At 40.4% G+C, this 144,179-nt stretch overlaps 1 protein-coding gene across 1 annotated transcript; it reads right to left on the bottom strand.

Moving 5' to 3' along the window:
• Nucleotides 1–74,189: 74,189 nt before the first annotated feature.
• On the bottom strand, nt 74,190–143,138 carry LOC124615813 (aspartate aminotransferase, mitochondrial). The gene is made up of 10 exons (XM_047143954.1): nt 142,964–143,138; nt 107,207–107,363; nt 106,916–107,044; nt 102,364–102,585; nt 101,995–102,151; nt 92,952–93,050; nt 92,102–92,267; nt 87,154–87,304; nt 74,933–75,088; nt 74,190–74,818 (listed from the first exon to the last, which is right to left on the bottom strand). The coding sequence occupies exons 1-9, from the start codon at nt 143,050–143,052 to the stop codon at nt 74,966–74,968; spliced, it is 1,293 nt and encodes a 430-aa protein (XP_046999910.1). The 5' UTR covers nt 143,053–143,138; the 3' UTR covers nt 74,190–74,818; nt 74,933–74,965.
• Between the last annotated feature and the right edge of the window lie 1,041 nt (nt 143,139–144,179).

The following is a 144,179-nucleotide window of genomic DNA, read 5'->3' as shown; positions in this document are numbered from 1 at the left end:
ATATCTTCAAAATTGGTCTCAGAGATGCAGCAATAGCTTTATTGCTTGAGTATATGAGAGTAAATCGTAATATCATTTAATTCCAAGATCAGTGGTTACCTTAAGGATACCATCACTTTTAAATATAGATGTATAGTCCTTGGAACTGATTCGAAATGAGAAGAACATAAGAAATTTGTAGTAGGGAAGGCAAATTGAAGGACTGTTGGGAGTTCTGGAAAACAGCTGTGCACCTGCAAAGAAAACTGCATACAAAACAATTGTGTGACTAGTCAGGCGAAGAGCTCAATAGCTAACAGTATAGCCTAGTAGTGTACCTGTGCCAAGTCAAGGACGAAAGGTATCTTCACCTAGTTTCCCCTCCTCTATGATGTCATTAATTACGTCATCCAATGTTGGCAGATTTTCCCCATCCCTCTGATATAGGTCTGCCGGAAGTTCAAAAAATAGTGGGAAAAACAAAAATTGGTGAAAAATTCAAAAGATCTCAACTGTGCTACAGGTTTTCCCCCATTCCTGTGATGTCATGTTTCAAGCAGGGCTGCTGTCCTAAGGGTAAACCGGCAGGAAATCCAAGAAGGTTCATTGCACTGTTGATGTGAAATTCAAGGACTGTCTGTATGACGTCATAATCCACTCTGGCGATCCACGATGGCTGATTTGGGAATTAGAGGACAGTCTATGACGTCAGAATCCAAGATGGCGACCTGGAGATGTGAGGACAGTCTGTGTGGTTTCCAGGTACTTTATATCGAAGACCTAGGGGAACGAGGACAGACTGTATGTTTCTCAAATCTCTTACCCTACATTTAAAATGACGAGAAATTCATCAATCATTGGTGTACCCACTCCTATGATGTTATAGTTCAGAATGGTTCAAATGGCTCTGAGCACTATGGGACTTAACTTCTGAGGTCATCAGTCCACTAGAACTTAGAACTACTTAAACATAACTAACCTAAGGACATCACACACATCCATGCCCGAGGCAGGATTCGAACCTGCGACCGTAGCAATCGAGCGGTTCCGGGCTGAAGAGCCTAGAACTGCAATCACCATTTCTATAAACAATAAAGGAATCTAACATAGTATTTTAAGTGATATTCAAACGATTCCTCACAAAAATTGAAACTTTTTTACCCTGTTCATAGGACATCAGGCATTTCCAGCGGTTTTCTAACGGTATACTGTCTTCTGAGATTGAATATCAGATGGACCTGTGAATCATGGAGCTTAATTCATCGTAAAGAAGATGAACATGGGTACTTCATCGACAGATCTGTAGTATTCTCTTGAGTAGAACAGGGGAATCATTTAGCTGGAAATATGCTGTTCGTGATTTCAGTCACTCGATATTTCTAACATTAGAGTTAAAGACTTGACAGAAGTAGCATAAAAGTCTTGTACCCACAAGCTGTGAAAATAGTTTTAGGTTCGCTCGTGATGTATCGTTCAGATCTCTATTATGCCTCGAGTATTGTACTTTATCTCAACTACAGAGGTTTTGGTTTTGGTTTTTGTGGTGTACTAAGATACCACACAAGAAGAACTTGCGACAGTTGGACCAGAAGTACCATGAACGTCAGTCGGCGGCAGGAACACCGCTGCACGCAAACCAATCACTCTTCCAGCGAAATCACGCGCCCTGGAGCGGCAGCGCCACTAGAAACGGTGACGTGCGCTAAGTAACCATGCACGAACTGAACTGATAGTTGCAAATTGTAAGTCAGTCCAAGTGCTGCTAGGGAGTTCCTGCGGAACATTCATGGCGTCTCCAAGTCATCGAGTGAGAGAGAAATAGTAGCCGATAGTTAGACAGTGGTTAGTCTTCAGTAGAAACAGAACAGCGAATAGAATTATCGTGCCTGGACAAGCACCGCCTGCCTAGAGATTTAAACTGAGTGCTGTTGATTTAGAACTATTCTTCGAATAATACATGAAGGCAGAAGATTAGTTTTCTTCCGATTTCAGTTCAGAAAACATTATTTGTTTAGTGTTTATGAACTGTAGTCAAAGCAGGACACATAGGCTAAACCTGCACTCCCTTCTGCATTCAACAATTGCTGTAACCAGCGCTATGGAAGATGAGTAATATATTTTACTGTTCACTATTCCGTGTTACCTTCATTGTGTGTGTGCTCCCCTAGAACCCGCGCAACACCTTTATTGGTCGTTTTCAACGAGATTTTCAACAAAGTGCACGCTCCCGGCCAATGCCTACAGTTCGTTGTCAGTTATACTTACGAAAGACCGACTATTATCAATGCACGTCTCACTAGCCAACGCAGTGAAAGTCTGATCCATGGTGGAAATAGACAAGTGCAGGGCATCAACATTTGAGGTCTAAACTTAGCAGTATTCTGCTGATACAGTACTAACCTCGCGAACAGAACACTAGATCACCTACTCTCACAACAACAGTCAAGTAAATAGCCAGAGAAACGTGAGCACAACGTCAGCAGAATTGCACCAATCCCTGTCACCAACTGAACATTGTTACAGTTATGAGACTGAGCGATTCGATTCTTATCCAAGATGCTTTCAAATGTGCCACATACGACAGAGAAATGGTATACTTCACATTTGCTACATGCACCTTCATTTCTTCGACTCTAATGTAAAGAGAGAATGGAACTTTATTTTTTCCAGTTTTATGTCGAAATTCAAGACTTTCACATTGAGATACGTTTTCCAGCTGTTTGCGCCTAACCTAAGGCAATGGTTGTCTACAAACTCACTTTTCTAAGGCTACAGTACGTAGCTTAGCAGAAGCAGCGTGAAATCTTTATGTTTACAAAGAAGGAGGAGGAGGAGGAGGATTAGTGTTTGACGTCCCATCGACAACGAGGACATTAGAGGCGGATCACAAGCTCGGATTAGGGAAGGATCGAGAAGGAAAGCAAACGTGACCTTTTTCGTACTTACAAGTATCGAAAAAATCGCCATGTGTCACAGGTTTCCGACCGAAGGAGATGAAAGGTAGGTATCCAAAACGGCAGAATAGGAAACAGACATAGACATTTTAGAGCATACATACAACAAATCAGTCAATTTTACGATGACAACAGCGAATTTCATGTCAATATATATAAAAGATTCCAAGAGAGAAATACTGGAATTGAATGGGATAGTCGCGTTGGTCTAGAGGTCAAGCTGCTATAATCGCAGTATGAACGTTCCATGTGTCTACAAGATTTCTAAATCATTTCTGATGGCTGCAGGTATGCTTCTTTCTGTAAGGCATTTTTCGGGATAGTGTTCACTGGCTCTCTATATAGAGAGGTCCGCTGTTACGAAAAGCGCTACACTCTACATGCAGGCTTGCAGATCGAGCAGCCAGACGAATCTTCTCTGTAGCACTTAGTTCCAGGTGTATCTGGCATCGCATGTTTACATACAACTCACATAAATTGCGAGTGTAGAGGTGGCATCCAATAAGATTCTGGATGAGTACAGAATTTTTTGACTAAGAGACCAATCTGAGTGCTCCTCAGACAACTGTAGTAACATTTGAGCCTCATACAACAGTCAATTATAAGGATGCTTGTACAGGACAATGAACTACAATAGTTCTTAAAGATGCATGGTCAATGAGGTGAAGTTGGTATAGTATTAGTGATTGTTTTAGTAGTACATTCGTTTCGTAATTCAAACAGTGTGTTTGTTAGTGTACCCAGTAAAGTAGTAGCAGATTCTTATACACATACAGATAAGCTCCCAACTGGCTGTAGTACTAATGATACTAATGAGTCATAAAACTTGAATCAACTATGGGACACATTTACACATTTGCAAATTTGGGGGACTTTGTTGTTGTGGTCGTCAGTCCTGAGACTGGTTTGATGCAGCTCTCCATGCTACTCTACCCTGTTCAAGCCTTTTCATCTCCCAGTACCTACTGCAGCCTACATCCTTCTGAATCTGCTTAGTGTATTCATTTTTTTGTCTCCCTCTACGATTTCTACCCTCCATGCTGCCCTCCAGTACTAAATTGGTGATCCCTTGATGCCTCACAACATGTCCTACCAACCGATTCCTTCTTCTCGTCAAGTTGTGCCACAAACTCCTCTTCTCTCCAATTCTATTCAATACCTCCTCATTAGTTATGTGATCTACCCATCTAATCTTCAGCATTCTTCTGTAGCACCACATTTCGAAAGCTTCTATTCTCTTCTTGTCTAAACTATTTATCGTCCATGTTTCACTTCCATACATGGCTACACTCCATACAAATACCTTCAGAAACCACTTCCTGACACTTAAATCAATACTCCATGTTAACAAATTTCTCTTCTTCAGAAACGCTTTCCTTGCCAATGCCAGTCTACATTTTATATCCTCTCTACTTCGACCATCATCAGTTGTTTTGCTCCCCAAATAGCAAAACTCCTTTACTACTTTAAGTGTCTCATTTCCTAATCTAATTCCCGCAGCATCACCCGAATTAATTCGACTACATTCTATTATCCTCGTTTTGCTTTTGTTGATGTTCATCTTATACCCTCCTTTCAAGACACTGTCCATTCCGTTCAACTGCTCTTCCAGACTACACAATTAAGAGATTACATACATACCAACTTGGAAGTGCCCTCCACTAACATCGTTGCACAACTATACTCGTTTCACCATATTTCGCGAGTTCTATGAAATAAAGATCGCTCACTGCATTCAGCATTCTCATCCATAGCAACAATAACTTCTTGAACAATTAGTGGCGCAATTAGCCGTTAGCCTCTTCTAGAACAATTCCCAAACTGCCAGTTAATTCGAGCTTCTGAGCCAAGTTCATCAAAACGGGTGCAGAAAGAGGAACTCTCTGTATTACTTTAATGCGTCGATACTCACGAAGAGTGCCATTGTTTTTCTAAAACAGCTTTACACGTTGAGCCCCGCTCACGTTGTTCAGACCCATGTTGACTGTCTGCGACTGTAATGCATTCTGATGCTTGTTTCAAACCTGCGTCGCCATACCAGTATCAGCACCTAACAGCATGTCATGACAGTAACACTACTAGTAATGCAAATCCCGCTGCGCACAATCTGAACGCTATTCCTATAAAGTTGGGTATTCATGTGGTAAATAATTTTCAGTGTACACTGGGGCAAGTAGCGAAAGTTTAATTATAACCACCCTGTAGATGAAAATTTAAACTCCGCTCATCCAGCCTATAAATATACAGCAATCTAATGTCCAGTTTAACATTGCATTTTTCAATGTCTTTAGGTGATTCCTCACCTATTATTGTGTTTTTCATCATACATAAGACTTCTAACATTTCCAGCGGATTCCTAAATGGTGACAATTGAGGAATTTGAAGGTGTGAGCAATATATTAAAGTTTCTCATGTTAGTAATCGATTATCGGGATAGTGAAACTTCTATCTGCGAGCTTGCATGTTTCCACAGGATTTCGAAATCATTTTCTCTGACAAATGCCAGTAAGATTCCTTCAACAAGGACATTCACTAGTGCGGGAAGTCTTTTGCAGGTCATGATAGCGAGTGTCAGGAGATGTAATGTGAAACAACCATGTGTACAGACTTGGAGAAATTCAACAAGCTTGCTAGGTTGTAGAAACACTAAGGTATGTTCGACTGCAGTGAAATACACTACTGGCCATTAAAATCGCTACACCACGAAGATGACGTGCTACAGACGCGAAATTTAACCGACAGGAAGAAGATGCAGTGATATGCAAATGATTAGCTTTTCAGAGCATTCACGCAAGGTTGGCGCCGGTGGCGACACCTACAACGTGCTGACATGAGGAAAGTTTCCAACCGATTTCTCGTACACAAACAGCAGTTGACCGGCGTTGCCTGGTGAAACGTTCTTGTGATGCCTCGTGTAAGGAGGAGAAATGCGTACCATCACGTTTCCGACTCTGATAAAGGTCGGATTGTAGCCCGATTGCGGTTTATCGTATCGCTCGCTCGCGTTGGACGAGATCCAATGACTGTTAGCAGAATATGGAATCGGTGGGTTCAGGAGGGTAATACTGAACGCCTTGCTGGATCCCAATGGCTTTGTATCACTAGCAGTCGAGATGACAGGCATCTTATCCACATGGCTGTAATGAATCGTACAGCCACGTCTCGATCCCTGAGTCAAGAGATGGGAACTTTTGCAAGACAACCACCATCTGCACGAACAGTTCGACAACGTTTGCAGCAGCCTGGACTATCAGCTCGGAGACCGTGGCTGCGGTTACCCTTGATGCTGCATCACAGACAGGAGCGCTTGCGATGGTGTACTCAACGACGAACCTGGGTGCACGAATGGCAAAACGTGATTTTTTCCGATGAATCCAGGTTCTGTTTACAGCATCATGATGGTCACATCCGTGTTTGGCGACATCGCAGTGAACGCACATTGGACACATGTATTCGTCATCACTATACTGGCATGTCACCCGTCGTGATGGTATGGGGTGCCATTGGTTACACGTCTCGGTCACCTCTTGTTCACATTGACGGCACTTTGAACAGTGGACGTTATATTTCAGATGTGCTATGCCCCGTGGCTCTACCCTTCATTCGATCCCAGCGAAACCCTACATTTCAGCAGGATAATGCACGACTGCATGTTGCAGGTCCTGTACGGGCCTTTCTGGATACAGAAAATGTTCCACTGCTGCCATGCACCCAAGTTGCATGAAAATGTAATCACATATCAGTTCTAGTATAATATATTTGTCCAATGAATACCCGTTTATCATCTGCATTTCTTCTTGGTGTAACAATTTTAATGGCAAGTAGTGTACTTCTGACAGTCATCGAACTTAAAGTTATTCAAGTTTGTGAGAAGTCTGATTTTATGAAGACCATTGAGAAATATTTTGAATGAAGTTCAGACATAGAATATTTTATATGAAGTGGCAATACAGAGGGAAAATTGAACAATTTATGTGCAGCGCAGTGGAGACCACATAGCGCCTCATACCACACATCTTAATTTTTCATCGAAAATTGTAACAAAACACTCCCAGAACTGGAATAAATCGCCGCAAAACTGTAACAACCTGCCCCAAAACTGTAATAAATTATCCCATCTTGCGTGAACAATTGTAACAAATTATCCCTTGTTACAGCAAAAACTGTAAAAAAATACCCATGTTGCGGATTTGTAACGAATTACCTATTGTATACATAAATGTTGTATAGTTTTAAGCAGAGAATTCTCAAAACTGTTATCAATATATATAACTGCAACTCTCAAATGCTGAAGTGTTATTGGATTGCCATATAATGTGCATGCAGGGCTGCCCTGGAACAGCAGAAATACACAATAAGAAACCTAATGTGTCCACAGTGCAGATTAGCATGGGCATAGTCCATATCAGTTCAGGCAGGCTAGGAAAAAATCTTACCTTTATAGTTTTGGATGTTATTGAATTTAGCTATGTTAAAATGAAGGACTAAGTAAGGAACAAGTATTTTTTTTTCTATTAAAAACTTCCTGCTCCAAGATACAGCCCTCCAAAGATGACACTCCACATACCATTTTGAAGATGCGAATTTTGGAAAAAAATTTAAAATGCTGTGCCTCTTGAACAGTTCTAGATATTTTGTTGGTTTTTTTTTTTATTTGAAAGATAATTGCTTTATGATAACAAACAAATCCTCAATTTGGACTTCTCTGTCAAAGTTCTTTTACTACAGTGTCCTAAACTTTTCTTACAATTTATGGAAAAATACTTCTTTTTTCAAAAATGCCAATCCATAATTTTTTATTTTTTTCTGTTGATTAATACCATATAAGTCTACAGTCCCTGAAATGGAGAGCTTCCACTTTTAGGTTGAACAGCTTTTATAAACAATTGAATTTTTTTCCATACATATAATCTGATTTATTGCCACATTATCGCATAACAGACTCATAAAAATCAAAATCTAGACTTATTTAACGTAGATTTAGTTTTGAAAGGTGAGTAAGAGATTCATTCTTCAAGCATTTTAAATGGTTCCAAAATGCATGTGAAAGGTCCAAATACTTAAATGTTTCAGTTTATATAACTTCTGTGCACTCTGTTTCGTACTGACTTAGCGAGTCAATCGCCGGCCGGAGTGGCCGTGCGGTTCTAGGGGCTACATCCTGGAGCCGAGCGACCGCTACTGTCGCAGGTTCGAATCCTGCCTTGGACATGGATGTGTGTGATGTCCTTAGGTTAGTTAGGTATAATTAGTTCTAAGTTCTAGGCGACTGATGACCTCTGAAGTTAAGTCGCATAGTGCTCAGAGCCATTTAGGCAGTCAATCAACTAAAAATGTGCTTCACTGCTTCAGTACCTCCCTTTAATATAGAGTGATGCCCCCCTGTGGAACCAGTAGGAACTGGAGCACTTACAGTCTTCAATATGTTGTGAACAGGAAGTGAGCACTGATGGCATTGTTGCTGTCCTTCAGCTGGAAACCGATATCCAGCAGCTGGTCCATGTGGTAGCATAAAGTTCACTATAATTTTGTTTAAATCATAACTGGTGTCTATAATCTCAGCAATCCACCAGTCACAGTGATACACACACACCACAAACATCCCCCTTCTCAGGTTGTGAATTTGAATATTATCCTGCTGTTTCTGACGTGCCATCTGAATTCCTTACATAGGAGTAGTTTGTTTGGACCATCCTTCTTTTTTCTGTTCATAGAATTCTTTGATTTCGTCTTTGGACAAAAGAATAAGGGCTGTGGATGTGTAAGATTTCACTACTCTCATAAAACCCTCAGCATTCTGAATCGCAGCTGTATTTGGTCTGGAAAGATTATGTTTTGTAGTATGGTGCTTCAGCAGGCCGCCTCCACCATCATGAGGCCCCTTCCCATGACCAGTAGCACTGTATACCCAGTGAGTTGGCACAAGCAACTTACTCAATTCAAACAGCTGATAACAGTTTTTAAAATGACTAGGAGCACCATCATAAATAATGATAATCTTCTCTCTCCCTGTTTGCAGTTGAAGAATTTTGCACATTGCTAGCAAAACATGTGCTGAGTCATGACCTGTGTCATCACTTATATTTGCAACACTTGTGGTCTTGTTTTGTAAAAGTCACTCCTGTAAAAACTGAAACCTGGTCATTACTCCAATGGTACCCTTGTACTTCATGTGGGAGAATAAACGACCAGTTCTCAGCAAAATCACAGTGAAGCACTAAACATAGTTCTTCAGCCTATACACACCCTTTCACTTCTGCAATGTGTTGTTGCAATTTCTTCAGATACTGGTGTGTTACCACTTTCACTCACCATTTACCAAGTTCATTAATGAAACTGTCAAAGGCAACAGTTTTCTTAATTAGTTTATTTTCCACCCATGTTGCATATATAATTTCTGCAGATTTATCTGCTGTGTCTTCCAGGGCAAGTGTCTGTAAAGACGGTCCTCCCTTTCCAGGGCAATCACCACATTTTTGAAACAGACAAGTCTCTCACTTTATGTCACAGACTACTAATGACTTCACGTGCCCAACCAAGGTGTCATATGTCACATGCTCCAGTAAGTTCTTCAAAGCTACCACACACAGTTCAAAATTCGTACAGTTCACACATAAGCAGACATCTCTAGGTGGGTGTGGAAATACCCACTTAGGTAAGAATGCATAAAATTTTGATCTTTCAATATGTGAAGTTGTATAGTTGCTCTTATAAAGTGCAAAAGTTTTTTTTTAATATTGCGAGTCAGGTACCTCTTCACTTTCACAACTTCTTGACCTTCAGCTGTTACAGTTTAGTATCTTTTTTGTTGGCACTCAGGTGAGAACAGTCCCATATATCTTTCAGATAAAATGACTGCACTATTTGAACTTGAGCTGCTTCTACAGGACGACCATAATAGGGATCTGGTCTTCCAAAGACTCCTTTTACAGACCTCACATTTATTAATTTGTGTACTATGTACTTTGATACTGATGGAACTTGGTTCAAAATTGTTTTCTTTGAAAATGTCTCTGGAATAATAGTTAAAACTTGCACTTTTTCACTGTAGGATGCACAATATTCAACAGCTGAATTGATATTTGCGAAAAATTCCTGGCAAGAGGTGCAAGAGTGCTTTGATTCATTTTCTTCTGAAGATGGAATTTCTACATTGAAGAGTGTGGTCAGTTTTGCTGTAGTGCGTTCATCCATAGCTTTAGTCATTTCTCTGTGCTTTCTTGATGCATAGAGCTCATGACTCGACTTTACTGACCATGGTTTCTTAACAGGACTGACACCTACCTCTGTAGTTCACTAATTCAGGGTGTTTAATTCTTTCTCTATCAATCCAAAATCTGCATCATCTGCACCATGGGAGGCTTCACCTTGTTCAGCTACTATCATTGTAACACAGTCTTCAATTGAGAACATTCTAAATAATCCTTATCACAAAACACACTGCAACTGTGTCAACTGGCAAATTCCTCACGAAAACACAGAACTCACTGGATGGTCTCAGATTTCTTAGAAGCCTCTTCAGTAAACAAATTAGCACTGAACAACTACAATACAGAAACCTACAACAAACAACCACAACAAAGAAACTAACAAGAAACTACAACAAAGTGTAAGAAATATCTGCAACAATGAAAGGGAAAATAAATAACTGCAACAATGAAAGTGAAAATAAATAACTGCAACAAAGAAAGTGATAAGAAATAATTGCAACAAGGACAATAGAAATAAACATTGTAACAAAGAATTTAGTAAGAAACAACTTCAGCGAAGACATACATTACCCCTGAAAGTTAAAAGAAAAAGACCTTTTTAAAATAAAACCTATCCAACTTAAAAGTGGAAGCTCTCCATCACAGAGAATATAGTGTACTACATGGTACTAATCAACAGAAAAAAAAATCTAACTTTTCTGGATTGGCATTTTTGAAAAAAAAAAAAAATTCTGTAAATTATAAAAAAAATTCAAAAGGCAACAGTAAAGGAACTTTGACAGACATGTCCAAATGGAGGATATCGTTGTAATCATAAAACAGTTATCTTTCAAATAAAAAAAACTCTAACAAAATATCTAGAACTGTTACAGAGAAACAGCATTTTAAAATTTTTTCAAAAATTCACATCTTCAAAACAACATTCAGAGTCTCATCTTTGGAGGCCTGTATCTCAGGGCAGGAATAGGTTTTGGAGAAAACAATAAAATTCATGTTTCTTACTTACTCCTGAATTTTAACATATGCTAAATTAAATAACATCCGAGACAATGAAGGTAACCCCCCTGCCTAAAGTAATATGTATTATGCCCATGGCACTTGAGAACCTTACTGGAAGCAATATGTATGGATAAGTCAGTTGCACTTGGCATGATGCTGAGCCCCTATTGTGTCCCCAGTGTGGGGAAGGCTCTCCTTGTTGTAGTGTAATTGTTCCCGTCTGATCCCAGGATTGGTGGCCACTGTTCCAGCATGGCAAAAGTGGACTTAAGCTTAGGGCAACTAAAATTTAACATCATAGGAGAGGGACACCAATGATTTTTTTTTAATTTCACATCATTTTAAACTTAAGGTAAGTGGTCTGACAACCATGTGGGCTGTCCTCGTTTCCTTTGGTCCAGCATCTTGGATACAAGTAACCTGATAACCATGTAGACTTTCCTCATATCTCCAGGTTGCTATCTTGGATTCTGAAATCATAAAGACTGTCATATAATTTCCAGACCAGCCATCATGCATCATGACATCATACAGACTATTCTTGAATTTTACATCAACATAACAATGCATCATCTTGTATTTCTCACCTGTCTGCATTTAGGACAAGTGTACCTCACAAGCTAAGTGGGGGTAAAAACCTGAGCCATTTTGAATTTTCCACCATTTTTTAAATTTCCTGCAATTTTGTACTTCGGGCAGCTGGCCTATGTCAGAAGAGTGGACTTACTTAGCAAAATTCCATGACATCATCCACGAAGTCAAGGGGGGAGGGAGGGGAGAAGGGTGGTGGCTCCTTTGTCATTGATCCAGCAAAGCTATACTACTTCAGCTGTTCAAAAATGAAACTGCTATACTCAGGGAACTCAAAATTGAGTCTTCGGAACAAAGTTGTTGTTCCCATGTAACTCCGTTAATTTTGATAATCAGTAACTGAAAGACATAATGCTATTATTCCACTGCCTCTATTGTATACCCTGCATGGAGTTTTCAAGAATAAGAGAGATTAGGACATGTACCAAGGCATATAGAGTCACTTTTCCCTCTCTTGATATGTGGTGAAGGATAGCACACAGTCACTACGTTGATATGTAGCACTTTCTCCCAGGCACTGTTCAGTGGCTCTTGGAGTAGGGCTACACAAGCAGACATGAACTGTAGCCTTGTGTAACGAATGTTAACACATGCCAGACATAGTAAAATGACAAGTACTACATATCACGGGTTCCCAGGTAGATGCCATGTTTCTTGACTTCTGCAAGACGTTTGATACAGTTCCCCACAGTCGTTTAATGAACAAAGTAAGAGCATATGGACTATCAGACCAATTGTGTGATTGGATTGAAGAGTTCTTAGATAACAGAATGCAGCATGTCATTCTCAATGGAGAGAAGTCATCCGAAGTAAGAGTGATTTCAGGTGTGCCGCAGGGGAGTGTCGTAGGACCGTTGCTATTCACAAAATACATAAATGACGTTGTGGATGACATCGGAAGTTCACTGAGGCTTTTTGCGGATGATACTGTGGTATATCGAGAGGTTGTAACAATGGAAAATTGTACTGAAATGCAGGAGGATCTGCAGTGAATTGACACGTGGTGCAGGGAATGGCAATTGAATCTCAATGTAGACAAGTGTAATGCGCTGCGAATACATAGAAAGAAAGATCCCTTATCATTTAGCTACAATATAGCAGGTCAGCAACTGGAAGCAGTTAATGCCATAAATTATCTGGGAGTACGCATCAGGAGTGATTTAAAATGGAATGATCATATAAAGTTGATCGTCGGTAAAGCAGATGCCAGACTGAGATTCATTGGAAGAATCCTAAGGAAATGCAGTCTGAAAACAAAGGAAGTAGGTTACGGTACGCTTGTACGCCCACTGCTTGAATACTGCTCAGCAGTGTGGGATCCGTACCAGATAGGGTTGATAGAAGAAATAGAGAAGATCCAACGGAGAGCAGCGCACTTCGTTACAGGATCATTTAGTAATGTTACGGAGTGTTACAGAGATGATAGATAAACTCCAGTGGAAGACTCTGCAGGAGAGATGCTCAGTAGCTCAGTACGGGCTTTTGTTGAAGTTTCGAGAACATACCTTCACTGAAGAGTCAAGCAATATATTGCTCCCTCCTACGTATATCTCGTGAAGAGACCATGAGGATAAAATCAGAGAGATTAGAGTCCACACAGAGGCATACCGACAATCCTTCTTTCCACGAACAATATGAGACTGGAATAGAAGGGAGCCTCCGTCACACACCGTCAGGTGGCTTGCGGAGTATGGATGTAGATGTAGGTCACTGTATGTAAAGATCTCTTATTCTGCAATTATGGAGGTAACATTTGCAACAGAAGATGCTCATGATTATAAATGAAAAACAACGATGCAGTGACATAAGTTAAAATAATTAGAGAATTATTTGGAATAAGAGGTTCACTGTTAGTATGCAGCTCCAGCTTATCTATGGTTGTCATGTCTGTGTGACAATAACAATCCAACTGCATTCACAGGGAAGATAGACTGTGCGAGTTATTGGTTTCTTCAGACACATTATGACCACAGCTCACAGTGATGCTGAATGCCTACAGGAGGCATTACAGGCACATGATGTGGTATGAAAAGTACTGGGTGGTTATAATAAAACTTTGCTATTTAACACATTATAACATGAAAACTAATTATCATAAGAGGACCAAATTTGGTTGCATTAATGTCAAGAACATGGGAAAGAGAAATAATGCACAATCAATTCAATTGAAACACTTTTAATGTGCTGCTACGGCACATCATACTGTCACATTCTAGTACCAATGCTGCTACAAAAGGGGCTCCATATGGCGCCCATCAGTGTCCAGACAAGTCTGAAAGCAAATGATTTCATTCTGCACAGCAGAACAAAGATGTCCATAGGTATGCTGGTTACTTCTCTTCATTTGCTGCACTTCAGATCAGCACATGTGTGAATGTCACCCTTGTAAACACTGTCCTTCAGGTACCCCAAAGGCCAGAAATCACAGGGAGTGAGATCAGGTGATCATGCTGGCCAAGCATTTGGAAACAATCAGCTGATAATTTGATCATTTCCAAATGTGTTTTGGAGAAGCAGGTGAATTTCATGAGTGATGTGCACTGGGCTCCTGTCTTCCATGAAAACTGTTGAGTTCAATTCACCTCTCTCCTGTAGGGAAGGTATGAAATGCTGGCAAAGCATATTGCAGTACTGCTGGCCAGTCAACTGCATGTCTTTGGTCCTTGAGCACCAGCCTGTTGAAAAAAAGGATGGGCCAATGATGAACGTAGCTGTGAAGTCACACCATACCATGACATGTTCAGCATATAGAGGAAATTCATGCACAGTGACTGGTGGTGAAGATCCCCACACTCGGTAGTTCTGTGTGTTCACCTCACCTGTCAGAGAAAAATCAGCTTTGCCTGTCCATAGGATTGTCCAGGGCCAGCCCTCACCAACTTCAATCCTTGCAAGAAAGTGGAGAGCGAAATCAACATGTTGTTGTGCATCCTGTGGGGGATGCTGCTGTACAATATAGCTCTTGTACTGATACAATTTGAAAATGATTCGAAGCACCTACCGTACAGTGGCCCACAGGACGTTCAATTGTCATGACACAGCGCGCGCACTGCCCGATGATTGGGAATTGCACGCAGTGTTTCCTGCCACAGTAACAGCAATTTCATCAACCCCCTGTGGTGCAGCCGGTCATCGGGCTCTTCCCTGAATGATGCCCTGTTCTCCACTTGATTCAATCTTCTTCACCATGCTCTGCAAAGCAGGTGGAAAAAGAGGACCCTTCCATTATCCTTTCAGCTGGTGATATTCTCAAAATGCCGCTGCAGCATTACTGTTGTTTTGGTAATAGAGCTTCATCAATAATTCCCTGCCCCTTTTGCCCAAACTCATGTTGACACACCAAAAAGTGCACTGCAACTGGTCAGGTGTATGAGAATATGAATCGCGATGACTGATCAAGGCACCTGGTGGCCATACTTGGAACTGGACAGTGGTGCTGTGACACAAGGACCCCATACTCTGGATATTAATGGTACCACGTTTGGTACTCATACAGTAATTTGTTTCTGTGTCATAACATGTTAAATAGGGAAAGTTTAATTATAACCACCTGGTATATAAGTTCAACAGAGATGATGACACAGGCCACAAATGGAGAAATCCACTGACATGAGCAATTTTGATACGGACTGGTGCCTGGCAATGAGCATCTGAGAAACATCAAAACTTGTGGGCTGTTCACATGCTATGGTGGTGAACTAGTTTATGACTGACTTAAGGAGGACGCAACTACAAGTAGGTAACATGGTGTCAGACATCCACAGCCCATCACAGAATATGGAGGTCAGCAGTGTACCCCTTCTGTAAAGTAGGGCAGGTGGCAGTCAGTGGCACATATGATGATAGAGTACAATTCTGTTGCAGGCCCAAGCATTTCACAGCGCACTGTTCAGCACACATTGTTAGCATGGGGCTCCACATAATCGACCACTAATGTTCCCCTTGTTGACCCAACAATAGTGTCAGCCATGACTTTATTAGGCATGACATCATGATGTGATTGTGAATCAATGGGAACATGTCACCTGGTCAGATGAATCACGTTTCTTGATACACTAGGCCAATGGAAGTGTCTAGATATGCTATCATCCAGAAAAACGGAATCTCAAAAAGTGCAACCCATCACAAACACAGGCCAGTGGGTTCACAACTATTCTATGGGGGCCAATTAGCTGGGTTTTCATAGGACCTGTAGTATTAATCGTAGACAGCTGTAGGCTACATTACCACTACTGCAGACCACTCACATCCCTTCATACTTGATGTCTTCCCTGATAGTGATGGCATCTTCCAGCAGGTTAACTGCCTGTGTCACAAGCCAGGACTGTGCTACAGTAGTTTGAGGAGCATGATAGTGCACTCATGTCGATGCCTTGGCCAACAAATTCGTTTGTTCTGATCCCCATGGAACACATCTGGGATGCCATCAGGTGCCAGCTCCATGCCCACAAATGACCGGTTCATAATTTACGCATATGGCCTGATTTGAGTATAGATCACTGATGCCACATACCTGTTGAAATCTACCAAGGACTTGTCGAATCCATGCCATGTAGAATCGCTGTTGTATGCATTTGAAATGTAGACCAACAGCTCGTTAATACCTCAACTGCCACAGGAATACTGATGGCTGATGAGTAAACAGTGTGAGGCATGAAATGTCAGGTGCAAGTGAGTCTCTGCTGTGGCTGCCGACAGCCTCATGGCAGTTAATGTGTTAAGCAGTTAACTATAATGTTTTTGCTCATCAATTTATGTCTAACAAATGGCCTAGGAGGAATATGTAAGTTACAAATGAAGCCGTAGACAGGCAAGTGTTGTGCCAACATGGGATACAGAAATGTCCTATTCAGTGCTGAGCATCAGAGCTTCTTTTTTTTGAGTGTTGTGTTATGTTGGTGCATTGGTAGTTGTGCTGGTCATTATCGACATTTTGATGAAGAATAATTTCTTCAGCCGTACCAAACTGCTCTGTATGACCCCATCTTGTTTAATTTTCTTACCTTCACAGCAAACATTATGTACAGTTTGACATCTTACTCTTTCTTAATTGTTTCATTTTCTGTCAAGTCATATTTGGTGCTGTTTGATCTGACAGTCTTTATCAATAATTTTGTAGTAATGTCATCAAATGAGTTATACCCATATATCAGACACTCATATGTTTCTAAGTTTGATGTCTAGTTCCCAGATTATTGTTGAACAATGATACAGCCTTGATCAATACATTTCCGCTTCTTCTGAATGGTTTCAATTTTAGTCATTCTCTAATCTGACTGTAAAGTGTGCATTTTCTATAACTGGTTAAAAAGTACCGCAGAAACCAGGAGCTGTTATCAAATCCCATCTCTTGCATTTAACCTTCCCCATATCCTAGTCTAGTCTCACGTTCTCAGGCTGAAAATATCACTAAGACTTCGAAGCATCACTAAATTTTTATGTTTCAGTAATTAACAAGCTGTTATATGAATAATATCTGATTAGAATTTTTGTTTTACTATATCCACAGCTGTAGAAGTGATATCATACACATGTTTACACTATGTATCAGTGATTAGAGTTCTTACAGGGACAACAAAGCTAATAACTGAATTAAACAGCAAGCAGTACTTTTCAAAGAGCAATTATGAACATTACATCAATTTAAGGATAAAAATAACTCACTGCATTATAACATTTTACAAAAATTTTTGTTCACTTAATACTTGCACAGCAAATGTAACGTAACATAATGTCAGTCTCTGCTGCTACACCACATACAGGAAATGATCTTTAGTTGAATAATATTTATTAAGATAACATTTAGCTGACCAGTAATATTTGCTTATCACATGTACATGTTTCTTCTGTAAAATAAGTATCATAATTATGCCCATCTCAATACATAAACATCAAAAAACCACTTATCTGCAGTTTCTTATTGAACAACTGTCACTAAATAATCTGTCCAGACTGAAAAATAATATCACCACAGTGGGCAAATGTGAAAACTGCCACAGGGTAGTGAGAAATGGTTACCAGTGTGAATAATGACTACAGTTCTGTCATGTTTGAATGGAAATCTGGATAGCCCTTGGCAATGTAGTAGCTGTGCATATGTCTCAGTGATAATGGAGAAAGTGTAGTTGATCTTAAAACTCAAAGATGAACTGGCAGTAACACAGGCAGAATGACGGAGTTGAAAGTTCCAGTAGGGAGTAGCAAGTTAAGAATGGGCTAAAGGGCTGGATTCTACATCTGCACCTACATCTACATCAATACTCCACACCAGATGGTGTGTGATGGAATGTACTTCTGGTGCCACTAACTGATCCACCCATTCCCTGTTCCATTTGTGAATGATGCATGGAAAAAGTGATTTTTGGTAAACCTCTGTAAATAGCTCAAGTTCCTCAAGTTTTCCCATCCTGATCTTTTCATAAGATGTATGTGGAAGGAAGTAATATGTTACCCAACTCTTCCCGGAAAGTACTCTCTCAAAATTTGAATAGTAAAACTCTCTGTGATGCACAACGCCTCTCTTGTAGCATCTGCCAGTGGAGTTTGTTGAGCATCTCTGTAATGCTCTCACATCAACAAAACACATCACTCTTTGTTGGATCTGCTCTCTCTCTCTCTCTCTCTCTCTCTCTCTCTCTCTCTCTCTCTCTTTCTCTTCTGTTGGTTTTACCTGGTAAGAGTCTGGCCAGACTGATGAACAATACTCAAGAAATCACTGAAAAAGTGCCTTGCAAGCCACTTTGTTCGTGGATGAGTTACATTTACTTGACACGTTGGAGTGTCACACGCATAGTGATGGATGTTTCACCACCAGGCCAGGCACAAGGCATTAGGCATTTGGCATTAGGCTCTGTTGTGGCTGCCAGGGGCAACACAGGAGTTAGTGTATAAAGATTCTTCTGGCATCTGATGGCATCTGAGATGTATTCGATCTGCTGCCGATCAGGTGTATTTGGTGGCTAAGACATCAATGTGAATTCCCTGTCATCATCCTCAAACCACTTTATCACAATTCTGGTCTTTTGAAATGGACTGCTTTCTTGATGGAAGATGCCATTGCCGTCAGGGATGAAATCAAGTATGAAGAGATGCAGGCGACCTAAAATCATGTTCACATACTTCTAGGCCACAGCTGTCATGGTGTCTTTGATTATTACCATAGTTCCCACAAAAGCCCAGTTGAAAGTCCTCCATCATATAACACAGTCCCCACTGTCATTTGTCCATGGAGTGGTGCATGTTTCAAGCAGTCATTCACCTGCATGAGGGCATATCTGGACACCATCATCAACCTAGTGTAATAAGAAGTGTGATTCATCCAACCAAGTGACCCATTTCCACTGCTGAGTCTTGATGATCCCGTTCCCACTGCAGTTGTATAAGGGACAGTCAAATAAAAACAGGGCACATGGAAAAAAGTAAGCAAACCAATTATTATTTCAAAATTAATTGCTGTAACTGTTCATACATATATCCCACTGTGAGACAAGATGGCAATGTCTTAATGGAAAAATGTTTGCAGTTGCCTATGGAACCATGATTGTACTGAGCCCTGCAACAATTCATCCAAGGCAAACTGATGGCCGCATTTATCAGAAAAGTGATAATTATTACTCAGTAAGTGAGATGGTACACAGAATCCATATACATATACCTCCTATTATCATATCACAGTTGACAACTGAAGTGAAGTCCAAGAAGAAAAAGTCCTCGCTTCCCAACCTGTTGTTTTAAGAAAAAGTTGAAAGAGAGCTAGAGATTATCTTTAATTATTCTTATATACACTGCCTGTGAGCTACAATCAGTGATATCTACACTACGTGGATGTTGAACTATAGCTGTCTGATTGCGCCAACCATAGATGTTAATTTTTGTTTCTTGCCAAACTGTAACTTGGCTGCTAGGAAATAATATGAAAAGAAAATACTTTTCAATTCTGCTCCCCCATCAACCTTTTACATTACATGTTGAGATAAGGTTCAAAACAAGAAATCAGTCTGCAATTCTTTGTCATGTACAGACCGATGGAAATTTGTTTGCCAAACTACAATGTGGTGAACGATGCACAGCACATGAATCTGCAGACACACTGCAATTCTGTGCCAGAAACCAGACTTCTACATCCAAGTTGTATAGAGATCACTGGTTACAACCAATTTTAACTCTCTTTCTTTGGCCTTATTCATTTTCTATGACATGGGCCTCACACAGAATAAATAGTTCATCACAAGAGTTTTAAAAATAAATGAAAAATAATAAATCTTTTGCAAGAAAAATAATATCTCTTTTACAAGATATGTCTCAGAGTACTTCAGCTGAAACCGCTAAAATCAAATAAACATGATTTCAAATTACAAAGATATGTCTGTTCTACCAACAAACAAGATCATTTACCAATAAGACTCTACATTTGTGTAGGTTTGATGTTTGAAGGAGACAAATATTAACACTACATACAGAAGCTCAAGTCACTGAAGAAATAATATTGTGTAACTGACTATTATGAACAGCAGATTTGCAAGAGTCACAGATGAGATGCTATCAAAAAATTCTAAACATTTGTTTGAAACAAAATATCTTAACAAATGCAACACTTACAAGTTACATTTCCCTGAATAGAAGTAGTACACATATGGAATTTTAATGATGTAATTAAAAAACCAATGGTGTGGAAGAGTACTTGACAATGGCTACCTCTATTATGTGTAATTTTAATCTGTACATTTATCTCTTCATAGTTTCAACCCCAGTATTGAAATTGCCATAATACTCACATTGTCATATCTCTGTACAAATCATGTTTATGGGGAGTGCTTAATGGTTCTCGATTATTTTTAATCCACTTCACAATACACAAAAGTAGAAAAATTATTACCTATGCATTTATACTCATGTTATAGTTCAGTGGTAAAATTTCACTGTTTATGTCAGCAACAAGAAAACTACCGTATTTCCTCCAGTTTAGGCATCTGATTTTTGTTTTTATTTTTCTGGAACAGACTTCAACCTTATTGTTGGCTTTTTCATTGCTAAACTACAAACTGATAACTCACGGAAGGGACTGACATTTGTCAAAATGTACAGAAGTATTCTTTTTTAAAGTATACTGATGTAAACAATCCCAACACCAAGTTGATACATAAGTTGGTAGATATATTTCTACACCTGAAAAATGATGTCTATTCAGATTTCGGGTCAACTGCATATAAGTGGCACTAGTAGTGCCTCTATGAGCATGCAAATCAGATTTGCTTTAAATACACACTGTAACAGTCATCAGCTTTGAGACTGGACGTGGTGAGTTGATATTAGCCAAGAATGCCTTTAAGACAACCAAGATGAAATTATCAACACCTCATTGAGTTTGAACGAGGTCGTGTAACAGGCCTGTGAGAATTTGGATGTTCCATCTGTGATACTGCACAAAAATTTGGCAGGAATGTAGTCACTGTACATGACTGTTGGCAGCAGTATCAATGGTCACAAGACAGCAGTGTGGCACTACTGAGAAGGAAGACCATTAGTGTTCAGCATTATGGGACTGGCACATCATACTACATCTGCAGCAGCAATCAACAAATTGTTACAAATCTGTTACTTCAGTGACAGAACTGAGCCAACTGCCCTGTAGCGAGCATTCCACTAACCCCAAACCATTGACATTTCTGACATCGGTGATACCAAGCAAGAGCTCACTGGAGGGCAAGCTGGAGATCTGTTGTGTTTCCTGACGAAAGCTGGTTCCACTTCAGTTTCAGTGATGTCTGTGTACTGGTTAGAGTGAGGTCATTGAGGATCCACAGCCAACGTGTGTGGGTGGTAGGCTCAGGACCTACACCTAGAGCTATACTCTGAGGTTCATTTTTGTATGACAGCAGGAGCACTCTCCTGATTACCCCACACGTCCTGATTGAAAATTTGTGCATCAATCTGTTGACTCGACCTATTGTGCTCTCATTCACGAATGGTCTTTCCAGGTGTGTTTTCCAACAGGACAACACTTGCCCACATGCCACTGTTGTAACCCAACATGTTCTATAGTGCCGACATGTTGCCTTGTTTGGCTCAATAACCAGATCTATTGCCAATCGTGCACATATGGGCCATCATCGGATGGCAACTCTAGTATCATCCACAACCAGCATTAAACATCCCTGTATCAACTGACTAAGTGCAATAGGCATGAGACTCCATCCCACAAACTGACATCTGGCACCTGTACAACACAATGCATTCATGTGTTCAACATTCTGGTGGCTACACTGGTTATTAATGCACCAGCATTTCACATTTGCATTGGCTTATCTTGCTCTTACATTAACATGTGTTCTTGCAAATGTTAATCACTTAAATATGTTACGTAGACAAATGCATTCCTGAAATTTCATTATTCTAATTACTTTTTGGTGTTGTGATTTTTTCCCCTTCAGTGTGTACTAGCATCTGATTTTGAAATGTTTAATTTTATTTCATATATAACTAAACACATTGCAGCTATCACACACTACAATTCCTTTTCTTCATTAAGCAGTGTTACATTCCAGCTAGTAATAAGTGGAGCAGAGAGCCCAAATAAATGCTCCTATTACATGAGAGGGAACATTAAAATGATAATGATCAATATCAGAAGCATTTTCGATATAAGGAAGAGATTGTATTGCGAAGTCCTGTCAACAATGAGGTCACTACAGATGGAGCCAGATGCTCAGATTAGGGGAAGAAAGTGACCATGTTTTTTTTCATATTTGCAATAAAGTGCTCAAGTTTGGTCACTATCTTTGGATCAAAATAATGAAGTGACTGATAGCTAGTTGTTTATAGGACAGCTACCTTGGCAGCAATCAATCAGAGCATTAGTTTGGTCATACTTTCTGCCATGTGCACAGTTATATTGCTCTGCTAGCTCAGCTGCTGGTTACCAGTCAGCTGCTGACAACAATTGCTGACTTCAACATGACTGTCATCATTTATTCTAATATGCTTCATTTGTCTATGTTATGTGTTTCTTTTTTGGAATGTATGAAGATAGCTGTGAAAGTGCATAGAAAAGTGATAATATTACTATCCTGCAAAGCAAACTCAGTACTGCATTTTAATGGGGAAGTTACAAACATACTCAGTGCAGACTCTCACAGATAACACACGAAATGTGTTCACAGTTGTGAATATGGACAACCTCCAGCTGTATAACAGAATTAGAACAATGAAAATTTATGCGAGACCGGGACTTTATGCCAGATACTGTACTTGAAAGTCACTCGCCCGGTGTTGGCGGATAAATACGATATTGCAGTGCCTGTGTTATATCCTTTCTCACAGCTAATGTTACTAGAACCATATTGCCTTTGCTCAAAATGGAAAATGGACAACATTTTCCCTGCTTAACTATTGCTCACTTTGTTATTGTGAATGTGAGATATAGTAGAAAGGCGAGAGGTTCATGCAATACTTGGTGCCAAGAGCCGTGTCAAGTTACTAATGTATAGTAATGACATCTTTATGAGCAACTTAACTCTTCACAGAATAACAGGTTTATTTGAATCAGAAATGTTGCAATAACAACAATGGACAAGGATCATAAAGTACATAAAGTATCTGATTTAAAAGTTGAGTTTCCCTGCAAAATGATTTGGGCAATTACAATAATTAAGGTCTGTATAAATATTGTAAATTGATTGTGGTTTGTTTCAGCTCTCCTGCAGAAGCAGCTGCCATCTTCATAGAAAATATGAATTTACTAGTATGGATGCACCTCATAAAAAAAAAGTTATGTCCGTATCTCCCTCTAACCTTTGGTGTTACATGGGCAGCAGTCCCTTCCTCTGAGTCAAACGTCAAAAGTCACAACTAATTTCCTCAGGCCTGCACTCTGGTCTCTGCAGCATCAGTGGACACAGCATTTCAGTAGCCAATCACATCGACATTATCAGTTGCACTGAGAACTTGTTGTTGATGGGCAAGCAAAGGGGTTAGCATCTCCTGCTCTTCCTGTTGACAAACGATGGTCTGGGGTAGGTGCATGCAGTATGCAGCCAGCCAGTTATAGGGTGGACCTACGGTTTAACATAGACCGAATCATGATGTATCTCTGCATTTTACTCATTAACATACATTGATAAGAAGTGAAGGAAGTGATAAGTGACAGATATAAATAAAATGAAAATATCATACAGGATTATTGGCCTCATGACCTCATCAGGGGTGCAAGTCCTTTTATTTTATGTTACTTTGGCAACTTGTGCATCAATGATGATGACAACACAACATCCAGTACCCAAGTGGATAAAATCCAACCCAGCCAGGAATTGAACCCAGGCTCCCGTTATGTTGAGACAGCAACACTAACCACTCCACCATGAGATGAGGGTGATAGTTGAAAACCCTATCACCAGCTGGACATTTTGAATCATAGCCTAGTACTTACCCTCTTTATTATTTCTTAAACTAATCTTAAAACATGTAAAATTTGGACATGAAATACTACAAACATCATTTTCCTTCTTGTTTACATTACACACATTTTTACACAAAGTACAAGCCTATGACCACTAGAAGGAGAGCCACAGTTCATCAGAGACTTATTACACAATACATTCATGTCTTATTAATACACATAAAACCACCTAATGATGGTGGTTTAAACCTCTGAAAACTTAGTCGAAACAGAATTGTGACTGGGAACAGTAAACTTTTAGTTTCAATTGATATTTGGAAGACTATTTAGCAATCTTCAACATGCTGGAAATATTACAGTTTCACAAATGGTAAATTAGAGAAAACTTCTGGTGAATCTATTATAAATGTGTTCTGCAAAAAATTTGTAGAATGAACAGTGAAAAAGTTCATCTATGTTCGAAATGCATAACAGCTGTCGTCGACAAAGGGACCTAATGTTTCACAGAGAGACTGGGGCCAGTAACCATAACGAATGCGTTGTGACATTTCTTACCAAAACACAAGGCACTAAGAAAATAAATAGAAAAGTGAACCCATTCAGTGAAACAGTATTTCTCAAATAAGAGTGAAACTACAATGAAATGATACCCCTAGCTGCATACAGGCGTTGATATAAGTCAACGGGGACAGTTGAAAATGTGTGCCCGGACCGGGACTCGAACCCAAGATCCCCTGCTTACATGGCAGATGCTCTATCCATCTGAGACACCGAGGACACAGAGGATAGTGCAACTGCAGGGACTTATCTCTGGCATGCCTCCCATGAGACCCACATTCCCAACTTATTGTCCCACACTACATTCATAGTGACCCTGCCCATAATACTCATTACTAGTGGCTTTTTGCCGATTCAATAGGCTATCTGGCACTTGACCATCTTGTATGGGATTAATGCACTATTGCTTGCCACAGTTGGAGATGCTCAGATTGTGGACTACCAAGTGTGCCATACAGTGTACTATTAGAACACTTCAAGTGAACTCACACTTTGTTGAGATACATTGACAATCGCAGCCTGTTCAACATACAGATGTGCATAAACACAACAAAACCTTAAGTAAGTAATTGCAGCTGATCACAATATGAAGTGACAGACTCACTCATGTCATGCAAATGCTATAGAGAAATGATAGCAGAGGTTTGAAATAGAATTGTCACATAAAATACTAGAAGATAGATCATATGTCAGGCTTAGGATGCCAAGAAACTTCTCCTTCTTTATAAAAGTGTTTACCAGGCAGTTTTATATCTGATTTTATTACAATACTGCTCAATCCACACCAGGTTCAAACAACATTAAACTGCAAGCATATGTAGGGGATGATATAGATGATAATAGCCTCATCTGATTGGTGAGAAAGTTTAAGAGAAATGTTGCATAAAAATACACTTTGATTTAGCTGTATCATCCAAAAATTGTGTTGATCAACAAAAATATCCCCTAACTGGTGATGGCTGCATATCTTTAAAAATTTTGTTCAAATTCTATTATTAGAGGCCAAGCAGCAAAATGTCAGCCAGTCTGGTCATTCATGCAGTGCTCAGTTATGAAAACCAAGTCCAGTATAAAACAATGGAGAGGAATTTGTGGACAATGGAAGACATACATGATGACAGCAAGCTCTGCAATTGGCACACTTCTAAATAATAATAATAATTATTATTATTATTTTATATTATATTTTTTATTATTATTATATATATATATATATATATATATATATATATATATATATATATATATATATATATATATATATATATATATATCGGGAGTGGAAAGACTTACCTTAGGGGGAAAAAGGACAGGTATACACTCGCACACACACCCATATCCAACCGCACATACACAGACACAAGCAGACATTTGTAAAGGCAAAGAGTTTCAGCAGAGATGTCAGTTGAGGCAGAAGTACAGAGGCAAAGATGTTGTTGAAAGACAGGTGAGGTATGAGCAGCAGAAACTTAAAATTAGCGGAGGTTGAGGCCTGGCGGATAACGAGAAGAGAGGATATACTGAAGTGCAAGTTCCCATCTCCGGAGTTCTGACAGGTTGGTGTTAGTGGGAAGTATCCAGATAACCCGGATGGTGTAACACTGTGCCAAGATGTGTTGGCACTCCTAATGATCCAAATCCCCAAGACACTATCCAAATTGAACCCTGCCTGGAACAGTTCCGTCCTTCGTCACAGCGGGACCCACCTCCTCTTCCTCAAAATCACCCTCTCCAAACCTTCCAGGAATTTCTGACTTCCAGCCTTGCCTCTCAATCCTTCTTAAAAAACCTTAATCCTACTCCCAACATCACCACTGCTGAAGCCCAGGCTATCCGTGATCTGAAGGCTGACCGATCCATCGTCATTCTTCCGGCGGACAAGGGTTCCACAACCGTGGTACTTGATCGTCGGGAGTATGTGGCTGAGGGACTGCGTCAGCTTTCAGACAACACCACATACAAAGTTTGCCAAGGTAATCCCATTCCTGATGTCCAGGCGGAGCTTCAAGGAATCCTCAGAACCTTAGGCCCCCTACAAAACCTTTCACCTGACTCCATCAACCTCCTGACCCCACCGACACCCCGCACCCATACCTTCTACCTTCTTCCTAAAATTCACAAACCCAATCATCCCGGCTGCCCCATTGTAGCTGGTTACCAAGCCCCCACAGAACGTATCTCTGCCTACATAGATCAACACCTTCAACCCATTACATGCAGTCTCCCATCCTTCATCAAAGACACCAACCACTTTCTCGAACGCCTGTAATCCTTACCCAATCTGTTACCCCCGGAAACCATCCTTGTAACCATTGATGCCACTTCCTTATACACAAATATTCCGCACGTCCAGGGCCTCGCTACGATGGAGCACTTCCTTTCACACCAATCACCTGCCACCCTACCTAAAACCTCTTTCCTCATTACCTTAGCCAGCTTCATCCTGACCCACAACTTCTTCACTTTTGAAGGCCAGACATACCAACAATTAAAGGGAACAGCCATGGGTACCAGGATGGCCCCCTCGTACGCCAACCTATTCATGGGTCACTTAGAGGAAGTCTTCTTGGTTGCCCAGGCCTGCCAACCCAAAGTTTGGTACAGATTCATTGATGACATCTTTATGATCTGGACTAACAGTGAAGAACAACTCCAGAATTTCCTCTCCAACCTCAACTCCTTTGGTTCCATCAGATTCACCTGGTCCTACTCAAAATCCCATGCCACTTTCCTTGACGTTGACCTCCATCTGTCCAATGGCCAGCTTCACACGTCCGTCCACATCAAACCCACAACAAGCAACAGTACCTCCATTATGACAGCTGCCACCCATTCCACATCAAACGGTCCCTTCCCTACAGCCTAGGTCTTTGTGGCAAACGAATCTGCTCCAGTCCAGAATCCCTGAACCATTACACCAACAATCTGAAAACAGCTTTTGCATCCCGCAACTACCCTCCCGACCTGGTACAGAAGCAAATAACCAGAGCCACTTCCTCACCCCCTCAAGCCCAGAACCTCCCACAGAAGAACCACAAAAGTGCCCCACTTGTGATAGGGTACTTTCCGGGACTGGATCAGACTCTGAATGTGGCTCTCCAGCAGGGATACGACTTCCTCAAATCCTGCCCTGAAATGAGATCCATCCTTCATGAAATCCTCCCCACTCCACCAAGAGTGTCTTTCCGCCGTCCACCTAACCTTCATAACCTCTTAGTTCATCCCTATGTAATCCCCAAAGCACCTTCCCTACCATCTGGCTCCTACCCTTGTAACCGCCCCCGGTGTAAAACCTGTCCCATGCACCCTCCCACCACCACCTACTCCAGTCCTGTAACCCAGAGGTGTACACGATCAAAGGCAGAGCCACGTGTGAAAGCACCCACATGATTTACCAACTGACCTGCCTACACTGTGAAGCTTTCTATGTGGGAATGACCAGCAACAAACTGTCCATTCGCATGAATGGACACAGGCAGACAGTGTTTGTTGGTAATGAGGATCACCCTGTGGCTAAACACGCCTTGGTGCACGGCCAGCTCATCTTGGCACAGTGTTCCACTGTCCGGGTTATCTGGATACTTCCCACTAACACCAACCTGTCAGAACTCCGGAGATGGGAACTTGCCCTTCAGTATATCCTCTCTTCTCGTTATCCGCCAGGCCTCAACCTCCGCTAATTTCAAGTTGCCGCCACTCATACCTCACCTGTCTTTCAACAACATCTTTTTCTCTGTACTTCTGCCTCAACTGACATCTCTGCTGAAACTCTTTGCCTTTACAAATGTCCGCTTGTGTCTGTGTATGTGCGGTTGGATATGGGTGTGTGTGCGAGTGTATACCTGTCCTTTTTTCCCCCTAAGGTAAGTCTTTCCGCTCCCGGGATTGGAATGACTCCTTACCCTCTCCCTTAAAACCCACATCCTTTTGTCTTTCCCTCTCCTTCCCTCTTTCCTGATGAAGCAACCGTTGGTTGTGAAAGCTGGAATTTTGTGTGTATGTTTGTGTTTGTTTGTGTGTCTATCGACCTGCCAGCGCTTTCGTTTGGTAAGTCACATCATCTTTGTTTTTAGATATGATGAGACTTACCAAACAAAATCGCTGGCAGGTTGATAGATACACAAACAAACACAAACATACACACAAAATTCAAGCTTTCGCAACAAACGGTTGCTTCATCAGGAAAGAGGGAAGGAGAGGGAAAGACAAAAGGATGTGGGTTTTAGGGGAGAGGGTAAGGAGTCATTCCAATCCTGGGAGCGGAAAGACTTACCTTAGGGGGAAAAAAGGACAGGTATACACTCGCACACACACACACATATCCATCCGCACATACACAGACACAAGCAGATTGCTCTTGTTATACTACAACATCTGAAGCCGTAAATTCCACGCACAATTAATTCTTAATATATGCATGCATTCATGCATAATCCCATAAATAAGCAAAATTAAAGGTAAATCATGCAATATCAAAATTCCATCTTTTTTGTGATGCATTTTATTGTCTGCTTGTGTCTGTGTATGTGCGGATGGATATGTGTGTGTGTGCGCGAGTGTATACCTGTCCTTTTTTCCCCCTAAGGTAAGTCTTTCCGCTCCCGGGGTTGGAATGACTCCTTACCCTCTTCCTTAAAACCCACATCCTTTCATCTTTCCCTCTCCTTCCCTCCTTCCCTCTTTCCTGACGAAGCAGCCGTTGGTTGCGAAAGCTAGAATTTTGTGTGTATGTTTGTGTTTATTTGTGTGTCTCTCGACCTGCCAGTGCTTTCTTTTGGTAAGTCACATCACCTTTGTTTTTAGATATATATATATTATTATAATATGTTATTATTTTTTTTTCTCCCCCAGCTGGCTGCTTCAATTCGTCTGAGCTGATTGCACCCTGCATTCCCACTCCCTCCCCCCTTTTCATCCAAAATTTGTTTATTGCTCTTGTTATACTATAACATCTGAAGCCGTAAGTTCCACGCACAATTAATTCTTAATATATGCATGCATTCACGCATAATCCCATAAATAAGCAAAGTTAAAGGAAAATCATGCAATATCAAAATTCCATCTTTTTTGTGATGCATTTTATTTTATTTTAAAACAAATTACAACAACAAGTTTTCCCAAATTCACCACAGACTGTGGTAGCACTGCTCACTGAGGCATTGAGCTAGCAGACCCTGGATTTTGGAGGCGATGTTGTTCAGCAGTCTTGAAAATGGTTCTGTATGATTTCTCACTTTCAGTTTATACAAATGCTGGTATTGATCCCTCAGAATAGGCCACCACCAGGTCACTGCAAAATCCCTTCTTTCCTGGTAGATTTCAATTCCCTTAAAGATGTAGCCTCTGCTGAAATGAAAAGAGCTGTATTGTAGACAAGCCAAATACGTCTTTGGAGAATCCTGGCACTAAAAGAGAATTGGTAAATAAGTTGTAATCAAAATTCTCCTCATTTAGGCTGATGTGTGTAATAGTAGGACATTCTTAACTGCAGGTTCTTTTCTCTTTTTTCTTTTTTTTTACATAAGTTCATAGCATTTTTCCATAAGTTTAAGAAACACAACAGGGCACCTAACAGAGACATGAATCGTTAATAATGTATTCTCCCTCAGTATTTACAACAGTCTACTAAAGCTGGGGTAAATTTTTGATTCTGCGACTGTAGAAATCATGTGGTTTTGAGGTGAAGAACTCATCAAGCCATGTTCAGAACACATTTTGATCTGGAAAGGAAGTTCATTGAAGGCTGTTCAATAGACAGCAGAAAAGGTAAAAATATGAGGGTGCAAGATCAGGTGAATAAGATGGGTACAGAGTGACTCCCAATTCAACTCCTGTATAGTGTTCCTTGTTAGTCTAGCCGAAAGCAGATGGAAATTATCATTGAGGAGCATCACTTCATGCCACCTACCTGGTCATTGTTCTTGGATTATGTCTGTAAGAAGTCTCAGTTGTTGACAATAAATGTCAGTAGTGATGATACCTTGGGGAAGCAATTTGTAGTACCCATGTCATCGCTGTTCCACCAGACACATAACATTATCTTTTATGGATGCATGCAGGTCTCTGTATGTGGAATTACTGCTTTGATGTCAACCATTCCTTCCTTTTCCTTAAGTTAGCATAAAGATGCTACTTCTCATTACCAGTAATGGATACAGGATATAAACAATTGATGTTGTTCACAAACCAATTGATGATGAGCAAACGGAGATGCGCGAACGGCCACCCACTGATTTTTGTAACTTTGGCTTAGAGCATGTGGTACCCATAACCTGATTTTTGAACCTTCCTCATTGCATGCAAATGTCACATGATGGTGGAATGATCACATTTCACCACATTTGCAAGTTCTTGGGTGCACTGGTGTGGATGATTGTGGATTATGCATTTGAAGAATCTTCAGCAAACCCTGAAGGTTTTCTTGAATGTGAAGAGCCGCTAATGCCAAAGCAATCTTCTTCAAAATGATAAAACCATTTTCTTTCCATACTCTGACAATGGCATTATTCCCATACAAGGTGCAAATGCTTCTGGCTGCCTCTGGTGTTGTCAAATACTATGGAAATATTCAGATTTCTCCACTTGGCAATCCATTTTATAGCATCCACAGCTCTACCCAATATCTCTAAATGGCAATATGTAAACTCAAATAGCAATAGTGAGTTTTAAAATAAGAACAACAAGAAGAAACAATCAATAAAGAAACTCATAGTTGGCATTCTGGCCTGAGATGCTGGAGATGGCGGTCATGTGCACGTGAGACGTGCTTGCTTGTGTGTAGGAATGGTGTATGTTTCTCTTGTGCTCATAAGGCTTTAGGTGAGTGCCTTTTAGTTGTGTCTGTCTGCAACTTAACATGTCTTCTTTATGGTAGGTAGCAATTTGTCTTTTCCTGCATCATTAACTGATGTATAAGACATTCTTTTAATGATTCGTCCAACTGAATTTTGGATTAATTATTGCTTTAACCTATTTGAAATTATTCAGATTAATCCTTTTAGTCATATGCTTCTGATTAGCAGTTCTTATTCTTTTTAAGATGTTTTATTGTCATCTACAAACTGCAAGGTTTTTAAAATGTAGAAAATAATATAAAAAATATTTTTTGTTATTATTTCAACAGTATTTATCTTGATTTGGATGTAAGTTATTTATTTCTCAGGAAGACATTATTTAATTTTATTGTTGCTTTGAGTAAGATTTTGATAATTTGCATAGTTCCACAATATTTGCAGTAGAAGATAGCTAGTGATAGTCATTTTGTACTGTGTATATTTGCGTAAAGATGGCTCATTTGGAACAGTGGTATATCCTGTCTTCAAGTTTTACTACGAGAATAATTTCCTATTGTGTAATGTCTCATTCATAATATTCTTGGAACAGTGAGTCCAAACTGTCACAGCTCTAATATATTTGTAAATAAATGTCATATAAACAATAACATATGTTGCACATTGTAGAGGAGTTTATTAGCATCAAAGACTGTATAACCATATTCTCATGAACAAATTCAAACTGATTTACAAGGTTGCGTATATGAGAATTCTAATTAAAACCAATGTGTGTATCAATGTTAGAATCCCAAAACTGTAGCTCACCCTATTTTTGTGATCTGTTTTGTTTCATAAATAAATTGGTTGCTAAAGTTTCAAGTTGACTGTTGAAATAATACTTTTAAAAAAGTTCAGTTAAGAAATTAAATTTTAATGAAATGAAAGATACTTTGATAAAATTTGAGACTGAATTGAGAAACTTGAGATGCTTCGATGAGGAAATTCTGACTTGGTTTCAGATAAGCCATATTGTTGAGAATATGTTATACTGTTTTGAAAAAAGCTTTTCTTGCTAATTGTATGAGAGCCTCCACAAAACAAATTGTGTACATAAAATAAAATAAGAAAGAAAGAAAGAAAGAAAACAAATGAATGTTTTATAGAATTTATGAAAAACATGAGCCATTGTAAGGCCATCTTCAATGAATTAGACCCCACCCCCTCCCCATTTTGACAAAATCCTGGCAACGTCCTTGATGTGGGAGCACCCATTTTAATCAGAGAAGGGAAAGATTAGAATTGGGTAGAGCAATCAGCATATATTTTCAGATGTCACCCTCATTAACCTGTACACTTCTTCGAGAACCTCCAATAAAATGGACAGGTAAAGGCTTTTTAAAGAAGGAATTATTTATTATGAACAATTTCACAACACCATTTAACTGGGGATGATTTTAGCTGTGCTTCAAACAAGAAAGATCAGAGTCCCAATTTAAATGTCTCTAAGGAATTAAAAACACGTAGTTAACAATTTAAAACTTAAAGACAAATTAAATGTCCTACATTTGTTCATTTCACATCTGTCACTCCACAGTCATGTAGCAGAGCCAACAGGATCTGCATCTGAGGCAAATCTTTGATCAAAGTTGAAACAGTGCCCACATATTTCACTGACCACTGCAGCATGTTGGCTTACATCAATCTCACGCTACACCCAACTAACAGTTCAAAAACCAGTTGAACTTAAACATATCCTTATTACAAGAATATGACTTAGAAGACAGACTGAAATAAGTGTGGGCAATGTGTCTTTGCCTACCTGATAGGCAAACAACAGTGATAGACCAAAATTGAGTAAAGTTGTTATTTAGTAGTCAACAATGATCTAGAGACGTGAAAAACAACAGAGAATTTTATTACACAATGTTGAGGAATTTATATGATCAGGCAGACATGTCCAACATTCACTGGGAAGATATTAAGAAATCAAAACCAAATTACTAAGCACGAAGAGAAAGCAGTTGCATCAGGACACATTCAAGGAGTCTTAAGACAATATCTAAAACTTGATATAAACTATGTTCAGAGAATAAAATTAATTACAATATCACTCTCTCAGAAGTTGAGTAAATAATGGTGCAACTGTTTTCACTACCAAAAATGATAGCCAGGAAGATTATGTCAACAACTGTCACCAACTACCTGTAGGAAGGAGAAGTATTCAGAGTAGACAAGAACAGTCACTCTAGACTTCCCCCACACGGCTTCTCCATTTTTTAAAATAAAGATCCGCTGCTATTCTAGAAGGAAGTGCAGGCTGCTTTACTTATATTTTGAAATTCTTAGACAGAAAGTCTCCAAGCAATGGTAGATGTACAGAAAATGAATTGCCGGCTATAGAATGTATGGACATTTTCTTGGAGATAAGTTACCTCATTAATGAGACCACTGCTTCATAACAGATAATGGCCAGAGACAATATACTTCCCAGAAAGAAACATGAAGAGAGAAATGAAATAGATAGGAAATACCCAAATATCCAGTGTGATGCTGTAAGGAATAATATCAACATGGGCAAACGTCCATCTGAAATAGTAACAATATGGTATAAAACTGAATAACAAAGTTGGCACAAATGAATGGCTTAACACACATTGCTCTCAGTCCAATGAACCTTTGCCTCAGATGTAATTTCACTGGTACAGTACTGTGGAATCAATACAGAGTGTTACAAAAAGGTATGGCCAAACTTTCAGGAAACATTCATCACACGCAAAGAAAGAAAATATGTTATGTTGACATGTGTCTGGAAATGCTTACTTTCCATGTTAAAGCTCATTTTATTAATTCTCTTCAAATCACATTAATCATGGAATTGAAACACACAGCAACAGAATGTACCAGCGTGACTTCAAACACTTTGATACAGGAAATGTTCAAAACGTCCTCCATTAGTGAGGATACATGCATCCACCCTCTGTCGCATGGAATCCCTGATGCGCTGATGCAGCCCGGGAGATTGGCGTATTGTATCACAGCCATCCACAATACAAGCACAAAGAGTCTCTACATTTGGTACCAGGGTTGTGTAGACAAGAGCTTTCAAATGCCCCCATAAATGAAAGTCAAGAGGGTTGTGGTCAGGAGAGCATGGAGGCCATGAAATTGGTCCGCCTCTACCGCTCCATTGGTCACCAAATCTGTTGTTGAGAGCATATGAACACTTCAACTGAAATGTGCAGTAGCTCCATCATGCATGAACCACATGTTGTGTCGTACTTGTAAAGGCACATGTTCTAGCAGCACAGGTAGAGTATCCTGTATGAAATCATGATAAAATCATGATAACGTGCTCCATTGAGTGTAGGTGGAAGAACATGGGGCCCAATCAAGACATCATCAACACTGCCTGCCCAAACGTTCACAGAAAATCTGTGTTGATGATGTGATTGCACAATTGCATGCAAATTCTCGTCAGCCCACACATGTTGATTGTGAAAATTTACAATTTGATCACATTGGAATGAAGCCTCATCCGTAAAGAGAACATTTGCACTGAAATGAGGACTGACATATTGTTGGATGAACCATTCACAGAAGTGTACCCGTGGAGGCCAATCAGCTGCTGATAGTGCCTGCACACACTGTACATGGTACGGAAACAACTGGTTCTCCCATAGCACTCTCCATACAGTGATGTGGTCAACCTTAACTTGTACAGCAGCAACTTCTCTGACGCTGACATTAGGGTTATCGTCAACTGCACGAAGAATTGCCTCATCCATTGCAGGTGTCCTCGTCATTCTAGGTCTTCCCCAGTCGCGAGTCATAGGCTGGAATGTTCCGTGCTCCCTAAGACGCCGATCAATTGCTTCGAACGTCTTCCTGTCAGGGCATCTTTGTTCTGGAAATCTGTCTCGATACAAATGTACCGCATCACAGCTATTGCCCTGTGCTAATCCATACATCAAATGGGCATCTGCCAACTCCGCTTTTGAGAACATTGCACTGACTGAAAAACCACGTTCGCAATGAACACTATCCTGTTGATGCTACGTACTAATGTGCTTGATGCTAGTACTGTAGAGCAATGAGTCGCATGTCAACATAAGCACCGAAGACAACATTACCTTCCTTCAATTGGGCCAACTGGTGGCAAATCAAGGAGGTACAGTACATACTGATGAAACTAAAATGAGCTCTAACATGGAAATTAAGTGTTTCCGGACACATGTCCACATAACATCTTTTCTTTATTTGTGTGTGAGGAATGTTTCCTGAAAGTTTGGCCGTACCTTTTTGTAACACCCTGTATATTAAACTGAAAGTGGCCCAGAGATCAATTAGCTATTGTTAGAAGCTCTTCAACAGACAATCCTGTGCCAGTAATATTCTGTAAGCCACAGGCTCAATACTTTCCTGTATTAAAAAAGCAATGCCAATCTTCTGTTACTGGAAAAGTACTCGATTTACATAACTTTAATGAACTGGAAGCTCACAACACAACTGAATTCTACATGTATATAAAGTGCAAATTACATAAAATTATCATGTACTCAGACCACAAAAGGAAGTACCATAACATAACAACAATAGGGTGAAAAAAATTATGTAACAAATTTCTGTGGCCATTGTTAAATTTCTGTTCTTGAATTTATATTTAAACATAGCTTGAGCAACACATCAGCACAGCACAGGAGAAATGTTTTGCAAGAATTTACAATCAGTTCGTACTGTGGATATGAATATTGACTGATATTGCCTCCTTTCTTATCCTTCATTCATTTTTTTTACATTAATTTCTCAAATTAAAGTACTAATTTGATGAATGGTTTGGCATCAGCCAAGTTTGTATCGAATTTTGTGTAACATCATAATTCATTGAATTACAGTACAACAAGAGATTAAGGGAAAAAAAGAAAAGAAAAAAAATTATGGATAGATATGGCAAACTTGCAATGTCCTATTGGAAGTCAAGTCTTCCTTTCTCAAAATATTTTTTACTAATCTCCTCATTTTATAAAAGATTCAAGGACTTTCTTATTAATTTAACAGAAATATGTGCTATAATACTAGATGTTATGTACATCAGAGTTCATTCTCCCTCAGAAGTGAGTTTGTTCCATTGTGTAAACATGACAGCGAATATGGACCAACAAATTGCAAGGTTACTTTCTACATCACTGCCTGACTCTATCACAGTTCAATATTTACTTATTTATTCAGCCAAAAATCATTATAACAGCATAAGACCCATGACATCACAGAAACATCACTGTTTTGTCACACAAATTCACAAATAGCACAGATTGAACACACACAAAACATTAAACTTCTCAAGTTTAGAACTGAAAACCTGGAAACCAAAAAGCATGGAGGGAAGCTAAAATACACAAGATCGCTCCAAAACATGTCTTTTAGAATGGCCTCTTGTGATGAAGTGTCAGAAATATGATGTTGGTGGATAAATATGCTACCTTTAGATCTTTTCTCGGAGTTAGCTTTTGGGGATGTTCAGTTGTTGATTATGAAACAGAAAGAAGATACAGCACATAAACTCTTCATTAGAATGTGATATACATGGCAGTGTCACTCACCACTGTGTTGCCCTGAGCTGCTCAATTAAATCAGCCACTACATTAAATACATTTCTCTCTTCTTGTAAGCTTTAAGAGCAGCTTTCCACACAAACAACTGCCCATTGTCAGAATCCTTATTTGTTGACACATAGGAGACATTATCTCAAGATTTACTCAAAATTTGATCTCTTAGTTCTTTTTCTGTAAAGAACTGGCTTATGGGATTTCCCAGAGTGTGAGGTTTTTGGCTGAGGAACGCATTTCTTTATTGCTGCCTTTTTCACCAGAACCCTGCTTTCTGTTCCATGCTTCACCATCTCAGCCTTACAATTTATAGGCATGAATGAGAATACTATATTTCTTCTACTTCTCATACCTTACTCTTACATGCCAAGCCAGTAACTAGACATATTTAGCCACATTTGGGCAGGCTATTGAGGCAGTGATGCCTTTTAATTTTTCTGATTTCTTCCAGGCTAACAACAGATGATTTGAAGTAGTAACTGAGATGAGCTTTCTTGTTGAGAATTGTCCAGTAAAACTGGGTCAGGAACTTCTTTCTTTCGTGATGGTTGTTTCTCTCTTGTTTGTTGTAGATTTCTTGTTGCAAACTAATTATTGTTAAAGATTTTATTAAGAAATGTTACAGTAACTAAGGTATCATCATTTGCATGGTAAGATAGTGACAGTGTTCTTTCTTGACACTTGATGTAATACATTTTGAAATGTCCTCTGCATACAGTGCACTGACAACCGTTGATGTGGTTGTGGTATTGCTTGGTTGAGCATATTCTGTGGTATAGTCCCAGGGCTGCCACTCTTGTGTACTGGTGACTGTGTACTTTGCTTCCTTCCATTTGTAATTTGTCATGATAGGGGTGCTGAGGAATAAATTATCTATGCCTCTTGCTTATTGTCACCTGACTTTCAAGAGTCTTGTGGTTTTTGGGGTTGACATGAGGTTATGAGCTTCCATCAGGTCTTCTACGACAAAGGTTGTCTCTGTCAAGATGTACGTTATTCTATTTTGAGTGTATTTTGATGTGCATAGAATTCTTTTCAGGTAGGCTGACTTGGCTCCCTCTCATCATTTGAGTACATGAGGTGTCTAAATGTAAATCATATGCTGTACTGGGCATGACCTTTATGATGAACAGTGTCAGGGCTGTTTTTATAGATAGTATATACAGTTTCTTTATATCAAAAGTTGCCTTCTATTATTAATCTGTCTTTAATGCACTTCCTACCCCCATGAACCATGGACCTTGCCGTTGGTGGGGAGGCTTGCGTGCCTCAGTGATACAGATGGCCGTACCGTAGGTGCAACCACAATGGAGGGGTATCTCTTGAGAGGCCAGACAAACGTGTGGTTCCTGAAGAGCCTTTTCGGTAGTTGCAGGGGCAACAGTCTGGATGATTGACTGATCTGGCTTTGTAACACTAACCAAAACGGCCTTGCTGTGCTGGTGCTGTGAACGGCTCAAAGCAAGGGGAAACTACAGCTGTAATTTTTACTGTCGCCATGCAGCTTTACTGTATAGTTAAATGATGATGGCGTCCTCTTCGGTAAAATATTCCGGAGGTAAAATAGTCCCCCATTCGGATCTCCGGGCGGGGACTACTCAAGAGGACGTCGTTATCAGGAGAAAGAAAACTGGCATTCTACGGATCGGAGCGTGGAATGTCAGATCCCTTAATCGGGCTTGTAGGTTAGGAAATTTAATAAGGGAAATGGATAGGTTAAAGTTAGATATAGTGGGAATTAGTGAAGTTCGGAGGCAGGAGGAACAAGACTTTTGGTCAGGTGAATACAGGGTTATAATACAAAATCAAATAGGCATAATGCAGGAGTAGGTTTAATAATGAATAATAAAATAGGAGTGTGGGTAAGCTACTCCAACAGCATAGTGAATACATTATTGTGGCCAAGATAGACACGAAGCCGATGCCTACTACAGTAGTACAAGTAATGTATGATGAGATAAAAGAAATTATTCAGGTAGTGAAGGGAGATGAAAATTTAATAGTCATGGGTGACTGGAATTCGAGAGTAGGAAAAGGAGAAAAGGAAACATAGTGGGTGAATATGGATTGGGGGTGAGAATTGAAAGAGGAAGCTGTCTGCTAGAATTTTGCACAGAGCATAACTTAATCATAGCTAACGCTTGGTTCAAGAATCATAAAAGAAGGTTGTGTACATGGAAAAATCTTGGAGGTACTAGAAGGTATCAGATAGATTATATAATGGTAAGACAGAGATTTAGGAACCAGGTTTTAAATTGTAAGACATTTCCAGGGGCAGATGTGGACTCTGACCACAATCTATTGGTTATTAACTGTAGATTAAAACTGAAGAAACTGCAAAAAGGTGGGAATTTAAGGAGATGGAACCTGGATAAACTGAAAGAACCAGACGTTATACAGAGTTTCAGGGAGAGCATAAGGGAACAATTGACAGAAATGAGGGAAAGAAATACAGTAGAAGAGGAATGGGTAGCTCTGAGGGATGAAGTATAAAAGCAGCAGAGGATCAAGTAGCTAAAAAGATGAGGGCTAGTAGAAAACCTTGGGTAACAGAATAATTATTGAATTTAATTGATGAAAGGAGAAAATGTAGAAATGCAGTAAATGAAGCAGGCAAAAAGGAATACAAATGTCTCAAAAATGAGATCAACAGGAAGTGCAAAATGGCTAAGCAGGGATGGCTAGAGGACAAATGTGAGGATGTAGATGCTTATCTCACTAGGGGTAAGATTGATACTGCCTACAGGAAAATTAGAGAGACCACTGGAGAAAAGAGAGTCACTTGTATGAATATCAAGAGCTCAGATGGAAACCCAGTTCTAAGCAAAGAAGGGAAAGCAGGAAGGTGGAAGGAGTATATAGAGGGTCTATACAAGGGTGATGTACTTGAGGACAATATTACGGAAATGGAAGAGGATGTAGATGAAGATGAAATGGGAGATATGATACTGTGTGAAGAGTTTAAATGATTAATGGAAAATCTCATATAAAGATGTGAAACAAATACTAACAAAGAGATAGAGGGGCTGGCCAGTACTTACCTCAGCTCAGTACAGCCGATAGATACACATAAAACAGAACCGAAAATTTACGTTCCTACCTTTTGGAACAAATGTTCCTTCATCGGGGAGGAGAGAGGGGAAAGAAAGGGAAGAAGGGAAAGGAGATTCAGTTACTCACAACCCAGGTTATGAAGCAACAGGGAAAGGAAAATAGGGAGGGTAGCAAGGATGGAAGCATGGTTGTCAGAGGGAAGGTTGGTTGGTTGGTTGTTTGGGGAAGGAGACCAGACAGTGTGGTCATCGGTCTCACCGGATTAGGGAAGGATGGGGAAGGACTTCGGCCGTGCCCTTTCAGAGGAACCATCCCGGCATTTGCCTGGAGTGATTTAGGGAAATCGCGGAAAACCCAAATCAGGATGGCCGGACGCGGGATTGAACCGTCGTCCTCCCGAATGCGAGTCCAGGGTCAGAGGGAAGCCAAAGATATTCTACTGTAAGTACTGTGCCAGCTTCAAACCAAAGAGGATGCATACAGAAGTAAAGAGGTATATAGTATAAAGATAAACACAACTATGTAGGATGAAAAGATGCGTGAATGGCTAAAGAGGAAAGGGAAAGAGGATAAGTCCAAAGAGTAAATGGGAGTGAGGTTGTTTAATGTAGGTTCAGTCCAGGGGGATGGCGGGGTGAAAGGATGTGTTGGAGTGCAAGTTCCCATCTTCGTAGTTCAGAGGGACTGGTGTTGGGTGGGAGAAGCCAAATGGCACATACGGTGTAGCAGGTTCCTAGGTCCCTAGAATTATGCCAGAGGGCATGCTCCACTACTGGGTATTGGGCATCTCCTAGGCGGACAGTTCGTCTGTGTCCGTTCATGCGCTCAGCCAGTTTAGTTGTTGTCATGCCGGTGTAAAAGGCTGTGCAGTGCAGGCATGTCAGATGATAAATGACCGATTGGTAGGACATGTTCTGAGGCATCAAGAATCACGAATTTAGTATTGGAGGGCAGTGTGGAGGGTAAAAATCATAGAGGGAGGCCAAGAGATGAATACACTAAGCAGATTCAGAAGGATGTAGGTTGCAGTAAGAACTGGGAGATGAAGAAGCTTGCCCAGGATAGAGTAGCATGGAGAGCTGCATCAAACCAGTCTCAGGACTGAAGACCACAACAACAACATTAATGCACTTGGAAAAGGTATGGCCTGTAACCTGCAGTGTCATTCCTAGGTATTTGTAGCTTCTGACCATTTCCAGTTCTTGTTGCCCATAGGTGAATTTGTCATAGTTTGCCAGAGTTCCTACATTCCTGAATTTCATTGCTTTTGTCTTATCCCTATTTATGACAACATCACTTTCCTGGGACTTCTTGTAGAGGCTCTGTTCTTTCTGACAATATGATCATGTCATTGGCATACATTCATATTTTCATTTCTTCTTATATCCTTTGCATCACATCGGTGGTAAGTACACCAGATATAGAGGGACTTGGGTCTTCCTGCAGTACTCCATTTGTTTGCTGGAAACCCTGGGACTGTGTTAATACATTGCATATTCTGGTTGATTTTTCTCAGAGGATGCTTGCTACAAATTTTATGATCCCAATTCCTGCATCTAGTATTGGATGTAGTTTTTACCAATACTGTACTCCTGTTTACCCCATTGAAAACTTGTTTGTAGTCAATAAAGATTGCATATGCATGGTCTTTTGTCTAAGACAGTGTTTCACTTATGGATCATAGAATATGTCCCACTGCTTGGATGGCTGACCTTCCAGGACTGAAGACATGCTGTTTCCACAGTATCACAATCATTATGCTGTCACGGATCTTTAAATATGATGATGATGAACATTATCTTGAGCAGTGCACATTCCAAGACAATCCCCCTATAGGAATCCGGTGCATTCTATAATCCTTTATGTTTGTACATCACTAATTGTCAGTTCTCACCATAATTTCAGGGCGTCCACAATTTCTAAGCACTTTTTGAATAGGGCTGTCCAGAGTTTCACAGTATGCAGCATTGCTCCTTTCATTAGTTTCTACAATATATGTCTGGGCTGGCTGCCTTACTGGGTTTGCTTTTTTCAGTTGCTTACCATAACTCTATTATTCTTCTGTTTTCAGTTAAGGGGGTGCTGGCCTCAGTGCGTTAATGTGAGCTCTCTTCCTGGAGTGGGTTTATGAAATGGTTTTCACATACTGATGTGGAGAGGGAGGGTTTAGTCTTTGTTGTTCATGGTTCCATTCTGCTTCCTGAAGTAATTCTTTTTCTTTGATCTGGGTGTATTGTTTGTTTTCTTTTAGAGGTGAGTTATATTTTGTCTTTGTATGCATATATCCGTGTCTCAGATTTTCATAGCTGCATTTGTATTTTTCAGTGCCTTTAGTTTTTCCATGACCATATATCTTCTTATAAAGAATTCACTCTCAGACCATGGTTTCCTTTTCCTCTTTGTTGGTTGAGGAGACACTGGCTGAATCAGGGATTCAGTTAAGTTCCACAGTGTCATCAATGTTGCCTCTTTCTATTCTGTTTAGTATTTCTTCAGCACTTAACGTTATGCACTAGTAGGTAGGACTGGCTTTAGAATGTGTGACAATTGTTAAATTTTGGAGTTTCATTTCATTTCTGTGGTAAAATATAATGTGTTTGGCACTAGAGCTGTTGTGTGAGATATAGATTTTATTTTGAGCTTCATTTATGAGGGTAAAGTCTTCCTCTTCCATGAACTCCACAAGAGACTGTTTTACTGTTTGGCTTATCTGTTCAGCACTTAATATCTTTAGATGAAGGCTTCTACCACTTCAGCTGCTGAGCATTGAAGTCTTGTATAGGTACCAATAATTTACAGTTTTTTTAAACTGTACTATCATAGCATTCTCTCTCGTCTGTGGTTTGTTTGCTCGAGAGCTGACTTGTTGTAACATGTCACCACTCCTGATGATCTTGCTTCTGTCACAAATTCAACCAGTGTGAGTCTTGTACAGAAATAATTTGTATATCAGCATTCTTGGGGAAAGATTTCGCAGGAGACAAGAGTGTCACTATTGTGCACTCTTTCATGTGGTAAAATATTGAGTAAGGATTTTAATCCTTGTACATCCCATAGTGAAATTTGAACATTACTCTTTTTTTTATGGCAGTCAACTACAAAAAAAGAAAGTGATGGAAGACTACTCTCTGTGGCCATAATTCCTCTCTTTCTTTACATTTTTGATGTCTTTGCTGACTACCAGTTTGAAGCATTTGTTTCACCCCCTAGTGCCTAACTGAGTGAATTTCTTTACATCCACAATACTTTCCTCATTTAGGTGCCCCATGATGTCTTCAGGTGTTGTCTTTCCACCCAGGTGGCCCAAAAATAGCCATTACAGTTCTGTTGCTGAATTTAACTTGCTAGTCTTTCCTCCTTTTCCTACTTTCAAGATTGGACAGTGCATTGTGCTGGTGGCTTGTAGGTTTCTGGGATGTGGTTTGTCTGGTTTGGTTGGATTTGTTGGTAATCTGTTCCCTTGTGCTCCCATCCCTCTGCCTTCATGCAGTTTTCATCTGTGAAGCTTATCTTAATATTTTGTATCTTTGGCTCTCTGTGTTATTCCCTTCCAGTTGCATGTGGTCTTCAAGCTATATTCTCGTGATTCAGTGGTTTAATTCTAGGCACAAGTGCATTGCATTGTTTAACTTTTCCTTCCTGTCTTTCATTGAATTCAATACCTTTTCCATAATATTTTGCATCTGGATACTTACTTTCTCTGTAATCTGTTCATCAACTTCTGTGCTTGGATATATCTTCTATGTTCGGCCAGCAGGTATAACTAGGCTCAGGCTGCTTTCTCTTCTCTGTTGCATTTCTACTGGTTGGCCAGCAGGTGTTGTGTCTGTCTGCAACTTTCTGTACTGTGTCAACAGACAGTGCCATCTATTCAATGGGACTGCTGAGTCCTTTCTTACCCAGGAGTTCTATTCTGCCCTTCCTAGCCTTGATCTGAATTTTGTCTTTCTTTGTTTTAATGCCTAATGTGAGCTTTTTTAGTTCTGTAAAGCAGATTCTGATGTCACTCTCCACTTTCTCCATATCTTCTTTCATTTAGCCACCTGTGCCTACAATGATTGTCAGTGCTTTGAGGGCATTCTCTAACCAGTTTTCTATTGTGTCCACCATATCAACTCAGGTCACACTTTAGAAACATTAATTACTCTCACTGCCTTATATACACTTATGAAGCTGATACAGCGCAACCAAGCCAGCAGCCATTTTCGATTAGGATCAACTCAGAAATTTAGTTTGTGAGTTGTGCTGATTGCATGCTTACCTTAGATGGATGGATGGATAGATAGATTTATCAATTAATGGGTGGATGGATGAAGATGATGAGTGATTTTCTATTCATCTACATCCACATCATACTCCACAAGACACCTAATGGTGTGTGGCAGAGGTTACTTTCAGTACCACTAACTGATCCCCGCCTCCCCTGTTACACTCACAAATGTCCCATGGGAAATGACTGTCAGTAAGGTTCTGTATTAGCTTTCAATTTCTTGAATTCTCTTGTTGTGGTCATTATGCGGGATGTATGTGAGAGGCAGTAACACGTCCTACTCTTGTCGTCAAGTTCTCTCAAAATTTCAATAGCAAACCTCTCCATGATGCAGAATATCTGCTTTCTATTTCAGACACACAACACATTTTCAGTAGGAATAAAGGAAATACCAGACAGTTATAATTTATTTATGGAATACAGTGGACACCAAACTATTGCAACACCTGTTTCATGAGTTCTATCAATTGTATATATTTTCTGGGTGGGCACTAGTCACATATGCATAAGTAACACAGCTGGATTATCTTAGAAGCTGCTACAATTTCAATGAGGTGCTCAAACTATCTGCCAAAACAAATAACACTGATCGAGATATATTTAGACAGTGTAGCATCAACCAGAACTTGTCACTGTCTTTATGTTTCTGGTGTTACTTTTATTTCATTTGTTTGGATTTTACTAGAAATGCTTCACAATTCCACAGTTTTCACTTACTAGTCTCAAATATGAATAAAGCAACTAATAACTTTTGGTCTGAAAAGGTATGTATTAGGTGGGTGTGTAAGTTCATAGCATTTTTCCATTAGTTTAATAAACACAACAGGAACACATAACAGGGACAGGGGATTGGTTGGTAGATGGTTGATGTGGAGGGAGTGGGGGGGGGGGGGGGGGGGGGACAGTGAGGTCATTTGTTCTATGACCTAAGATAGAAATATATGGTGGAACAACACAAGCAGCACAGTCCATTCAAGTGGAAGGGGTAACAGACAAATAAAGAGGGAAAAGGGATGTCAGGGCAGCAGAAAGAGGAAAGAACTAGAGGGGTCTGGGTGGAAGCAGGGAAAACCAGGTTGCCCCAGAAACGATACATACGGTGGGCCACCAGCACCATCGCCAACACCCAAACCAGAGCATTATCATGACACAACAGGGATAACACCAGGGGAAGGAGACACAAGAAAAGGGAAAACTAAACTGCACAACAGACCATATGAAATGAAGGGAAAAGGGGGGAGAACCTGTTGGGTTATGGTCCCCGTAAGCAATGCCTTTGCTAACTGAGGGACTCCAATTCCAAAGGAAAGTTCAAAGACTTAAACCTGAGAGGATTAACCACTTTTGCGAAGAAAACCGAGGACAGATGCAACCATCTGAGGGTCGTCCACTAACATCCAAGACAAGGAAAGTGCAAGGGCATATTTAGTGCTAACGACCATTAGGTAGGGGAAGTCCATTGAAATATGGATCACCGTGAGGGTAGTCCCACAACAGCAAAAAAGGGGCTGCTCATTTCAGAGTAAAAAACCATGGATCAGCTTAGTATGGCCAATTCAAAGATGGAAGAGGATGGTAGATTCCTCTCAGGAGAGGCAGAAGGAATAATACCACATGCTGGAAGTCTCTTAGATAGCACAAAGTTTATGAAACATGGGGGTAGCCTCCCAAGAGTTGGCACATAATTGAGCAAAAAGGGATATGATGTAAAGCCACAAATCCATCCCAGAAGGGACACAAGGAATTGGGGGTAGGGGGGGGGGGGGGGTAGGATGTTGCCCTACCCCCATCCTTCCCCCCGCCCCCAGCCAGATGATCGTTAAGATCATTTCCTAGAATACCTGCATGGCCAGGAACCCAAAGGAAATTAACTGAACAACCAGCGTCACCAAGATCAGTGAGAAGGTTGTGGATGGCAGGGACCATAGGGTGGCAGGGAAAACTTTGAGCAATAGCGTGAAGGCCACTCATTGAGTCTGTACATAACAAAACTTAGGTGAGTGAGGACCATTTAAAAAAGCAGAGGGCCCAGCAGATGGCCATCAGTTCTGCAGTAAACTCTCCACATGTGGCTGGCAAAAGATGGTGTTCCATGCCAACAGAAGATGTGAAGGTACATCCCCCATGATCAGCAGATTTAGAGCCACTGGTGTAAAAATCCTGAAACTCCCATAAGAGTGTTCGGGACAAACAATGGATCACCATTGGAGCAATGGAACCTTTTGGAGCCCACAAGAGACCCATCAGAATCTGGGGCTGAGGAGCTAACCAAAGAGAGAGTGGTTGGGAGAGAACATGGGGAAGAGGATAATGGGGGGATATGGAAGTCACAGTGGAGAGAAGTCACAGTGGAGAGAAGTAGGGTGGAGTCCAACCAGAAAGTCACCCAAGGGTGTGCAGCAGGCAGGCAATGGATCCAAACTGCAAAAAAATACAACATGAGGGGTGAGCAGGGGAAGAGTGGATACTGATGACATAGGAAACCAGGAACCAAATTGAAAGGGGAGGGATCCCACATCAATGAGAAGACTACCAACATGGCTAGCGGATAACACAATGGTGAACCGGGTCCAAAAGGAGCAGTGTGAAAGGGGTAACTGATCCATAAACTTGACAACCATGGTCTAGATGAGACGTAACTAATGCCCTAAAAAGGTGGAAAAGGGTTGAACAATCTGCACCGCAAGATGTGTGGGCAAGGAAGCGAGTGACATTGAATTTACAAAAACAGCCAACCTTCAGATGACAGATAGGGATCAACCAAGTAAGCTGGTCAAAAAGAAGACCCAAGAAATTGAACTGGGGAGACCACAGTCAAGGTAGAGCTCCAGCTCAGGATGGACTGTAGTACAGTTACAAAAATGCAACACCCTCAACTTAAGGGGGAAGAACTGAAAACCATGCAAGAGTATCCACTTGGAAGGATGGAGTCATTGTTCCACAGAGGCCACCCAAGCCTACATACAGAAATCATCCACAGTCCAGTACAAGTCGCAAGTGATGAGAGAAAGAAGGACACTTGATAACGAACCCTGTGGAATGCCATTCTCCTGGGCCCATGGAGAGCTCTGAAGAGTGCCAACCCAGACTCTGAATGACATGTAGACCAGGGACTGTTGTTATTGTAGTTGTGGTCTTCACTCCAGAGACTGGTTTGATGCAGCTCTCCATGCTACTCTATCTACTCTATCCTGTGCAAGCTTCATCATTTCCATGTAACCACTGCAACCTACATCCTTCTGAATCTGTTTGGTGTATTCATCTCTTGGTCTCACTCTACGATTTCTACCCTCTATGCTGCCCTCCAATACTAATTGGCGATCCCTTGATGCCTCAGAACATGTCCTACCAACTGATACCTTCTTCTAGTCAAGTTGTGTCATAAATTCCTCTTCTTCCCAATTCTGTTCAGTAACTCCTCATTAGTTACATGATCTACCCATCTAATCTTCAACATTCCTCTGTAGCACCACATTCCAAAAGCTATTCTCTTCTGGTCTAAACTGTTTATTGTCCATGTTTCACTTCCATACACAGCTACACTCCATACAAATACTTTCAGAGAAAACTGCTTGACACTTAAACTATAATCGATGTTAACAAATTTATCTTCTTCAGAAACACTTTCCTTGCCATTGCCAGTCTACATTTTATATCCTCTCTACTTTGACCATCATCAGTTGTTTTGCTTCCCAAATAGCAGAAGTCATTTACTACTTTAAGTGTCTGATTTCCTAATCTAATTCTCTCAGCATCACCTGATTTAATTAGACTACATTGCATTATCTTCATTTTACTTTTGTTGATGTTCATCTTATATCCTCTTTTCAAGACACTGTCCATTCCGTTCAACTGCTCTTCCAGGTCCTTTGCTGTCGCCGACAGAATTACAGTGTCATAGGCAAACCTCAAAGTTTTTATTTCTTCTCCATGGATTTTAATTCCTACTCCAAATTTTTCTTTGTTTCCTTTACTGCTTGCTCAATATATAGATTGAATAACATTGGGGATAGGCTACAACCCTGTCTCACTCCCTTCCCAACCACTGCTTCCCTTTCATGCCACTTGACTCTTATAACTGCCATCTTGTTTCTGTACAAATTGCAAACAGCCTTTTGCTCCCTGTATTTTACTCTGCCCCCTTTAGAATTTGAAAGAGAGTACTCCAGTCAACATTATCAAAAGCTTTCTCTAAGTCTACAAATGCTAGAAATGTAGGTTTGCCTTTCCTTAATCTATCTTCTAAGATAATATGTAGGGTCACTATTGCCTCAGGTGTTCCAACATTTCTAGGAAATCCAAACTGATCTTCCCTGAGGTCAGCTTCTACCAGTTTTTCCATTCATCTGTATAGAATTCATGTCAGTATTTTGCAGCCATGACTTATTAAACTGATAGTTCAGTAATGTTTACACCTGCTTTCTTTGGGACTGGAATTATTATATTTTTCTTGAAGTCTGAACGTATTTCACCAGTTGCATACATCTTGCTCACCAGATGGTAGAGTTTTGTCAGGACTGGCTCTCCCAAGGCTATCAGTAGTTCTAATGGAATGTTGTCTACTCCCGGAGCCTTGTTTTGACTTAGGTCTTTCAGTGCTCTGTCAAATTGTTCACACAGTATCATATCTCCCATTTCATCTTCATCTACTTCCTCATCCATTTCCATAATATTGCACTCAAGTACATTGCCCTTGTACAGACCCTCTCTCCTTCTGCCTTTCTGTTTTCCCTTCTTTGCTTAGAACTGGGTTTCCATCTGAGCTCTTGATATTCATACAAGTGGTTCTCTTTTCTCCAAAGGTCTCTTTAATTTTCCCATAGACAGTATCTATCTTACCCCTAATGATATATGCCTCTACATCCTTACATTTGTCCTCTAGCCAGCCCTGCTTAGCCATTTTGCACTTCTTGTTGATCTCATTTTTGACATGTTTGTATTCTCTTTTGCCTGCTTCATTTACTGCATTTTTATATTTCTTCCTTTCATCGTTTAAATTCAATATCTCTTCTGTTACCCAAGGATTTCTACTAGCCCTCATCTTTTTACCTACTTGATCCTCTGCTGCCTTCACTATTTCATCTCTCAAAGCTACGCATTCATCTTCTATTGTATTTCTTTCCCCTGTCCTTGTCAATTGTTTCCTAATGCTCTCTGTGAAACTCTCTACAACCTCTGCTTAGTCAGTTTATCCAGGTCCCATCTCCTTAAATTCCCACCTTTTTGCAGTTTCTTCAGTTTTAATCTACAGTTCATAACCAATAGATTGTGGTTAGAGTCCACATCTGCCCCTGGAAATTTAAAACCTGGTTCCTAAATCCCTGTCTTACTATTACATAATCTATCTGAAACCGTCCAGTGTCTCCAGGCCTCTTCCAAGTATATAACCTTCTTTCAAGAAGGAAGACTAGACATCAGGGACTGATGAATAAAAATTGGGAGGAGGTCCCAAAGACCCCACTTATGGAGTGGAACGAGGAAGTGATGGTGCCCAGCTGTGTCACAGGCCTTATGAAAATCAAAGAAAACTGTGATAAGATGGAGGCACTGAGAGAAGGCTTGCTAAAGTGTGGTTTCCGATTGAAGCAGATAATCGATCAGAGACTGTAGAGACCGTCCCCCCAAAGTTGCACTGGTAAGGAGATGAAAGGTCCTGATATTCCAGGATCCAATTGAGCTTACGTGCCACCATCCATTCTAGTAAGAAGGTATGACAGATCCTTACCAGACTTATGGACAAGAAGCACATTACTGTCCCTCCATTGAGAGGGGAAAATGCCTTGGAGCCAAATACAGTTGAACACCTGGAGGAGATACCACCATCTTGGAGGACTGAGGTCTTGAAGCAATTCGTTATGGATGGAATCAGGACCAGGAGCTGAACTGTGGGAAGAAGAGAGGACAAGAAGTAGCTCCCATTCAGTGAAAGATTCATTGTAGGATTCCGCCTGACAAGCAGTAAAACCTGGGTTCATACTGAATTTAAAAATAAAAATTAAGGACTTTTAAGCACCTTTTCTTAACTGGCAGTAGTTTCATGCAATGCTGTAATGAGGCAAAGAATAAAAGAAACATGCACAAACAGATAACTTCAGTATAGTGTCACTATAATAAAATTCAACAATATCATCTTAATGGAAATAAGGCGCATTCTTTTAAAGCTTACCAACAATATCCTTCATTGCATGTCTGCGTGATATTCAATAAATGTTTTTCTTATAAATGCAGTTAAACTGAGCATGTCACATTCTCTAGTACTCTCTGCAATTTCCATCATACAATAACACATACAAGTAATTCCAAATGTCTGAATTTTAATTAAATTGGGAATGAATTGTCAAAAAAATTATAAGCACTAAAAAAATAAATTAATTTAAAAAGCCACAGTACAGATAAAAAACAGTAAATCATAATATGTTTTTAAGTCTGCCAGTTTTTTCATTGATCTCGCTGTCTAATGCTTGAACCTTTTCTTTCTTTTCATGAACCTTTTTTCTTAGTGCATTAGTTTGTGAGCAGAAAGAAATGATCCTTGTCTTTTTCACAATCTCTGGAAGTTCATCAGCTGATTTGTGCAATGAAGAAATGTCAAAATCAAGGTGCATTATATTCTGCTTTAAACCTTCCAATTCCTGTTGCAATTTGTGCTTCCTTTCTGATAGTGTCTTGTCTTCAGCACCTGTTTTTGTTCCTCAAGGTAAGCCACACATTTTTTTTCTTGCAGAAGATGCAAATGCCAACAAAGCCTTAGTAATTTGTACATTTTGCTCTCCCACACAAAATTTAAGGTGGTCATCAACTTGCCACATAGCAGCAGAGGATCTTTCTTTCAAATTCTCTATTTCTTGAGCCTTGTTGATTGAGAATGCACTCTGTGTTGTGTCTTTACAAGGCAGCCTAGACACAATGAGAGGAAGCCGAAAGGCACGCGCTTAAACTCACACAGGCTGGCGTGAGGTCTGAAACAGGATACGTAATGAATGCTATAAAGAAAAGTACGTAGCTTCTGGAATACTTAACTTTAATCCATAATTGTAGAACATCGCTCTTGATGATACATGCTTCATAATATTAATTAGCAATTGAATACGGCGCCTTGCTAGGTCGTAGCAATTGACTTAGCTGTAGGCTATGCTAACTATCTTCTCGGCAAATGAGAGAGTCTTCGTCAGTGAACCTTTCCTTGCAAAGTCGGCTGTACAACTGGGGCAAGTGCTAGTACGTCTCTCTAGACCTGCCGTGTGGTGGCGCTCGGTCTGCTATCACTGACAGTGGCGACAAGCGGGTCCGGCGTATACTAATGGACCGCAGCCGATTTAAAGGCTACCACCTAGCAAGTGTGGTGTCTGGCGGTGACACCACACTCTGTACTGTTGCCTGACCATGTGAACAAATTAAAATCTTCTTGCAAATGTTCCAGAATTCTTTGTAACCTCTTGAATATTTATTCTTGAACAGGAAGTCATCTAATCTTGAAATTCTAACATCAAAATCTCTACATTCTTGATATGGAATGTACTGTACAAAATGTCCAAACTTCAATAGGAGGGAATCAGAATTTTCTGCCAAAACATGGCCACTTTCAACCATACTACAAGGGTTATTTTTTAAGTATGGGCCGTTCGCGCGTATAGTCCCGTAGTTCACGTGGGCGCCGCAACAAGCCACCTCGCCACTTGCTGGCATGCTTCCCGTTCACACTGATGCAAGTTGCAGCTCTGTAGCTGACGTGTACGCATCGCTGTGCTACTTTATAATGTTTACAATTATTGAATCACCTGCCGCGTGTGAGATACGGTCAGTGATACGTTTTTTGACCACGAGAAGCCTATCAGCTGCAGAAATTCATCATCAGCTAACAGAAGTTTATGGCTTGAATGCAATGAGTGAAGGTAAAGTGCATCAATGGGTTAGAGAGTTTAAAAATGGCCATCAAAACGTCCGTGGTGAAGAACGCTCAGGCCGGCCCTCTGTGATCACTGATGATTTGGTGGCTGCAGTCGAAACAAAGATTCGTGAGGACAGAAGATTCACAATTTCCACTCTTTCTTTGGAATTTCCACGTGTTTCAAGATTGGTTTTGTACAAAATTGTGTCTGAAAACCTAAACTTTAAGAAACTGTGTTCTCGGTGGTTACCCAGACTCCTCACAGAGGACCACAAAGGGAAGAGGAGATTTGCCACTTCATTGGACTTTTTGATTCGTTACGAGGAAGAAGGGGATGACATGTTGAGTCAAATTGTCACTGGAGATGAAACATGGGTATCCCATATCACTCCCGAAAACAAGCGACAATCGATGGAATGGTGACACACAACCTCACCCGTCAAGGTCAGAGCCAAACAGGCGCTGTCAAAGCGCAAGATTATGGCAACTGTGTTCTGGGACCAGCGCGGTGTTTTGCTAGTGGACTTTATGCCACGAGGAATGACAATCAACTCAGATGCCTACTGTGCAACTCTAAAGAAGCTCCGCAGAGCAATTCAAAACAAAAGGCGCGGCATGCTGACAAAAGGAGTTTTGCTCCTGCACGATAACGCTAGGCCTCACACCTCTCAAAAGACTCAGGATTTGATTGATTCTTTTGGCTGGGAAGTTTTGGACCATGCACCATACAGCCCCGACCTTGCTCCTAGCGATTTTCACCTTTTCTGGTACCTGAAACACCATCTTGGCGGGCAGCGCTTCAATGACGACGATGAAGTGAAAGTGGCCATGAACTCTTGGCTGTCGGAGCAGGCGGCCGAATTCTTTGAAGAGGGAATTAAAAACTTAGTTGTACGGTATGACAAGTGCTTAAATAGATAAGGCAACTATGTAGAAAAATAGGTAAAAGTGTGTAGAATCAGAAAATAAAAGTTTTTTTACAAAAGTATTTGTATCTTTTTTTTTTTTAAATAAAAACGGTTCTTACTTAAAAAACAACCCTCGTATTGAGTATTAATTTCATCTTTTTCTTGCAACCACCTTCATTTTCGAATATAACTTTTGGATCAAGACAGGCTGAATTACGTACAAAGGAATATTGTAATGAAGGTTTTTCAAGAATACTTTTAACCATTTTCATGATAAATGACTTACCTTTGTGTTTTAAGGTTAGAACATCTTTCCTGGTAGCCTTTTCCTCCTTAATCATGCTATACAAAATTTTGTCTCCAATAAAGCTTACTTTACTTAATTCATTGAGTGAAGATTGTTCCACTTCACAAGTAACAAGCTTATATGAGGAATCAATTTTCTTGTATGTTTGTATCCTGTAGCATTCCAATTTCAGGTTTGATCTGCTGTTCTCTAGTGACGTGACCCAGCTCCATCCCTATTGGGTCTTGACAGTTGCCAAGAAACAATCCAACATATGCCACACTGAATTTGAATTATTTGGCCTGTAATTTACACTTTTAAGTCAAAATCATCCTGCTATGAGAATTCTACAAAGTCAAAATCATCCTGCTATGAGAATTCTACAGCTTTTTGCCTCCTATATAAGGAAAGTGCTTGCAAAATTAAAAGTTTTGCAATATAATTTGTGGGCGTGGCAACCCGTTCACAGCAACCAAGTAATTTAGCTTTACCTCTGTTACTTTTACTGTTATTCTTTTGATTGCAAAGTACCTCATCTTTCATAATTTCAAAAAAATCATGACTGCACACTAACCATTTACTGTTTGGTTTATTGTTAATCATTTGTTTCATTTATGTGTCACCCTTCTGATAAATTTTATCTCTCTCTTCCTCAAATACTTAACAATAATTATTTACCAAGTCGGTACAGATGAAGTGTATTAATTACTCATTCACAATTTAATACGTAACACACGTAATTTAAGCACATCAAGTCAATTCATTCTAATGCAGTTACACACAACACGAAATAACACTTACCTTCCATATGAGCTTTCAATGCCACTTCTCCCATCATGACTACATCAATGTCTCTTCGCAAATCTTACACTTTTCTTCATGAATGTCTTTCAGTGGCACTAGCCATTGTTTATATTTATATTGTCACACACACTGTTGGCTAAATGCACACTTTCTGACATTTTAATCACAATTTTAATTATACACCTGTTCTGTAGTGTTTCCATCAAACATGTGTTACAGGTAGGGATGGCCAGTAAATTGCAGGTTGCTACTTTGACACATCTCTGTACACCTTACCATTTCTGCCAACTACCACTGCCGGAACTGCAGTAACGAGATTACACACAGCAAACAGTGTCAGTTACCAACACTACATGTAACCGTACCTCCACTATATTCTACGAGGGTTGGAACTTAAATAGTGGCAACTATTTATTCACAACCGATACAAAGGAGTTACATGTCTGCACCTGTTATTGTCCTTCGAAGTAGTCACCGGCGTTGTGTAGAAACCGTTGCCAGTAATGTGGAAGCCATAGTATACCATTAGCAGAACCTGTTCTGTTGATGGTGTGAATGGAATGGTCTACAGTTATGGTGATTCTTGTGTAAGACTGTGGTGGTGTTATCCTAATGCATTACATTCTTCCATGGCAGACCATCAATGCACAGCATTACTGTTCATTTTCGGAACATCACCAGCAATCAGCTTTGCGAAAGAAGCAGCGACACTTTCTGCGCAACCCATCCATCATTTTGCATGACAATGTGTGGGCATTGACCTGGGAAACATGACGTGGGAGGTATACAGAGGCTAATATCATGATGGAAAGCCCAGGATAGTAGCCTGGTCATTGGGAGATAAGCTGTGACTGCTCTGTTTGGTCGATGGGACTGGCAAGTACTGTACCATGCACCACACTCCCCAGACGTAAGTCCTTGTGACTTTGATTTGATTCCGAAGATGAAGGAATCACTTCATGGCATTCACTTCAGAACTGTTTCAGGGATTCGACAGGCAGTAGATTGCTCCATTGGCACCATCAGCAGAATAGGCTCTGCTAACGGTATACTACACCTTCCACATCGCTGGCAACAGGTTCTACACAACACTGGTAACTACTTTGAAGGACGGTAACAGGTGCAAATATGTAACTCTTTTGTACCGGTTGTGAATAAATAGTTCCACCCCTCGTACATGCCTGAGACAGAGATAGCTTACCCCTCTCACCCGGCACGTCATGCAGCCGAGTGACCCTCATAACTGCTTTGGCCTTTGACCTACACATTCAGTCTTTTTCCCCCAACTTTTTAACTTCAGCAAGATAATTGATTTTTAAATTTGAAAACAACTGCCAAGACAACAATAAGAACTTATAAGGGCCATAATTTTAAAAGGACCAAATAAGCACTTATAAGGTCTTTTATCGCACAGTATAAAAATTAAATACTTTTAAGAAATGTATGAACCCTGTAAAACATATGTGGGAAGCTTCAGCCCTCTGTTTCTGGAGGAGAAAGGTGGCTGGATAGCAGGCTGACACCAATGCCATCACAAAATGGGTCACAAAGTGTTCCAAGAGAATTGATGGATTTATACAAAAGTCACCTTGAAGGACAAGGCCCAAAATGAAGACTGCCGATGACAACCTTGGAGGGTGTGGAGTGTAGCCCACACCCATGACGAGGGAAAAAACCCTAGAAAGAAGATAAAGCATTCTCAACACACCCACTTGCTCCGTTTCATTAAATAACGGCCTTTGGCATAAAGACATTTAAAGGCAATAGAATGGTGGAGGACAGGTTCCACTTACCATGTTGCAAGGCATGGCGAGGATCATGGATAGTGGTGGCAATGGCCATGCTATCCCACAGAACTGGCCGATGGAGAACGGGGCATGTCAAGTGAGGAATGGCAATGCCGGCAGTGCTGATTATCTTATCGGACAGATAACAGATGACTTCATCAATACAACCTGACAATGGAGGTGGAAACAGGACCTGTGAGGAAATACAGAGGCTAATGTCATGATGATGGAAAGCCCAGTATAGTAGCCTAGTCATTGGAAGGTAAGAAGGGAATGAGAGAATCAACGGGAAATGGTCACTACCACAGAGGCCATCATTTGGTGACCAGCATAAGGAAGGAAGAAGGGGAGGGGAAGTGAGTGAAACATCAATGGCAGAGAAAGTGCCATATGCACCATTAAAATGATCCCCCTGCTCATTGTGAAAAAGGAACAGGTCTTGGTCTGCAAGAAATTGGTCAATGAAGAGCCCGACTAGACAAAAAGGTACTGCCCCACAAAAGGCCCTGGGCATTAAAATCCCCAAGGAGAAGGAAGGGAGGGGGGAATTGCTGAAGGAGGGCAGTAATTGTGGCAGATGTAGATGGCCTGTCAGGAAGAAGATAGAGATTGCAAACTGTGATAGCAGATTTCAAGTGGACCCAGATGGCAACTCCTTCCAGTGTGGTAGGAAGCGGGATCCTCTTATTAAAGATATATGTACAGGCCAATATGCAAATGTCACTAGATGCCCTCAAAGGGTTGACCCAGTTCTGACAGAAAGCATAGAACCCACAAAGGGTCAGGGAGTGAGCAACAGTACAATGTGCATTCAAGTTCTAAGGCCTCCGATTTTTTTTTCTAATTAACTACTCACCCGAAATCGATGAAACTGGCATTACTTCTCGACGTAATCGCCCTGCAGACGTACACATTTTTCACAATGCTGACGCCATGATTCCATGGCAGCGGCGAAGGCTTCTTTAGGAGTCTGTTTTGACCACTGGAAAATCGCTGAGGCATTAGCAGCATGGCTGGTGAATGTGCGGCCACGGAGTGTGTCTTTCATTGTTGGAAAAAGCCAAAAGTCACTAGGAGCCAGGTCAGGTGAGTAGGGAGCATGAGGAATCACTTCAAAGTTGTTATCACGAAGAAACTGTTGTGTAATGTTAGCTCGATGTGCGGGTGCATTGTCTTCGTGAAACAGCACAAGCGCAGCCCTACCCGGACGTTTTTGTTGCAGTGCAGAAAGGAATTTGTTCTTCAAAACATTTTCGTAGGATGCACCTGTTACCGTAGTGCCCTTTGGAACGCAATGGGTAAGGATTACGCCCTCTCTGTCCCAGACCATGGATACCATCATTTTTTCAGCACTGGCGGTTACCCGAAAGTTTTTTGGTGGCGGTGAATCTGTGTGCTTCAATTGAGCTGACTGGCGCTTTGTTTCTGGATTGAAAAATGGCATCCACGTCTCATCCATTGTCACAACCGACGAAAAGAAAGTGCTTCATGCTGTCATTGCGCGTCAACATTTCTTGGCAACATGCCACACGGGCAGCCATGTGGTCGTTCATCAGCATTCGTGGCACCCACCTGGGTGACACTTTTCGCATTTTCAGGTCATCATGCAGGATTGTGTGCACAGAACCCACAGAAATGCCAACTCTGGAGGCGTTCTGTTCAACAGTCATTTGGCGATCCCCCAAAACAATTCTCTCCATTTTCTCGATCATGTCGTCAGACCGGCTTGTGCGAGCCTGAGGTTGTTTCGGTTTGTTGTCATATGATGTTCTGCCTTCATTAAACTGTTGCACCCACGAACGCACTTTCGACACATCCATAACTCCATCACCACATGTCTCCTTCAACTGTCGATGAATTTCAATTGGTTTCACACCACGCAAATTCAGAAAACAGATGATTGCACGCTGTTCAAGTTAGGAAAACGTCGCCATTTTAAGTATTTAAAACAGTTCTCATTCTCGCCACTGGCGGTAAAATTCCATCTTCCATACGGTGCTGCCATCTCTGGGACGTATTGACAATGAACGCGGCCTCATTTTAAAACAATGCGCATGTTTCTATCTCTTTCCAGTCCGGAGAAAAAAAATCGGAGGCCTTACAACTTGAATGCACCTCATAAAATGAGCTTCCTGGAGAACGACACAAGCTGCCGAGTAAAAGACAATAAGGAATTGCAACTCCAAGAAATGACAATAGTATCTATTACAGTTGTATTTAATAGGCACAGAGCAAGTATCCAAACAGGAGGTGAATGGGTTGGAGCCAATCATGCTGCCGGGTCACCATTCATCACCAATGAGGACCAGGTGACATCCATAAATAAGAGGTAAAATTCAGGTTACAATAGGGGAGATGACACCTGAAGGAGGCACTGGGAATGGAGGTGATCTTGTCCTGGGACTTAAGTTTCTTCTTGTTCTCTTTCACAGGATGAGAAGAGCAGAGTATGGAGACACAACAGGCTGCTCCAAGATCTGGGACTGAAACAGAGTGGGCAACCTTGGGGTGCACAAATGTGTGTCCTGTGGCCGAGTTTTGGTAGTAGGCCTCCAGCCCGATAGATTCATGGTGGAGGTGTCCCAGGAAGGAGCCCCAAAACCAGTGGGCACCAAAGCAGAAGTACACGTCTTTGGCCAGGGAGGAAGAGTGGCACCAGAAGGGGAGGGCATGGGGAACTGCAGGGGAAGGGGAGAGGAGAGAAGGATGGGACTGGGGTATACAAGAGGAAGGAATGAGAAAGAACCTGAAGCAGAAGTACACTAATCAGCCAGAACATTATGACCACTGACCTACTATCAATATAAAACTTGTGCAGCCGACATCATCATCACCTGGCGAGGAATGACAGTCAGACACATGCACAGTGAAATTAGTATCAGTGAGCATGCTCTCTGCGTGTAGAATGGGGAAGGTGCGCAACCTGTCTGAGTTTGACTGAGTACAGATTGTGATGGTCTGTGATGGCCTCGGCACAAGCACTTTGGAAAATACGCAATGCATTGGGTGATCAAGGAGTCCTGTGGTGCATGTCTTCAACATGTGGTGAAACCATGTCTAGATGTCATGGGTTGGGCACCCACCCTTCATTACAGATGTCCAATGTCGTAGGCTCAACAGACTGGTAAAACAGGGCAGAGCTAACATCAGACTTTAATGCTGAACAGAGTACAAAAATGTGTGAACACACAGTGCACCAGACACTCCTAGCAATGGGCCTCCGCAGCAGATGACCCAGGCACATGCCAATGTTAACATCAAGACTTTGGCAACTACAGCTGAAATGGGCCTGTGACTATCAGCACTGGTTACTGGTGCAGTAGCAGAGCATTGCATCACCTGGTGAATCCCAATACCTTCTTCTTCATGCCATTAGGAGGGTGCAAATCCATCGTCATCCAGGGGAGCAGCTCCTTGACAGCTATACTGCGGGATGGAGACAAACTCTGGGGAATATTCACATGTGCATCCACGCATCCATGCATCCAGCGGAGCTTGTGCAAGGCACCATGATGGCCAAGGACAACAATGGTTACAGATCACATACACCCTTTCATGAGAATCATGTTTCCCAATGCTACGGCAATTTTCAAGAAAAGTGAGGTGGAGTGGTTCAAGGAACACAGTGGTGAGTTCCAATTGAAGAGCTGGCCCCCAAACTCACCAGATCTGAAACCAAATGAACATATCTAGGATGTGACAGTATGTGGCATCAGACATTGACCCCCCCTCCCCTCCTCTGTGTGTGTGGGGGGGGGGGGGGGGGAGGGGGGGGGGTGATGGCTCACATGCTGATGTGGTGAAAACTACCTCCAGTGACCTACCAAGGCTTCACTGCTTCCATGCCATGACACGTCACTGCTGTTACCTGTGCCAAAGGTGGACAAACCAGCTATCAGGTAGGTGGTGGTCATGTTCTAGCTGATCAGTGTAGAAGTCATGATGGCCACAGGATGAAGTCAGTAATAGTTTTGATGAGCCTCAGTGCAAGGATAAATCATCAAGGGCCTTATACTCGTTGATCTCCTTTTCTTTCATATAAGCTGGACAGTCTTGGGAGTGTGGAGCGCAGTTGTCGTGACAACTAACCCACTTGGGTGATGGAACACAGGGGCTCCCCTCATGGAGTGAGTGTCCACATTCAACACATAGTGTCTCCTCCATACATCAGGAAGGTGTGCCCAAATGCAAACACTGAAAGCACTTCATGGGTAGCAGGACATATGGCTTCATGTCATACATCTCCCTTAACAGCCAAATAAAGGAGTCAGTATCATTGCAATTGTCCTTATGACCTGTCTGCACACACTAAAGAAAATGAATGTCTCATCATTCCAGGTTGGCTGGGAGTTTCTTGTAAGTTTGAAGGATGAGGTCCCTAAGGAAAATGACTCACTGAACTATATTCAAAGGCTGGTGAAGTGTAACGGACACTGTGACATGACCAAGATGAGCACAAGTCTGAAGGGCTGCAGACTGGATGGTAGAAGTAGTTTTGATCAACAAGGAACCCAACCGCACCTTACTGAGAGATGTCACTTTGCCAAATTTGTCTTTGATATGTCCACAAAAAAATAACAGCTTTGTGGCAAGGAATGTGTCCCCACCTGTCCTGTAGATCAGGTATTGGGGAAAGTGTTTCAGCACAAGCCAGCAAACCTGGCCTTCCTCCCACAGTGTAGCCAGGGAAGGAAAGGCCATGTGGTCATAAGAAGCAGCATTCAATTGTCCATTACCGACCAAAGAGAAGGCCGTAGAAGAACAGCCAGATTTTTGCAGCTTGATACATTTCATACACAAAGCATCTGCCCTCATACCACCCACTCTGATCAAGGGTTCTCCCCATGGGCACCATTCGTCCATAGCTAGGGCTGTCTGGCACGGTCACCTTTCCTGGAAGGACAAGCAACCACTCCTAGGCACACATGGGGACGCAACAGCTCAGTTATTGGAAGAGTGATCCCTGTGTCGTCAGGGGGCTCAGCTAGATGGGTACACGACAGCCCCACCACATTGACTGGCTACACATGCTCGTGACCTAGTGGAGTGGAGGAGGGCTAAGGTGGGGAAGTAAAAGGGGAGGAAGGGGGGAGGGGAATCCATGCCATAGATGCTAGGGTGGGAATTCTTTCACAAATGGCACACACTAGAGAGAGAAGGTTTAGATGTGGAGGTCAAATCCCTAAGGGGAACCAAAAATACCAAAAAGTAGGATGGAAAAGGCAAGGCAAGGCGAACAAAACTGCAAGGAATACAAGAAAACATGTGGATAGCAAGGTCGGCTCAAGTAAGAACAATTAGACAGGGGAAAGAGATGACAGTGAGGAAGGAACAAGGACAGGGATATAATCTACACCAGTTGAAAATGTTAAAATTTTTACATGCATTACTTCAAGATCTAACAAAATTGGTAATTTTTTTATACACAAGGCTGTGGAATGCTGTGTTATAAAGGTCAAGTCCAGAAGAGTGTGGGCACCAGGTTGAGAAAGTTGAAACAAAGTTTGAGAGACAAGAAACTTTCTGATGGTAAAACCATAAGGGGCAGGCTGACAGACAAAATGATTGATGACCTACAGCAGTATTATGGGAAGGCCATTAGAAATAATACTGAGGATTTGTTGTAACTGAAGCAGGCAGTATGGGCTACCTTCTTCCACAGACAAAACCAGTACACCACCTTTGTCCTCCTGGACCTGATTCACGCTGCAATTACTGCAAAGCTGAGTACTCAAACAGTTCATATAGACATAAACATTCCATCCCAGCAGCAGTCATGGATATCAGAAAACTTATTTACAGAGACCTGGCAAATCGTGAATTACTGAAGAAGTGTCTGCATGGTCAGGCTCATAATCCCAGTGAGTCATTCAATAATCATATATGGACTCGCTTACCAAAATATGGGGTTTTGTTGGAATGAGGACACTAAAGTGGGGGTCAGTGCGCTGTTATTGCTTTTGAATGATGGCAATATTGGTAGGGTGAAAGTGCTACAGCATATGGGAATTAATCCTGGAGCAAACTGCATCAGAGAACTTGAACAGATGGACAAGGTTCGCATTGATAAATCAGAATATGCAGCACAGTTGGCCACTAAGAAATCCAGAAAGAAGAAAATAAGAAAAAACTTGGAAAAAGATCAAGAGGATGACATACAATATGGTGCAGAGTGCTTCTGAGTGACTAAGAATAAAAAATTAAGCATATATTAAGTGAGTTAGAGCCTTTTTGAAACTTTAGAAGCCATTCCTGAAAATTTTCATTTTCTGTTGCATTTTTCCCTAAATCTCAGAAACACTTCGAGTAGAGTATTCAGATTTTCAGGGAGTAATATCAGACGTAACCTAAGTCTACTGAACTAAAAGAACAACATAATGTTATGTATAATTAAAAAATTGTATTTCCACAAGCAGTGGCTGAAATGCAATTATCGTAGTTCAGTAGACTCAGAACATACATTTTAATGTCATGTAAAAGTTTCATGTCAATGCCTGCAGTGGTTCCTGAAATACAGGGAAGCCAAATACCTAAATTTAACAGTCAGGATAGGGCATTCCAAATCCCCTTAAGGACACCATTATGTGGCATGTCATATGAAATCACAGCTGTCATGGCTACCGGTTCCATATACCCTAAGTCTTCATATTCCCACATAAATTCTGTGTAGCTTTCCTTAAGAGTCCTTTGTCTCGCTTGTTTCTGTTCTGAAAGAAGCATTTTGCTGCAGTGCAGTTAGAACTGCCTACTGACTCAGCTCTTTGCGAAATGGAAGACAGACAACAAATCTGCCTGTGGAATCTTTAGTCTTGTGTTCCACAGTGTACTTTTCATTTTTCATTGCTTATCTTCTTTCGTCATTACAGCATGGTTTCATTTTTCTGTATCCCAGAATTTCTTCAAGAATGTTTGAACATCAGTGTCAATTTTTATAAAGCATGAAACAATCAGCTGCCTTGCCGACATGTTCTGCTCTACCGTTTGATACTGCCTTGACATGACCCAACCTAGTAATGCACAGGGTGGTCAGTTCCTATAGAGATGGTCCTTGTTTTCTGAATGTATGGAAAAACTTCTACTCCCAGCATCATGTCGACCTTACCCGGTAACCAAAATTCTGAATCAGTGAGTTGTACACTCAGCAAGTCCCACACACTGGAATCAATTGTTTGTTTCTGCAAGATGTCAGTTATCTTTGGCAAAGCTAAACATTCAGCAGATAACATGAAGTTGTTTGTATTGGAGCTGACTCAAACAGAGACACTGTGTTCAATTTCTCTGAGAGGGTTATGAGTATTCTTGGAATCGGCACTCTGCTGTGCCATAGTTGAAGTCTGAGGCATTGAGTGCATGCTTCCAATATAAAGCGAGACTGTGACCCGGACTCTAAGACAGCACAACAAGTCTGCGATTTGCCACTGCTATCTTGCAGTCTTATTCTCACTGTTGCAAGCAGCACTCACTTGCCAGGGCTGACTTTCAATGCACAATAACTACGTGTACGTGATAGGTGTATTTCATTGTTCTTGTTTTGCTTGTCACTTGGACAATCCTTCCTTTCTCCATCTTGTGTGTGGTGTATTTCTGCACGTAGCAACAGATTTGCAATTAGAAGGCCTATGACCACCCTTCAGACAACTGTAACACAAACTGTTGAGCATCACAATAGCTTTGTATTTGCTACATGTGGCACGACTGAATTTGCTGCACTTGTGTAATATGTGAGGCAGGTTGCACATTACAAAGCAGCACTAGTGGCAATGTAGATTTGCCTTGAATGGCCATACTGCTTGGCATTGGAGTCATTCTGCTGCTTGTTCCCAAATGTGCTGTGCCAGGGTGGTACTGTTGCCTTGAGGATTTCCAACGATTTGTATTCACTTTTGAGAAAAGCACACGTCTCTTTGAATGTCAGAAAGCTATTGCACTCAGATTGACTTCAAATTCTGTTCTTGTAGACTGGTCAATCTTTTCTGTAAGGAGCTGTGACTTTATGTCTTGCAGGGATATATCTAGTTGTAATGCCGTATGTGCATGCACTTTACTTGCACCCTTGTTAAGTAGTGTACAAAGTTCGTTTGCACATGTCCTTGTCATTGATGCAGCATTAAGATTTTTTGCAGGTGCGCTGACGCAGTCAAGGGTTATTGTATATGATGCAAACCATATCAAAAGCTACCTTAAAATTATTGATAGTTACCGGACGATGATCAATTATATTTTGAGCTTCACCTGTTAATGAACTAAGCAAATGGTGATAATTAGTAATGTCCTCTAGTTCCTCATTATGTACTATGAGAAACTCAAATGTGTCACAAGAATGCTTGAATTGTGTTACATCACCGGTGGGCAACTTGATGCTACGTTTTGATGCACTCGAGGCAGGCCCACATCTGAATACACCTTGTCAGCTGTGTTGGCATGATTTACACGCACTGCTCTCAGTTTTCTCAAAATCTCAAACACCACATTTTTAAAGGTTTCCCTGTCATCAGCATGTATGTCTATATCTTCAAACAATCCAAGCTGTAACTGTGCCTCTGCATACTTCTCCAAGATCTTTGGTGACTGTTCTAGCCTGACAGCAATATCGACAGTGTCCGATTTCCCTGTTATGTCAAATTTGTTTGCAAACTTTAACAGCCATGTGAGGCATGCTTTCAGCACTGAGCATGTGGTAACATATTTCTTTCTTAACACTTCATCCATCATGAAAGATGAAAGATTAGCACTAGCATGCAAGTGCAGAAGCGGCAGTTCGGATGAGTGGGTATTTACAGGAAGCAGGATAACCAGACCAAACTAACAGACGTGCTGTGTTGATAACACTGGTTGCATCCCCCTGCTTCTCAATTGAAGCTTGCTGCTGGTGCTGCTGCTGCACACTACCTCATCGAATCCATCACATTCCAGCCCAGAGGACCAAAATGTGAACGTTCACAGATGGGAATTTGAATTGACAATTTATTGGAGGACCAGGAATTCAAATGACTGTAGAATAGTTCGGATACATTCGGATTGCGAAGAATGACAACATATGTAGAGAAGCACTTATTATTGAAAACAACCACATACAAAAAACATACATATTCGTCCCTTAGCATACGAGGTGTGCCACCTGACCGTGTGTCCATTTACAATTGCTCTCCCTTTCATCGTGGCATGCTCCGTTGGCCACCCTTGGAGGGATTGCGTCCTGGACATTGCTCCTCAGGTACAAATAACTCGAGAGAGGGCAGCACTCTCCAGTGACTCATGCAAGTGTAGTGAACGAACACTGGCTCTACTCTGCCTCCACTGCTGTCACTGCTCTATTGAGTTCAAACCCAGGAATATGTTGGAAATGTTCCAATTTCTCCACCTGTAACTGCATTTTCTAGTGTCCACAGCTTCACTCACTATCCCCAAAAGACAAAATGATAATATGTAAACTCAAATAGCAACAGTGAACTACAAATAAAACATGACCATCAATTAACAAACCCATAGCAACCAGAATATAAACATTCAAAACAATAATACCCATTCCATTTCTTTAGAAAATTAGACTTCATAGAGGAGACAAACTTACGGACAAATCAGCTTTCAAATGTGGCTGCTGTTTCTTACAAGCACAAAAAGAAGACAGCACTGTCTCTTAAAACATAAATCATACAGAACACTTACATGAAACTGAGGGATAAAGGCAAGTAGAATTTCAAACACAGGTATTTGTCGTAATGCACTGTTGAGCAAGGAAACTGAATTGCCTGTTTCATACAGTATTCACAGCATTGTAACACAACTGTCAGGTCAACAATGTTGTCTGTACTATTTCCACCAGCAAGTTGCACTACTTCAAGGGTGGGGAGGAAAAAAAAAAGTAGACTAAGCATGGACACCTTACAGTATAATCATCTGCCAATCCCCCTCACCCACTTAGTTCTGCTTTTATTGCACAACTGATGATTTTGAATATCATAGCTGATTTCTCACAAACCTTTCCCATCTACTTGTTAGGATTGCAAATATTTCCTTGTACACAGTCACTTGCAGGTTTTTCATTTTGTCTTTATCTGTCCATTTGTGTTTCTTCTTCAATCCTAATCACCACTTTTCAAGTTCTACAGTTTCCTCCGCTTTAAATTTTTGAAGTTCACACTCCACTGTTACACAAAACTATACATTAGACCACGCAAGGGCTACCTTTGGTGACCTGCAGGCCTGATTCACAGATTAAGCTTGCAGGCTATCTTGTCATGTGATGTGACATGACAGCAGCATTCATAGCACATCAACTCAAAACTATAGCATCCATGACAAATGTTTTTGTGGTGACAACAATTTGAATGGCTCTTCTTTCCCAACACAGCACACCACCAAATTATGCCTCAAAACGCAAATTTTTGATACTACATTCATTTGATGTTCCTCTGATCTTCAGATGTTTACATTTATTGATTTATCATGAACACTGTTTCTATACTTACCTACAATTGTTTCCAGCAGCTCTCTTAGAAACTTCCTTTGCAAACTTCTGCAATGTCTTAAATGAAGAAACAATTTTTCATGAGACAAACAAATGTAAATAGCTGAGGACGGGATGCTAGGCATCGTGAAATGTCTTCACGGAAAAATAAAAACCTATAAAAGCAATTGATTGCAGCAAATTCATTATAAATTACCTGCAATTTCATCTATTGCAGTGTTCTAATGTGTGCATTAGACAGTCCCACAAACTACTTCTCCAGTCTACAGCCAGAACCTCTCTTACTGATGAAAGATTTGTTCATGTGCAGTTTATTTCTGAAGTTCTCCTCACATTAAATACCTTATGTGATCTTGCTCAATTTTTTCTCCTGTTATCTTCTGCATATTTTTTGTATTGGGTATGGATATTTCGATTAGTTGTGTTAATTTCTTCTTTTTATTGGTGAGTGTGATGTCAGGTTTGTTATGTGGTGGTGTTTTATCTGTTATAATGGTTCTGTTCCAGTATAATTTGTATTCATCATTCTCCAGTACATTTTGTGGTGCATACTTGTATGTGGGAACATATTGTTTTATTAGTTTATGTTGTATGGCAAGTTGTCAATGTATTATTTTTGCTACATTGTCATGTCTTCTGGTGTATTCTGTATTTGCTAGTATTGTACATCCACTTGTGATGTGATCTACTGTTTCTATTTGTTGTTTGCACAAAGTCTGCATTTATCTGTTGTGGTATTGGGATCTTCAATAATATGCTTGCTGTGATATCTGGTGTTTATTGTTTGATCCTGTATTGCAATCATGAATCCTTCCGTCTCACTGTATATATTGTCTTTTCTTAACCATGTGTTGGATGCGTCTTGATCAATATGTGGCTGTGTTAGATGATACAGTTGCTTGCCATGTAGTGTTTTCTTTTTCCAATTTACTTTCTTCGTATCTGTTGATGTTATGTGATCTAAAGGGTTGTAGAAGTGGTTATGAAATTGCAGTGGTGTAGCCAATGAATTTATATGAGTGATTGCTTTGTGTATTTTGCTAGTTTCTGCTCGTTCTAGAAAGAATTTTCTTAAATTGTCTACCTGTCCATAATGTAGGTTTTTTATGTCGATAAATCCCCTCCCTCCTTCCTTTCTGCTTAATGTGAATCTTTCTGTTGCTGAATGTGTGTGATGTATTCTATATTCGTGGCATTGTGGTCGTGTAAAGTGTATTGAGTGCTTCTAGGTCTGTGTTACTCCATTTCACTACTCCAAATGAATAGGTCAATATTGGTATAGCGTAAGTATTTATAGCTTTTGTGTTGTTTCTTGCTGTCAATTCTGTTTTCAGTATTTTTGCTAGTCTTTGTCTATTTTTTTTTAGTTCTTTAATATTTTTATTATCTAATCCTATTTTTTGTCTGTATCCTAGATATTTATAGGCATCTGTTTTTCCATCACTTCTATGCAGTCGCTGTGGTTATCCAATATGTAATAATCTTGTTTAGTGTGTTTTCCCTTGACTATGCTATTTTTCTTACATTTGTCTGTTCCAAAAGCCATATTTATATCATTGCTGAATACTTCTGTTATCTTTAGTAATTGGTTGAGTTGTTCATTTGTTGCTGCCAGTAGTTTTTGACCATCCATGTGTAGCAAATGTGTTATTTTGTGTTGGTATGTTCCAGTAATATTGTATCCATAATTTGTATTATGTAACATGTTGGATAGTGGGTTCAGAGCAAGACAGAACCAGAAAGGACTTAATGAGTCTCCTTGGTATATTCCACGCTTAATCTGTATTGGCTGTGATGTGATATTATCTGAATTTGTTTGGATATTAAGTGTGGTTTTCCAGTTTTTCATTACTATGTTTAGGAACTGTATCAATTTAGGATCTACTTTGTATATTTCCAATATCTGTAGTAACCATGAGTGGGGTACACTATCAAAAGCTTTTTGGTAATCAATGTATGCGTAGTGTAGCGACCTTTGTTTAGTTTTAGCTTGATATGTCACCTCTGCATCTATTATCAGTTGCTCTTTACATCCTCATGCTTCTTTGTAACAGCCCTTTTGTTCTGTGTTGTATGTGTCATTAATTTCTGTGTAATGACTGAAGTTAACATTTTGTATATTGTTGGTAGGCATGTTATGGGGCGATATTTAACTGGGTTTGCTGTGTCTGATTGATCTTTAGGTTTCAGATAAGTTATTCCATGTGTAAGTGTATCAGGGAATGTGTATGGGTCTGCAATGTAACTGTTAAATAATTTAGTTAGATGTGAATGTGTTGAGGTGAACAACTTTAGCCAGAAATTTGCTATTTTATCTTTTCCAGGGGCTTTCCAATTGTGAGCAGAATTAATTGCTCGGGTGACTTCATGTTGCAAAATTATCACTTCACGCATTTGTGGTATCATCTTGTATGAGTCTGTTTCTGCTTGTATCCACCGTACATGCCTGTTATGTTGTACCGGGTTTGACCATATGTTGCTTCAGAAGTGTTCCATGTCTTATGTTTGGTGGATTGTCTATTTTAATGTGTGTGTTATCTATTGTTTGGTAAAATCTCTTTTGGTTTGTGTTGAATGTTTGGTTTTGTTTTCTTCTATTTTCACTTTTTTTGTACCTTCTAAGTCGTTTGGCCAATGCTTGTAATTTATGCTTCTTTTCATCTAATTGCTCTATTGCTTCTTGTTGTGAGATTTTACCTAACCTTTTTCGTTTTTTGTCTGACATTTCATTTCTTATAAATTGTGTTAGCTGCCCGATGTCTTTTCTCAGTTTTTCAATTCTGATCTGTAGCCTGTGTTGCCATGCTGGTTTTGTGGGTTTCTTCTGTGTGTTGGTTGGTTCTGATCTCTGCCTAGTGTGTATATTTAATGTAGTGAGTGCTCCTATATAAACCAGTAGTTGTAACTCTTCCAAAGTTGTGTTTTCATTTATTTTGTTGGGTATGATTGTGTTGATAGTTTTTGTTGTTGTTTCGACTTGTGGGTTATTTGCCGGTCTATGCAAGAATAGTCTAATGTCTGTATTTGTGTCTTTGTATTCTATATATGTCAACTGAAATTTCTCTTCTATATCTAACATGTGTGTCACTTCATGTTCTATTTGTGATTGTTCTGGTGGCTGTCTTAAGATTTCGTTTTCCTCTGATTGTGTAATTGACGCGTTTTGTTCTTTGTTTGTTTTCTCTGGGATGTTTGAGTCCATTACTGTATTTTCTTCTTCTTCTGATTGCACATAATTTTGTTCCAGTATTTGTTGTACTTGTTGTTTGATGTTTTCTAATTCTGACAGGGGTATCCTGTTATTTTTTATTATTACACGGATCTGATCAGCTAGTCGTCGTTCTGTTAAAAATTTTAATTCCAGGTATCTGGTGATAAATGTTGTGTATACTTGTGATCTGTATCCAGTTGTGTTGGTTCCTAGGTTTGTTGCTTGGTAATAACAGAACATGAGGTGTCGATTAACTTCATCTGACCATCTCATCCTCTGTCTGTTTTCCTTCTAGGGTGGTTGCAGGAAGCATATCCTGCAAAACACCTCTATTTGGATTTAAATCATTTTCCAGTTGACTAGCAGTGTCGTTACCATTGTGGGCGGGCATAGGGTTCAAGCGTCGTCCCCGACCATGACGGCGCTTGTCCGAGGCTTCTTTAGTCCTGTCCTGAACCAAGTAATCACACTAAAAGGGGGGTTAGCCCTATTAGTGGTTTGTTCTTTTCGTCACCTTTTACGACTAGCAGAACATACCGGAGGCCTATTCTTTTCCCGGGCCTCAACGGGGGTTATTATTATTATTATTATTATTATTATTGTATTAATTTTCAGTTGTTCCACTGCAGTTTTCTTCATCCTCGACATCTATGCTGGGTTAAAACATGTTATCAACTCCATCCAACCACCCCCCTCTGACTTCACAGTTTCTTGTCTTAAGAATCAAGTTGTGTGTGCCTTATGATTGGTTTCTCATCTCCTCCTCACTTTTCTATTTCCGTTTGCTATTTCATTTTTGTTTTGATATACAGATTAAACAACAGTGGTGGTAAAAAATAACACTAACATGTTTTCACTTATTACTAGGTTTATGTACATATTTTGAATTAATCTCTAATTTGCCCCATTCTTTTAGGACTCCGTATACCAAGTCCATGTTATGCAGTCTGTCTTTATCAAACTTGACAAATTCTCTTGTTTATATTATCTTCCCTCAAAGAGACACGACTTCTGCTCCTACTGTGTAAAGTTTTCTTTCCATTCTTCTGCATGTTACCCCAGTCAACAGATTCAGCATGCTAGATATCAGACTGCTTGTGCAATAAATCACATATTTATCAATTTCTTTTGCGGTAGTATGCCAATTTGATTACAATTGGAGACGTGTCGGACCTATAATTGTTGCTACATATCTATGACCTCATTAATTCATCTTGATATTAAGTATCACTCAGCCGAGTCTGCTCCGTCAGATGGAAAACCTACTGACACTACCATTCTAGTCATCTGCTCTTTACACCGAGTCCCAAGCCTGAGAACAGCTCATACAGTTGGCGCTCTGCAAGCTTTCCGTACCCTGGTTTGAGCAGACTCCCTCTATTCCCATTGTTTTAATTGTGCTCAAGGTTCCCTTTAGGTTGGACATGCTGGGGGCTGACCTCCACATGGTGTTGCACTAGTGTGGATGTTTCTGGTGTTATTTCAGCATTTCAAGGATAACCCTCACTTGTCCAAAACCACTGCATTTATGCATGGTACTGTAGTTTTCATGGGTTTCTTGTACTAGGAACACATTATCCAATAAATAGGTCAGACTTTTTGATGAATATTGAAATCACGAAGCATTTAAATGAGCCTTTTAAAGTTTGTTCCAAAGTGGATTTTCTTGAAAGTATATAAATTGTTTTGCTTCTGAATCAAACGCAGAAACAACGACAATCCACTATCACTGTTCCATAGTTCTACATTATTTTGCTTGTGAAATCTGCTAAGTTACATTTCCATTTTGTTCTCAGATGAATTTTCACCTCCAACAGTGCACAATACACTTCCTGACAATGAAGGTGGTACTTCACATGTAGTGCTGCCTTCAGAGCTCCATGAAAGAGATGATGTATTTGTGTTGAAAAAACCTTCAGATGCAGAATTTTGATGAATTACATTAGATGAGCAGCTATAACTGTCTGAATTCAAAGAAGGAAGTGAATGTGTGGCAGAAGTGGATGACAGCAGCAGTCCTGATTTTTCCCAAGCCCCCCCCCCCCCCCAAAAAAAATCAACAATACAGTAGTACATCGAGGCAGAAACTGAAAAGTATGAAAAATTCACTGGAGATAAAATGAGACTAACAAATAACATGGATCCCACAAGCATATGGAGTACATGAAATGGGGCAAAAGACATGAAATGTATTTGCTCTTCACTGTTACAACCCATATGTATCCAGTACAGAAAAAAAGACTGCTTGATTACTGATCTACAAATAACATTGCTTCCACACTGTTTCCAAGCTCAGTTCTGACTAGAAATGGGTTCTTTGCTTGTCTTTCTGCATGTGAATGACAATACAATTAAAAAAAAAATAGCCTGGTCATGATCCTATGCATTAAAATAAAAATTAGACCTTTCCTGACTTACCTGCTTTCACAGTTTCCAGCATTGTTTTCATCTGACGAAAACTGTACCTTTGATGAAGGTGCATGTCGATTCGGTTGAAGAGTTATCTTCTATGTCCACAAAAAAATTAAAAAAATAAAAAATTAAGAACCTGACAAAATGGTATCAAACTGTTTACCTAATGTGATTCAAAGACGGAGCATGTTTTACACACTTAATTTTCAGCAGAAAGCGTGCAAGGACAATTCAGTTGCTGCCATTTTTCATAGACTTTATTTAGCTACCTCAACGAGTGACAAGCCATTTAATAGACAGATCTTACAGTTCACAGCTGTTTTCCATTTTCTATGGGAGGACAAGACCAAGGATGTCGGAACATGTGTATTTGATCTTCGCAAACTTCCTAAACAAAAGTGTAAAGAAAGGTGATGCTATTTATGAGGAAGAAACATTTGTTGTGTCTGAAGTGGGAAGACACTAAGGATGTTCTGTGTGTGTCAAGTCTTCATAAGACGACAGAAACAGAAGTAGATGTTTGTAGGAAAACTGGGATAATAAAGAATATAAAACCTGAAGACATTCTGGACCACAATCTCAACAAGAGAGGTGCCAACAGGAATGATCAACTCATCTTACTACCATTTCAAGAGACAGCATACAGAATGGTGGAGGAAACTATTTCTTTCTTCTGGAATTAGGTGAGGAATTTGTTAAGAAAGGGGCTATACTTCGTAGTACTGATACTCCCAAAACATGTGTAGGAACATTCTTCTAGGAAGGCATTTTGCCAATTGAATTTCTTCCATGAAAAAGATGCATCCTACAAGAGTGTGTGGAGTTTGCTCAGAAAAATCAAAACTGTCCAGTGGAAAGTCTTCAAGAAAGGATGGTAGCCAAACGGAAAGTTAAACTGTACATGCCAGAGTGTTTCAAATTGTACCATAGAAGGGTAAATTATTGTTAATTGCAGTAATAAAAAAACACACAGAACTTTTTTACACTAAACATGTATTGAAATTTTAAAAGATCATGAGCTGAATTTGTAGTAAATATGCCATAGTTTGTAACTAGATTAAACTTAACCTTTCTACCCAAAAAAATATTCATATTTGTACATAAGATCATATGTACAAAATGGTAGGCACTTAAAGAGATGCCAAAAATGCCCAGGATTCTATGACATGCATGCTGCAAAGGGCCTGGGACTGAAAGCGTTAACAGATGTTTTACATCATCTCTCTAGATAAATTATCTTCAACTTCCTTTATGCAGTGTCACCTTTTTCTTTCTGGTGATCTCTTATCCATTCCAAATATGCTTCACCACACTTCCTGCTTCATGCCCAGGCACACCTATGCTGCAAGATTCACAGTTCACTGTTTTGCACAATTTTATTTTCTTCATTCTTGATTATTCAAATTAGGTGCTGTAACTCTGGTTTCACTATGCTTGTAGTCCATCTTTATTAGTGTATTACAGTCTTCCCCTCAAACAATCTACCCTCTTGTGCATGCTAATGGGTCTACTCTGTAGTCTTTTCAAGTCCTTCATTTTGTCAAGGCACGATGTCCAATAGATACTTTCCTATGCCTTTGTCTTTTGTAAGTATCCCTTCTATCGTGGTTAATGAATGTGTGTTCACTATAATAAGTTGAAACCCGTCCTGGAACTCTAGGATCTTTTCTCCCCTTATTTCTTTGAAGCATTAATATTCCCCCGTAATTCTTCATTCTTTCGGCTCCTCCCTATTATTCCCCCATTCACTAGGACAAGAAGACTGATGGCTAGTGGTAGAATGAAGGTGACTGCCAGAAGTGTTCAGCTCCCAAAACTTGTTATTTTTCATAATTTGTCAGTGACTGGGATTTGGCTTAGTACTTTTAGGTCAATAATGAAATAAATCACAAAATACATTAAATGTGCAAATGAAAAATATCAGGAGAGCAAAACTTTGGAGGAAGTACTTAAAGTTAAAGGCATTTATGCAGCTGCATGTATCACTCAGAATTTGGGAGACAGAATTTGATACCGCAACAGGAAGCAACAAAACACTGTTTTAATTTGTAACTTAAAAATTTCTATTTCATATAACAACAATAATTACATCTCTGAGCTTCTGATCACATTTTTTGAGGGACTTACATTTATATACATTATACATGTGCAAGATCTGCCAGCGTAACTAATAAACTAATACAAATATAATAAAATGCTCTAATAAATGCAAAAGCTTACTAATGTTAATGCAACATAGTTCACTGACTGTTTGGAAAAAATAATCATTTTTTTTCTTAAAAAATCAATGCCTGAAGACACACCTGTAACTGTGGCTCTTAATTATTTGAAGCACGTTAACACTAGAAAAAGTCCATAAATAATCAATGCCTAAAGACACGTCTATAACTGTGGCACTTAAAACAATTATTTGAAGCATGTTAACACTAGAAAAAGTTCATAAAATGCGGTGTAGCAGTCTTGCACATATCTCCTATAATTGCAAATGACTTCTGCTGTAAAAAGTTACTCAAGACAATTATAATATCAAACCCACAAGGAAAAACTTTCACAACAAAGTACTAATAAAAATTGCTTGACACCTCCAGTTTGTCATTGAAGAGGTTAAAGATAACACGAATACACATCACAATCTCACTGGTTGTCTAAAATATCGGTCTGCACGGACCTGTAATTAAAGACAGTTCATATTATATCTGACAACAAAAACGCAAAGCAAAAAATACATCATTAACAAATATTGTAATGATACTAACTGATATGTGAATTGAAGCACTGTTACCTGAATTCATCAGCATGTACAGCATACACCATTTTATTTTGTTACTTGATGTATTCCATGGGCAAGATATTCAACATTTTTCGTTGTCACACCAGCCATTGAAATTCTGCCATCTTTCGTGAGGTAGATACTGAATTCCTTTGTCAGACGTTCTGACTGAAAGATATAAAAAATTGTGAATTATTTGTTTAACAGGCAACCTTCTATAAATTACTGAAGGTGAAACTCTAAATTGTAGCTGCCTCAAGCCAACTCTTCAATAATTCCTTTAGTATCTCATGAAAAAGGTACAGTGTACAATAATTTATCAAACAGCTGTCAGTGTAAAAAATTATTCTTATTCCTCCAAGTCCATTTAAATGAAGTAAAATATTTACTTTGGCTGCAAATAAACCAACAGCATTTATGTCAATTAATGTTTTTAGAATTCTATATTTATTGCAACAGCAGAACTTCATGTTACGTCCTCAGAACTACTTCAAAATCCGGGAATCTGCAAATTTTGGCCATCCACCAGTCTTCTCTGATTTCCACAGTTCATTGTTCATATCTGCACTCTTACTGTAACCAACTGTATGTGTAAATTATTTTCTTTCACTGTATTTCACCTTATTTTATTTGTTCTTTTCCATTTTGTATTGTTTTGACAGGAAATGTTTCTTGTCGAGTCCAAAGTACACAAGCCACGACTGACTTAAATCAGTTCTTTGGAACAATTGAGGCATGAGGGGCAGCATCAGGTGTACAATTTTTCAAGCAAACTAAGATTTTTCTGCAGTTGCACTGTCGTTTTTTACATTTTAGAACATCTATGTGAGGAGATTTTGAAAGGAGCTGTATTAGGCCACTGTCTTAGGCGGATTTTTTTGTTTGTGTGTTTCAGAGTATCTGTCAAGTTTAACCATGGCCTTATCAGTATGAAGAAGTAAAATTTCAACACAAGGTCTAATGAGCACGAGATAAAGTAGAAATAAGAAGTCAAGTAGACAATGAAATATCCCACATTAATCATTTCGCCACTTTTCTGGCATTCTGCACAAAGTCCCTAGGCAAAACATACCCTACTTACAATACCAGTGACATTTAAATTGGCACAAAACCTGAAATTCAAGGGCTGATACTGTTCTGCACAGTTATGTCAATCACAAAAGTGAAAACTAGACCGGGTAGCATCTACTAGGCCTTTAGAATGACTCCGTTCACAAAATCCACAGGAAGGGGCTCTTATAAAATTTATAAAATATCTGAAAATAGGAGTGTTCCAAAAGAATCCACACTGGATATTACTGAAATGTTTCAGGGTTTTTACGGAAACTAAAGCACCAGAAATATATGAAGCAGAGGAATGAAGAAAATTAAGGTGGTAAGGCAAGGGAATACATGAGTGAGAAAAAGAAGACAAAGTTATAACATAACTGATAACTGCAAATGCTGGAAGTCCAAGAATTATGCAGGATGGTAGAACACAAAAAAAAAAAAAACAGGAAGAATTAGAGGTCTATGGGAAAACAGAAGCTGAGCATAGATTAGAGACCAAAGAAACACTAGATATAACACTGTTTAAAATGTAGAGGAAATCCATTATCAAGTCAAGAGGATGACTGAAATCAACTGGAAAAGCACAGAAAATTGGAAAAACATGTTGAAGGCATCGAGAATAAAAGACAAGAAACTAAAGTTAATCAGTAGCAACTGTTCTACTTTCCAGCAGGTCAAAGCACGGTACATCATTTCTCCGTCTGCTGGTTTTCTCTGTAGTTCCATGTTGTTATCGCTTTCCTCCCTGATAATATCCATTACATGTTGTATTTTCCCCTCCTCTGTTTCCCTTTATCATCTTCAATTCCTTGTTGGAGTAAGCACAGTTCTCTGAAGATATGGCCTAGCCAATTCTTCTAATTTTTTATTATTAATGCGTCTAACATGTTCCTGTTCTTTCCAACTCCTCTTAACTCCACGTCATTTCTCACCCAGTCTTCCCAAGCTACACCCTGCAGTTTCCTCCACACACCCAGTTCCAGTGCTTCCAACCTTCTTTAATTATCTTTTCAGAACGTCCATGTCTTCGCTCTGTTTAAAGCTATGTCGCATATACTGTATTTGGCCTCTCTCTTCCTCTGATTTTTATTCAGTGGCCCATATAACTTTCTTTTCGTTTTTCTTTTTTTTTTTTGTTTTAAGGCGAAAAACTGCTATGGTCATTAGCGCCCGGTCTGTGACTTAGGAAACAGTAATAAACTGAAAATGGAAACCAGCAGCAATGGGAATGAAACTCAAAAAATTGGAGAAACTAAAAGCAGAAGGAAGGCTTAAAAATCCACTACAGAAAGGGGTTGGTTGTCCCCAAAAAAAGCTTCAAATGACTGACGTCATTTCACTGGCACTAATATACTCGAGAACACGATCGGCTGAGCACGTGTCATCTGCTAAAATTGACGATATATCAGGCGACAGCTGTAGACGGGCGCTTAACGGAGTAAAATAGGGGCACTCAATTAAAATGTGTCTTACCGTCCACAGCTGAGAGCAGTGGGGACAGAGTGGGGGAGGATCACTGCTTAAAAAGATGTCGATGGCTAAAGACAGTGCCCTATCCGGAGTCTAGTTAAAATTACCTCCTCCTGACAACGCGTTCGGGAGGAAGAGGTCCAAGCACAAGGAAGAGCTTTCACGTCCCGCAATTTATTATGGGGAAGTGTCTACCAATGTGCGTGCTATAAAATAACAACACGACGACATAAAACGCTCCGTAGATCGGCGAAGGGAATCGATTGAATAGCTGGCCGAAGAAGAGAGACTGCAGCCTTGGCCGCTATAGCGGCCGCCTCATTTACACAGATACCAACGTGTCCCGGGAGCCAGAGGAACGCCACCGAAACGCCCCCCAGGTGGAGCAAGCGCGGACAGTCCTGAATCCGGTGGACCAGAGGGAGGACAGGGTAAAGAGCTTGGAGACTGAGGAGAGAGCTGAGAGAATCTGAACAGATAACATACTGTATCCGCTGATGGCGGCGGATGTAGTGGACAGCCTGGAGAACAGCGTAAAGCTCCGCAGTATAAACCGAACACTGGTCGGGAAGCCGAAATTGATTTGGGGTGTCGCCAACAACCTAGGCACTCCCTACACCAAACGATGTTTTTGAGCCATCAGTGTAAATAAATGTGGCTTCCTTCATTTGTGCACATAGAACAGAAAATGCCCAACGATAAACAAGTGAAGGGGTACCATCCTTGGGAAACTGACAAAGGTCACGGAGCAGGCAGATCCGGGGACGGAGCCAAGGCGGTGCTGTACCCTAAGTTGTCAAGAAGGTTTTAGGAAAGCGGAAGGAAAGAGAATGGAGCAGTTGACGGAAGCGGACTCCCGGTGGTGGTAGGGAGGAGGGGCGGCCTGCATACCCTACATCAAAGGAGGTGTCGAAAAAAATGTCAGGGGGCTGGATTAGCACGCATGGAAGACAGATGGCTTGCATAACGACTCAGAAGGACTGCTCGCCGATTGTACAGCGGAGGTTCAGCAGTCTCAGCATAAAGGCTTTCCACAGGGCTGGTGTAAAAAGCTCCAGACACTAAACGTAATCCACGGTGGTGGATAGAGTCGAGACGCCGAAGAATAGACACCCGAGCAGAGGAGTGGACTATGCTTCCATAGTCCAATTTCGAGCGCACTAAGGCGCGATAGAGGCGGAGAAGGACCACTCTGTCCGCTCCCCAGGAGGTACCATTCAAGACACGGAGGGTGTTGAGGGATAGGAAGATAGGAAACATGGGAGGACCAGCACAGTTTTCTGTCAAACATAAGACCCAAGAACTTAGCGACGTCCGAAAATGGAAGGTTGACAGGTCCTAGATGTAAGGAGGGTGGAAGAAACTACATACGTCACTAAAAATTAACACAAACGGTCTTACTGGGAGAAAAACGGAAGCCGGTTTCGATGCTCCAAGAGTGGAGGCGATCGAGACATCCTTGAAGACATCGTTCAAGAAGGCTGGTCCATTGAGAGCTGTAGTAGAGCGCAAAATCGTCCACAAAGAGGGAGCCCGAGACATCAGGAAGGAGACAATCCATAATTGGATTTATGGCAATGGCAAACAGTACAACACTCAGCATGGAGCCCTGGGGTACCCCGTTTTCTTGGGAGAAAGTACGGGAGAGAGTAGTGTTCACCCGCACTAACTGTGCGCTCTGCCATAAATTCGCGAAGAAAAAGGGGCAGCCGACCTCGAAAGCCCCAAGAGAACAGTGTGCGGAGGATGCATGTCCTCCAACAGGTATCGTATGCTCTCTCCAGATCAAAAAATATTGCTACTGTTTGGTGTTTCCGGAGAAAATTGTTCATGATATAAGTGGAGAGAGCAACAAGATGGTCAACTGCAGAACGATGCTTTCGGAATCTGCATTGGGCAGGTGTTAAAAGACTGCGGGACTCCAGCCACCAAGCTAAACAGCAATTCACCATACGCTCCAAAACCTTACATACACTACTCGTGAGAGAAATGGGTCGATAGCTAGAGGGGAGATGTTTGTCCTTTCCAGGTTTCGGAACAGGAACGACGATAGCTTCCCGCCATCGTCTGGGAAAAGTACTGTCGGTCCAAATTCGATTATAAAGGCGAAGGAGGTAACGCAGACTATGGGTTGATAAATTCAGCAACATTTGGACGTGGATACCATCCGGTCCTGGGGCGGAGGAGCGAGAAGAAGAGTGTGCATGTTGGAGTTCCCGCATGGAGAAAACAGTACTGTAGCTTTCGCGATTTTGAGAGGGGAAAGCAAGAGGTCGCACTTCCGCTGCATGTTTCTTCGGGAGAAACGCTGGCAGGTAATTTGAAGAGCTCAAAATCTCAGCAAAGTGCTGACCCAATGAGTTAGAAATTGCGACGGGGTCCACTAATGTATCATGCATGACAGTGAGCCCAGAGATCGTGGAGAAACTAGGCGCGCCTGAGAACCGTCGAAGCCGACTCCAAACTTCCGAAGAGGGAGTGAAGGTGTTAAATGAGCTAATAAAGAATGTCCAGCTTGCCTTCTTGCTATCGCGGATGACGCGACGGCATCGCGCACAGAACTGCTTATAGCGGATACAGTTGGCCAATGTAGGATGGTGGCGGAAAACGCGAAGAGCACGTTGCCGCTCACATATTGCGTCACGGCACGCCTTGTTCCACCAAGGAACTGGGGGGCGCCGGGGCAATTCGGAGGTGCGTGGTATTGAACATTCCGCAGCTGTAAGAATAACGTTGGTAATATGTGTGACCTCATCGTCGACGCTGGGAAAGTGACGGTCATCAAATGTCGCTAGAGACGAAAAAAGTGTCCAATCGGCTTGGGCAAACTTCCAGCGTCGCGGGCGCATATATGGCAGTTGAGGCTGCAGTCTAAGGACACATGAAAAGTGGTCACTCGAGTGTGTATCATCAAGGGCGAACCATTCGAAGTGCCAAGCTAGCGGAACAGTACCGACCGAAAGGTCCAAATGAGAGAAATTTGTCGTGGAGGCAGACAAAAATGTAGGGACCCCAGTGTTGAGGCAAACTAGATCCACTTGGTGGAAGACGTCTAGCAATAGTGAGCCATGTGGACAAGGATGTGGAGATCCCCAAAGCGGGTGGTTGGCATTGAAGTCCCCAACCAGCAAATAGGGGGGTGGAAGCTGACCAAGAAGATGAAGGAGATCAGCTCGTGCCATTGGTGTGGACGATGGAATGTGTACAGTACAAAGAGAAAAGGTATATCCAGAAAGGGGAAGACTGACAGCGACAGCTTGGAAGAAAGTGTTTAAGTGGATTGGGTGATAATGTAGAGTATCATGGAGAAGTATCATGAGTCCTCCATGGGCTGCAGTGCCTTCAACAGGGGGGAAATCAAATCGGACGGACTGAAAATGGGAGAGAACAAAGCGGTCATGGGGACGCAGCTTTGTTTCCTGAAGACAGAAGATGACCAGCGAGTAGGATTGTAAGACGATCGACAATTCATCCCCATTGGCTCGAATGCCGTGGATATTCCAGTGGATAATGGACATAGGGTGAACAGAAAATGGAGGAATGTGACCAAGGTTGCCGTCAACTCAATGACTGCTCAGAGCTTGTGACCGACAGCATGGAATGGCATTCAGCCGAAGGCAGAAGATCCTGATCCATAGGTTGTTCAGGAGCAGCTCCTGCCCCAGCGATTGGCCGGTTGATCAGCTGCCAGCAGTGCGCCTCGGCGACACAGAAGACGGCCGAGGGCGATTTCCGCCAGGTGGTGCTGTAGATGGGACACGCCTTGGCGGAGAAGGAGATGAACTGGGTTTCTTAGTAGCCTTCTTGGAAATATGATGTTTAGATGGAGGAGGAACCGAAGGTTGTGAAGTTGGGGTACGTAAAAAATCTTCACGAGTATGCTCTTTTTTCGAAGTCTTGGTGTCTGATTTTTGGGCTCGAGATTTAGCAGAATCCGATGAAGGGTGAGCCATAGAGTGGGCATACGAAAGTGGTGAGGTTGAACGGGCGATCTTTGCGCTGGCCGATCTGACGACTGTGGCACTAAAGGTGAGGTCGCAAGTCTGCGTGGCCGCCTCCTTTGTTGGTCGAGGAGAAGCAAGGACAGTGCTGTATTTTCCTGTCTGAGGCACGGTGGGCTGTCAACTGGCGAATAATTTTCGTGCAGCGAAGGTCGACACCTTTTCCTTCACTCTGATTTCTTGGATGAGCTTTTCGTCTTTAAAAACGGGGCAATCTTGAGAGGAAGCAGCATGGTCACCCATACAGTTGATGCAGCGAGGGGATGGAGGTTGACAAGCACCCTCATGGGCATCCTTGCCACACGTAACACATTTGGCCGGATTGGAACAGGACTGGCTGGTGTGACTGAACAGCTGACACCGATAGCAACGCATAGGGTTTGGGACGTAAGTGCGAACGCAAATTATCTCATAGCCTGCTTTGATTTTCGATGGGAGTTGAACTTTGTCAAATGTTAAGAAGACAGTGAGGGTTGGAATGATGTTCGTGTCAACCCTTTTCATAACTATGAACAGCCGTTACGCCCTGGTCAGACAGGTAGTGCTGAATTTCTTCGTCAGACAACCCATTGAGGGAGCGTGTATAAACGACTCCACACGAGGAATTTAAAGTGCGGTGCGCTTCAACCCAGACAGGGAAGGTGTGGAGCAGTGAAGTACGTAGCAATTTTTGTGCCTGGAGGGCACTGACTGTTTCTAACAACAAGGTGCCATTCTGTAATCTGGAACAAGACTTTACAGGACCTGCAATTGCGTCGACACCTTTCTGAATAATGAAAGGGTTGACCGTGGAGAAGTCGTGACCTTCGTCAGACCGAGAAACAACAAGGAACTGTGGCAACGATGGAAGAACTGTCTGTGGCTGAGACTCAGTGAACTTACGCTTGTGAGCAGACATAGTGGAAGGTGAGGAAACCATTGCGGAAGAATCCCCATGATTACCGGCGTCTCCGATGGCGCGCTCCTCCCTTGTGGGGGCCCTATCTGAGGGCACTCCCGCCTTAGGTGATAGTTCACACCTCAGGTCACACCTCCCGACAAACGGACGGAGGGACCAATCGGCACTTTCAGAAGGTATCAGCTCGGGTAATCACCCCTCCCTGGGCCTGGCCGTTACCAGGAGGTACGTACGTGTCCTACCTGTCTACCCGGGGCGGGGAATTACGCGTTACCCCGTCACCGGCTACGCACAAAAATGCGTGGGTCGGCCTTCAGACACGCACAGGGAGGAAGAAACAGAAAGGGAAAAAGAAAGAAAGGGAAAGGAAAGAAGAGAGGTCTCAAACGCCACAGCGGAGAAAAGGGTAAAGAGAAGAGGTAAGGAAAAGAGAAGGACAAAGGAAGGATGAAGACATACAAGCAGAGTAGGCGAAGAATGTGCGACATTTACGAGCGTCCTTCTCCGGACGTAGGCACAAACCATACTCCCAGAGGGGGAGAAAGGGAAGGAAAGAGCCAGAGGTGAGGGGAGAGGGGGCGAAGATGGGGGGGGATAGGGAAGGATGCGGAAAATGAAGGTAAGCAGCCCGTAAAGGAAGGAGGCCCACATTAGCTCGGGGTCCCGTGCTCGCTACACACTTATCCACAAAAGAGTTGTGGACCCCCTGGGGGGAACTTTCTTTTCATTGACAGCCTCCAATGCTTCCTTATTAGTCTCTGCCTTATGTTTGCATCACATCTTAGGTCTTCTACGAGGGCGAATCAAATATGAATGGGATTTTATTTTTTATTTAAATTCATTTATTGAAAAAACTCAAGGCAATTATAAATTATTTTTCCACAGTCTCCAGCTCTGGAAATGCATTCGTCCCAGGACATGGGCAGCTTTTTGAAGCCCTCTCATAAAAAGAACTAGGTCATGTCACCAGACAGTTGTGCACAAAGTCTTCCACATTCTCGTCATCTTCAATCTACGCCCTCCTAGAGCTTCTTTAAGCGGTCCGAATACATTGAAATCGCAGGGCGATAACTCCAGGCTGTAAGGAGGATGATCAAGTGTAGTCCAGTGCATTTCCTGTAGCTTGGAGACAGAGCTGCAGTATGGGGTCGCGCATTGTTGTGGAGGAGGATGACCTGTCGAATCGATTGATCTCGTCCTTTGCAGCAATATGCAACTTTCACCTTGTTCACAGTAGTCAGCAGCAATGATTGTGCATCGCTCCTGCAAAAAAAATCAACCAGCAAAATGCCTCGCTGATTTAAAAAAATGGTTGAAAGAACCTTGCCAGCTGATGGTAGAGTCTTGGATTTCACTGGTGCTGCCTGGCCTTTCCTCCACCACTCCTTACTGGCTTGTTTGGATTCTGGAGTGTAGTGGTGAACCCACGTTTCATCACAGGTGATGATCCAACTCAAAAATGCATCACCTTCTTCTGCAAACCTAGCTGTGGTCGAAAGTTTAGGGACCCCACCTGGAGCTGTAGGTCATTTGTGACTGCTTGACAGCTCCTGTGACTGATTCCGACTTTGTGCAATTTCTGATACTATCGCCTGTCAATCGTTGTCAATAATGTTTTTAAGCGCACAATTTTTTTTCTCTGTAATATTGGTCCGAGGACAGCGATCGCGTTGCTGATTTTCCACACGTTCTTGTCCTTCCTTGAACTTTTTATGCCAGGCAAACTTGCGCATCCTTGATAATGTTTTACTACCAAACTGTACAGTCAATCTTTGGCAAATTTCCACTGCTGTAACTCCTTCACAAGCAAGAAATTTGATAATTATGCATTGCACAATAGAGGGGGTGCACCTGTTGCTCATAAATCTTGAGCGTTACTGATGAAATGGTGGGAAATATCTAAAAGCACGCTCTTCTCACTTCTAACAGTCCCGCCAAAACATAGCAGAAGAGCGGGGCCAGTTCTACCAATTACTGATGTTCAGAAACAAAAATCCCTTTCATATTTGATCCCCCTCATACCATACTTCCCTTGTATTTGGATTTTGCAACCAGCTCTAGTAATTATCCATTTATCATGATTTTGGCATTCTCTCTTTTTCCTTGCAGTATCATGCTTTAGATCAACATAAGTTGAAACACAAAATATCAAAATATGAGGACTAGCATAGCCAGATTCGAAGGAGGGGGGGGGGGGGGGGGGGGGGGGGGAGAGAGAGAGAGAGAGAGAGAGAGAGAGAGAGAGAGAGAGAGAGAGAGAGAGAGAGAGAGGGAGAGTCATAACCAGTCCAAAAGTGGGAGCAGCCTTGCCTCAAACATGCATAAGAATCATTTTAACAAAAAGGTACCTGCATCCCATTGATTCATAAGGGCTTGCAAAGGTGTACTCACTAGAATGAGCAGGAAAAAATTCATTTTGTGTAACTATTCAGATGGTGAAACCATAAGCTGGAGTACTGACATGTCTGTGGAAATGAATAGTTATCAGCTATTCAAGCACAAGTTACTACAGTGCAGTGCTGCTCAAAACAAAAATTTTAATACAAATATCATTACTCAGTGTACCTAACTACTAGAAGACTAATGGATAATTAAATCAATCTGTAGGGAAGCAAAATTCCACGATCATATTTAGAATCCCTGATCAATATTTTAGTTCCACCACCTGTACAGGAGAAATTTTTAAGCTGAACAATCAACAACTAAAAACGTTTTCAACAGGTTTGAATCAGATAGGGGGAAATAATGGACAGCGATGGGTGAGGTGACCAAGAGGGGTGGCAGAAGCAGGGCCAGTTTAAGGATCTAGTGATGCAAATGGCTGCTTAGAGTGCCAGAGGCATCTGCACTCAAAAATTTGTTGACAAGACGTACCATATTTGTTGTGAAAACCACCTATTCCCACACTAATTACATATAAATTTATTTTTAAATATATTGCCAAAACCCAAGGAAAAGCATGTAATGTTTTAGGGAGGGCATGAAAAGATGTGTTGCTTAGGTGTAAGTGACTGTCAAACTGCAGAAGAGATAATCTGGAAGGAAATCCCAGATCTGAAAGAGGACACTGCGACTACAGAAGAGAATGGCCTGGATTTCAAGGTGAGTGATTAGGCACATTTATCCGGAAAATGGACAGCAGAACAACAGATGATATAAAAGTAAAGAACTATGGGAACCAAAAGAACCATGCTGTTGGAATGAAGGAAAGAAGGTTGGAAGGGGCAACAAGGTCATTAGAGACAATACAAATTTAGGATTAGGGAAGACTGGGTAAGGAAATCAGTCATGCTCTTTCAAAGGAACCAACCAAGCATTTGTCTTAAGCGAATTAGGAAAATTCATGTTACATCTAAATCTGGTTGGTCAGATGGGGATTTAAACCATATTGCTCCTGAATGCAAGACCAGTGTGTTGTTACATCAGAACGAAGAAGTGCTTCCATGCAGAAGATAGAACAAAGAGAAGGAATCAGAGAACTAGAAAAAACCGTAGATTCAGCCTGCTCTGGAATAGTAGTAACAAACATGAATAATCAGGAAGGAAGAACTAAGCCTATAACAACATGAACTAGTGGCCAAACTAACCACAATGAAAAAAGAACACAGAGTACTAGTCAGATTAACAATAAATAGATTGAAAATTTGAATGCTGCTAATTGTTTACAATAATCAGGTGTACATTTCAATGAAGCTATATGACAACCACCTTAAGGCAAGAGATTAGCTACCCAGTTTTACAACTTTGCCTATTCTCATGGGTTTTCTATTATTTAGTCACAGGTTTTTGTATCAAGCTCTGATGCACCAGCTATCCAAGTCAGCTGTTCAAGATCGGCCCAGGAACTTTCATGCCCTAAAATTTGTGGCATGAACAGGTGAATGAATTTTTGAATTGCAGCTACACGTTTGCTTTCCAGTTCAAATTTCTGCACAGGGAGTGGCAACTGACCCTTGACATAGACAAATGTAATGTGTTGCGAATACATAGAAAGAAGGATCCTTTATTGTATGATAGCGGAACAAACACTGGTAGCAGTTATATCTGTAAAATATCTGGGAGTACGCATGTGGAACAATTTGAAGTGGAATGATCATACAAAATTAATTGTTGGTAAAGCGGGTGCCAGGTTGAGATTCATTGGGAGAGTCCTTAGAAGAGTGGCGCATTTCGTCACAGGGCGATTTGGTAAGCGTGATAGCGTTATGGAGATGTTTAGCAAACTCAAGTGGCTGACTCTGCAAGAGAGGCGCTCTGTATCGCAGTGTAGCTAGCTGTCCAGGTTTCGAGAGGGTGCGTTTCTGGATGAGGTACCTAATATATTGCTTCCCCCTACTTATACCTCCCGAGGAGATCACAAATGTAAAATTAGAGAGATTCAAGCGCGCATGGAGGCTTTCCGGCAGTCATTCTTCCCACGAACCACACGCGACTAGAACAGGTAAGGGAGGTAATGACAGTGGCACGAAAGTGCCTTCTGCCACACACCGTTGGGTGGCTTGTGGAGTATAAATGTAGATGTAGATGTAATTATAGAAACATTTTCTTTGGCCATTTGCAACAACTTCTAAGGAATATTGCGTAGAGATTTAACTTGTCCGCCTAGAGGTACTTTCATTCAGCCTGCTACAAGTATTTACTTACGTGCTGATACTACGTAACATTTCTTCAGCAGAAACCACAACCCTTCAAAACCCCCATAGTTCAATCAAAGAATGTATAGTTTCTAAAGAAAAAGTTATGTACACAGTAAATGTAAAATAGTTAGCATCATCTTAAATTTTGCATGTCTGGAAATGCTAAAATCTTCTCACCTGTTGTGGGTTCATGCCTGTGAAGCAAAACATGCCAATCTGGTCAGTTATGTGTGACCAGTCCCTGGTGGAGCCTTCCTTCTTCAAGTTGTCCCGCAACTGTGTGCGCACAGAAATGATTCTGTCTGCCATTCCTTTCACGTCCTTCAGCCTTTAAAAATGCCAAAATATTATTTTAAAATGATACACATTTGGTTCTGTATGAAAAAATAATTACATTGAAATGGTACACAAGTCTCTCTGTTCTCTGTTCTGTATTGTTCATCTGTGGGTGGAACAAGATGCTTACGGTTCATAAACTTATTTCAGTATGGTGCAACAGCTTCACAGCAGCCTACATAAACTGCTAAATTACTTAATATTTATTTTGTTTATAGAACTCAAACATATTCATTACAGGAGGCCAATTACAATAAATATACAAAAAATCAACACAGGACAATGTTGTTAAAATCAACAACAACAAAGAACAAGAAGTGGAAGAGCTAGGGATATCTCATCTTACATGAAACATGAAACAGCAGAAGACACATGAGGAGCACATTTCCCAGCCACAATCTATGAAGAAAACAAAGAGAAAAGAGAGAGAGAGAGAGAGAGAGAGAGAGAGAGAGAGAGAGAGAGAGAGAGAAGGGGAGCAAGGGAGTGGCATATGATATTTTGCTTTTTTGATACCAGGACTCTATACTAGCAATTTCATTCACCCTTCTACTTTGGCTGCTGTTCACTCACATACAAGCTTACCGTAAAACCAAGCCTTCAAATTTCACACAAAAACTATTGAGCCTGCACGTGTGTCATCTCTGTGCAATTTTAATCACTTTTGTGGAACATAATTCTACACATCTGTAAAGTTTGGATTATTTCAGCAGTTTAAGCAGAGTGTTGGAACTTTTAGAACTAATAATGTAAATTCACAAATATTAAAGTGTTTAACAACAGCACTGACACAAACAGGGAGGCAACTGCTTCATCGCATGATCTCAGATTTCCAGGTTGAAACTCCAAGTTTTATTCAATCCTTTTTTTCCTTGCAATGTTTGCAGGAAAGCTTCTGTAAAGTTTGGAAAGTAGGAGACAAGGTACTGGCAGAAGTGAAGCTGTGAGGACGGGGTGTGAGTCGTGCTTGGGTAGCTCAGTTGGTACAGCACTTGCCCGTGAAAGGCAAAGGTCCCAAGTTCAAGTCTCGGTCCGGCACACAGTTTTAATCTGCCAGGAAGTTTTGTTTCCTAAGCCATTCGCTCCCACTGCGACCCTGTCAGTTGGTCGCCAGATGTTCCATCATCCATCTGCACCCGCTTCTGCTGTTTTCCCCAGTGGCAGCTGTTTCATAGCGTACCCTAGTAAGTCCTCGCCCGCCAGGCATGCTCCCAGTACCATCGACAGACTGCGTTTGCTGTTTGTGACCATTCTGACTTTCTCCGGCACCTCTGTCATTCTCCTGGTCTTGTGTTTTCTTCCGTTGTTTTTGTAATAGGTCCAAAGCCGGGTTCCACACCGTGCTGAGTTGGTATCCAGCTTCCCGGTTTATCAAGTTCTCTCATCTTGATTTCGATAGATTCAGTTATGACGCTATCCCAAAATTTGGGGGTCTGAGATAAGATCCTGGATTTATCGTAATTCATGGTGTGCTCAAGTTCCAAGCAATTTTCTGCTATTGCCAATTTAGTGGCTTGTCATAGCCAGATATGTCTTTGATGCTCTTTACATATTTTGTCAATGGTCCTGATGGTCTGGCGAAAGTAAGACATACCACATTCACATGGTATATGGTAAGTACTAGGTTTTCTCAATACCAGACCATCCTTAAGTGTTCCAAGAAGCGCCCTAATCTTGTTTGGTGGGCAGAACACACTCAAGATATTTTGTGTGTGTGTTTGTGTGTATCAACCTGCCAGCGCTTTCGTTTGGTAAGTCACATCATCTTTGTTTTTTGAAATAATACTTATCAATACATAGTGAAAAATTATGAAGCAGTACAATTATTTTAACTTTTTTTCCATTCTCCATGAGTTTTTATGAATGGATCCTTTCAAATATGATGTGGGAATTCCCCCATGCTTGAAGAAGAAGAAGAAGAAGAAGAAGAAGAAGAAGAAATAGTAGTAGTAGTAGTAGTAGTAGTAGTAGTAGTAATGTATGGCTCTATGCTACTGGTGCCTAACTCACATAAACAGATTTCTGTATCATCTAACAAACCCATATTATTTCTGAAAGGAACTATACCTGGGCCGCTGAAACATTGCACTTGACGTTTGCGTATGAAGTTGGCAGCGTAACAGAGTAACAAGTGAAGAACGATAGGCACTAGGCGTTCAGCGTGGGGCGCCAGCCAATCACAGCGCAGTGAGCACTGCTGTTACTCACGTGCTGTGACGTCAAAGTTCCTGCGTTGCCGGCTTCGTTTAGTGAATGTGTATACAACGTGAATTGTATGTTGTTTACCGCGTGTTTTCGTTGTACTGTGTGCTATATCGTTGTGACTTTTGTTACGTTGTGTGTGTACATACTTGGAAAATGCCACTGAAAAGACTTCGTTCACCTAGTGACAATCCTTTGCGTCGAGGGGTGCCGCTAAACAGCCAGGCACTGGAGTTACTATGCAGAACTCTTGAGTTTTACGAGCAGGAGAAAAACTACGTAAGCATTCATGGACAGCCATCAATTCCTGCCGACAAAGTGGTGAAACGTACGTCGAAAACTCTTCGTATTAGTGCAAGAACCGTAGTAAGTAAGGGAGTATTACGACAAAACTTGGAAGATACTGAAGTGAGCCGTAATGATTCCGAGCTGTCTGGATCAAATAATACATTTTTATCAACCCCGGGAAAGAAGAAAAAGCGGCCTAGTCCTATCACAGATTCAGATTCTTTCCAGACTGATGCAATTCGTAGGCATGTTTATGCTTACTACAGCATAAAAGAGTAGCTGACTGTAGCTAAGTTATTAATCTCTTTAAAAGAAAGTGAACTCTTCAGGGGTGGTAAAACATCACTAAGAATTGTGCTAAAAAACATGGGTTTCCATTACAAAACACTAGACGGACGCAAAGTACTGTTAGAGACGGCACATATTGTTACCGCTCGTAGCATTTTCTTGCACAAAATTGTGGGCAGAGACATTCATTCCATAATTTGGCTAGACGAAACGTGGGTTAATGCCGGGGAAGCTGTCAGTAAATGTTGGACGGATAACACACCCAGCAGTAGCGGCCATCAGCCAACGGGAAGAGGAGCTAGATTAATTGTGGTCCATGCAGGCTGCTCCAGTGGTTTTGTCCCTGACGCACTTTTAGTTTTTAGATCAAAAAAGACTGGTGATTACCATGAAGATATGGATCACACACAATTTGTTGAATGGTTCAGGAACCTTTTAAAACAATTTCCTGTCCCTACGACAATTGTAATGGACAATGCTCCATATCATTCGATGATACAGAACAAAGCCCCAACCACAAATGATCAGAAATAAGTTATGGTGCAGTGGTTACAGGCTCGAAATATTGCAGCGGATATGAGTATGACAAAGGTTCTGTTATATTCTCTTGTTAAAGAAAATAAGCCTATGACACCTACATATGTAGTAGACGAAGTTGCCAAGGAGCAGGGTCATACTATAATAAGGCTGCCACCATATCACTGCCATTTCAACCCTATTGAGTTAATATGGAGTGATGTAAAAATGTATGTAAGGAACAACAAGTCCTTTACAATAACAGAGGTGGAAAAGCTGTTGCGTGAAGCTCTTGTGACTGTGGATGCAGCCTCATGGAGAAAAAAAGTAGAGCACATCGAGAAGCTTATACGAGCAGCACAGACAATAGAAGGCATTATCAGTGGCCATGAACAATTAATGATTTGTCTTGCTGATGACGACGATGAAGACGGTTTTGGCGATGAATCGGACAACAGTGATGATGGCGAGCTGGATGGAATTGCGCCATTATCGCTGTAAATTGGTGAGTGAAAAATTACTAATATTGGTTATTTATTGCAATCTCGGTTATTATTTATTTCGTAAACTATGTACATTATTGATTTTAAAGTATCAGTCGTCAGATGCTTGTTTTTTGTATTTCTTTGCTCCGTTATCGAAAGGGTGCGCATTGTTATGCTTTTACATGCATTATTATACGGTTGTTTACTTCCTGTCATTGTAGTACAACTAAAAACGAGTTTTTATATACACTGTAATTGCTCAATCGTTTGCATTTACGAGACGGGACGGAAAACTGTATCGTCTGCTGTGTGTATAGAGGCTGCTGTTGCAACATCGCTATTACAGTATAGCCAACCTAACTAGACAAAAAGCGAACTGTCAAGTGCAATGTTTCGCCGGCGGGGGTATAGGGGCACCAACATCTAACAGTATAAAAGCAATGTGAGATGCTATATTTCTGTAGCACTAACTTTGGAGACAATGTCTCCTTTCTACATAAGAATGAATTACTTCAAATAGCTTAAAATCATGCAACTTTCAATCTATGACAACTACCATCCTCTGAAGATTTCATTGAATTGGACCAGCAGCCACTTAAAAGTTAACAGCCATGGCATGTACAATATCATTCTTACAAGCTGCAGAAGGGTATAGTTTGAATTTTAAGATTTAATTCTAGGGAATAGTAACGTTTGTTTAGCTATACAATCAAGATCTAAATTAAAATTCAATGTTCAATTACAATTTAACATTAATTAATAGATGTATCTGGCTAATGGGTTACAAGCTATCTGAAATCTGTTACATTTTATTATGTTTTGGAGATAGAAATACTTCACCATAACCTTCACAAATTTTATACTTTTAAGTGGTGTTTCTCACATTCAGGGTAAATAAGACAGAATTTAACAGAATGAAACCAATTGATGTTACAGTAATTTATTTCCCTCCAAAAGCATTACAAAGTGGAACTGTCATTCCAATCTTAAATCCATCAAAGTGATCTTACCACTTAGCTTTGAGAGTTGGGTCGGACAGAATTTCTGTAACTATGCGAGCACCATTAATGGGTGGATTGGAGTACATTGGCCTTACTAAGATCTTCAGCTGAGACATCGTTGTATCGGCCTCTTGCTTGCTCCCAGCAATAAGTGAAAACGCACCAGCTCTTTCACCTATCAAAACAAAAGTGAATTTTTAATAAAAGGAACCTTGACAATGTTTTCTTTTGTATTATTGCAGTGTCAACTACTAAGAGGCAAAGGTACCTCTAACATAATCATATTGTAGGTTCCATGCAGCAAAGGGAGACCAATCATCGAAATAATATAGGACTATGACTCAAAACTGAGGATTCCAACTGCTTCTACATTATGAGGACATAATTCTCATTTTTGTGAAGTACTTTTAAAAACATCCTCATTCTTCATTAAAGTGTGTCTGGCTGCAGTGTTCCTTTATATATGCACAACTGATATATTTGGCTCAATATTTGAGAATACTGGTTCCCATTTATAAAAAAGCTGGAAAAATTATTTACTTCAGGAAGGTACATTAACAAACAACATATTGTTATTTGTTGGACAGTAGCCATGTGTAAGTGGGGTGAGCTTTGTTTGCTTTTTGTGTGCGTGTGCGCGTGCACGCGTGGGGGGGGGGGGGGGGGGGGGTCCTATTTTGGAGGGGACTTTTTATGCTAAAGTTTAAATGTTTAGTAATCTTTTTCATTGTGCCTGTCTCTGCACTAATTTAATTGTTCGTTATTGAATATTTGTTGACAGTAGGAATATTATTACAAAAAGTCAAATGAGATCTTTGAAGTGCAGATCTTACATGCTTTTATTATGCATTATATTTACCATATAATCCCATGTTCTTGGCATATGACTGGGTCAAAATTATTTGATGACCTTCTTGGACAAAGTGCCTTACTGCAAAAGCATCACGAGTTACATCACCTGCCAAAAGTAAGTTAGAAATTAGTGAGAATTTGCAGTTGCAATTAAATTATTACTTATGTGTAGTTGAAAAACTGCTGTATTTACATCATCTGCTCCACCTGTGGTCAAATTTTAAGGCTAGTAAATATATCTCATTCATAACTTTCAATAGACAACATACATCAATAACATTCACAGATTTAAAAAAAATGACAAATTGAGAAACCACCAATATGTACATAGTGCAAACAGAGAGAGCTTTCCTTGAACACTAATAACTGAATAAAAAGCTGTGCAGGGGACACAAGGTAGTTGATAAACAACACGTGGTTTCGCAAGCTGCTCTGCCTTTGATACTGTAAGACTTATTAGTGAAGGGGCTTCTTCTTTTATCTTAATTCTCCCCCCAACATATTCTCTCTCTCTCTCTCTCTCTCTCTCTCTCTCTCTCTCTCTCTCTCGCACAGGGGGGGGGGGGGGGGGGATATTTCAACTGGCCTGGGAATGTCCACAGCAACTCTGAGGTAAACCTACTCCTTGCCATGAAAGTCAATAGGACAGAGTGAGTTGCAACAGATTGCTGCAAGAGAGATGGCTTTTTGATCAGTGCACGCAATGAAGATTTGAAACCAGAGGAAACAGTCTAAAATTGAGCCTAGGGATGAGCCATTTCTCACATGTCAAGGCCCATATCTGAAGACCTGGTACAGACTGACCATGTAGTGGCAACTGAGAACACACAGATGACATGCCAGCATATCCAAGGACAGAAAATGGCAGTTATGATGCAGGCAAACGTATCTTTTGATGTGGAAGAAATGACTTATCCAAAGCAGCAAAGAACTTTAAATGCACTACAGTCCATATATTTTTTCAAGCTTCAATAAATACAGATCAGTCATTTTTTTTAAAGACATACAAACTTTAAAAAATGATAAAAATATCAAACAGACAAACAAAGATAACTGTACATTTCTTTACAAAGGTATCACTGTACATAATTTTCCTGTGGCTACCCTGTTGCCAAGCACACTACAAAACAGCAGCAGTGACCAAGTAATGTTTTATGTACTTTTTTTCCTTCATGTTTTTTAACTCTACTCTCACCATTTCTCATTCTCCTCTGTTCATCCATTACTAACTGCCCACATCTCTCTCTCATTGCTTTTTTCTTTTTTCTTTTCTTTACTCTATTGGCGAGGCAGCCAACATGCACATCAAACACACTCATTACTCATGACCTTGGCTGTTGCTCTTGAGTGTGGCAGTGAGTATGTCGTGACTCAAGCACATGCAAACACTAGCAAGGTGATTGTCAAAATCTTAGTGGAGGAGATATCAACTAAATGTGATAAATAGCCTGCAAGGAAAATTGCATGCATGGCAAGTAAATGTTTAATGAATACATTATTTCATCATTATAATATTTCCATCTTTGTATTTTTCCTTCTCTCTTGCTCAGAAACATCATAGTATCAGAAAATTAGTTACACAATTCACTTGTTCCACATATGCCCAAAAGAGGAACTTGTGTCTGCTATGATCATATTCAAGTTATGAAGTCATTTCATGACAGTTCAATGAAGAAACAATACTCTCTATGACATGTAAATGGAAAGATAAAAGTGGCAAGATAAATGAGACATAAAATAGAATCAGTTATGTTAACACAGTAGAAGTTAAAGAAACCCCAATAGTACATGACAGCTGTGTGTCTAGAACGGAAAAAAAAGATTACTTTGAACAATAATTTCAGGATATCAAACTGTATACTACACGAATATTACACAAGTAGACACTATTTACACAGATTCTTTGTGGTTCATTTCTTAAGATACTATTGTCTTCATAAAATAATATACTTGTCCTCCTTATTCTTGGGAATTACCTTTCATTGACATGATCTGGACCAATACCACAGCACTTCTTTGATATAACTAAGCCTGCTCTGCTAAAATTTCTTTCACTTGCAGTGTTATGAGTGGAAATGCATAGGGCTTCCTTTGCCACTTTGGCAGTTTTGGGAAGCCACAAACATAAGCTTTCAACCAAGACAAAACAATCTTCAAGTCATCACCTGCAATATTTAGGTTCGAATATCTCTCTACTTCATCTTTAAGTTGATGAATGCTTGTTCTACCACTTCTTTACAGGAGAGAAGATGGGACACACTCCTTCTTCCACAACTATGCTAACCTTTGATGAACAGTATGATTTTTGTCCCCTCCTTTTCTTTACTAAGGACCACCAGTCCTTTGAAACAAACGAAACAATGAAGCCATCTAATGAGAATCATGTAGCTCATTAATAACCTCCTCTTTATGCAGGTTGTATTGCAATGTCAACTTCATTTGAGCATGAATCTAGTATACTAAATGCCCATAGCACAACAAAAGGAGGGTTGGTGCAGCTTCCATCCTCTAGGTCATTTGTGGCTTTCTTAAAAGATGGAATTTAATTATGTCATCCAAAGATGTCATTTCCTCCTTGTTTTTCTCCAACAGCAAATTCTCAAAGTAATTTCATTGCAGATGAAATTAATTCACCATCACACAGATGTCACTCCATCTACCTTCAACATCACCATGCCTCTGAACCTGAACATTTATTTCCTACAGTTCTACACACTATCTGGACAGATTTCTAAATGAAAGGCAATTCTTCACTAACAAACTTTCGATCCAATGTGTGCCTTAATGCTGTGTTTATGTAGTACACTGGCAGACATATGTGGTGTTTAAGAATGTTCTTTATCTATCTTTATCTCAGACATTTTATCATATAACTCTGTAGGTATATTTTCACTTTTTTTAATATTTGGAAACATCATTGCAAGAAACAAATTTTCTTTGTTCACACCTGTCCTCAGAGTCCACAATAACACTGTATGTTGCATTATCATAATATAATCTGTAATAATTGTCAGACCACAGATTGTACATCGTAGCACTATTGTCCTTGTGAATGGCTTCCTATACTTCACGCAACATCTCACTTAATTGGCTATATCTTGTGCTTGTCTGACAATGTTCTTGGAGAGAGTATTCATACAAATCTTGTGAAGTGTTCTAAAAAGTTATATTAACACAGAAATAACAATAACCCATGCTTCACATGAAGCTCAAATCGTCTCCTTGCTCTCGGCTGAATTGACAATATTTATTCCATAGTTGGGCAAGAAATGGTATGGTATGCTGGCGAATGTGAAACAGATGATCTTATACACCTGATGCACCATGAAGAACTATCACTGCATCAAAGAGACTGATTACAAGTCCTGTCCACTCCCAAGACTTGACTAAGGCACTTTGAGATACTGAGTGCTTTCAGGATCCTTGTCTTCAGGGCATCTAGGTGTGGCAACCAGGATAGTTCTAAATCAAATATGAGACCACAAACATCACTTCTAAGTGTTTAAAATTTAGAATGATGGCCTTCATTTATAATAGTAGTAAATTAAAAATATGGTGAGGACAATCACAAAAAAAAAACAACACACAACACACACACACACACACACACACACACACACACACACACACACACACACACACACACAAAGATTAAAACCTGTCTTTGAAATCCACTCTTCCATACTCTTAACTCCAAGTTGTGACCAGTAAGATGCTGTGTTTAAAACCAATTGAATGCTGCCATTCCACCTTATGCCTCTTAGTAGTTTTGTGCCTTGACATTAAACCGATGTTTCAGAGTCCAGTGGCATTACTCTAATAATGTACTCAACCACCATGAGATCTTTCCTCCTAGTTTTATATAAAATTTGCATGTCCACTTAAGACAAGCTGCTGTTTGTTGCAAATGGATGTTCTTGTTGTTGTCTTCAGTCCTGAGACTGGTTTGATGCAGCTCTCCACGCTACTCTATCCTGTGCAAGCTGCTTCATCTCCCATTACCTACTGCAACCTACATCCTTCTGAATCTGTTTAGTGTATTCATCTCTTGGTCTCCCTCTACGATTTTTACCCTCTACGCTGCCCTCCAATACTAAATTGGTGATCCCTTCATGCCTCAGAACATGTCCTACCAACCGATCCCTTCTTCTAGTTAAGTTGTGCCACAAACTTCTCTTCTCCCCAATGTTATTCAATACTGCCTCATTAGTTATATGATCTACCCATCTAATCTTCAGCATTCTTCTGTAGTACCACATTTCGAAAGCTTCTATTCTTTTATTGTCCAAACTAGTTATCATCCATGTTTCACTTCCATACATGGCTACGCTCGATACAAATACTTTCAGAAACGACTTCCTGATACTTGAATCTATACTCAATGTTAACAAATTTATCTTCTTCAGAAACGCTTTCCTTGCCATTGCCAGTCTACATTTTATATCCCCTCTACTTTGACCATCATCAGTTATTTTGCTCCCCAAATAGCAAAACTCCTTTACTACTTTAAGTGTCTCATTTCCTAATCTAATTCCTTCAGCATCACCCGACTTAATTCGACTACATTCCATTATCCTCGTTTTGCTTTTGTTGATGTTCATCTTAAACCTTCTTTCAAGACACTGTCCATTCCGTTCAACTGCTCTTCCAAGTCCTTTGTTGTCTGTGACAGGATTACAATGTCATCGGCGAACCTCAAAGTTTTTATTTCTTCTCCATGGATTTTAATACCTACTCTGAACTTTTCTTTTGTTTCGTTTATTGCTTGCTCAATATACATATTGAATAACATCGGGGATAGGCTACAACCCTGTCCCACTCCCTTCCCAACCACTGCTTCCCTTTCCTGTCCCTCGACTCTTATAACTGGCATTTGCTTTCTGTACAAATTGTAAATAGCCTTTCGCTCCCTGTATTTTACCACTGCCACCTTCAGAATTTGAAAGAGAGTATTCCAATCAACATTGTCAAAACCTTTCTCTAAGTCTACAAATGCTAGAAACGTAGGTTTGCCTTTCCTTAATCTTTCTTCTAAGATACGTCGTAGGGTCAGTATTGCCTCACGTGTTCCAACATTTCTACGGAATCCAAACTGATCTTCCCCGAGGTCAGCTTCTATCAGTTTTTCCATTCGTCTGTAAAGGATTCGCGTTAGAATTTTGCAGCTGTGGCTTATTAAACTGATAGTTCGGTAATTTTCACATTTGTCAACACCTGCTTTCTTTGGGATTGGAATTATTATATTCTTCTTGAAGTCTGAGGGTATTTCGCCTGTCTCATACATATTGCTCACCAGATGGTAGAGTTTTGTCAGGACAGACTCTCCCAAGGCAGTCAGTAGTTCTGATGGAATGTTGTCTACTCCGGGGGCCTTGTTTCGACTCCGGTCTTTCAGTGCTCTGTCAAACTTTTCACGCAGTATCATATCTCCCATTTCATCTTCATCTACGTCGTCTTCCACTTCCATAATATTGTCCTCAAGTACGTCGCCCTTGTATAGACCCTCTGTATACTCCTTCCACCTTTCTGCTTTCCCTCCTTTGCTTAGAACTGGGTTTCCATCTGAGCTCTTGATATTCATACAAGTGGTTCTCCTTTCTCCAAAGGTCTCTTAATTTTCCTGTAACCAGTATCTATCTTACCCCTAGTGAGACAAGCCTCTACATCCTTACATTGGTCCTCTAGCCATCCCTGCTTACCCATTGTGCACTTCCTGTCGATCTCATTTTTGAGACATTTGTATTCCTTTTTGCCTGCTTCATTTACTGCATTTTTATATTTTCTCCTTTCATCAATTAAATTCAGTATTCCTTCTGTTGCCCAAGGATTTCTACTAGCCCTCATCTTTTTACCTACTAGGTCCTCTGCTGCCTTCACTACTTCATCTCTCAAAGTTACCCATTCTCCTTCTACTGTATTTCTTTCGCCCATTCCTGTCAATTGTTCCCTTATGCTCTCCCTGAAACTCTGTATAACGTCTGGTTCTTTCAGTTTATCCAGGTCGCATCTCCTTAAATTCCCACCTTTTTGCAATTTCTTCAGTTTTAATCTACAGTTCATAACCGACATATTGTGGTCAGAGTCCACATCTGCCCCTGGAAATGTCCTACAATTTAAAACCTGGTTCCTAAATCTCTGTCTTACCATTATGTAATCTATCTGATACCTTCTAGTAACTCCAAGATTTTTCCATGTATACAACCTTCTTTTACGATTCTTGAACGAAGTGTTAGCTATGATTAACTCATGCCCTGTGCAAAATTCGATCAGGCGGCTTCCTCTTTCATTTCTTAGCCCCAATCCATATTCACCTACTACGTTTCCTTCTCTCCCTTTTCTTTCTACCTAATTCCAGCCACCCATGACTATTAAATTTTCGTCTCCCTTCACTATCTGAATAATTTCTTTTATTTCATTATACATTTCTTCAGTTTCTTCGTCATCTGCAGAGCTAGTTGGCATATAAACTTGTACTACTGTAATAGGCGAGGGCTTCGTGTCTATCTTGGCCACAATAATGCGTTCACTATGTTGTTTGTAGTAGCTTACCCGCACCCCTATTTTTTTATTCATTATTAAACCTACTCCTGCATTACCCCTATTTGATTTTGTATTTATAACCCTGTATTCACCTGACCAAAAGTCAGGTTCTTCCTGCCACCGAACGTCACTAATTCCCACTATATCTAACTTTAACCTATCCATTTCCCTTTTTAAATTTTCTAACCTACCTTCCCGATTAAAGGATCTGACATTCCATGCTCCGATCCTTAGAACACCAGTTTTCTTTCTCCTGATAACGACGTCCTCTTGAGTAGTCCCCGCCCGGAGATCCGAATGGGGGACTATTTTACCTCCGGAATGTTTTACCCAAGAGTACGCCATCATCATTTAATCATACAGTAAAGCTGCATGCCCTCGGGAAAAATTACGGCCGTAGTTTCCCCTTGCTTTCAGCCGTTCGCAGTACCAGCACAGCAAGGCTGTTTTGGTTAGTGTTACAAGGCCAGATCAGTCACTCATCCAGACTGTTGCCCCTGCAACTACTGAAAAGGCTGCCGCCCCTCTTCAGGAACCACATGTTTGTCTGGCCTCTCAACAGATACCCCTCCTTTGTGGTTGCACCTACAGCACAGCTATCTGTATCGCTGAGGCACGCAAGCCTCCCCACCAACGGCAAGGTCCATGGTTCTTTGGGGGGGGGGGGGGGGGGGGGCAAATGGATACTTTACCTAAATCGTTGTGAATTTAACTGCACTTATTGAATGATCTTTTTTCATACACCACAGAATCCTCAGTAAACCATCTAAGATAGCTGCATCTACCCAGACACTCCACAGACCACCGTAGAGTGCGTGGCGCACGGTACCCTGTACCACTACTTGTCATTTCCTTTCCTATTCCGCTCACAAACACAGCGATGGAAATATGACTGTCCATATGCCTCTGTGTAAGCCCTAATGTCCTGTATCTTATCTTCATGGTCCTTATGTGCAATGTATGTTGGCGGCAGAAGGATCATTCGGCAGTCAGATTCAAATGCTAGTTATCTCAGTTTTCTCAATGGCATTTCTCAAAAAGAATGTTGTCTTCAATCCAGGGATTCTTGTTTCAGTTCCTAAAGCATCTCTGCAACAAATGTTGTTAGAACTTACTGGTAACAAATCGAGCAGCCCACCTCCGAATTGCTTCTATGTCTTCCTTCAATCCGACCTGGTACAGATGCCGAACAACATAGCAGTACTTAAGAACAGGTTGCACCGGCGTCCTATACGTGGTGCCCTTTACATGTGAACCACTCTTTTCTAAAATTCTCCCAATAAATGGAAGTCTACCATTCACCTTCCCTATCACAGTCCTCACTTACTCATTCCTGATCTTCATATTGCTTTTCAGCGTTACGCGTAGATATTTAAACGACTTGACTGTCTCGAGCAGGACACTAGCAACAGTGTATTCGAACATTTCAGATCTGATCTTCCTACCCATCCACATTAACTTACATTTTTCCACATTCAGGGCTAGCTGTCATTTGTCAAGCCAATTGGAAAGTTTAAGTCATCTTGTATTTTCTTACAATCACTCAGCTTCGACACCCTACCATACACCATGGCATCATCAGTGAACAACCACAGATTTCTGCCCACCCTGTCAGCCAAATCATTTATAAGTGTGGAGAACAACAGTGGCCCTATCACACTTCCCTGGGACACTCTTGATGATGTCCTTTTCTGTGATGATTACTCGCCATGAAGGCAGCATACTGGGTTCTATTATTTAAGAAGTCTTTGAGCCATTCACATGTCTGTGAACTTATTCCATATGCTTGTACTTTCATTAACAGCCTGTAATGGGGCACCATGTGGAAGGCTTTCCAGAAATCTAGAAATATGGAATCTTTCCACTGCCCTCCATTCATAGTTCGCAGTGTATCATGTGAAAAAAGGGCAAGCTGAGTTCCGCACGAGCGATGTTTTCTAAAACCATGCTGATTCATGGACATAAGCTTCTCAGTCGCAAGAAAGTTGTTGATATTCAAACTGAGAATATGTTCAAGGATTCTGCAGAAAAAAGAAGTTACAGATATTGGTCTGCAATTTTATGGGTCCATTCTTTTACCCTTCTTATATACTGGAGCCAACCGCGCCTTTTTCCAGTCTCTTAAGATTTTGTGCTACTTACACTGACTACTGTATGCTCATATATGCTAAGAGCAACAGAGATCCTTTCACATTTCCTTTATCATCTCAATTTTGGCATCATTTTTTATGAATACTCTACGTCCAAGACAACAAGCTGGTTTCTTCCAGTCAAGAATCAGTCCGAGCAATCGCACATATTGGAACATATAACAAATCAGGACAGGCATTCTAGCAACATGAAATAACAACACACTTTGCACAACATGTAATCTTGGAACTATTTATAACATCTTCTGTGAGGAGAGGAAGTCAGCTCACACAGGGTGATGCAAAAGGGAGGTGAGGGGGGGATGGGGGTGGAGGGGGTGCATGAGCATTCTGAATAATATTACATAGAACTTCACATACCTGAAGCAAATCCTTGATAAGCCATATCAAAAAATGGAAATAGCTTCTTCTGTTTCACAACATTCGCTATTTCTTTCCACTGTTCAGGTTTTGGGTCTACACCAGTGGGATTGTGAGCACACGCATGGAACAGAATTATCGATTTTTCTGGAATTTTCTAGAAATGAAATATGGCATAACATAACTCAATTATGGACATAATGTGACACATTTAGAGCAATCCTACACTCTTAAATATCTTCCTCTAATATAGCAAACATTAAGTAACACATTTTAAGAAAATTATGTCACATGAATAGGATATTTTGCTCATGTCCAATTAAAATAAATTACGAAAATGATGTTAAATGAAGAGAAAATTTTACTCACTGCTATGTCCTGCAAAGCACCTTGGAAATCAAATCCACAAGTTTTTGGATCATAATAACGGTACTGCTTTACATTAAGGCCAGCATGCTTAAAAATTGGGGTATGGTTACCCCATGATGGGGTTGGCAGGTACACTTCTTTGTTGCCTGGGAAGAACTTTTCAAGAAATGCTGCACCAATACGTAAGGATCCAGTTCCAGAAATTCCCTGCAAGGTAGCATTCTGGAAGGAAGAAAAAAAAAATGTATGTATGGATGAAACACATTTATCTTACTTTCATTCCAGCTAAATGTTCCACAAAACAATATGAAAGTTCTAGAAACAGTTACCTTTTGCTAGTGTGTGACAAACTTACAGCAAACAAACTGGAATGAATAACAAGTGCTATTACAAATTACACATGCCAAATTTACATCAAAATTTGCTGATACAGTCAAGAGATGACATCTCATGCATAACTGCATAACATGAACATTGCGAAGTATTTTCACATTAAAAAAATGAAGTCAATCTCATGATTGACATTGTCAGTCTGGGGGTGATCTGCAGTGTATGATTAATTGAAGAAAACTTCACAAGCCAGTATCACTAAAAAATCATTTTACTGAATGATCGGTTTGGCAGAACTATGCTGTCATAATTGGATCTTATACACACTAATTTTTTTTAGAACATATTGTCCATCAGCATTCCATGTTGCTTCACATTACATATGTACTTCCCACTACCATGTAGAAAACCACCCACTGGCACGCTTATATTTGACATGCCAACGTGCAATGATCTTCATGGATGTGGGAAGTGCATATGCAATGTGAAGCGGCTTTGAACACTGGTGGACAATATGTTGTAAAAATTTTAATGCATAAGATCCAACAATGGAAGCTAGTTCCATAAAAAATGGCCATCCAGTAAAATGCTTTTCTAGTGATCTTGGTTTGTGAATATTTCTTCAGTTAACACACACATACTATATACAGTTAGGCACAAAAAAGAAATACACTAGCATCTGCACTGTGTGTACATGTTCCACTGTGTGATATCTTACAGAAAATTTGCAAAATTCATACAAACATTTAAAATTTGTCAAAATTGTGCAGGCTGATACGCACAAATTTTAGAGCCAGCTTAATTTCAAAGCTTTTAGCCAAGAAACAGTTGTCTCCAACAGAAACATATCCCATGTGAAAGACAAATTACAATGTTTTTTTAATTTAATTTTTATTCTGCTGTCATCAGTTTTTTGGCTGGTTTAATGCAGCATGCCATGACTTCCTCTCCTGTGGTAACTTCATTCCAGACTAGCTTATGCACCCAGTGTCCTAAATGATTCGTTTGATTTCTTCCAATATCTGCCTTCCCTTGTTTTACCCTCTAAGGCTCCGATCTAGTACTATTGGAAGTTATTCCTCATGTCTTAACAAGTCTTACCATCCCTCCCCCTTTTCTAGTCAGTGTTTTTGGTACTTGTTTTCTCCTTGCAGATTCAGTAGGAACATTTTGTAATTCATCAGCGCACCTAATTTTCAACATCCTTCTACAGCAATACCTATCAAATGCTGACTTTCTTCTTCGTCAATTTTCCCCACAGTCCACAATTCACTTCCACAACATATAGCGCCCCAAATGTACATTCCCAGAAAGTTCTTCCTCAAAATTTAAGCTGATTTTTTAAACTTGCATGATTCTTCTGGCCTGGTATACCTTATTCATCTGTGGTGGTCTGCTTTTTATGTTCTTTTTGCTTCACATGTCTTATGTTAGTTCCGTAACTTCCTCGTCACAAATTTAGACATATTTATTGCTGATCTCATTTCTGTTAATGCTCATTACTGTCATCTTTCTTCAGTTCACTCTCAATACAAATTCTGTACTCATTACACTTTTCATTCCACTCAACAAGTTATGCAATTCTTCCTTACTGTAACTGATGATAGCAATGTCGTCAGCAGATCTTAACATTGACATGCTTTCACCCTGAATTTTAATCTCATTCCTGAAGCTTCCGTTATTTCCATCACTACTTCGGTAACATACAGATTGAACAGCAGGGGTAGAAGCCAATATCTGCTTAACAACCTTTTTAAGTCAAGCACTTTGTTGTTCTTCATTTTCTTGTTTGCATAATATCTTTTTATTTTTTCTCACAATATGAATGTTTTCTTTTCCTCATTAGTAATAACAAACTGGTGCGTTGCTTCAGAAGACAGCAAAGATAGGAATTTAAAATAATCTTTGTAACAAAAGAAATTTCAAGAGAATATTCAATTTTTTTTACGACGTTTGTTTCAATCTTGCTTGAGAGTATTTACATTTTAGATCTCACAAGGACATGTAATTTTTACTGCTGTGTCAACAATGAGTATTTTAAATACTATGTGTGATAAAAATGCAAAAGGAAAAAATTACACATTACGAGTTATAATAGACGCAAGAATATTTTTTTATTTCTATGCATGACTTTTGGCTAGAGTGAGTGTGTAAAATAGCAGAACAATTGAGCACAAGTTGCTGCAAAACATGGTTTGTGTGACTTCAGTATTGGTAAGTTGCATTGTATTTTTCTTGCGTTGTGAGGAAGACCGTTCCTGGTGCCAAATTTAGTTTCAACAAGAATTCATGCTTCAATTCCAGTACTGCAAGTAGTATTTCTCATTACATAAATTTCATGCTGATTCATACTCTGAGTTAGCTGTTGGGCTGCCTCCTAGCATGGTTATTCCAAAATCTACCAAGAGCTAACATGTTCTCTTTTTTTATGCATATCATATTAAGCACCTTTCTCTAGAACTTACACCTATTTTCAACATCTTACACAAACACTTTTTCTAGTTCCACAATTCATATTAATATATCTTTATTTTTCCCAAGTCTTATATCACCCGCTATGAAACCAACATCAGAAATGCCTCTATGGTGCCTTTACCTTTCCAGATGTCAATTACTATCTTTGGGATGGTGTGGATGGTGTGGATGGTATTTTCCCAAAACAAGGATGGTTTGTCTTCAGTCTCATTGATTATACACACCAACTTTAACAGTTGTTTGGTTGCCAATGAAGATTTGCATAATAACTACATGGTAAAGTACTCTTCTCTTTGTCTGCTATAATTTTCCAAAATCTCATTTTGACACCACACACTATTTTGGAAATATGAGGAATGTTGTCGATATGGATATTTCACTCTGGCTTTATTGCTGGCACAGCGCGCTTGCAAATCAATGTGTTACATCAGATCAGTGTTCTTCAGATTGGAGATAGGTACCTCCATCCAGGTCTAAAGAAAAATTCAATATGTTAGCTAAATTTGATAACAGCAACCTATTATGTAATACGCACCAGTCACAAAATAATAGCGACCCCTATATTTCATTGCAAACTTTTTTGAATTTTGCACAGTGTCTTACTTCCATGTAAATATCCCACCAACTATGATCATTAACAAAATGGTGGTCACATCATGAACCTGACACAGCTGTAACTACTGCAAAAAATGATATTTTTTACTGAGTATTTTTTATAAAATCATCTGAGAAAGATTGCAGGGAGTGCACCTAGATTGTGTCATTGCCAACCGGCCAAAAGGTGTCTGCCTCCCCTTCCAAACAAACATATTAACTCCCAGCATTTTGGATGAAAACTGATCACTACACATCGGTCATCATACCCTGTTCAGACGTATCTTATGTCCTAACCAGGCATGGCTGACACTTCTGCCAGCGTCTCTCCCTGTTTCTCAGTTGCCCAGAAACTCACCTGTAAGGAACACAAGAGAGCTTTGTGAACTTTGAAAAGTAGGAAAGGGGTACTGGCAGAAGTGAAGCTGTGAGGGCAGGTCATAAGTTGTGTCCAGATAATTCAGTCTGTCAGAGCACTGAACACAAAAAAGACGAGGTTCTGGGTTCGAGTCCCATTCGGGAACAATTAGAATCTGAAACAAAATTTCAAGATCAGACTAACTGATACCTCAACAGTGAATCATATGTCGCAATCTTTCATGTATTCTAGAAAAATAATGAATTTGTGATACCTCAAATGCATATTTACCTAAAAACTGCAAAGTAACTCCTTAAATAACTAAATGCCAACAGCTTAAATTGTATCTTTTGTTACTGTTTTCCCTTCAGCAGATTTGTTCTTATTCTAACCAGGTCACAAGCATGACACTTCTACCAAACTCACAATCCATGAGACAAACAACATATTAAATCTCTTCTAAATGTGCTTTGCATTAATTGCAAATCAGACAATCTATTGTACTAGATGACGTAGTTTCTCTGGTTCATAAGTGGCATTTTTTATGCAAGTAAAAATGCAACAAGCAACTAAAATCATTCTAAAATGTGTTTTCTCCGTATGACCATCAGACAATTCTGAAGCAGTCACACATTGTTGACAAAAAATTAATTTATTACAGCAAAAATAAAGAATTTCATGTTTCAAAGTACATTGTTTCCTAAATCAAAGATATGCACTGTTAATATAATCATTTGCAAATAAAAATTAATGCTACACTAACATAAAAGCATGGAGAATTAATTAATTACTCACCAAACCATTTTTCACTATTTCACTATTATCTCCCAGTGCCAAGAGTATGGATAGCTTACAATATTCTGGATTTCCAGCAATTGGTGCATATTCTTTGTCCATATTCTTTGCTCTTATTTTGTCTTCTGCCTGTCAAAAAGATAACAGCCTCCATCAACTTTATGAATTACACTGCATCACACACAACAATATATCCATAAATTTTATTTCTGTTCATGAAATGCAAATGCTGTCACTAGTCAAGTTATGTAACTATCTTTCTTTTTGATTATATATAACCAAGGCAATTACCTCTCTAACACTGGGTAGAACAAATGGTTTCCCATTATCATCTCTGTAAGCACCAACACCTAGGTTAATTTTCTTTGGGTTGGTATCTCTCTTATAAGCCTCTGTTACTCCTAGAATAGCATCTGGTGGTCCCATCTCAACATGAGACCACCATGAACTGAAATTTAAAATTAATAATCATAATAAAGAAGTGAACATCTAGAGCACTAAACAAATGTAGTATGAGAAATATTCAAAGGCAATATTAAGAAAAACTGAAATAGAAGACAACAGAAAGATGTACTCACTAGTCTGTATGCACATACACTACAGTTAAAACTGAGCACAGTACCATGACTTAGACATACTTATAGAGATGGTGCAAATGATCTTAATGTCTCAGCAGCTTACACTAAAAAAATGGGATAGAACAAATCATCTGAAACTTCCTTTGAATGGATTAATATTCACAGCCACAAAACACTGAATTCTAGATAACAAGATATAGGAACAGGTGTATCAAGGCAGTCTGGTGACATTGCCACTCTCAAGACTTAATATGACAAGCAACACTTTTCAGACTTACGGAAGCAGATCTTTATAACAAATATTATTATTTATTATTATTTCTATTTTTCTCAGACCTTAGGTCTGGTTAAAAATGGAAAGTGACGCAGACCTTCATGAAGCGTGACTTCCTTTCAACTGTATGGTATATGTTACATTGCATTTAGGAACTTTTGGGTAATTGAACATGTATCAATAATTACAGATTTCTGTAGTTGCATATATACGTTTGGATGTAGCTGTATTGTGTTGATGTACTGGTGGATATTGTGTGGTATGACTCTTGTAGTTGATAGTATAATTGGTATGATGTCAACTTTATCCTGATGCCACATGTCTTTGACTTCCTCAGCCAGTAGGATGTATTTTTCAACTTTTTCTCCTGTTTTCTTCTGTATATTTTTTGTATTGGGTATGGATATTTCGATTAGTTGTGTTAATTTCTTCTTTTTATTGGTGAGTATGATGTCAGGTTTGTTGTGTGGTGTTTTATCTGTTATAATGGTTCTGTTCCAGTATAATTTGTATTCATCATTCTCCAGTACATTTTGTGGTGCATACTTGTATGTGGGAACATGTTGTTGTATTAGTTTATGTTGTATGGCAAGTTGTTGTTGTATTATTTTTGCTACATTGTCATGTCTTCTGGGGTATTCTATATTTGCTAGTATTGTACATCTGCTTGTGATGTGATCTACTGTTTCTATTTGTTGTTTGCAAAGTCTGCATTTATCTGCTGTGGTTTTGGGATCTTTAATAATATGCTTGCTGTAATATCTGGTGTTTATTGTTTGATCCTGTATTGCAATAATGAATCCTTCCGTCTCACTGTATATATTGCCTTTTCCTAGCCATGTGTTTGATGCGCCTTGATCGATGTGTGGCTGTGTTAGATGATATGGGTGCTTGCCATGTAGTGTTTTCTTTTTCCAATTTTCTTTCTTCGTATCTGTTGATGTTATGTGATCTAAAGGGTTGTAGAAGTTATTATGAAATTGCAGTGCTGTAGCCGATGTATTTATATGAGTGATTGCTTTGTGTATTTTGCTAGTTTATGCTCATTCTAGAAAGAATTTTCTTAAATTGTCTACCTGTCCATAATGTAGATATAATGGAAGGAAACATTCCACGTGGGAAAAATTATATATAAAAATAAAGATGAGGTGACTTACCGAACAAAAGCGCTGGCAGGTCGATAGACACACAAACAAACACAAACATACACACAAAATTCAAGCTTTCGCAACAAACTGTTGCCTCATCAGGAAAGAGGTAAGGAGAGGGGAAGACGAAAGGAAGTGGGTTTTAAGGGAGAGGGTAAGGAGTCATTCCAATCCCGGGAGCGGAAAGACTTACCTTAGGGGAAAAAAAGGACAGGTATACACTCGCACACACGCACATATCCATCCACATATACAGACACAAGCAGACATATTTAAAGACAAAGAGTTTGGGCAGAGATGTCAGTCGAGGCAGAAGTGTAGAGGCAAAAAAGTTGTTGAAAGACAGGTGAGGTATGAGTGGCGGCAACTTGAAATTAGCGGAGATTGAGGCCTGGCGGATGACGAGAAGAGAGGATATACTGAAGGGCAAGTTCCCATCTCCGGAGTTCGGATAGGTTGGTGTTGGTGGGAAGTATCCAGATAACCCGGACAGTGTAACACTGTGCCAAGATGTGCTGGCTGTGCACCAAGGCATGTTTAGCCACAGGGTGATCCTCATTACCAACAAACACTGTCTGCCTGTGTCCATTCATGCGAATGGACAGTTTGTTGCTGGTCATTCCCACATAGAATGCATCACAGTGTAGGCAGGTCAGTTGGTAAATCACGTGGGTGCTTTCACACGTGGCTCTGCCTCTGATCGTGTACACCTTCCGGGTTACAGGACTGGAGTAGGTGGTGGTGGGAGGGTGCATGGGACAGGTTTTGCATCGGGGGCGGTTACAAGGATAGGAGCCAGAGGGTAGGGAAGGTGGTTTGGGGATTTCATAGGGATGAACTAACAGGTTACGAAGGTTAGGTGGACGGCGGAAAGACACTCTTGGCGGAGTGGGGAGGATTTCATGAAGGATGGATATCATTTCAGGGCAGGATTTGAGGAAGTCGTATCCCTGCTGGAGAGCCACATTCAGAGTCTGGTCCAGTCCCGGAAAGTATCCTGTCACAAGTGGGGCACTTTTGTGGTTCTTCTGTGGGGGATTCTGGGTTTGAGGGGACGAGGAAGTGGCTCTGGTTATTTGCTTCTGTACCAGGTCGGGAGGGTAGTTGCGGGATGCAAAAGCTGTTTTCAGATTGTTGGTGTAATGGTTCAGGGATTCTGGACTGGAGCATCCCGCAACTACCCTCCCGGCCTGGTACAGAAGCAAATAACCAGAGCCACTTCCTCGTCCCCTCAAACCCAGAATCCCCCACAGAAGAACCACAAAAGTGCCCCACTTGTGACAGGATACTTTCCGGGACTGGACCAGACTCTGAATGTGGCTCTCCAGCAGGGATACGACTTCCTCAAATCCTGCCCTGAAATGATATCCATCCTTCATGAAATCCTCCCCACTCCGCCAAGAGTGTCTTTCCGCCGTCCACCTAACCTTCGTAACCTGTTAGTTCATCCCTATGAAATCCCCAAACCACCTTCCCTACCCTCTGGCTCCTATCCTTGTAACCGCCCCCGATGCAAAACCTGTCCCATGCACCCTCCCACCACCACCTACTCCAGTCCTGTAACCAGGAAGGTGTACACGATCAGAGGCAGAGCCACGTGTGAAAGCACCCACGTGATTTACCAACTGACCTGCCTACACTGTGATGCATTCTATGTGGGAATGACCAGCAACAAACTGTCCATTCGCATGAATGGACACAGGCAGACAGTGTTTGTTGGTAATGAATATCACCCTGTGGCTAAACATGCCTTGGTGCACAGCCAGCACATCTTGGCACAGTGTTACACCGTCCGGGTTATCTGGATACTTCCCACCAACACCAACCTATCCGAACTCCGGAGATGGGAACTTGCCCTTCAGTATATCCTCTCTTCTCGTCATCCGCCAGGCCTCAATCTCCGCTAATTTCAAGTTGCCGCCACTCATACCTCACCTGTCTTTCAACAACTTTTTTGCCTCTACACTTCTGCCTCGACTGACATCTCTGCCCAGACTCTTTGTCTTTAAATATGTCTGCTTGTGTCTGTATGTGTGGATGGATATGTGCGTGTGTGCGAGTGTATACCTGTCCTTTTTTTCCCCTAAGGTAAGTCTTTCCGCTCCCGGGATTGGAATGACTCCTTACCCTCTCCCTTAAAACCCACTTCCTTTCGTCTTCCCCTCTCCTTACCTCTTTCCTGATGAGGCAACAGTTTGTTGCGAAAGCTTGAATTTTGTGTGTATGTTTGTGTTTGTTTGTGTGTCTATCGACCTGCCAGCGCTTTTGTTCGGTAAGTCACCTCATCTTTATTTTTATATATAGTTTGTCCATAATGTAGGTTTTTTTATGTCGATGAATCCCCCTTCCTCCTTCCTTTCTGCTTAATGTGAATCTTTCTGTTGCTGAATGTATGTGACGTATTCTATATTTGTGGCATTGTGGTCGTGTAAGTGTATTGAGTGCTTCTAGGTCTGTGTTACTCCATTTCATTACTCCAAATGAGTAGGTCAATATTGGTATAGCATAAGTATTAATAATTTTGTCTTGTTTCTTGCTGTCAATTCTGTTTTCAGTATTTTTGTTAGTCTTTGTCTATATTTTTTTTAGTTCTTTAATATTTTTATTATCTAATCCTATTTTTTGTCTGTATCCTAGATATTTATAGGCATCTGTTTTTTCCATCGCTTCTATGGAGTCACTGTGGTTATTCAATATGTAATCTTCTTGTTTATTATATTTTCCCTTGACTATGCTATTTTTCTTACATTTGTCTGTTCCAAAAGCCATATTTATATCATTGCTGAATACTTCTGTTATCTTTAGTAATTGGTTGAGTTGTTCATTTGTTGCTGCCAGTAGTTTTAGATCATCCATGAATAGCAAATGTGTGATTTTGTGTGGGTATGTTCCAGTAATATTGTATCCATAATTTGTATTATTTAGCATGTTGGATAGTGGGTTCAGAGCAAGACAGAACCAGAAAGGACTTAATGAGTCTCCTTGGTATATTCCACGCTTAATCTGTATTGGCTGTGATGTGATATTATCTGAATTTATTTGGATATTAAGTGTGGTTTTCCAGTTTTTCATTACTATGTTTAGGAACTGTATCAATTTAGGATCTACTTTGTATATTTCCAATATCTGTAGTAACCATGAGTGGGGTACACTATCAAAAGCTTTTTGGTTATCAATGTAGGCGTAGTGTAGCGACCTTTGTTTAGTTTTAGCTTGATATGTCACCTCTGCATCTATTATCAGTTGCTCTTTACATCCTCATGCTTCTTTGTAACAGCCCTTTTGTTCTGTGTTGTATGTGTCATTAATTTCTGTGTAATGACTGAAGTTAACATTTTGTATATTGTTGGTAGGCATGTTATGGGGCGATATTTAACTGGGTTTGCTGTGTCTGATTGATCTTTAGGTTTCAGATAAGTTATTCCATGTGTAAGTGTATCAGGGAATGTGTATGGGTCTGCAATGTAACTGTTAAATAATTTAGTTAGATGTGAATGTGTTGAGGTGAACTACTTTAGCCAGAAATTTGCTATTTTATCTTTTCCAGGGGCTTTCAAATTGTGAGTAGAATTAATTGCTCGGGTGACTTCATGTTGCAAAATTATCACTTCACGCATTTGTGGTATCATCTTGTATGAGTCTGTTTCTGCTTGTATCCACCGTGCATGCCTGTTATGTTGTACCGGGTTTGACCATATGTTGCTTCAGAAGTGTTCCATGTCTTATGTTTGGTGGATTGTCTATTTTAATGTGTGTGTTATCTATTGTTTGGTAAAATCTCTTTTGGTTTGTGTTGAATGTTTGGTTTTGTTTCCTTCTATTTTCACTTTTTTTGTACCTTCTAAGTCGTTTGGCCAATGCTTGTAATTTATGCTTCTTTTCATCTAATTGCTCTATTGCTTCTTGTTGTGAGATTTTACCTAACCTTTTTCGTTTTTTGTCTGACATTTCATTTCTTATAAATTGTGTTAGCTGCCCGATGTCTTTTCTCAGTTTTTCAATTCTGATCTGTAGCCTGTGTTGCCATGCTGGTTTTGTGGGTTTCTTCTGTGTGTTGGTTGGTTCTGATCTCTGCCTAGTGTGTATATTTAATGTAGTGAGTGCTCCTATATAAACCAGTAGTTGTAACTCTTCCAAAGTTGTGTTTTCATTTATTTTGTTGGGTATGATTGTGTTGATAGTTTTTGTTGTTGTTTCGACTTGTGGGTTATTTGCCGGTCTATGCAAGAATAGTCTAATGTCTGTATTTGTGTCTTTGTATTCTATATATGTCAACTGAAATTTCTCTTCTATATCTAACATGTGTGTCACTTCATGTTCTATTTGTGATTGTTCTGGTGGCTGTCTTAAGATTTCGTTTTCCTCTGATTGTGTAATTGACGCGTTTTGTTCTTTGTTTGTTTTCTCTGGGATGTTTGAGTCCATTACTGTATTTTCTTCTTCTTCTGATTGCACATAATTTTGTTCCAGTATTTGTTGTACTTGTTGTTTGATGTTTTCTAATTCTGACAGGGGTATCCTGTTATTTTTTATTATTACATGGATCTGATCAGCTAGTCGTCGTTCTGTTAAAAATTTTAATTCCAGGTATCTGGTAATGAATGTTCTGTATACTTGTGATCTGTATCCAGTTGTGTTGGTTCCTAGGTTTGTTGCTTGGTAATAACAGAACATGAGGTGTCGATTAACTTCATCTGACCATCTCATCCTCTGTCTGTTTTCCTTCTAGGGTGGTTGCAGGAAGCATATCCTGCAAAACACCTATATTTGGATTTAAATCATTTTCCAGTTGGCTAGCAGTGTCGTTACCATTGTGGGCGGGCATGGGGTTCAAGCGTCGTCCCCGACCATGACGGCGCTTGTCCGAGGCTTCTTTAGTTCTGTCCTGAACCAAGTAATCACACTGAAAGGGGGGTTATCCCTATTAATGGTTTGTTCTTTTCATCGCCTTTTACGACTGGCAGAACATACCGGAGGCCTATTCTTCATTATTGTTCTGGAAGAATGGAGGGATTAAATCCCACTCTTATCACATAATTATTTCTGTCAGCTGCATTACGTCTAAAGTTCCTAACCTAGAAATAAAATGCAACCAATTAAACTTTTTCAGCAGTCCAGGATATCCCTCAAAGAGACATAGAACTGAGTGATTGATGTCATTTTACACATATCCTTTAAAGTTTCCTCATTTTCCCCTCATCATGGTGGGCTTAATCATGCTCAAAACACAAACAATAAGCACTGATTGTTGGACTAATAGGGTTGAGGGACAAAGCAGAGATAATCAGTCCCTCAATCCTTCGTGTATCAAGACATATCCTGATGAACCCAATTGTAGCAGAGAATCAAAAAGAAAGAGACACAGAAGCAAACAGAAGTGAGAGGGCTAAAAGGGTGAAAGTGGTAGAGTTGTCCTGCACAGAAAGCAGCTGTACGTCCCCAGGATACAACATGAAATGGGAGACATTCTCTGCATCTGACCAGTGCTTCCACACTATTACTGCAAGAAACTAGCAATATGAACAAGTCGTTAAAATATCAGGACAAAACAACAATCACAGTTGTGAAATAAAAGAGAATTTAGACAGTGGGAAGGACAGGAGCCAGGTCAGACCATCAAGCAAGGGCAGCCATGGGCCCACTGGGTCGGCACAGGTGATGACACACTCCTCCAATCCCTCAAGCAGCCAGTGAGGCTAATGTGCCCTGCTTTACAGAGAGCAGAAACCACTTTCATAAGTAAAACATAAAAACCAGATCAATCACTTTGGCATCATCCGCTATCACCAGAAGTAGCATGCCAGCAAGTTTAACATTTCGTTGTAAGGTGGGCAAATTGGGTTAGTCCAGTAGGATGTGGGCCACCGTCAGACAGTGAGGTGAATCTTGTACTGGAGAATGTTGGCATGGGTCAGCAAAGTGCAGCCAATGTGAAGCCAACAGAACAATATACTTCCTGACAGAAGAATGAAGAGAATACTGCCAAAATAGTCATGGACCTTTTTATGATTCGCAGTTTATTTGGAAAAACCAGGGCACACCAACCCGTGGGGCCTTGTCTCCAATAACTGACAGTACAGGCAACTGAAGGTCCTGTTCCATTACCCACATTTCAAAGGTCGGCATCCTAGTAGGCAACTTTGCCAACCGGTCAGCATGTTCATTCCCTAGGATCCCAATGCAACCTGAGGTCCATACGATGATGACTGAACATCCAGCTTGGTAGAGATCACAAAGGCGACCCTGGATAGTCACAACCAAATGGGGTTGTGAGGGTAGCACTGGTCAACAGCCTTACGACTATTCACTGCTGATTAAGACTGTCTCACCATTGTAGAAATGAATGTGGCAATTGTTGCCAATTCTGCAGCCATTCAGCAATGATCATAATTCACTGAACACAACATGAGTGTAGGCAAAACCAGTTTGTCCTCAACTATTAACCCGCCAGTGTATACCATTTCTAAGCCCAGAAACACGTCAAGGACAGCTAGGAGCAGGCGGTAAACAACCATGATATCAACAGCCTTTCTGTACAAAGCATACATCAAGACAGACTGAGGATGGGGTACACACCATTAGGGCAAATGTGATTGCTTCCTACAAAGAGGCAAAGTGCAGGTAGTTTGAGTTCAGAGGAGAGACACTGTATGTGAAATGCAATCCAGAGTCCAGCCTTGGGCCTCTGTTGAGGTGGGTGGATCTTCCTACCAGGAAAAAGGACATTGTAGTGCACATGCTCAAGGGAGCAGTGAATGTGCATTGCATATTAGTTGATGCCTGATCTGTAGAGGAGGGACCGAGGCCGTCACAAATAGGCTATTCACAGGGCTGGTCTGAAAGGCACCTGTCACAAGTCTGACCCCACAGTGGTGCATGAGAAACAGCATCCACAATGCTGAAGGCAATGCCAAGCCATATGCCAGACTCCCATAATGAAGACAGGACATGATCAGAGCTTTGTAGAGCTGCAAGAGTTTAGAGCGGTATGTACCACAGATTGTGCTGCTGAGGCAGTGAAGAGTATTAACCCTAGCATTACCAAAGTAATTTGTGTTATAAGTAATACCAGTGGGGGCCCATAAAGAAAGTGGCAATTTAATTTGTCATAGTGTGCACATTTATTTACCTCTGGTATCACTGAGAACACTTAGAACTGCATAGACATTATTTCTGTATACTGGATAATAAAAAATTAAGTTATAATAGGAACAGAATCAACAAATCATAAAATTCACTTTGTATAATTTTTCTAGTAACAGTCATAATTGCGTTCTCTTACAAAAAAGAACTAATTTCAGTCCACTTCATGAAGCAAACAGAATTTACTGTCTTGTTCCGAAACACATTTTTCACACAACACTGTCTTCTTGCTTTGTTTTCCACAGACACGTTTGAGGCACTAAGAGTGGTAACAGTTGATTTTCCCAATTTTTTGTAGTTGATCTTTATAGATGCAGCTTCTTGGTAGCATAGGTGGCACAATCTGTGTGTTCATGGCTCTGCTGTTGGTGGTGAAGGTTCCATAATGCAGCTAAGCTTCCATTGTGCGATGCTTTCCACTACCATTATTACTGGCTTCTGAAGCCTGTACAAAATTCAGGCCTGTCTATCTACACATCTAAGTTATTGTAAAAAACTCTTATGCAATTTAACTGATTCTTTTTGCATTTTGGAAAGGTGAGACGGAAGACTGAATATGTGTTTATTGCTGCTATATCAATGAAGGTGCAGACATCACCTTGTTTCTCTCTTCATGCTGTAATGACCTGCCACCTAGAGTCTATGGTATCTGCATCTCCCTTTGCAGAATTATAAAAAAGATTTACATTAGTCTTTTTTCGAGTCTTTACTAATCATCCTCTTCTTAGTGATAATTGAAAAGCATCAACAGCAGTCACTTTGATTTCTCACAGACTAGAGTTGATGCAAGAGTAACTGTGTCTGACTGCCAGTATATGCAAAGGTGGATGACCATACACTGTGGCCAGTTGTCTTCAGCTCTTCAGGTATCATGGACAACAGGGTGCCAACAAGTGTTAGGTGAAAGTCATTCCACAGAGTCTCAGCAAGCTCCACTGAAGTGTACCACCGAACCGTGGTAACACTGTGGCCTGATTACTCAATGAGTTTTATTAGTCTCTTTACAATATCCATCGGAATTAGAAGGAAGGTCAGCGTTGGCCGCAATGTTGATGGTTTATTGATAGCAAAATGTATTTTCAATCACATAGTTATCTTCAGTGCTGTTGCGTACAAATTAAACTCTTAGGCACTGGGATCAAGTTGTTATCAGTAACCAAAGCTTTTTCTTCTTTTTCACCCTTAAAAGGCACTGAAGTTGGTGATGGTGAGGAGGGTGGTAGGAGAGTGCAGGTACTATTAAATATCCAACTGCTCTAGTGGGCAATGGTTTAAGAAACATTGGGAACCGCTGATTTAGATGTTGTGCATTTCCAGACTTTCCTGTATAGACATCCATGCTGATCACACATGTGGTCTCAGAATCATACAGCATTCTAATTAGAATGTCATATTTTCCAGGTTTTTCTTTACGAAATGCCCTGAATGGGTAGTGAACATGGAAGAAAGACAACAACTCATCCAATGTGGTGTGTAGACCTGGTATGAAATACAATGGAAATTAAGAATTCCCACTTTTGGAAACTTCCCTCACTGGAGCAAACTTGTGAGTCTGGCGATGAATCTCTCTTGTATTCTGATCATAATACCTCAATATTTTAGTCAGTTCAAAAAACCGGGCCCAACTCATTGATCCATTAGGATACTTGTCAGCCCTGAAGCATACACCATAAATCTTGGACAGGTATCTTATTGTCATGATTTGAACCCATGATTAGCAAGAGCCATACATGACAAAGTAACTCACCATCAGTGAGATGAATATCTGGTCAACAAGCCTCTCCATTCGGATGTAGTTTCATTGGTTTCATAACATAAGGTGTAAAGCAGAGCCTTTTTCAAAGGCTTAGGTTTTCCTTGTTATCTTATCCTTTTTTTGCTGGCTATATTTTGTACAGTACAGAATATCAATACTGGCCAGATGTCTCTGTAACATACTCATGCCCACTTCTGGTAATGAATTTATCATAGTTTGTATCATTAGCACCTGGTGGGTTGAGCTGAACCTCATCCTCATTCTCAGATGATGAATTGGTTCCAATTTCTTTCACATCATCCACTTCACTCTCATAAATCTGATAAAATTATTTGATTGTATAAATAAAAAGATCTACTCACCAAGTGGTGGCAAGCTTTCAGACCCAGTGGTTCCTCCTCCAGGCAGAAGGGTTGAAGGTGAAGGGATCCGCAGTTCTACCCCCTTTCCTAGACCTCTCCAGTCCTTTTCCTTCACCCTTCTTCCTTCCCCGTCAACCTTCCTGCCTGAAGGAGGAGTCACTGGCTCCGAAAGCTTTCCAATCACAACAGTCTTATGTGTGTGTTCTGCCACCGCTTGGTGAGTACATTTTTTTATCCATCCAATTAAATAATTTCATCTAAATCTGATTCGTTCAAGACTTCAAGCACTCAATAGAACTACCACATAAATGTTTTATATTCATGTTACTTGTTCAACACCAGCAGGAATAATGAAAATAAAAATCGTCGATTTCATGAAAATCTGCTTGAAGGATACAATGCAAAAGTTTGTTTTGTTTTAAATATTTAAAACCAAAGTCTCGACCACTGAAAACTTTCCTCGGTAATACCGATGGCGGGGGAGGGGGGCCTTGCCTGCTATGGCCCATGGAGAATAAAATTAAATAAATAAGTTTTAATTAACAAATTCTATTATCACTTAATTGTAAATAATGAGTTAACACACCTACATTGAATCAGTGGTCCTACGAAGCTCTTTTCATTCTGAGCTCACAGTGAGAACGTAAAGATTGCTAGAAATTAGCATCTCCCACCAAGTATGAGGGCCGGCGAAAGATTTTGCCCGAAGCTATACAATCCACATAACTGACATGTGGTTCATTCTACATGACAATTCTCAGCCACACTTTGCAGGGGCAATGATGATGCTCCTGCAGCGTTTTCGGTGGGAAGTGTTTGATCATCCACAATACAGCCCGTAATTGGCTACCCCTGAGGTTCATCTCTGCTCAAATGAACCACTGGCTACGAAGACAATATTTTGACACAGACAACGAGCTGCAGTCCAGAGTAGAAAATTATCGAAATGCATTGGCAGCTGTCTTCTACAATGAGGCAATTGAAAAGTTGGTACAACGTACAACAGATGTCTAAGTGAGTGGTGACTGTGTAGCTGGCAGGTGTAGCTAACCCTTGCAAATAAAACACTGTGGTTTACATTTCGTGACCTATCATTCCTTACTTTCCGAATAGCCCTCTTAGTAGTCTCAAGGGAGGGTCCAGACAGTTGGAAAATGATCACCATCACAAAGGTAAGGACTCTCATATGGAAGGAGGGGAGAAGACCTGAACTGCAAATGGAAAGATTAATGGCCAAATAAGATTCATATGCTACACTGAAGTGTGTGGAAAAACAGTATTCAAGAGGCAAAGATCAAGCTCAGCAGGCCAGTTTTCAATAGCTGTATCATTGCCACTGGTCGAAGTTTTACCCCATGGAGTGTTGCAATCATTGAAGCCACACAATATTAGGAAGGGTTGCGAGCTGACAAAGCAGTGCAAAGCATCCTGGCACACTTCAACATCAGGAGGGAGATACACATTACTGACAGTGAATTCCAGAAATGTCCTAAACCAACAGCCAAAGCCTCTAAAGTCGTATCGAGCGGCGCATGTTATCCGTAAACAAAGTCCACAACCTATGTGCAAACACTGCCTGACACAAGGTCAGTACAATTCTAAAAACAGCCCTGATAGCAGCAGAAGGTATGGATCTGCACTGCTGCGAACCAAGTTTTCTGGAGGGTAATGCCAAATCAGGGGAAACATAGAAGAGACATTGTGGCTCAGCCAGGTGACAAAACCACTACAGTTCCACTGGAGAATCGCACTATCAGTACCACGCGGGGGCATGGAGGGACCAAGAGGGAAGGTCACACCTCGGGGCCAATACATATTGGTTCTGAACCCAGGTTTGTGCATATGGGGGACGGGGGTTACAGGACCACAGTAGCCACCAGGGATGCCATCTATGACAAAGGCAAAATAGGCCGAGCTTGGTGGCACAGGGCCCACCAGGCTCATTACCTCCTCCTCAGACAATACCACTGTCAGAGAGGACTTCTTTGCCCCAGATTCTGGGACAGGAGAAGAAATGCTAAGGCCTGCAGCTTGCAGCCTGTGGCCATTTATTCCACTGGCTGGTACCTGGCTGCAGACCAGTAGATTCCTGGGAAGGGAGCATCCCATGGGACCCATTCCTGGCAACAAGCCAGAGGGGGCATTGTGACTGGTGGGGCTTGGGACCTGATGTCCTGAAAGGAGTTGTGGGGAAAGCAATAGGAGAGCAGTGGGTGTAGTTCAGTGTCCTTATGTAGAACACACAAAGGACAACAGTACAGTCAGTACAGAGAATTTAATCATACACATAGCATACATCATGCAACTAAGATGTAGATGAACGGATCTTTGCCTCTTGATATATGATTTTCTTTTCACTTTGGCAGAAATTGCAGTCCAGTGAACAGGGAGTGCTTCTCCCCAAAGATGATACAGACAGGAAGGGTGCGGGGGAGGGGGGGGGGCAGGGGGAGGGGGGCGGGCACAAATTGAGTTAATGTGTATCTGAAGTCAGTAGTCCCTACAGATGGGACTGGCATTTCAACATGATATGTATGCAAAACTCATGCATTTGAAGCACCTCATTAGAGGGTGAACATAAGGCTTACATCGCACCAATACACCATCACCTTGAGCTTCTCAGGCAACATGTCATCTTCAAAGACCCAGATGAAGATTCTAGCATTAACCCTATTGTCCTTTGGCATTCACTGATGTATCAGACAAAAATGCACACACCCCTCAATACAAACTGGCACACAAGTCAGTCTGTAAAAGGAGATTATTGTTAAAAACAACACTATGTACCCGACAGCCTGTTATTGGAAATTATAGTAACAGGAATGTAAACCTCACTTGTCACAGGCGAGCAGTGCCAGTGGCTGGGCATGGGAGACCATTTTAATCAAAACAGGGCTGCTTTTCATTTTTTAAATTGTTGCAGCATCTCCAAATCTGTCCTTGAGGTATTCAACGAATAAAAGTGGCTTTGTAATCAATAAGAAAACCCCGACAGTCTTAGAACAAACTACGTATTGGAGGGAGTACTTCTCTCCTTGTCTCTGGGCCCTATATTCCTCCCACAGGGCAGCCAGAGAAGAAAACATTTTGGAGTCATAACTCTCCATTTTGTAATACATCTTACCTTGAGGAGTGACTGCTGAGGCCATGCAGCCAACAGCAGAAGAAAGTTTAATTCACTTCATATGTACGTCTCCCACCATGGTGCGAACCACTATGAACAAGGGCTCTTTCCACAGGCAGCACCCAGCCCAGCAAGCGTGCCCACGACCCAGTCACAGTGGGCACATACTCCACTGCACATGTGGGGAATTTCCAGCTCAGGCACTGGCAGTGCTATCTCTGTGTGGTCAGAGGACTTCCACCACACATGTACTGACAATCCTGGCCACAACAGAATGGCTACCATGCTTGATTTTGGGCATAGTACCTTCCCATGAAAGTAAAGGAGCAAAGAGAAAGGAACAAAAGGTGGAATATATGCTGCATTGGAGGTGTCCTTGTCGGCATTATACATACTCTAGTAAAATTTGGAAAAAAGTATTAGGTCAAACCAACAATGGGGATCATATGGTGAAGAGTGAAAATTTGTTGAATACCAGAAAGGAAGAAAATGAGTGTCCAAAATCACAAATAAAACCCAAGCACAATCGGCACCAAGAAGACTGCCCAATGGAAAGGCAGAGAGGAAAATAGAATAGTAGCAGGACAGACTTGCCTCTAAGAAGACATCATGCTTGCATACACATCTCATTACGCAATGTGTCCTATGTGACAGGTGTAAGAGTGAGTGTGTGCGCGCACACTTTTACATAACTTACAGATTCTCTGAAGGAGGACTATTTTCAAAATTACATTTAGTGATGTGCCCTTCTGCTGTTTAACATATTTCCATTCTGTGAGTAATGATCTGTCCCATACACATGTAACGGGAAAGTTCCAGGAACTAAAATGACCATCCCTGCAGGGGGAAAAAAAGGACATTCTTTTCTTGAAAAACTATTGAAAAATTTTAGAGAACCCACATTTGGAACCAACTGCAGAATGATGCAACTGCCATGAAGTTACATCTTGTGTTACAATCGTAAAGACAAGATAAACAAAATCAGGACTCATACAGAAGCACATAGGCAATCGCTTTCCTTCACTCCACTTATGCATCTGACAAGAAAGAGCATGACTAGGCCATGGTACAATGTAGCCTCCGCCATGCACTGTATGGTGGCTTGCAGAATATGTGAGTAGATGTAGAAGTAGAGGGCACTATATGCACCAAACAGGAAGCCCAAACAGTCATGAAGGCAAAGCAAGTGAAAAGCATTTGAGAGTTACAGAAGAAGTGTAAATCTCTTCTCTATGAGCCATGCAACCTCTGTCTCCTCCTCTTAAAAACATCTCAAGAACTTAGAAGCAGGTTGGATACTTCTGACAGAATCTCAGAATTCTTACAACATTCATTGCGTCATTTGATCAAATAGGTAACACATGGACAGCTAAACTAGTCTGTCCTCTTATCAGGATAAGAAACACAACCAATTATAATGCTCTGTATTGAAACCTGTCGAACGGCCAAAATTGATTGGGGAACTTTAAGCAGAAGTCAGAGTCCTGAGCTGCAATAAGGCCACTGCCACCCAGCAGGTGTTGGTCACTGAACTGCATGATCAGCACTGTATGGTCTGACTGAGTACCAGAACCAGGCCACCAGTCCAAAGTCGTGTTATCTATGCATCTTGGCCGACCTACTGTCAGTTAAGCCACACTTTCTGGTCATCAACATGCTACAGACACTTTGACACAACCCAGAAACATTACTGCTCCTATGGAATCAGCAGGGGGAATCTGTATTTAACCACATCTGAACCAGGTTGCCATCGTTCAGCCAGATGGGCAGTAAGTGACACCCAGTCAATGTCTGCCTACACCACTGTCTTAACTGCCACCATCAAGTCATTAAGGAGGGTCCTCTGCCTGTCTGCGCAGACGGCTAACAACGCTCCATCAGCCCGCTCCTGCTATTCACCTTCATCCAGACTTCGACTCTGGGCTACGCCATCACTGTGCCACTGCGACAACGCAATCTTCCACAGTAAAGAAGACTTGGGGCTGCTCATGACTGCATTGCAGCTGTCTCCTGCTCACCTCCCATACCAGAGATGCCAGCATAGCACTGTCTCCCAGGCAGAGATCTCCAGGTCAAGCCAGAGAATAAAGCACACACAGAATAATGTCTGAACTTTATGAATTAGTAAAGAAAAAATAAAGAGGAGTTTTATCTTCACCAGGATCTGCCTCTGCTGCTTTCCTAACCATAGACATGTGGGAGATGAATTGTTCACTTCACCACTAACTTCTGTATATTGTCTATCATCCCCAGCCACTCATCTTCCCATTGACATGATTGTGCTCTTCCAGTGAGGAGAGTGTAAGGAGAGAAATATTACACAACAGAATTTTCAGTACATGCTTCCTGGCCAACACATTCTCTTGATTTCCATGTTTCTTGGCACATAGCAGACTTAACTCCTCTACACCCCATCCTTTCATGTGGAACAGATTATCAGGGATGTTCTGGACTGTTATCAGTTGGACACAAGACTTTGTAGATTGAAGGGCACTAAGGAGCTTGAGCAAATAACAGATCCCTCCTCACATATAAGGTGTAAGTTTCATCTGCACCAGAACCCTCAAGATCACACATCATAGAACTTGGAAAATTCTGTTTTGAAAAAAGATTTTTGTGACACTTTGGTACCAACAGAGAGCTGCCAGGGCACTATTCTGCTCGCACCTATTTGTGAAAACTGCCACATGGTAAAGCACTCATAAAAATTTTAAAGGACTTTGATTTACAAATTTATGAGTGAAGTCCCTCCAGTACTTCAGCAAAACAAATAGTTTTGGGCATCTGCATGAACTGCTCCAATCCCGGATTGCATTTTGTATTCATTCCACACAATATGCAACTGAAGATTAAAGAGTCACATATCATGATAATGAATGGTTAACAAATGATTATTTAATATTCTGAAAGATTTGTATAATATATGAGACTTACATAGTTCACTAAAGCTCAAGTCATAACACCCACATTACACAAAATGAGTGCTCATGATTCCTATATACGTACCATACTGGCACTAGATGATATCCAAAGTTTAAACAGATTGTAAATCATGCGATGAGTAAGCTTATTAAGGGTAGAAAATACTGTGGTTTACTAACAAATTTTAGAAAATTTTGAGGAAGTAGAAACTGTTGCACCTTTGGTAAAAAAAAAAAAAAAAAAAAAAAAAAAAAAAAAAAAAAAAAAAAAAAAAAAAAGGCTGAAATGTTGACAGGCAAAATATAGTACATGGTGAGGCAGAAAGGACAGACAAAAATTTTGAACAGATAGTATTCAGGCTCAGTTAATAGAAGTGGGGAGGAATGATGTGATCACATGATTGGTAGGCTCCTGCCATTTTGTTTAGTCAAGGTCATGAAGCCGTAGACTGTGCAACATCGTGAGTTCGCTTACAATGGTTTTGTGCATAATACTGAGTCTATCTTAACTCAGCATGTGTTTCGTCACCATTTCAATCTTGCAAGACATGATAGTGTTCTCACTCCTAACACCATTTCATGTTGTGCTGAATCATTCCATTTATGAGAAACAGCGACGAATAGAAAACTGCCAGGGGCTCCTCGCTCAGTAAGCAATGCAGAAAATGTTGAAAAGAGTTCAGCCAACCATACTCCATAGGCCTAGACAATCTGCTAGGAGACATTCTGCTGAACTAGTCTCAATAATCGTTCAGTAAGGTGTATTTGCATATTGATCTAGGATTTCATCCCTACAAAATAACCATGGTGCAACAATTGAACTCTACAGATTATGTACAACGGCTAAATTTTACTTGAGAAATGGAGACCATACTTCAGCAAAATGACAACGTTATTTTGTTTATAAATTATGCTAATTTTCATTTGAAAGGCATGATAAATCAACAGAACTGTCCTTAGTGGGCCAGTGAAAATCCGAAACTAATGCACGAGAGACCATTACATAGTCCCAAGGTGACTGGTGTGCTGCATCTGGTACAGATGTTATTGCTTCATCCTTTTTCCAAGACAATAATGGTAAAACTGTAACTGTAACCTTGGAATGTTATAGACAGATGATCACTGAATTCTTCCTAACTGAACTAAGAAGAAAACTTATTCCCAACCAGCGAGTTTGGTTTTTCAGTAGGATGGGGCCTCAGCTCACACAGCAAGAATATCAATGGAAGCTATTCTGACTGGTTTTCATGGTCATGTCATTTCCTGGTTTGGTGGCAGTTGGCCTCTTCATTCCCAGACTTGTCCATATGCAACTACTTTTTGTGGAGTTACCTCAAGTCACATGTATACGAGCATAAACCATGTACACTTGAAGAAATGAAGGACACAATTCATGTGGAAGTCTTCAAATTGACAGAGCGATGTTGGAGAGAGTGGAAGCCAACTTCCAAGAGCGGCTTGAGAAGTAGATTGGTGAAAACGGCCGTCACCTGGAAGATGTTGCTTTCCAGCATTAATTCTGTAAAATTGTAACATTATTTGAGTATTATTCTGTAACTAAATAATTTTCTGAAGCACAGGTAACTACTTTTTAATGTCTGTCCTTTATGCCTCACCCTGTAGAACTTTGTCCGACTATAGAAAGGTTAACGAATGAGACATAACTTCCAGTCATATGTTAGCAACAGAACTTGCTGAGAACGAGAAAATTCTGGTCCTACATACAAATCATTACACTTGTTGACCAGTTTTGTGTCAGAAGGTAGCAGAGAGAAGGCTGAAGTTTTAAATTTCACATGTGGAAAAATCATTCAAACAGAAGGATCCTACAGACATACAATAATTTGACCATTGCACACACTTCTATATGGAGGACATATAAATAGGCATTCCTGGCATTGAGAAGCAACTAAAAATGTTGAAAACAATTACATCAAGTCTAGATGGAACCCAAAATTGGTTTCACACTCTTTGGCATTAGTTCCTTGCTTAGTTGAAATTTATCGCAAATTGCTTTCTCAGAGCTAAGTTCCAAATGACTGAATAAAAGTGCAAGTGTCTCCTGTGCTTAAGATGGGTAAAAGAAAGGACCCGCAAAATTGCCAACTAACGTCTTTAACATCGGTTTGCTGCTGAATTCTTTAACACATTCAAAATTCAAACAGGATAAATTTCCTTGAGGTAGGAAAGCTTCCATCTACAAATCAGGAAGGATTTACAAAGCATCGCTCACACAAAATTCAGCTTGTCCTTTTATCACACAATATCCGGCAAAATGCGGATGGAGGACAACAGGCAGATCGCATATTCCTCCATTTACAGAACGCATTTTACATGGTGCCTCATTGCAGACTGTTAAAGGTCCAATAATACAGATTAGATTCCAAGGTATGTGAGTGGATCGAAGACTTCTTAAGTAACAGAACTCTGAACACTGTCCTCATTCAGAGACAAGCGTATCATTAGGACTGCCTGACAGAAGTGTGGTAAAACAACTCTTGTTCTCTATATACATAAATGATCTGACATAGTGTAAGCAGCAATCTGCGACTGTGTGCTGATGATGCTGTAGTGTACAGAAAGTGTCACCATTGTCTGACTAGGAGAACACAGGGTGACTGACATGCTTTCTATTTGGTGTGATGAATGACACTTGATTTAAACAAAGATTTAAATTAATGCTGACGAGTACGAAAAACATCCAAATACAATATTGGTAGTGTGTTGCTTGACACAGCCAGGAAAATTAATTATCTACGTGTAATGTTGTAAAGCAGTATGACACGGAATGAGCACATGTCAGCCATAGGGAAGACAAATGGTAGACTTTTGTTTATTTAGAGAATTTCTGAGTGCTGCTTGAGTGTTTGGTATTTCCATCAGGTAGGATTAAATGAAGACATCGAAGCAATTCAGAGGCGTGCAGCTAGTTTTGCAACCAGCAGGTTTGATCAACATATGAATATTACAAAGATACTTAGTGAACTCAAATGGGAATCTCTGGAGTTCCACAAACTTCTTTCTACAAAACATTAATGACAAAATTTAGGGAATCAGCATTTGCAGCTGACTGCAGAACTATTCTACCAACATACATTTCCCTTAAGACCTGCGAAGATCAGATACATTAGGGCTCATACAGGGGCATGCAGACAGTCTTTTTCCCCTTGCTCAATTTCTGAGTAGAACAAGAAAGGGAATGACAAAGTACCCTTCACCTTGTTGAGTATGTACGTAGATGTAGAGAGACCAGTAGTGCACATGGCTTGATATTTTGTAACAGTACTGACCCATGAACCTCACCGAATGTTTTATGGAGACAACTATTTTGAGTGGAACAGGTGGTACCATCAGAATTTATACTTCTTACAAACAGCAATGGTTATAGAAACTAAGTAAATCTGCAATGAATTAAAGAATCTGTAGGACCACCTGAACTTAAAATTTTAGTAGTATTTCTCACTCAAGGAAACAACTGTCAAATTCATAATGGCCTAGTTTTACGAAAATTAACCATGACGGGACAGGAAATAAAGTGACAGACCTGCACAAACATTGAGAACATTTGCGGGTTAGTTTCACCATGTTTACAGTTGGCACATTCCAGACATGTGTGTCACGGCTCGTTGGCACAATAAATCGATTATGAAAGTGTTTCTACTAGTAGAGATTACAATAGATCTTGTGCAAATCGCTCAGACTAATCACAGAAAAATGTGAAAGTTCCATAAGCAATTTTAAGTGTGTGTGATGATAAACAGAGGCAAGTCATGACAAACAGCTTTGGGCTGAGACCCTTTGGATTTAAATTATATAAGACTCTTTCCAATTAAGTGGCACAGAAGGAGGATGGGAATATTAAGATATCATTTATCAGCTGTGCATGTACAAACTAGTAAGAGATGCATAATTAAAGCAACATGCAGTAGTTGGATGACTATCAACTACTGCAGCCAGGAATTTCTGGCATCAGTTGTGACTAAAGCCAAAAAATTATGTCTGTATCACTTTCTCCTATATTCATACAGAAAATAATACAGCCAGTAAATGGCAAAAGTTCACCGAAATGAAGGACCAGATAATATGAAAAACTGGCCTGCTATTTCATTGAAAATGATAATTTTCCTCTCAGTTTCAGAACAAGGATTGCTTAGTGAGTGGGTTTTTTGTATACGATAAGAAGCTATCTTAAAGATAAGAGAGAAAACTCAAGTAAGCATTATGTAATAACAAGATACACAGGTGCAAGGACATAAGTGATCCAAGTTCAATTATTAACAGAAGTAAAATTTCCTGCAATAAACACCCTCTTAGAACTGACAATATCAGAAACTGAGTCCACCTTGACGCAAAACACCTTGTTGTTTGTTTACTTGTTTTATTTTCCCAAACTAGTTTTGGCGACAAATACTACCACCATCAGTGGATTTTTAAAATCTAAAACATGCAGAAAATAGCATAGTTATACAAACACAGTGACACAGTATTACATTTTTACTATTTGTTTTTGAAATATAATTTTCTATGGATACTTTAATGTTACCTTATTTATTGCATGTTATAGCATGTTTTTGAGAATTATTGTCACTGCTTCTGACATTTTTCTGTGCTTTTTTTTCTGTTGCAGTTTTTTCTTAGCAAACATCTGCAACTATGTGAGTGGCTGTTAGTAAACAAAATACTAGAGGGTGAACTTCGTAAGTTACTGTCTTAGAACTGAAACACCAAAAATTTCAACACAAAGAAGTGTTTTGCTGGTTCACATGTATTAAGTGTCCTAGGTGAAACTGAGCTATCCAACAGTCCTAATAAACCCACTTCAACATTTTATCTTATAATGAAAATACAAAAAGCTTTTAGTTTAAGCTAAGTTCTCCCTTCCCAATGATATATAGTTGACACAACTGAACAGTTTCTTGAATAGGTGGCCTATGTCCTCTAAAATGTCACTAAAATTAAAATGGCAGGTATTTGTGACATCATATGAACTAGGTAACGAAAAATAAAAGGATGTAGCAGTTAGGTAGAAGCAATAGCCTGCTAATAGTCTTCTGCCTTGGGGGTACGATGTGCTATTAGTGGAAAAATCAACAGCATAGGATGGAGAAGGTAATGGAAATTAAGGACAAAAATGTGTGATCACAGGATAAACCATTTAATAGCAGACTGGAAGAAAAAGCGTAAAAATAAATGAAATACTGACAGGTCAGGAATGTATGGAATATGTTGGAAATTTTGTGAGGCAGGGACCATGGAGCAATATAAAAGAACCACAGTATGGAATACAACAAAGGAAATAAGGCTCGGCATGAGAGAGAGAGAGAGAGAGAGAGAGAGAGAGAGAGAGAGAGAGATAATAGCCATCAATAATAAGGAATGAATTGAAGTCACTGGTAAATGTCACAAGGGGACCTTATGGCCTGACCCTCTGATTTTCTCCAAAGTTATAAGATTTGAAGATTGGTGATCACACATCAATTACCTAATGCAGTACAGTGTATTTATCAAAAACACTTTTAAAAATTACCTTTGAAGATCAGATCCAAGTGCAATATACTCAATAGTAGGCAAGAGTGTTATGTAACAGGAATTTAACTATAATGTAGTTAGTAGTGTTAATTTTTCTACTTTTATTTAAAGTCCATGTTTATTAACACACATAATTCTTACTTAACAAATACTGAATTCTATTTTTTAATATATTTTATTTGTATTAGTAGTGGCATGAAAATGAAAGTAGCCTATTGAGAGGAAATTAAAATTTGTTATGAAAACGTGAAACATCAAACAAAAATAAAGTATAATTTTATTTCTGAAGACTGAAAAGCATTATTGAGGACATAATTTTTATTCATTTAACAAAAATGTATTTAACATGACTTACCAAATATTAATTTATTTTAATATGATCAATAATAAACAGTGAAATGTTTTAACTTAAAAAAATGATACGATATTTGTTAATTAACATTTCCATTTGTTCATAAATGATGATGTAGTGGTCTTCAGTCCTGAGACCAGTTTGATGCAGCTCTCCATGCTACTTTATCCCGTGCAAGCTGCTTCATCTCCCAGTACCTACTGCAACCTACATCCTTCTGAATCTGCTTAGTGTAATCATCTCTTGGTCTCCATCTACGATTTTTACCCTCCACGCTGCCCTCCAATACTAAATTGGTGATCCCTTCATGCCTCAGAACATGTCCTACCAACCGATCCCTTCTTCTAGTCAAGTTGTGCCACAAACTTCTCTCCTCCTAATCCTATTCAATACCGCCTCATTAGTTATGTGATCTACCCATCTAATCTTCAGCATTCTTCTGGAGCACCATATTTCAAAAGCTTCTATTCTCTTCTTGCCCAAACTATTTATCGTCCATGTTTCACTTCCATACATGGCTACGCTCCATACAAATACACTCCTGGAAATGGAAAAAAGAACACATTGACACCGGTGTGTCAGACCCACCATACTTGCTCCGGACACTGCGAGAGGGCTGTACAAGCAATGATCACACGCACGGCACAGCGGACACACCAGGAACCGCGGTGTTGGCCGTCGAATGGCGCTAGCTGTGCAGCATTTGTGCACCGCCGCCGTCAGTGTCAGCCAGTTTGCCGTGGCATACGGAGCTCCATCGCAGTCTTTAACACTGGTAGCATGCCGCGACAGCGTGGACGTGAACCGTATGTGCAGTTGACGGACTTTGAGCGAGGGCGTATAGTGGGCATGCGGGAGGCCGGGTGGACGAACCGCCGAATTGCTCAACACGTGGGGCGTGAGGTCTCCACAGTACATCGATGTTGTCGCCAGTGGTCGGCGGAAGGTGCACGTGCCCGTCGACCTGGGACCGGACCGCAGCGACGCACGGATGCACGCCAAGACCGTAGGATCCTACGCAGTGCCGTAGGGGACCGCACCGCCATTTCCCAGCAAATTAGGGACACTGTTGCTCCTGGGGTATCGGCGAGGACCATTCGCAACCGTCTCCATGAAGCTGGGCTACGGTCCCGCACACCGTTAGGCCGTCTTCCGCTCACGCCCCAACATCGTGCAGCCCGCCTCCAGTGGTGTCGCGACAGGCGTGAATGGAGGGACGAATGGAGACGTGTCGTCTTCAGCGATGAGAGTCGCTTCTGCCTTGGTGCCAATGATGGTCGTATGCGTGTTTGGCGCCGTGCAGGTGAGCGCCACAATCAGGACTGCATACGACCGAGGCACACAGGGCCAACACCCGGCATCATGGTGTGGGGAGCGATCTCCTACACTGGCCGTACACCACTGGTGATCGTCGAGGGGACACTGAATAGTGCACGGTACATCCAAATCGTCATCGAACCCATCGTTCTACCATTCCTAGACCGGTAAGGGAACTTGCTGTTCCAACAGGACAATGCACTCCGCATGTATCCCGTGCCACCCAACGAGCTCTAGAAGGTGTAAGTCAACTACCCTGGCCAGCAAGATCTCCGGACCTGTCCCCCATTGAGCATGTTTGGGACTGGATGAAGCGTCGTCTCACGCGGTCTGCACGTCCAGCACGAACGCTGGTCCAACTGAGGCGCCAGGTGGAAATGGCATGGCAAGCCGTTCCACAGGACTACATCCAGCATCTCTATGATCGTCTCCATGGGAGAATAGCAGCCTGCATTGCTGCGAAAGGTGGATATACACTGTACTAGTGCCGACATTGTGCATGCTCTGTTGCCTGTGTCTATGTGCCTGTGGTTCTGTCAGTGTGATCATGTGATGTATCTCACCCCAGGAATGTGTCAATAAAGTTTCCCCTTCCTGGGACAATGAATTCACGGTGTTCTTATTTCAATTTCCAGGAGTGTACTTTCAGAAACGACTTCCTGATACTTAAATCTATACTCAATGTTAACAAATTTATCTTCTTCAGAAACGCTTTCCTTGCCATTGCCAGTCTACATTTTATATCCCCTCTACTTTGACCATCATCAGTTATTTTGCTCCCCAAATAGCAAAACTCCTTTACTACTTTAAGTGTCTCATTTCCTAATCTAATACCCTCAACATCACCCGACTTAATTCGACTACATTCCATTATTCTCATTTTGCTTTTGTTGATGTTCATCTTATATCCTCCTTTCAAGACACTGTCCATTCCGTTCAACTGCTCTTCCAAGTCCTTTGCTGTCTCTGACAGAATTACAATGTCATCGGCGAACCTCAAAGTTTTTATTTCTTCCCCATGGCTTAATACCTACTCCGAATTTCTCCTTTGTTTCCTTTATTGTTTGCTCAATATACAGATTGAATAACATCGGGAATAGGCTACAACCCTGTCTCACTCCCTTCCCAACCACTGCTTCCCTTTCATGCCCCTCGACTCATAACTGCCATCTGGTTTCCGTACAAATTGTAAATAGCCTTTCGCTCCCTGTATTTTACCCCTGCCACCTTCAGAATTTGAAAGAGAGTATTCCAGTGAACACTATCAAAAGCTTTCTCTAAGCCTACAAATGCTAGAAACATAGGTTTGCCTTTCCTTAATCTATTTTCTAAGGTAAGTCGTATGGTTAGTATTGCCTCACATGTTCCAATATTTCTACCGAATCCAAACTGATCTTCCCCAAGATCGGCTTCTACCAGTTTTTCCATTTGTCTGTAAAGAGTTCGCGTTAGTATTTTGCATCCGTGACTTATTAAACTGATAGTTCGGTAATTTTCACATCTGTCAGCACCTGCTTTCTTTGGGATTGGAATTATTATATTGTTCTTGAAGTCTGAGGGCATTTCGCCTGTCTCATACAGCTTGCTCACCAGATGGTAGAGTTTTGTCAGGACTGGCTCTCCCAAGGCTGTCAGTAGTTCTAATGGAATGTTGTCTACTCCCGGGGCCATGTTTCGACTCAGGTCTTTTACTGCTCTGTCAAACTCTTCATGCAGTATCGTATCTCCCATTTCATCTTCATCTACATTCTCTTCGATTTCCATAATATTGTCCTCAAGTACATCGCCCTTGTATAGACCCTCTATAAACTCCTTCCACCTTTCTGCTTTCCCTTCTTTGCTTAGAACTGGGTTTCCATCTGAGCTCTTGATATTCATACAAGTGGCTCTCTTTTCTCCAAAGGTCTCTCTAATTTTCCTGTAGGCAGTATCCATTTTACCCCTAGTGAGATAAGCCTCTACATCCTTACATTTGTCCTCTAGCCATCCCTGCTTAACCATTTTGCACTTCCTGTCGATCTCATTTTTGAGACATTTGTATTCCTTTTTGCCTGTTTCATTTACTGCATTTTTATATTTTCTCCTTTCATCAATTAAATTCAATATTTCTTCTGTTATCCGAGGATTTCTACTAGCCCTCGTCTTTTTGAGTACTTGATCCTCTGCTGCCTTTACTACTTCATCTCTCAAAGCTACCCATTCTTCTTCTACTGTACTTTGTTCCCCCATTCCTGTCAATTGTCCCCTTATGCTCTCCCTGAAACACTGCTAGTCAGTTTATCCAGGTCCCATAATTCCCACCTTTTTGCAGTTTCTTCAGTTTTAATCTACAGTTCATAACCAACATATTGTGGTCAGAGTCCACATCTGCCCCTGGAAATATCTTACAATTTAAAACATGGTTCCTAAATCTCTGTCTTACCATTATATGATCTATCTGAAACCTGTCAGTATCTCCAGGCTTCTGCCATGTATACAACTTTCTTTTATGATTCTTGAACCAAGTGTTAGCTATGATTAAGTTGTGCTCTGTGCAAAATTCTATCATGCGGCTTCCTCTTTCATTTCTTATCCCCAATTCATAGTCACCTACTACCGTTTCCTTCTCTCCCTTTTCCTACTACCGAATTCCAGTCACCCAAGAGTATTAAATTTTTGTCTCCCTTCACTATCTGAATAATTTCTTTTATTTCATCATCATACATTTCAATTTCTTCGTCATCTGCAGAGCTTTTTAGCATATAAACTTGTACTATTGTTGTAGGTGTGGGCTTCGTATCTATCTTGGCCACAATAATGCGTTCACTAAGCTGTTTGTAGCAGCTTACCCAGACTCCAATTTTTTTTATTCATTATTAAACCGACTCCTGCATTACCCCTATTTGATTTTGTATTTAAAACCCTGTATTCACCTGACCAAAAGTCTTGTTCCTCCAGCCAGCGAACTTCACTAATTCCTACTATATCTAACTTTAACCTATTCATTTCCCTTTTTAAATTTTCTAACCTACCTGCTTGATTAAGGGATCTGACATTCCAAGCTCCAATCTGTAGAACGCTAGTTTTCTTTCTCCTGATAACGGCATCCACCTGAGTACTCCCCGCCCAGAGATCTGAATGGGGGACTATTTTATCTCCGGAATATTTTAACCAATCATGCCCATAATAAGGATGAAACAGAACTCAGAAAGTTGGGTTTATTGTAACTTATGGGTACAGTGAGATCATCTGGCAACTACACTCATCAAATGTGGGAAAATTCCAAAGGCAATAGCCTATAATCATGTTACTTAGCAGTGAGAAAACAAATATTCCACTGTCTCTTATGATGCTTATGTTTTGATGATGTGTGAGAGAGAAACATGAGAACCAAAACTGGTAAGTTAGCTTCCATATAAACAGCATTTGATATGATAGGACATAATTTCCAGAAATAGTTCTCATGAAGTGATTATGTTACTGTGGTCAACAACTGTTAGCATTTAGGGGTACAATAACAGTCCTTTTCAGCAGCTCATACTTATCAAACCTAAGTACAACCTGAAAGTATTTGCAGCTCATGCTAAAACAGTATATACAAAAATTTAGAAAATTATTCTGGTTTGCTGTCTGATGGACCTTCTAAACAAAGCAATACCCCATATGATTTAATAACAAGAATATTGGAGAAAATTGTGGGAGCTAACAGAAATGGTTTTCAGCATATTCCCTTACAGAAAGCCTCAAATCAATGATCTAATTGATGTGGGAGCACTTAAAGAAAAAACAGGAAATACCTTTAGAGTTTCTTTCAAAAGGACAAGACCCTTATTTCATACTGTCTCAAGGAGACTGAAGCTGTCAATATCTGCACTCCACCATGATGATTATGTAGACAGTCATACAGGGGATGCAAAAATATCTGAGATTATAATATTTTACAGCGTGATAAAGGCTGCCCAGCTGTCACAAAAAAATGTCAAGACTAAATGCAGCAAGTCCCTGGCCGATGGTAGTGTTCTACGATCCACTAAATTTAGTTGTAATAAATGCACTTTGTATTTATAAAACAAATAAAAATTAAGATAAAGCAGTGAAGAGAAATGAATTCCTAACAAGTCTCATATGGGAACTTATAAATCCCCTAACAGAAAGGAGATGCAAGCACTGCATGTTCCTTAGGAGATCAGGATGTGTGGTCTTTCATTGCTTAGAATGGAACAGACTAAACTAGCCACAAGAGGGGGGAGAGGGTGAAAGAGGAACATGTTAAGAGTGTTGTAGATCAAGGGGCAAATCAGCTGGGAAGTGGTGTATCAGACGCGATAAATGTACCCACACTGGTCATTTGAAGGAGGTTTGTATCAATTGTTTGGACAGTCAGACTGAATTAACACTTCTGTCAAACACTAATTTTGAAAATACTGATATAATTGCTGTATTAGTGAGGTTAGTATTCATTTTTACTGTAATACAGGCCCACTTTTTTTTTGTCCATTACAATAGGTTTTGCATGGATATTAGTATAAATACAGTGGATTCAAGCTGAGTTGAGTAAAGTAATTAACTGAATCCTCTGAAGTACTATGTATGTGGTATTTTGTTTCGTCATTAACAATGAAAACAATTCTGGGTGGCATCTGTCACAAATAGAACCAATAATGTAACAGAGCTTCACGTGACTACGGCAGGGTTAAAGAAACCTACAGAGAAATGAGAAGCAGCTGCATGAATATCAATAGCTCACATGACAAGCCAGTATTGTCTCAATCACATCAAATGACGAGCTGCAGTCACTCAAAGCCGCTATGGCATTTAAATCTTATGATGAGCTTAGCTCGCAAATATGCAGTTCACTGTATGAATACATGGAGTTCAATTTCTAGCTATAAGATTGCTCCCAAATTTATTTATGCTGAAATCAGCACACCCACCTGTGTCACATGGTAGATTACATTAATAAACAACCAATACAGAAATGAGAGTAGTTCATTGTGATGAGGATTGTTTACAGACTCTCGCTGATAGTGTTTCAACAGTGATGGGGAAGTAAGTGATTCGTAAAAATAAACACGGTATTTAGCTACACTTGGTTGTAGCTAAATACATACTGTGTGTGTGTGTGTGTGTGTGTGTGTGTGTGTGTGTGTGTGTGTGTGTGTGTACATAACTTAATAATGCACGTTATAAGAAGCAATCTGATGTGGATACCACAAGGCAGTGCCCTCACCAGCAATGCATCTAGCTACACTTGGTCCACAACATAATGTTCTTGTAACACCTCCATCTGATGATGAGCCTGCAGTGGCTCTAAAACATGTTTATGGTTGAATAAATCATAAAAAAGTGATTGGTTGCATATTTATTACCAGATAAATGCCAGTTTAAATCACAGTTGCAGTTCATCATCCACAATGGATATACTGAAATAAGTGATGTGTATTTCAGTGATTCAAATTCTGAGGAACCAGAATCAGTAGTTAAATGTGCCCATCAATATCAGAAGGGAGTGGATGGCGTACATTTTTCAAGACCAGATAATAGCTCCCTTTCCTAACATGAAACACCCTGTGAAGGAGTACAGCAAGATAGTTTATCTTACTGACCTACATATTTTCCAATTTCTTCATTGTTTATCACACGCTCAGTGGAAATAAAAAACAGCTACACTGACTTCAGAATCAATACTACACAGCAAATGCTAGAGCGCAGAAGTACCTGAGTATTCTGACTGCAGACAAGTATCAGCAAGAACTATTCTATGAGGTTTCATAAAACCTAAGTTGACTTCCCTCCCACATAGAAGAAAAAAATTTCACAAAAAATTGTATTTTATGCTATGCAAGACAAAAAATAAGTGAAACTGTATATGGATTAGCAAAAAGTGTGTGGTGTTATACATTTAGAAGGCCGTTTTCAGGTCTACCCAACCCACCACCACAATAGACATGTAAATCAAGCATACTAGCAGATACCCGTTAAATCTGATTGGATGACAAAAGTAGGGTATTTAAATATGATGCCATGGGCAAAGAAAGCTGAGAGCTGGGAGGAATATATACAAGGGCTATACAAAGGAAATTAACTTTAGAGATTACTGTGGCGAGGGAAGAGGAATTAAAGAGGAGATTTGATACTGCAAGAAAAATTTGATAAAGCTTTGAAAGACCAAAGCAAAGACACCAGGAGTAGACAAAATTCAGTCAGAATTATGTAAATCCTTGAGAGAACCAATCTTAACAAAAATGGAATATATATTAGACAAGTGAAAAACAACTTCGAGAAGAATGTTAATTCCAATTTCAAAGAAAACAGGCACTGATATGTAAATATTTTTAAGTTGTCAGTTTATTAACTAATGGTTTCAAAATAGATACATAAATTACTGATATTTATAAGAAGAGGACTGCTTGAAGTCTAGCTCACAGATAATTTGGGTTTCAGAAAAAAAATTTTTTTTCAAGTAACACAGACAGTAATATTGACCTCACTAATTACCATAGAAGACAGCCTGATGAAAGGGAAACCTATTTCCAGCATTCATAGATTCACGTGGGGCATTTGCTCTTTGAAATTGTTAATGTAGTAGAACTTAAATAAAGGAAGTGAAATGCCTAACTCTTACAGAAAGGTGAATGCTGATACAAGGGTGGAAGTGCATGAAAGGGAAACTAGTTAACGACAATAGTAGCCTGTCCTATTTCCTCGTCTATACAGATCAAGAAGTAAAGGAAACCTAAGAGCAATTTGTAAAAAAAAAAATTTTAATGTCAGAAAAAATTGCAGTCTGTCAGTGGCACTGCAAGTCCATCGCAGATGCCAACAGTCTTTGAAGACTGATTAAATGGAATGGATCATGTCTTGAAAAGACATAACAATATGAATGTCAACAAAAGTAAACAAGGGTTTATAGTCTAATTTTATCAGGTGATATTGAGGGAATTGTATTATAAAATAAGATACTGAAACTAGATGAGTTTTGATATTTTACAGTACTGGCCGAAGTAGAGAGGATATAAAATGCAGACTATAGGAAGTAGAGGTTTTCTGGAAAAGAAAAATATGAAAATATCAAATATAAAATTAAATGTTTGGATATCTTTTCTAAAATCATTTGTTTGGAGTGTAGCTTTGTACAGAAGTGAAATGTGGACAAATGTTAGTGCAGACAAGAAAAGAACAGAAGCTTTTCAAATGTGGAGCTGAAGAAGAATGCTAGAAATTAGCTGGGGAGATTAGGTGAGAAATAGAGAGATACGGAACTGAATGGGAGGAGGGAGGGATGGATGGAATAAATTTATGGAAGAAGTTGACTAGCAGAACATTCTGTGGTTCAAGAAATCTTCAATTTTGTAATTGAGGGAAGTGTGTGGATGAAAACTGTACAGGGAGATCAAAAGCTGAACTATAATAAGCACGTTCAGATGGATGTAGGTTGCAGTAGTTATGGAGATATGAAGAGGCTTGCACAAGCTAAAACAGTATTTAGAGCAGCATCAAACCAGTCTGTCCATACAAAAAATATAATAAATATATACACACACACACACACACACACACACACACACACACACACACACACACACACACACACACACACTGAAGAAATTACTGATAAATGCCTTAAATTTGTAGAGAAAGATTTGAGAACAACAGATGCGAATTCTTGTTTGTTTATGTTTACGACCACATACCAGTCAAGTACTACCACTAGCACAATATATCTTTGTGAAACATGAATTTTTTGGCACAGTAGTGAATTTTTTTTACCCAAACAGTTATTTTTTTGTGACACACAAGGTAGAAGCAGTTACAGTGTTGCTGCCTGTAAAAATCTTTAATAATTAAAACAAACAGAAAGTAGTGTTAACTGCCCCCCCACAGACACAAGAGGTGCACTTTTCACTTCATGAGCTTGTAAAGGCACAACTGCAACCAGCACTGTGCCATTATACAAATTATAAACTGAATTGAAGTGAAATTTATTTACATAAAATTTAACTATTTTGTTAGTAGCAAGTGCATTTCTGTAAGAACCCTATCACATTACTTTCACAACACTATTTCTTGTTGAAATGAGACCGGCAAAAGTAGCAGTCGGCAGGTGTCAGTGAAGTATTGAGAGAAGTGGAATGACTACCACCAGTCATTCAAGCCTTTCTTCCTTATCCATTGACCAATCATAAAATAGTAAAAGTCTGATAGTGTATCACATACATCATAGTTTACATTCAACATATGCACATTAATATGCATCAGAATACTCAGATTTGTCTGTTACCTTATCCAATGAAGCAGGTTTCAATACAGTGCTGACAAACATTCAGCTACACTGCATCTACATCCATGCTCCACAAGGCATCTTATAGTGCAGGTCGGAGGATAATTTGTGTATCACTGACACTTCCTCCTTTCCTGTTCCAGTCGCGAATAGTTCCAAGGAAGAACAAGCCACTGTGTCAGCTCTAACCTCTAATTTTATCGTCAAGCCTTTTTTGCAAGATATGTTTCGGAGGAGGCAATATATTGGTTGCCCTTCCTAGAAACATTGGCTCTCAGAGTTTTAAAAGTAATCACTTTGATACAAAATGCCTCTATCGTAGCACCCATCACTAGAGTTCGCTGATGCATCTCCATTACGGTTTTGCACTTACTAAACAAACATGGTATGAAACACACTGCTCTTCGTTGGATCTTTTCTATTTCCACTGGTACAGAATTTCACCTTATACAAACCCCAGATGATGAGCAACAGTCAAGTACTGGCCAAATGAGGGTTCTGTAAGCTACCTTCTTTGGAGATGTACTATTTCTTGGGGGTGAATCACAGTCTGGCATCTGCCTTACCTTTGACAAGTTTTATGTGGCCCTTCCACTTTAAATCACACCAAAAGCATAATCCTACATATTTTATACATTTTACTGAGTTGTAGTGACTGCTCTGCAATTGTGTAATCATGCAATAATGGGTCTTTCTGTCTGTTTATGTACAATGCATGAAATTTGTCCATGTTGAGGGTGAAATGCCAATCCCTGCACCAAGTGTCAATCCTCTGCAAGTCTTCCTACATATCACTACAATTTCCTACCACTGTGATTACTCTGTTTACAACAGCATTACCCGCAAAAAGCCTCATGGAACTGGCAACATTATCCACTGGTTTTTTTTCATATATATATAAAAAAAAAAAAAAACAAAGATGAGGTGACTTACCGAACAAAAGCGCTGGCAGGTCGATAGACACACAAACAAACACAAACATATAATTTTTCCCACGTGGAATGTTTCCTTCCATATATATATTTGTGTAAAGCAATGGTACTATAACACTCCCTTGGAGGACACCCAAAGTTACTTTTACATCTGAAGACTTTTCTCCATTGGGAATAACACACTGTGTTCTGTTTGCTTGAAACTCTTCAATCACACAACTGGTCTGTATTACTTACACCTGTATCTTGTTCATTAGGCAGCAATCCTGAACTGCACCTAGTGCATTTCACAAGGTGTGGGACACACCATCTAGTTGAGCACCGATATTTACAGATTTCTGGGTCTCGTGGACAAAGAGAACGAGCTGTGCGTTAGTTACATGGTCTTAGTTTTTGGAATCCTTGTTAACTTCGAAAAAGGAGATTCCCGGTATCCAGAAATGGCACAATATGCAAGCATACAACATGTTCCTAAATTCTATAACAGTGTGACGACATTTCTTGAAAATGGGAATCACCTACATAACACCCCCACCCACTCAACTGCAAATGCTTTGCTCCTTGAGAGACCAAAGGTACACTGCTGGTTGAAGAGGAGCAAGTTCTTTCACATACACTATGTACAATCATGCTGGTATTTCATCAGGTTCAGTTCAATTTCCTCTGCTCAGTGATTCCACTTGGTTTTCTATCCCACTATCACTTCTTTCAAAATCTGTCATTCTGACATTTGTCTGATGATTTAAAGAAGGAACTAAAATGTGATATTCCTCAGTGAAACTGAGAAGAGTCAGTGTTTCAGCCTTGTGTGCAGGCCTCCAATTTGATGCCATTATGATCACAATGTGTCTGTGCTGATGGCTTTGGCCTGCTAACAGTTTAATATAACACCTGAAATTAAGATTTTCTGTCAAGCCAGTGTATGTAATTTTACTATTGAGTTATTGTGCATTAACATTCATTGGTTCTACTGAAGAGCACTGTCACCACAGCCAAGATTTCACGGTGGTGGTGGTTATCGCACCCTAACTAAGAGCAGTAACACCTATAGAGCAATGTTATATAGTCAGGAGGTTACCCTAGAGGAAAAACAGTTGCACTAAACTTTAACATTACAGAAATTTTTTTGTGGCTCATTACAAATAAAAACTTATCAGTTTCGAACCACATTCACAACAGTCTGCAAAGCATGCAGATTTAACTGTATATTTCAGAAGGGGCCATTCTTTCCATTTGTAACTGAAATTGTCCCCACAGACTCTTCTTCGTCACTAACCACGTTTTGTTTAAACAAAACAGGCACCATACTAATACCACTTCAATACTTCTAATCCCCCTTCGATGCCACATGTGGGAGAGAATAGCTACAAGCCTCTTTGACAATCATTCTGGTTAGTTCACCCCACCTGGTTCAAAACGGCTAATTTTCCTTCTACAGACTCCTGGTTTTAATAATATTAAATGGAAAGTATGTTCCACGCTCCATTTCAACATCTTGGTTCATGGTGAAACCCTGAACTGACAGCATGTCAATACCTTCAGTAAGCATCAGGTTTTAATGGTCCAGATTACTAATTCGTTTCTGTGCTTTCGTTGCATACATTTAATATCTGATACACAGACATTAAAAGCCTCCCAATTGTTTCTCAAATGACACGAATTTTATGTTTATATAAAGGTAATTTGGAAAGTCTTAATTCGCGAAAATTGTACATTATGGTAACAGTTTCCTTGTGCACACATGTCTGCTAATGTTGGGAAACCTTTAAACTGTTAAGGTGGCTATAAAAATGTAACTGGAGATACAGGCATAGTCAATCCGCAGAATATATTTTTAATTATTAAGAACATGGAAACTACATACGAACTGACCTCTACTGAAATAGTACGGAAAGAACCGAATTCTTTCTATTCCTGTTTCGTTTAGAGACAACCTACTGGTGGTCTCTAAAAGACTTTCTCCATCCCAACTGCCAGCTGATACACACACGAATGCATTTCGTAACATACAGGGCTAACTACCGGCTGTACACAATTACTGACTCGAAATCGGATGCAGTACACCGGCCAACGTTTGCTGGCGAAGTCTCAAACCTTCCGCTGCATTACTAGAGGTACTTCAGCCGTGACCTCTAAAGGTCACATGGGATAAAAACTTAATTTCTGTATACATAACACTGGTAGTGTATAAATTAAAATGCGAGACTGTCATTCGGTATTTCAGTATCTGCGCAGAGTAACTATGACTACTAGGTCACAGGTCCTTAACAGGAAACTGTCCGCAGGTGTTTGGCTAGTGCACCAAGATAATGTTATAGTTATCTACACGGGCGAAAAACACTATATACTTGCCTGGCTCTCGTAGCAACCGCTGAAATAACATTCTGATTACTTTTCAATAACGAACTCGATGCCAACGCCACTCTTGCTGTAGGTGCCATATCCAAGATGTAAAACGAATTACTCTTCCACAGTTGTCACACACCACCTACCGGCAAGTACCCAGAGCTCCAGCTGTTTTTAGCTATTGGGTTGGCACGCAATGGAACCAGAGATGTTACGTTGAAAGTGTCGATAATTCTCTTTAGATCGAGATACGAAGTCGATTTATACGGCACGTAAACGGAGTGGCACTGTCAAGTGGAGATGTGCTCACACAAACAGAGCGTCAACACAATGTCATTCCACTTAGTACAACACTAGAAATGAAAGTAATGTTATGGCGTGGGCAACGATGCAGCATTTAATCAACGTCCGACATAGGACGAATTAGTAACGAGTACTTTACATGTGTCATATCTTTGAACATAGTTCAGTGCTTCATACCTACTTGTTTGCGATGTTTGCTGTATATGTGCTGCTCTTCAGTGTGTTGAATTTCTCTCGAGGTCCTTAACTACAATCCGACGTAATGAACCTGACACCTACCCCAGTCATGACAGAGCAGCAAGGACTACCAGGAACAGGTTCTTCTCTACACACGCCTACTGTACCTGAGCCATCTCCTGCCTCTCCTGGCGAAACGCTATCGAGACAGGGTAACGTAAGTCTACCGTATTTTGCGTCTACGAAGCCTCAATTATGGTTTGCACTGACTATAAGGACTCAGTCATGGATTGCAGAAATGGACGCCATTTTTTAATTGCGCAACATTGCTTCAGATGTGGACTAATCCACCATCGTCGTTTCACAGCTGGGCTTGAATATCATCGAGCAAAAGAAGGTCATTCTGCCTCATCGCTCTTTTGCCGTGTTTATGGAGATTATCTTGCGGAAATTTCTTGTCCCTCCAGAATCTCTCTTGAAAAAGATTATGGATAGTATTTTGGTATAAGGATACCTCCATCTCAGTTACTATGATCGCTCCATGTTTTGGCAGCTTTGGAACTCCTTTCAGACCAGTCCAAGAAATTATTTTGGTCGTGGTGGCTCCCATAGGAATTTCATCTACATTTCCTGAACTGTCTGAGGACGAACTGGCGTTGAAAGCAGATGCTGTGACACTTATGTGTGGCGCAAATGTTAGTTTGTGTTCACCAATAAATGAAGATATGGGTCCCGACCCTGA

Source organism: Schistocerca americana, chromosome 5 (assembly GCF_021461395.2).
Source record: "Schistocerca americana isolate TAMUIC-IGC-003095 chromosome 5, iqSchAmer2.1, whole genome shotgun sequence".
NCBI classification, from domain to species: domain Eukaryota; kingdom Metazoa; phylum Arthropoda; class Insecta; order Orthoptera; family Acrididae; genus Schistocerca; species Schistocerca americana.
The sequence above is the reverse complement of the archived record's forward strand: the minus strand, read 5'-3'. Positions and strand labels throughout refer to the sequence as shown.

Bases quoted from the DNA above. Each gene is read 5' to 3' on its own strand.
- LOC124615813 (XM_047143954.1), bottom strand. From the start codon at position 143,052: ATGGCACCTACAGCAAGAGTGGCGTTGGCATCGAGTTCGTTATTGAAA. The intron at 107,364-142,963 runs GCAAGTATATAG...TTTAAATTTCAG, and splicing joins GCGGTTGCTACGAGAGCCAG to TTCATGGTGGTCTCATGTTG. The intron at 75,089-87,153 runs GTGAGAAGATTT...TATATCTTTCAG, and splicing joins CAGGCATGAACCCACAACAG to TCAGAACGTCTGACAAAGGA.